At 42.5% G+C, this 111862-nt stretch overlaps 1 pseudogene; it reads right to left on the bottom strand.

Moving 5' to 3' along the window:
* Window positions 1-38057: 38057 nt before the first annotated feature.
* Window positions 38058-108888, bottom strand: LOC130682206 (TPR and ankyrin repeat-containing protein 1-like; annotated as a pseudogene).
* Between the last annotated feature and the right edge of the window lie 2974 nt (window positions 108889-111862).

The raw sequence follows: 111862 nt of genomic DNA, 5'->3' as shown, positions 1-111862 counted from the left end.
CCTGGAGTGCACAGGAGTCATGGGGGAACCTGCCCAGGGCCCAACTCCATGCTGCCAGAGGCACCAGGCAGGCACCCAATGTGGGATTCCCTGGAGTGATTCCCAGTGGCTCAGAGTGTATATGGGCATGCAGGTGAGGAGGTATGAGTTCTCAGCTGGTGCCAATCTCGGTGTTGCCTGGAATGTGACCCTCACCTGCAACTGGCCACCTCCCTCCCCCTGCCAGTGCAGAACTCACAGGTGTCCATGCAGGAGCCCCTCCAAAGGCCCCCTAAGGCATACCCCAAAGATCCTTCCCTGGTAGCCCCTGCAACAGGAAAAGCCCGTCTCACACTCGCTCACCTCCAGGTTGCCAAGCCATTTTCTACAAAGGAGACTCTCCTATGAAAGGACAATCCTCAAAACTGGGCGAGCTAGCCCTTTCAGCTAGTTCATTGAACCAAGCACAGAGAGTCATGCCAAATGGAAGAGGTATGCTTCCAAATGACAGAACAAGAGAAACAACAACAATAAAAATCCCTAAATGCAACACAGTTAACCAATCTCCCTCATAAGGAGTTGTTTTTTTAAATAATTTTTTAGAGTTTTGCTATCATTAACGTACAATTACGTGAGCAACATTACGGTTACTAGACTCCCCCTATTATCAAGTCCCCACCACATACCACATTACAGTCACTGTCCATCCCTCATAAGGAGTTCCTTAAAGCAAGGGTTTTAAAGATATGCTCTGGGCTTGAGGAAACAACAGCTGAACTCAAGTTGGACCTCAACAAAGACACAGGAAGTCTAGAAAAGAGCCAACCAGAGATGAAGAATTCAATAGATGAAATAAAATTACACAGGCTGAATGAACAATGGATTAGAGGAAACAGAAGAAAGGATCTGTGACTTGGAAGATAGAATGATGGAAAGCACTTCAGCCAAACATCAAAAAATAGGACTTAATAGAAATGAGATTAGTATAGGACAGCTCTGGGACAACATCAAACGTCCTAACATCTGCATTACAAGAGTTTTAGCAGGAGGAGAGTAAGAGAAAAGAGTTGAACATTTATCTGAAGAGGTAATAGCTTAAAAGGTCCCTCCCTACCAGGTGAACAAAGCAGGCTACCTGGTCCAGGAAGCAGAGAGATCTCCAAGATGAGCCCAAGAAGGTCCATGCAGACAGACACAAAATATCAATGATCAAGAATGGAGAGAGCTTCTTAAAAGCAGCAAGAGAAAAGCAATGAGACACATAAGGGAAGCCCTCATAAGGCTATCAGCTGATTTTACAGCAGAAACTCTACAGGCCAGAAGGGAGTGGCACAATATGTTCAATGTTCCAAGTGGAATAAGCCTCCAAGAATGACCTATCCAGCAAGGTCAAATTCAGAATGGAAGGGACGTACAATAGCTTCACAGATACACAAATTGAGAGAGCTCAGCACTACCAAGTCAGCTTTACAAGAAATGTTAGAGGGACTGCTTTAAGAGGAAAATACAAGACCCTAAACAGAGGCAAGATTTTTGAGTAAGGGAAAATTTTCCCCGGGTAAAGGAAATGCAGAGCAGCAGTAGTAGATGGGTTACTTAAAAACTAGAATGAAGGTCAAAATGACAAAAATAGCAAAAGTAATTACATCTAAAAATCAAGAGAATCACTGGGTAAAAAAGTGTGAAAGATGCTGCATTCAAAAAACATAGATGATAGAGAGTAATATGTAATGTTGCTACAAAGCAAAGAACTTACATAACCAGCCACAGCTTATTATGGATTGTTACATTCATAGCATTTTATAATAGAAGCCTATGGAAGCCACAAACCAAAAACTGATGGTAGATACAAAAAAGAAGAAATAAGGAAACCCAACCATAACAATAAAGAAAGCAATAAAACACAAGAGAATAGAGCAAGAGTGGGAAAAGATATCAGAGAAGAATGACAAACCAACCAGGAAACATTTAACAAAATGGTAATAAGTACACAGAAGCTGGTAATTACATTAAATACAAATGGCCTAAATGTCCCAATTAAAAGACACAGTGACTGAATGGATAAAAAGAAGACACATCTATGTCTTGCTTACAAGAGACTCACCTCAGACATAAAAACACACACTGACTGAAACTGAAAGTCTGGGATCTGATACACCTCACAAACTGGGATGAAAAGAAGCTGAAGTAACAATGATTCTAGTAGACAAAGTAGGTGTCAAGAAGAGGAAGGTAACATACAGGAGGACATTATATAATTATAAAAGTATCAATCCAAAAAGACACAATTGTAAATATCTATGCACCAACACAGGAACACCTAAGTATGTAAAAGAAATACTAACAGACCTAAAGGGGGTCTGTTACCACCATATTAGGGGACTTTTAACACCCCACTTACATCAGTGGACAGATCATCCAGACAGAAAATGGAAAAGGAAATAGAGGTGTTGAATAACACGTTAGACCAGAAAGACTTAACATATATACAGAACATTCCATCCAAATAATAGAATACACATTTTTCTCAAGTGTGCATGGAAGCTTGTCCAAAATAAATCACATATTAGAACACAAAACAAGTCTCAACAAATTTAAGAAGACTGCAGTTATATCAAGCATCTTCTCAGACCACAATGGTATGAAACGAAGTCAATTACAGGAAGAAAAAGAAACCTGGAAATAAAACACAGAGACTTGGAGGCTAAACAGTATGCTTGTAAATAATGAGTAGATCAAGGAAAACTTCAGAGGAAATCTTACAATACACAGAGACAAGTGAAAACAGAATTACAACAAAAGAAATGATGTGGGATGCAACAAAGCTGCTCTAAGAGGAAAGTTAGCAGTAATACAGGCCTACCTCAAGAAATAATAACGAGTTCAAATGACCAATGCAACCCTACAACTAAAGTAACTCCAAAATAGCACAAAAAAAGCCCCAAACTAGTGGAAGGATGGATATAATAAAGATCAGAGCATAAGTAAGAGACTAAGAAAACAACAGAACAAGTCAATGAAACCAAGAGTTGGTTCTTTGAAAAGATGAACAAGACTGACAAACCCTTATCAAGAAGAGAGAGGACAAAAATACTGATACTTCAGCAATTCAAAGAATTGTAAGATAATTCTATGAAAACATGATATACTAAAAATTGGAGGACGTACAAAGATAAATTTCTAGAAACATACAACCTTCCAAGATGGATCTGGGAAGAAAGAGAAAAGCTGAGCAGACTCACTACTAGTAACAGAAACTAATGAATAATCAAAAACCTCCCAAGGAGGCGGACCCAAGATGGCAGCGTGAGTAGAGCAGCGGAAATCTCCTCCCAAAACCACATATATCTATGAAAATATAACAAAGACAACCCTTCCTAGAATAAAGACCAGAGGACACAGGACAATATCCAGACCACATCCGCACATGCGAGAACCCAGTGCCTCATGAAGGGGGTAAGATACAAGTCCCGGCCTGGCGGGAGCCGAGCGCCCCTCCCCCCAGCTCCTGTTGGGAGAAGAGTAGGCAGAGCGGGAGGGAGACGGAGCCCAGGACTGCCGAACACCCAGCTCCCGCCATCCAGGCCAGAGCGCAGACACAGTACATGCGCGGGGCCCTGGAATCTAGGGAAACAGGGCAGCAAGAATGGTGAGCAGGTACCGGAGGACATAAGAAAAGGGAGCGGACATTTTGTTGTTGTTGTTGTTTTGTTATGGCGAGTGCTTTTTGGAAGTCTTAAAGGGACAGGGAATCCAATACTAGGGAAACAGGGCAGCAAGACCGACGAGCAGGTATCGGAGGCTGGCGCTGGAGAACAAAAGAAAAGCGAACGACCAATTTTTTTTTTTTTGGGCGAGTGCTTTTTGGAAGTCTTAAAAGGATAGGGACCCCAATACTAGGGAAACAGGGCAGCTAGACCAGTGAGCAGATGCCTGAGGCTGGCGCCGGAGAATAAAGAAAAACGAGCAGCCATTTTTTATTTGTTTTTTTTTTAATTAAAAAAATTTTTTTTTCTTTTCTGGTAGTTGTTTTGTTTTCGCGGGTGCTTTTTGGAAGTCTTAAAGGGGCAGGAAGGGATACTTAATCCAGAGGTAGGGAATCCAGGGATCTCTGAGCTCTCTAATCCCCTGGGCTGCAGGGATCACGGAGGACCCTTACAGAGATCAATAGCCTCCCGGCCGCTCCTCCTCCAATGCGACTCCACCACTTTGGAGCAGCTGCCCGAGCCAGGCCATGCCCACAGCAACAGCGGAGATTAACTCCATAGCAGCCAGCCAGGAAGCACAAACCCTGTCTGCAGCTGCGCAGCACAAGCCACTAGAGGTCGCTGTTCTCCCAGGAGAGGAGGGCCACAAACCAACAAGAAGGGAAGTTCTTCCAGCCGTCACTCGTCCCAGCTCTGCAAACTATTCCTCTCACCATGAAGAGATAAAATTACAGGCAAACCAAGATAACAGAGACTCCAGAGAAGGAGACAGACCTAACCAGTCTCCCTGACAAAGAATTCAAAATAAAAATCATAAACATGCTGACAGACATGCAGAGAAATACGCAAGAGATATGGGATGAAGTCCAGAGGGAGATCACAGATGCCAGAAAGGAGATCGCAGAAATGAAACAAACTCTGGAAGGGTTTATAAGCAGAATGGATATGATGCAAGAGGCCATTCATGGAATTGAAACCAGAGAACGCATAGAAGCTGACAGAGAAAAGGATCACCAGGAATGAAACAATATTAAAAGAACTGTGTGACAAATCCAAAAGGAACAATATCCGTATTATAGGGGTTCCAGAAGAAGAAGAGAGAGGAAAAGGGATGAAAAGTATCTTGGAAGAAATAATTGCTGAAAACTTCCCTAAACTGGGGGAGGAAATAATCGAACAGACCACGGAAATACACAGAACCCCCAAGAGAAAGGATCCAAGAAGGGCAACACCAAGACACATAATAATTAAAATGGCAAAGATCAAGGTCAAGGAAAGAGTTTTAAAGGCAGCTAGAGAGAAAAAGGCCACCTATAAAGGAAAACCCATCAGGCTAACATCAGACTTCTTGACAGAAACCCTACAGGCCAGAAGAGAATGGCATGATATATTTAATACAATGAAACAGAAGGGCCTTGAACCAAGGATACTGTATCCAGCATGACTATCATTCAAATATGATGGTGGGATTAAACAATTCCCAGACAAACAAAAGCTGAGGGAATTTGCTTCCCACAAACCACCTCTACAGGACATCTTAAAGGGACTGCTTTAGATGGGAGTACTCCTGGAAAGAGCACAGCTCAAAACACCCAACATATGAAGAATGGAGTAGGAGGAATAAGAAGGGAGAGAAGAAAAGTATCTCCAGACAGTGTATATAACAGCTCAATAAGCGAGCTAAGTTAGGCAGTAAGATACTAAAGAGGCTAACCTTGAACCTTTGGTAACCACGAATTTAAAGCCTGCAATGGCAATAAGTACATATCTTTCAATAGTCACCCTAAATGTTAATGGAGTGAATGCACAAAAGACACAGAGTAATAGAATGGAATAAAAAGCAAGACCCATCTATATGCTGCTTACAAGAAACTCACCTCAAACCCAAAGACATGTACAGACTAAAGGGATGGAAAAACATATTTCAGGCAAACAACAGCGAGAAGAAAGCAGGGGTTGCAGTACTAATATCAGATAAAATAGACTTCAAAACAAAGAAAGTAAAAACAGATAAAGAAGGACACTACATATTGATAAATGGCTCAGATCAACAAGAGGATATAACCATTCTAAATATATATACACCCAACACAGGAGGACCAGCATCTGTGAAACAAATACTAACAGAACTAAAGGGGGAAATAGACTGCAATGCATTCATTCTAGTAGTCTTCAACACACCACTCACCCCAAAGGATAGATCAACTGGGCAGCAAATAAGTAAGGACACGGAAGCACTGAACAACATACTAGACCAGATGGACCTAATAGGCATCTATAGAACTATAGATCCAAACGCAACAGGATATACATTCTTCTCAAGTGCACATGGAACATTTTCCAGAATAGACCACATACTAGCCAGCAAAAAGAGCATCAGCAAAATCCAAAATATTGAAATTCTACCAACCAACTTTTCAGACCACAAAGGTATAAAACTACAAATAAATTCTACAAAGAAAACTAAAAGGCTCACAAACACATGGAGGCTTAATAACATGCTCCTAAATAATCAATGGATCAACGAACAAATTAAAATAGAGATCAGGGAATATACAAAAACAAATGACAACAACAAGACAAAGCCCCAACTTCTATGGGCCGCAGTGAAAGCAGTCTTAAGAAGAAAGTTTATAGCGATCCAGGCACACGTGAAGAAGCAAGAAGAATCCCAAATGAATAGTCTAACATCACAATTATCGAAAATGGAAAAAGAAGAACAAATGAGGCCTAAAGTCAGCAGAAGGAGGGACATAATAAAGATCAGAGAAGAAATAAACAAAATTGAAAAGAATAAAACAATAGCAAAAATCAATGAAACCAAGAGCTGGTTCTTTGAGAAAATAAACAAAATAGATAAGCCTCTAGCCAAACTTATTAAGAGAAAAAGAGAATCAAAACAAATCAACAGAATCAGAAATGAGAACGGAAAAATCAAGAAAGACTCCACAGAAATACAAAGAATTATTAAAGACTACTATGAAAACCTATATGCCAACAAGCTGGAAAACCTAGAAGAAATGGACAACTACCTAGAATAATACAACCTTCCAAGACTGACAAAAGAAGAAACACAAAAGTTAAACAAACAAATTACAAGCAAAGAAATTGAAAAGGTAATCAAAAAACTACCCAAGAACAAAACACCCAGGGCAGACGGATTTACCTCGGAATTTTATCAGACACACAAAGAAGATATAATACCCATTCTCCTTAAAGTTATCCAAAAAATAGAAGAGAAGGGAATACTCCCAATCTCATTCTATGAAGCCAACATCACTCTGTTACCAAAACCCGGCAAAGACCCCGCCAGAAAAGAAAATTACAGACCAATATCCCTGATGAATGTAGATGCAAAAATACTAAATAAAATATTAGAAAACCGAATTTAAAAGTATATCAAAAGGATCATACATCATGACCAAGTGGGATTCATCCCAGGGATGCAAGGATGGTACAACATTCAAAAATCCATCAACATCATCTACCACATAAAAAAAAAGAAACAAAAACCACATGATCATCTCCATAGACGCTGAAAAAGCATTTGAAAAAATTCAACTTCCATTCATGATAAAACTCTTAGCAAAATGGAAATAGAGGGCAAGTACCTCAACATAATAAAGGCCATATATTATAAGCCCACAGCCAACATTATACTGAACAGCAAAGAGCTGAAAACTTTTCCTCTGAGATCGGGAACTAGACAGGGATGCCCACTCACCCCACTGCTATTTAACATAGTACTGGAGGTTCTAGCCATGGAAATCAGACAAAACAAAGAAATACAAGGAATCCAGATTGGGAAAGAAGAAGTCAAACTGTCTCTATTTGCAGATGACATGATATTGTACATAAAAAACCCTAAAGACTCCACCCCAAAACTACTAGAACAGATAGCGGAATACAGCAAGGTTGCAGGATAGAAAATTAACAAACAGAAATCTGTAGCTTTCCTATACACTAAAAATGAACCAATAGAAAGAGAAATCAGGAAAACAATTCCATTCACAATTGCATCAAAAAGAAAATACCTAGGAATAAATCTAACCAAAGAAGTGAATGACGTATACTCTGAAAACTACAAATCACTCTTAAGAGAAATTAAAGGGGACACTAATAAATGGAAACCCAACCCATTTCGTGGTTAGGAAGAATTAATATCGTCAAAATGGCCATCCTGCCCAAAGCAATATACAGATTTGATGCAATCCCTATGAAATTACCAGCAACATTCTTCAATGAACTGGAACAAATAATTCAAAAATTCATATGGAAACACCAAAGACTCCCAATAGCCAAAGCAATCCTGAGAAAGAAGAATAATGTAGGGGGGATCTCACTCCCCAACTTCAAGCTCTACTATAAAGCCATAGTAATCAAGACAATTTGGTACTGGCACAAGAGCAGAGCCACAGACCAATGGAACAGACTAGAGAATCCAGACATTAACCCAGACATATATGGTCAATTAATATTTGATAAAGGAGCCATGGACATACAATGGCGAAATGACAGTCTCTTCAACAGATGGTGCTGGCAAAACTGGACAGCTACATGTAGGAGAATGAAACTGGACCATTGTCTAACCCCATATACAAAAGTAAACTCAAAATGGATCAAAGTCCTGAATGTAAGTCATGAAACCATTAAACTCTTGGAAGAAAACATAGGCAAAAAACTCTTAGACATAAACATGAGTGACCTCTTCTTGAACATATCTCCCCGGGCAAGGAAAACAACAGCAAAAATGAACAAGTGGCACTATATTAAGCTGAAAAGCTTCTGTACAGCAAAGGACACCATCAATAGAACAAAAAGGAAGCCTACAGTATGGGAGAATGTAATTGAAAATGACACATCCGATAAAGGTTGACGGCCAGAATATATAAAGAGCTCACGCGCCTCAACAAACAAAAAACAAATAACCCAATTAAAAAATGGGCAGAGGAACTGAACAGACAGTTCTCCAAAAAAGAAATACAGATGGCCAACAGACACATGAAAAGATGCTCCAAATCGCTAATTATCAGAGAAATGCAAATTAAAACTACAATGAGGTATCACCTCACACCAGTAAGGATGGCTGCCATCCAAAAGACAAACAACAACAAATGTTGGCGAAGCCGTGGAGAAAGGGGAACCCTTGTACACTGCTGGTGGGAATGTAAATTAGTTCAGCCATTGTGGAAAGCAGTGTGGAGGTTCCTCAAAAAGCTCAAAACAGACTTACCATTTGACACAGGAATTGCACTCCTAGGAATTTACCCTAAGAATTCAGCAATCAAGTATGAGAAAGACCAATGCACCCCTATGTTTATCACAGCGCTATTTATAATAGCCAAGAATTGGAAGAATCCTAAATGTCCATCGATAGATGAATGGATAAAGAGATGTGGTACATATACAGAATGGAATACTACTCAGCCATAAGAAAAGGGCAAATCCTACCGTTTGCAGCAACATGGATGTAGCTGGAGGGTATAATGCTCAGTGAAACAAGCCAAGCAGAGAAAGAGAAATACCAAATGATTTCAATCATCTGTGGAATATAAGAAAAAAGGAAAAACTGAAGGAACAAAGCAGCAGCAGAACCACAGAACTCAAGAATGGACTAACAGGTACCAATGGGAAAGGGACTGGGGAGGGTGAGTGGGTAGGGAGGGATAAGGGGTGGGAGAAGAAGGGGTGTATTAAGATTAGCATGCATGGGGGGGTGGGAGAAAGGGGCGGGCTGTACAACACAGAGAAGGCAAATAGTGATTCTACAACATTTGCTATGCTGATGTACAGGGACTGTAAAGGGGTTTATAGGGGAGACCTGGTATAGGGGAGAGCCTAGTAAACATAATATTCGTCATGTAAGTGTAGATTAGTGATACCAAAAACAAAGCAAATAAAAAAAGGCAGTTCCTGTGTGGTAACCTCCAGTGAGTTCTACACAAGGGTATAAAGGGCATATAAAAGTGTAGGCAAAGGGTCTGTTTCTGTTTATACAGAGGATCAAAGCCTAATTGGGCTACCCTGAAAATGAACTAAGACACAATATGGAAAAGAACTTCCAACATCAGCACTCTCGGGAAGACTCATGCCAGAAGATGATCATCAAAAAACCCCAACAAAGATCCACACACTGCTACAGCTGTAGATGCACTCATCCCACCAGTTCCTGGACTTGCCATGGGAATGAGGAAGGAGATATCTAAGCTGGCCTGTGCATACAGTAAAACAACAAATTTGACTGGTTCTATACTGTTGGAACTCAACCAAGAATTAGGAGACGTGCAAATTGTAGCGCTCCAAACTCTTACAACTACAGACTATTTACTGTTAAAAGAACATATGGGATGTGAACAGTCCCCAGGAATGGGTTGTTTTAATTTGTTTGATTTCTCTCAGACTGTTCAAGTTCAGTTGGACAATATCCACCATATCATAGATAAGTTTTCACAAATGCCTAACGTGCCTAACTGGTTTTCTTTGTGTCACTGGAGATGTCTGGTAATTATCGGTATGCTTTGGGTATGTAACTATACTCCTATTATGTTAATGTGTGTGTGCAATTTAATTAGTAGTTTAAAACCTATGCATGCTGAAGTTACTCTACAAAAAGATTTGTCAAAGAAATAATCAATCTTCCCATGTTTTCTTCCGCCTGCTACTTCTATAGCTTTTCTTCTTCCTTCCTAATTACAACCCTTACATAGAATTCGTGCCTCATATCAAATTTTCCGAGTATCATATTTCTTCCAAGCGGTAAATATACATCAAGACAAATGATGGACATAGAAGCCACAGGGCATAAATCTGCAATGAAGTAAAAAGCTAACCTTTCAAGCAATAAGGCTTCACTCTCACTTATCCAACTTTACATTTCCCTGTATGGCCCCGGAAGATGACTGGTTAGCCAGAGACGGGTAAGATTCGTCAAGGGAGGAACAACCTAAAACAGGCACAGTCGCAGGGGGGCCATCAGGTGAGAAATTGGGGATCAACAGAGGTGAGGCTTAGAACCTCACCCGCAGTTCTGAGAGAAATCTTCTGCATCCGTGGATGTTTGATTGCCCTTGTCTAGCTTGGATTAACACATAGTCTACAGGCACACACCAGATCATCTACATTTGCTCTCTTACAACACTAAACTATGTTTTCTACCTTTATCTTGTATCTACCTACCACATCAGCATTTTATTAAAAATAATAATAATAGAGAAACGTGATATCCACATATAAATCAAGTATAAAAATCAAATGAGGGAGGTGCAGAAGATGGCGGCGTGAGTAGAGCAGCGGAAATCTCCTCCCAAAACAACATATATCTATGAAAATATAACAAAGACAACCCTTCCTAGAATAAAGACCAGAGGACACAGGACAATATCCAGACCACATCCACACCTGAGAGAACCCAGTACCTCGCCAAGGGGGTAAGATAGAAGCCCCGGCCCCGCGGGAGCCGAGCGCCCCTCCCCCCAGCTCCTGGCAGGAGAAGAGCAGGCAGAGCGGGAGGCAGACGGAGCCCAGGACTGCCGAACACCCAGCCCCAGCCATCCGGGCCAGAGTGCAGGGCGCTCGATACTAGGAAAACAGGGCAGCAAGAACAGTGAGCAGGCACTGGAGGCTGGGCGACAGAGGACATAAGAAAAGCGCACGACCATTTTTTTTTGCTTTTTTGCTGTTTTGGCGAGCGCTTTTTGGAAGTCTTAAAGGGATAGGGACCCCAATACTAGGGAAACAGGGCAGAAAGACTGGTGAGCAGAGGCCTGAGGCTGGCACCGGAGAATAAAGGAAAACGAACGATAACCTTTTTTTTTTTTTAATTAAAAAAATTTTTTTCAATTTTTTTTTGTTGGGCGTTGTTTTGTTTTGGCGGGTCCTTTTTGGAATTCTTAAAGGGGCAGTGCGGGTCACTTAATCCAGAGGTAGAGAATCCAGGATATCTGGGCACCCTAACCCCTGGGCTGCAGGGAGCAGGGAGGCCCCTTACGGAGATAAATAGCCTCCCAGCAGCTCCTGCTCCAACGCAACTCCACCATTTTGGAGTTGCTGCCCAAGCTAGGCCACGCCCACAGCAACAGCAGAGATTAACTCCATAGCAGCCGGGCAGGAAGCAGAAACCGTGTCTGTGCGCAGCTGCGCAGCACTAGCCACTAGAGGTCGCTGTTCTCCCAGGGGAGGAGGGCCACAAACCAACAAGAAAGGAAGTCCTTCCAGCCGTCCCTCGTCCCAGTTCTGCAGACTATTCCTATCACCATGAAAAGGCAAAGCTACAGGCAGACAAAGATCATAGAGACAACACCAGAGAAGGAGACAGACCTAACCAGTCTCCCTGAAAAAGAATTCAAAATAAGAATCATCAACATGCTGACAGAGATGCAGAGAAATACACAAGAGAAATGGGATGAAGTCCGGAAGGAGATCACAGATGTCAGAAAGGAGATCGCAGTAATGAAACAAACTCTGAAAGGGTTTATAAGAAGAATGGATAGAATGCAAGAGGCCATTGATGGAATTGAAATCAGGGAACAGGAACGCATAGAAGCTGACATAGAGAGAGACAAAAGGATCTCCAGGAATGAAACAATATTAAGAGAACTGTGTGACCAATCCAAAAGGAACAATATTCGTATTATAGGGGTCCCAGAAGAAGAAGAGAGAGGAAAAGAGATGGAAAGTATCTTAGAAAAAATAATTGATGAAAACTTCCCCACACTGGGGGAGGAAGTAATCGAACATACCACGGAAATACACAGAACCCCCAACAGAAAGGATCCAAGAAGGGCAACACCAAGACACATAATATTTAAATTGGGAAAGATCAAGGACAAGGAAAGAGTGTTAAGGCAGCTAGAGAGAAAAAGGTCACCTATAAAGGGAAACCCATCAGGCTAACATCAGATTTCTCAACAGAAACCCTACAGGCCAGAAGAGCTAACATCAGATTTCTCAACAGAAACCCTACAGGCCAGAAGAGAATGGCATGATATATTTAATACAATGAAACAGAAGGGCCTTGAACCAAGGATACTGTATCCAGCACGACTATCATTCAAATATGACAGTGGGATTAAACAATTCCCAGACAAACAAAAGCTGCGGGAATTTGCTTTCCACAAACCACCTCTACATAATATCTTACAGGGACTGCTCTAGATGGGAGCACTCCTAGAAAGAGCACAGCACAAAAGACCCAACATATGAAGAATCGAGGAGTAGGAACAAGAAGGGAGAGAAGAAAAGAATCTCCAGACAGTGTATATGACAGCTCAATAAGCGAGCTAAGTTAGGCAGTAAGATACTAAAGAGGCTAACCTTGAACCTTTGTTAACCACGAATTTAAAGCCTGCAATAGCAATAAGTACATATCTTTCAATAGTCACCCTAAATGTTAATGGTTTGAATGCACCAATTAAAAGACACAGAGTAACAGAATGGATAAAAAAGCAAGACTCATCTATATGCTGCTTACAAGAAACTCACCTCAAACCCAAAGACATGTACAGACTAAAAGTAAAGGGATGGAAAAACATATTTCAGGCAAACAACAGTGAGAAGAAAGCAGGGGTTGCAGTACTAATATCAGACAAAATAGACTTCAAAACAAAGAAAGTAACAAGAGATAAAGAAGGACACTACATAATGATAAAGGGCTCAGTCAAACAAGAGGATATAACCACTCTAAATATATATGCACCCAACAGAGGAGCACCAGCATATGTGAAACAAATACTAACAGAACTAAAGGGGGATATAGACTGCCTTGCATTCATTCTAGGAGACTTCAACACACCACTCACCCCAAAGGATAGATCCACCGGGCAGAAAATAAGTAAGGACACGGAAGCACTGAACAACACAGTAGAGCAGATGGACCTAATAGACATCTATAGAACTCTACATCCAAAAGCAGCGGGATATACATTCTTCTCAAGTGCACATGGAACATTCTCCAGAATAGACCACATACTAGCCCACAAAAAGAGCCTCAGAAAATTCCAAAAGATTGAAATCCCACCAACCAACTTTTCACACCACAAAGGCATAAAACTAGAAATAAACTGTACAAAGAAAGCAAAGAGGCTCACAAACACATGGAGGCTTAACAACACGCTCCTAAATAATCAATGGATCAATGACCAAATCAAAATGGAGATCCAGCAATATATGGAAACAAATGACAACAACAACACTAAGCCCCAACTTCTGTGGGACACAGCAAAAGCATTCTTAAGAGGAAAGTATATAGCAATCCAAGCATATTTAAAAAAGGAAGAGCAATCCCAAATGAATGGTCTAATGTCACAATTATCGAAATTGGAAAAAGAAGAACAGATGAGGCCTAAGGTCAGCAGAAGGAGGGACATAATAAAGATCAGAGAAGAAATAAATAAAATTGAGAAGAATAAAACAATAGCAAAAATCAATGAAACCAAGAGCTGGTTCTTCGAGAAAATAAACAAAATAGATAAGCCTCTAGCCAGACTTATTAAGAAGAAAAGAGAGTCAACACAAATCAACAGTATCAGAAACGAGAAAGGAAAAATCACGACGGACCCCACGGAAATGCAAAGAATTATTGGAGAATACTATGAAAACCTATATGCTAACAAGCTGGGAAACCTAGGAGAAATGGACAACTTCCTAGAAAAATATAACCTTCCAAGATTGACCCAGGAAGAAACAGAAAATCTAAACAGACCAATTACCAGCAACGAAATTGAAGCGGTAATCAAAAAACTACCAAAGAACAAAACCCCCGGGCCAGATGGATTTACCTCGGAATTCTATCAGACATACAGGGAAGACATAATACCCATTCTCCTTAGAGTTTTCCAAAAAATAGAGGAGGAGGGGATACTCCCAAACTCATTCTATGAAGCTAACATCAACCTAATACCAAAACCAGGCAAAGACCCCACCAAAAAAGAAAACTACAGACCAATATCCCTGATGAACGTAAATGCAAAAATACTCAACAAAATATTAGCAAACCGAATTCAAAAATACATCAAAAGGATCATACACCATGACCAAGTGGGTTTCATCCCAGGGATGCAAGGATGGTACAACATTCGAAAGTCCATCAACATCATCCACCACATCAACACAAAGAAAGACAAAAACCACATGATCATCTCCATAGGTGCTGATAAAGCATTTGGCAAAGTTCAACATCCATTCATGTTAAAAAGTCTCAGCAAAATGGGAATAGAGGGCAAGTACCTCAACATAATAAAGGCCATCTATGATAAACCCACAGCCAACATTATATTGAACAACGTGAAGCTGAAAGCATTTCCTCTAAGATCGGGAACTAGACAGGGATGCCCACTCTCTCCACTGTTATTTAACATAGTACTGGAGGTCCTAGCCACGGCAATCAGACAAAACAAAGAAATACAAGGAATCCAGATTGGTAAAGAAGAAGTTAAACTGTCACTATTTGCAGATGACATGATACTGTACATAAAAAACCCTAAAGACTCCACCCCAAAACTACTAGAACTGATATCGGAATACAGCAAAGTTGCAGGATACAAAATCAACACACAGAAATCTGTGGCTTTCCTGTATACTAAAAATGAACCAACAGAAAGAGAAATCAGGAAAAGAACTCCATTCACAGTTGCATCCAAAAAAATAAAATACCTAGGAATAAACCTAACCAAAGAAGTGAAAGACTTATACTCTGAAAACTACAAGTCACTCTTAAGAGAAATTAAAGGGGACACTAACAGATGGAAACTCATCCCATGCTCGTGGCTAGGAAGAATTAATATCGTCAAAATGGTCATCCTGCCCAAAGCAATATACAGATTTGATGCAATCCCTATGAAACTGCCAGCAACATTCTTCAATGAACTGGAACAAATAATTCAAAAATTCATATGGAAACACCAAAGACTCCCAATAGCCAAAGCAATCCTGAGAAAGAAGAATAATGTAGGGGGGATCTCACTCCCCAACTTCAAGCTCTACTATAAAGCCATAGTAATCAAGACAATTTGGTACTGGCACAAGAGCAGAGCCACAGACCAATGGAACAGACTAGAGAATCCAGACATTAACCCAGACATATATGGTCAATTAATATTTGATAAAGGAGCCATGGACATACAATGGCGAAATGACAGTCTCTTCAACAGATGGTGCTGGCAAAACTGGACAGCTACATGTAGGAGAATGAAACTGGACCATTGTCTAACCCCATATACAAAAGTAAACTCAAAATGGATCAAAGACCTGAATGTAAGTCATGAAACCATTAAACTCTTGGAAGAAAACATAGGCAAAAAACTCTTAGACATAAACATGAATGACCTCTTCTTGAACATATCTCCCCGGGCATGGAAAACAACAGCAAAAATGAGTAAGTGGGACTATATTAAGCTGAAAAGCTTCTGTACAGCAAAAGACACCATCAATAGAACAAGAAGGATCCCTACAGTATGGGAGAATATATATCAAAATGACATATCTGATAAAGGCTTGACGTCCAGAATATATAAGGAGCTCACACGCCTCAACAAACAAAAACCAAATAACCCAATTAAAAAATGTGCAGAGGAACTGAACAGAAAGTTCTCCAAAAAAGAAATACAGATGGCCAACAGACACATGAAAAGATGTTCCACATCGCTAATTATCAGAGAAATGCAAATTAAAACTACAATGAGGTATCACCTCACACCAGTAAGGATGGCTGCCATCCAAAAGACAAACAACAACAAATGTTGGCCAGGCTGTGGAGAAAGGGGAACCGTCCTACACTGCTGGTGGGAATGTAAGTTAGTTCAACCATTGTGGAAAGCAGTATGGAGGTACATCAAAATGCTCAAAACAGACCTACCATTTGACCCAGGAATTCCACTCCTAGGAATTTACCCTAAGAACGCAGCAATCAAGTTTGAGAAAGACAGATGCACCCCTATATTTATTGCAGCACTATTTACAATAGACAAGAATTGGAAGCAACCTAAATGTCCATGAATAGATGAATGGATAAAGATGATGTGGTACATATACACAATGGAATACTACTCAGCCATAAGAAAAGGGCAAATCCAATCATTTGCAGCAACATGGATGGAGCTGGAGGGTATTATGCTCAGTGAAACAAGCCAAGCGGAGAAAGAGAAATACCAAATGATTTCACTTATCTGTGGAATATAAGAACAAAGGAAAAACTGAAGGAACAAAACAGCAGCAGAATCACAGAACTCAAGAATGGACTAACAGGTACCAAAGGGAAAGGGACTGGGGAGGATGGGTGGGTAGGGAGGTATAAAGGGGGGAGAAGTAGAGGGGTATTAAGATTAACATGCATGGGGGGGTAGGAGAAAAGGGAGGGCTGTACAACACAGAGAAGGCAAGTAGTGATTCTACAACATTTTGCTATGCTGTTGGACAATGACTGTAAAGGGGTTTATAGGGGAGACCTGGTATAGGGGAGAGCCTAGTAAACATAATATTCGTCATGTAAGTGTAGATTAGTGATAGCAAAAAAAAAAAAGGGCAGTTCCTGTGTGGTAACCTCCAGTGAGTTCTACACAAGGGTATGAAAGTGTAGGCAAAGGGTCTGTTTGTGTTTATACAGAGAATCAAAGCCTAATTGGGCTACCCTGAAAATGAACTAAGATACTATATGAAAGAGAACTTCCAACATCAGCACTCTCGGGAAGACTCATGCCAGAAGATGATCATCAAAAAACCCCAACAAAAATCCACGCACTGCTACAACTGTAGATGCACTCATCCCACCAGTTCCTGGACTTGCCATGGGAATGAGGAAGGAGATATCTAAGCTGGCCTGTGCATACAGTAAAACAACAAATTTGACTGGATCTATACTGTTGGAACTCAACCAAGAATTTGGAGAAGTGCAAATTGTAGCGCTCCAAAGTCTTACAACTACAGACTATTTACTGTTAAAAGAACATATGTCATGTGAACAGTTCCCAGGTATGGGTTGTTTTAATTTGTCTGATGTCTCTCAGACTGTTCAAGTTCAGTTGGACAATATCCACCATATCATAGATAAGTTTTCACAAATGCCTAAGGTGCCTAACTGTTCTTGGTTTCACCGGAGATGGCTGGTAATTACAGATATGCTTTGGTTATGTAACTATACTCCTTTTATGTTAATGTGTGTGCGCAGTTTAAGTACTAGCTTAAAACCTGTACATGTTAAAGTTACTCTACAAGAAGATATGTCAAAGAAATAATCAATCTTCCCATGTTTTCTTCCGCCTGCTACTTCTATAGCTTTTCTTCTTCCTTACTAATTACATCCCTTAAATAGAATTCGTGCCTCTTATCAAATTTACCGAGTATCATAATTCTTCCAAGTGGTAAAGATACCTCAAGACAAATACTGGGCATAGAAGCCACAGGGCATAAATATGAAAAGAAGTAAAAAGCTAACCTTTTCAAACAATAAGGCTTCCCTGTCACTTACCAACTTCACATTTCCCTGTATGGCCCCGGAAGATGACTGGTTAGCCAGAGACGGGTAAGATTCCTCAAGGGAGGAACAACCTAAGACAGGCACAGTCGCAGGGGGGCCATCAGGTGAGAAATTGGGGATCAACAGAGGTGAGGCTTAGAACTTCACCCCCCCTGTTCTGAGAGAAATCTTCTGCATACATGGATGTTTTATTGCCCTCATCTAGCTTGAATTAACACATAGTCTACAGGCACACACCTGATCATCTACATTTGCTCTCTTACAACACTAAACTATGTTTTCTACCTTTATCTTGTATCTACCTACCACTTCAGCATTTTATTAAAAATAATAATAATAAAGAGAGAAATTTGGTATCCACATATAAATCAAGTATAAAAACCAAATGAGTATTCATATTTGAACTGTTTAGAGTTCATAATGCATGAGCAAAACTGAAAGTTTCTGTGATGACTCCCCTTGTACTGTTCACTATGTAACTTATTCATTATGTAAGAATTTGTTCTACATCTAAGAACTTGTTTGTTATGCCTCAGAAGATTGGAGACTGACGAAAATTAGGCTTGGGGTGGATTAATGATTGTGCATTGAGGATTGACTCCCCTATACAGAATTTTATTGTCGTTAACAACCATTTGTTCAATAAATATGAGAGATGCCCTCACACACACACACACAAAAAGGACAGAATTCCAATGGTAAAATAAATAAGTAACCGGGTTGTAATGTATAGCATAAGGAATATAGTCAGGATATTGTAACAGCTTGGTAGGGTGATAGCTGGAACCTAGAATTATGTATATAAATGTTCTACCACTGTGTTGTACACTTGAAACTAATGTAATGTAATACTGTGTGTCAACTACCCTCAAATAAAAAATAATTATTTTATTTAAAAAAATATCAAATGAGTATTCATATTTGAACTGTTTATAGTTCATAGTGCATGAGGTAAACCGAAAGTTTCTGTGATAGCTGCCCTTGTACTGCTCACCATGTAACTTATTCTATATGTAAGAATTTTTTCTCTATGTAAGAACTTGTTCGTTATGCTTCAGAAGAGTGGAGACTGACGAAAATTAGGCTTGGGGTGGATTAATGATTGTGCATTGAGCATTGACTCCCCTATACAGAATTTTATTGTTGTTAACAACCATTTGATCAATAAATATGAGAGATGCCCTCACAACAACAACAACAAAAAAAAAAGGACACACTTCCAATTGTAAAATAAATAAGTAACCGGGATGTAATGTATAGGATAAGGAATATAGTCAAAATATGGTAACAACTTGGTATGGTGATAGCTGGTACCTAGAATTATCATGTATATAAATGTTGAATCACTGTGTTGTACCCCTGAAACTAATGTAATGTAATACTGTGTGTCAACTGCCCTTCAATAAAAGATAGTTATCTACAAAAAAAAAGGATTGGTGGATCATTAACTTAAAAAAAAACACACAGTAGATATTTGGAATGAAGATAACGATTCGTAGTTCCATGATTCATAGAGCCTATTATTCAATGCCCTGGGTAGACATTGCCTGATAGTATGGTCTAGTAGTTGTGGCCTGATGTGTTTATGTGTAATAAGCTATACCTGTTTGGATTTTATATTATGTGTAGACATGCTTTTCATACTGACACTTATATTAGAGAAGTTCACTTTTATTCTTGGTGAATTTTTGCTGAAGGTTTGTTGATTTTGTTAATCTTTTCAAAGAACCAAGTTTTTGCCAGTTGATTTTTTTTGCATTTGTTTTTCTCATTTGTCTATGCTTGAATTCCATGTTAAATGCCCCTTTCATCACTTGGTTTAGGTTCATATTGATCTTTTCCCTGTGTCTTCAGGAGCAAAGTTGGGTTTTTGTTTTGTTACCTTTCTCTTTTAAATATCTATATTCACAGCAATCACCTTTCTAGTGATAGTTATCAATATAGATAGTTCTATCCTATTCACTAGTAAATAGCATTCTAGCTGCATTCCTTAAAGTTTGTATACTGTTTCTTCATTTTCATTCACATTACAGTACTTCTGAGTTTCCCTTGTGACTTTTTCTTTAACACAGTTATTTAGAATTGTGTTGTTTAATTTCCACACATTTCTGGATTTCCCCTATTTCCCATTTTTACACCATTGCTATCAGAGAAAATGAACCAGAAAAATTATACACCTTTTAAGATTTCAGTGCTTTAAAATTTGTTCTCTGAGTGTAACTGCATTCATCCCACCAGTTCCTGGACTTGCCATTGTAATGAAGAAGGAGATATCTAAGCTGGCCTGTGCATACAGTAAAACAACAAACTTGAGTGGATCTATACTGTCGGAACTCAACCAAGAATTAGGAGAAGTGCAAGTTGCAGCACTCCAAAATCTTGCAACTATAGACTATCTACTGTTAAAAGAAAGTATGGGATGTGAACAGTTCCCAGGAATGTGTTGTTTTATTTTGATTTTTCTCAAACTATTCAAATTCAGTTAGACAATATCCATCATATCATTGATAAGTTTTCACAAATGCCTAGGGTGCCTAACTGGTTTTCTTGGTTTCACTGGAGATGGCTGGTAATTACAGGTATGCTTTGGTTATGTAACTATACTCCTATTATGTTAATGTGTGCACGCAATTTAATTAGTAATTTAAAACCTATACATGCTTATGTTACACTACAAGAAGATATGTCAAAGAAATAGTCAATCTTCCCATGTTTTCTTCCATCTGCTACTTCTATAACTTCTCTTCTTCCTTCATAATTACAGCCCCTAAGTAGAATTCGTGCCTCATATTGAAATTACCGAGTATCATAATTCTTCTAAGTGGTAAAGATACCTCAAGACAAATGCTGGACATAGAAGCTACAGGGAATAAATCTGTAAAAAAGTAAAAAGCTAACCTTTTCAAACAATATTGCTTCTCTGTCACTTACCAACTTTACATTTCCCTGTATGGCCCCGGAAGATGACTGGTTAGCCAGAGACGGGTAAGATTCCTCAAGGGAGGAACAACCTATGACAGGCAAAGTCACAGGGGGGCCATCAGGTGAGAAACTGGGGATCAACAGAGGTGAGGCTTAGAACCTCACTCCCCTGTATTGAGAGAAATCTTCTGCATACGTGGATGTTTTGTTGCCCTTGTCTAGCTTGGATCAATATTTAGTCTATAGGCACACACCTGATCATCTACATTTGCCCTCTTACAGCACTAAACTATGTTTTCTACCTTTATCTTGCATCTACCTACCACTTCAGCATTTTATTAAAAATAATAATAATAAGGGAGAAATGTGGGATTCACATATAAATCAAGTATAAAATCAAACGAATAATCATAATTGACCGGATTTTTTATAGTTCATGATGTGTGATCAAAATTGAAAGTTTCTGTGATGACTGCCCTTGCACTGTTCACCATGTAAGAACTTATTCACTATGTTAGAACTTGTTCACCATGTAAAAACTTGTTCATTATGCTTCAGAAGATTGGAGACTGTTGAGAATTAGGCTTGGGGTTGATTAATGATTGTGCATTGAGTCCCCTATACAGAATTTTATTGTTGTTAACAACCATATGATCAATAAATATGAGTGATGCCCTCCCAAAAAATAAAAATAAATGAATAAAAATAAGTTTATATATATATATATATGAGTATCATAAAATATTAAATACTATATAATTATAAGTATGTATTAAATTTAAGTAATTTTCATATTTTCATATAGTGTTAATGTGAATTTATGTTTATAAATGTGAACTATTTCTGGCTCATAATAAATGCTCCATATATAAAAAAAATTTGTTAACTGAGAAGTTCAATACAGTCTATTCTGTGAAATATTCTATGTGAGCTTAAGAAGTATGTGTATTCTGCTGTTGGTGGTGCAGTGTTCTTTTAGTTCTTGTTAATTTTAGCATTGGTCAAGTGTTTTATTTATTCATGAATTTTTTTGTCTGGGTGTTCTATTTCTTTTATATCTTGCATATGTCTTCCTATGTATCATACATATGTGTGTTCCATGTGTTCTATGTATCATGTAGCAGAAATGCACACACACACATATATATACACACACACATCTATAGGGTACTAAAGTCAGTACTGTGTTGTTGAATTGCCAATTTCTCCATTTTTCAGACCTTTGATCAGTTAGTTTACAGTTATTAAAAACTCAACCACAGAATTTATTTACTTTTATTTACTTCTTCAGGTATCATTAATATACAATCACATGAGCAGCAGTATGGTTACTAGATTTTCCCCATTATCAAGTCCCCAACATATACCCCATTACAGTCACTGTCCATCAGCGTAGTAAGATGCTATAGAGTCACTACTTGTCTTCTCTGTGATATGTGGACTTCCCTCTGCTCCCGCTTACGTTATATGTGCTAATTGTAATGCCCCTTATTCCCCACTCCCTCCCTTCCCACCCACCATTCTCAGTTCCTTTCCCTTTGGTATCTGTTAAATGATTCTGGGGTTCTGTGAGGCTGCTTCTGTTATGTTCCTTCAGTTTTTGCTTTGTTACTATGATCCACAGATGAGTGAAATTATTTGGTACTTGTCTTTCTCCACCTGTCTTATTTCACTGAGCATAATACCCTCTAGCGCCATCCATGTTGTTGCAAATGGTAGGAACTGTTTTCTTCTTATGTCTGAATAATACTCAGTTGTTTATATATATCACATGTTCTTTATCCATTCTTCTACTGATGGACACTCAGGTTGCTTCCATTCCTTGGCTATTGTAAATAGTGCTTCAATAAGCATAGGGGTGCATATGTCTTTTTCAAAGTTGGCTGTTGTATTCTTAGGGTAAATTCCTAGGAGTGGAATTCCTCAGTCAAATGGTATTTCTGTTTTGAGTTTTTTGAGGGACCTCCATATTGCTTTCCACAATGACTGAATTAGCTTACATTCCCACCAGCAGTATAGGTGGGTACCCTTTTCTCCACATCGTCACCATTTGTTCCTAGTCTTTTCAATGTTGGCCATCCTAACTGGTGTGAGTTGATATCTCGTTGCTTTAATTTGCATTTCATGATAATTAGCAATGTGGAGCATTTTTTTCATATGCCTGTTGGACATTTGAATTTCTTCTTTGGAGTTGTGTCTATTTGCTTTTTGGGTGTTGAAGCATGAGAGTTCTTATATATTTTGTATTTAACCCCTTGTCAGATATGTCTTTTGCAAATATATTGTCCCATACTGTAGGGTGCCTTTTTGTTCTGCTGATGGTGTTCTTTGATGTATAGAAGCTTTTTAGCATGATGTTGTCCCTTTTGTTCATTTTTTATTTTGTTTCCCTTGCCTGAGGAGATGCATTCAGGAAAAAGTTGCACATGTTTTATATTTAAGAGATTTTTGCCTATGTTTCTTCTAAGAGTTATTTTTTTCCTAGTGAAATTGATTATTTACATGCAAGATTTCTCTTAGATATTTAGAATCTACACAATATCAACAGTGACTTTTGCCTTTCGCTATGAATTCCTCTAAACTCTAAGCTCCACACTAAGTGTGCCCTATGTAGTATGCTTGCTCTATGCACTGGTGGGTCTTTAAAATTCATCTATTAACCCTCTGAAGTCATAAAATAAATTTCTGGATTTGTAGTTTCTCTATCACAGAGGAGAGAGAATATGTTGACCAATAAAGACATATGGTTCTGTAATTTCCCCAGAAGAAAAGACTTCTCATGTGAGGATGAACCAGAACAGAATTCAAGATATTATTCTTAAACCCCACAAATGTTTCCAAAATCTCACACAGGTTCATTTCCCAAGACAAGATTTGCTGATACATCCCACTTCCATCTGCAATAGGCAATGTTGTTGTCTTTTTTTTCCAACAGAACATGAACAGTAGGTCAATTAAATTTGGGAATATTTTTATATATAAAATATGGAGACAATGCAGGACTGACTTTGTGTAAATATATCTAAACGAAGTTTATTTTGATTTTTACCCTAAATCGATAAAGATGATGAGAACTGGAGGGAGACAATTAAAGATGGCAGCGTGAAAGGAGGGACAGAGGCTTCCTCCTAAAACTGGATACAATTAAAAATTTAATTGGCGCAACTAATCCTGAGAGAGCAACAGGAAAGAGGCCAGTGTCAAACTGTACAGCTGGAGAAAAGACCAGACCTCAGTGAATGGGGTAACATACCAGAGCTGTGGCTTCACGGGACCTGAGCCCTTCCCCCACCCCAGCTCACTGGCGGGAGGAAGAGAAACAGCAGGGAGGGAGTGGAAGGCTTGGGACTGCTGAATACCTAGCTCTGGAGATCTCCTCTGGGAACACAAACCTATATTTCATGGTGCTTTCATAAGACTCGCATGACTACCCGGTTGGAAAGTTAATACAGGCAGAGTTCCTGGGGAGACTGGGATTCCGGCTGCTTGTGGAAAGCAGGGATCCATATCTGACTGCTCTGAGACAAAAACTTATACCTGTGTGACCTTCCCACTGGCTCAGGCAGTGGAGACAGGCACAGCAGCCAGGAGGCGGGGAACAGCTCTTTCCTACCCCCAGGCACCAGTACCGCTCCCTTGCGACCCCCGACATTGCTTCAGAGGCCCAGCAGCTCCAGAATAGAGCTTCTGGACACTAGAGTGCGCCATATACAAACATGAAACGCTAAAGGAACCTTGTCCAGAATAAAATTGTTAGTACAACTCCCCAGAAAGATTTAAATGATATGGACCTCATGACTATTCCTGAAAGGGAGTTCAAAATAAAAATCAGCATCCTAATGGAGGTACACAAAGACATCCAAGAACTTAGGAATGAATTCAGGTCAGAGATCCAATCATTGAAGAACATGATAGAGGTATTAAAAGCAAGTTGGATACAGTGGAGGAGACAATAAATGAAATAGAAGCTAGGGAAGAGGAATACAAGGAAGCTGAGGCACAGAGAGAAAAAAGGATCTCTAAAAATGAAAGAATATTGAGAGAACTGTGTGACCAATCCAAGCAGAACAATATTCGCATTATAGGGATACCAGAAGAAGAAGAAGAGAGAGAAAGGGACAGAACGTGTCTTTGAGGAGGTAGATGCTGAAAACTTCCCCAACCTGGGGAAGAGGATAGTCTATCAGGCCATGGAGATCCACAGATCCCCCAACACAGGGGACCCAAGGAAGACAACAGCAAGACACATAGTAATTAAAATGGGAAAGATCAAAGCTAAGGACAGACTGTTAAAAGCAGCCAGAGGCAGAAATAAGATCACATACAAAGGAAAGCCCATCAGACTAACATCAGACTTCTCAGCAGAAACCTTACAGGCCAGAAGGGAGTGGCATGATGTATTAAATGCCATGAAGCAGAAGGGCCTGGAACCAACCTTACTTTATCAGGCAAGATTATCATTTAAATTTGAAGGAGGGATTAAACAATTTCCAGATAAGGAAATGCTGAGAGTTTACCTGCCACACACCAACTCTACAGTCTATTTTGGAGGGACTGCTATAGATGGAAGTGTTCCTAGGGGTGGACAGCTGTCACCAGAGGTAGTAAACTCACATTAGGGAGGGTGGAGCAGCTGATTGTGAGGCAAATGCAAAATTAAATTAACTTCCCCCAAAGTCAATCAAGGGATAGAGAAAAAGTACAGAATTTGAAACCTAATATATAAAGAATGAAGGAGGAAGAAAAAGGAGGAGAAATAGAAAACATTTAGATTGTGTTTGTAACAGCATACTAAGTGAGTGAAGTTAGACTTTTAGATAGTAAGGAAAGTACCTGGAACGTTAGGTAACCACGAATCTAAAACGAGAAGTGGCAATAAGTACATACCTAACGATAATCACCCTAAATGTAAATTGACTGAATGACCAATCAAAAGACATAGAGTCACTGAATGGATGAATAAACAAAACCCATCCATATCCTGCTTACAAGAGACTCACCTCAAACCCAAAGACATGCACAGACTAAAAGTCAAGGGATGGAAAAAGATATTTCATGCAAACAATAGGGAGAAACTATAGGGAGTTGCAGTACTAGTATCAGACAAAATAGACTTCAAAACAAAGAAAGTAACAAGAGATAAAGAAGGACATTACAGAATGATAAAGGGCTCAGTCCAACAAGAGGATATAACCATTATAAATATATATGCACCCAACACAGGAGCACCAGCATATGTGAAACAAATACGAACAGAACTTAAGGAGGAAACAAAGCAATGCATTCATTTTAGGAGACTTCAACAAACCATTCACTCCAAAGGACAGATCCACCAGACAGAAAATAAGTAAGGACACAGAGGCACTGAACAACACACTAGAACAGATGGACCTAATAGACATCTATAGAACTCTACACCCAAAAGCAACAGGATACACATTCTTCTCAAGTGCACATGGAACATTCTCTAGAATAGACAACATACTAGACCACAAAAAGAGCCTCAGTAAATCCCAAAAGATTGAAATCCTACAAACCAACTTTTCAGACAACAAAGGTATAAAACTAGAAATAAATTGTACAAAGAAAGTAAAAAGGCTCACAAACACATGGAGGCTTAACAATGTGGTTCTAAATAGTCAATGGATCAACGACCAAATTCAAATTGAGATCCAGCGTATATGAAATAAATAACAACAACACAAAGCCCTAACTTCTGTGGGATGCAGGGAAAGCATTCCTAAGAGAAAAGTACATAGCAATCCATGAATATTTAATGAAGGAAGAATAAACCCAAAAGAATACTCTAATGTCACAATTATCAAAATTGGAAAAAGAAGAACAAATGAGGTCTCAGGTCAGCAGAAGGAGGGACATAATAAAGATCAGAGAAGAAATAAACAAAATTGAGAAGAATAAAACAATAGCAAAAATCAATGAAACCAAGAGCTGGTTCTTTGAGAAAATAAACAAAATAGATAAGCCTCTAGCCAGACTTAATAAGAGAAAAAGAGAAGCAACACACATCAACAGAATCAGAAACGAGAAAGGAAAATCACGACGGACCCAACAGAAATACAAATAATTATTAGAGAAAACTATGAAAACCTACATGCTAAAAGCTGGAAAACCTAGAAGAAATGGACAACTTCCTAGAAAAATAGAACCTTCCAAGACTGACCAAGGAAGAAACACAAAATCCTAACAAACTAATTACCAGCAAAGAAATTGAAGTGGTAATCAAAAAATTACCGAAAAACAAAACCCCTGGGCCAGATGGATTAACCTTGGAATTTTATCAGACATACAGAGAAGATATAATACCCATCCTCCTTAAGGTTTTCCAAAAATTAGAAGAGGAGGGAATGCTCCCAAACTCATTCTATGAAGCCAACATCACCCTAATACCAAAACCAGGCAAAGACCCCACCCAAAAAGAAAATTAGAGACCAATATCCCTGATGAATGTAGATACAAAAATACTCAATAAAATATTAGCAATCCGAATTCAAAAATATATCTAAAGGATCATACAACATGACGAAGAGGGATTCATTCCAGGGATGCAAGAATGGTACAACTTTCGAAAATCCATCAACATCATCCACCACATAAACAAAAAGGACAAAAACCACATGATAATCTCCATAGGTGCTGATAAAGCATTCAACAGAATTCAACATCCACTCATGATAAAAACTCTCAGCAAAATGGGTATACAGGGCAAGTACTTCAACATAATAAAGGCCATATATGATACAACCACAGCCAACATCATACTGAACAGCGAGAAGCTAAAAGCTTTTCTTCTGAGATCAGGAACAAGGCAAGGATGCCCACTCTCTGCACTGTTATTCAACATAATACTGGAGGTCCTAGCCACGGAAATTAGACAAAACAAAGAAATACGAGGAATCCAGATTGTTACAGAAGAAGTTAAACTGTCACTATTTGCAGATGACATGATATTGTACATAAAAAACCCTAAAGACTCCACTTCAAAACTACTAGAACTGATATCAGAATACAGCAAAGTTGCAGGATATAAAATTAACACACAGAAATCTGTGTCTTTCCTATACACTAACAGTGAACTAATAGAGAAATCAAGAAAACAATTCCATTTACAACTGCATCAAAATAATAAAATACCTAGGAATAAACCTAACCAAAGAAGTGAAAGACCTATACCCTGAAAACTATAAGACACTCAAGAGAAATTAAAGTGGACACTAACAAATGCAAACTCATCCCATGCTCTTGGCTAGGAAGAATTAATATCGTCAAAATGGCCATTCTGCCCAAAGCAATATACAGATTTGATGCAATCCCTATCAAATTACCGACAACATTCTTCAACGAACTGAAAAAAATAGTTCAAAAATTCATATGGAAACACCAAAGACCCCGAATAGCCAAAGCAATCCTGAGAAAGAAGAATAAAATGGGGGGGGGGACTCACTCCCCAACTTCAAGCTCTACTACAAAGCCACAGTAATCAAGACAATTTGTTACTGGCACAAGAAGAGAGCCACAGACCAGTGGAACAGATTAGAGGTTCCAGACATTAACCCAAACATATATGGTCAATAAATACTTGATAAAGGAGCCATGGGAATACAATAGGGAAATGACAGTCTCTTCAATGGATGGTGCTAGCAAAACTGGACAGCTACATGCAAGAGAATTAAACTGGATCACTGTCTAACCCCATACACAAAAGTAAATCCAAAATGGATCAAAGACCTGAATGTAAGTCATGAAACCATAAAACTTTTAGAAAACACATAGGCAAAAATCTCTTGGACATAAACATTAGCGATTTCTTCATGAACATATCTCCCCAGGCAAGGAAAACAAAAGCAAAAATGAATAAGTGGGTCTATATCAAGCTGAAAAGCTTCTGTACAGCAAAGGACACCATGAACTGAACAAAAAGGTACCCTACAGTATGGGAGAATATATTCATAAATGACAGATCCGATAAAGGCTTGATATCCAAAATATATAAAAAGCTCATGCACCTCAACAAGCAAAAAGTAAATAATCCAGTAAAAAAATGGGCAGAGGAGCTGAACAGACAGTTCTCCAAAGAAAAAATTCAAATGGCCAAAAGACACATGAAAAGATGCTCCACATCACTAGTTATCAGAGAAATGCCAATTAAAACCACAATGAGATATCACCTCACACCAGTAAGGATGGCTACCATCCAAAAGGCAAACAACAACAAATGTTGGTGAGGTTGTGGAGAAAGGGGAACCCTCCTACACTGCTGGTGGGAATGTAAATTAGTTCAACCATTGCAGAAAGCAATATGGAGGTTCCTCAAAATGCTTGAAATAGACTTACCATTTGACCCAGGAATTCCACTTTTAGGAATTTACCCTAAGGATGCAGCACTCCAGTTTGAAAAAGACAGATGCACCCCTATGTTTATCGCAGCACTATTTACAGTAGCAAAGAAATGGAAGTAACCTAAATGTCCATCAGTAGAAGAATGGATAAAGAAGATGTGGTACATATACACAATGGAATATTATTCATCCATAAGAATAAAACAAATCCTACAATTTTCAGCAACATGGATGGAGCTAGAGGGTATTATGCTCAGTGAAATAAGCCAAGCGGAGAAAGACAAATATCAAATTATTTCACTCATATGTGGAGTATAAGAACAAAAGAAAAACTCAAGGAACAAAACAGCAGCAGATTCACAGAACCCACGAATGGCTAACAGTTATCAAAGGGAAAGGGACTGGGGAGAATGGGAGGGTAGGGAGGGATAAGGGTGGGGAAGAAGAAAGGGGGTATTATGATTAGCATGTATAATGTGGGGGTTGGGGAAAAGGGGAGGTCTGTGCAACACAGAGAAGACAAGTAGTGATTCTACAACATCTTACTATGCTGATGGACGGTGACTGTAATGGGGTTTGTCAGGGGGTACTTGTGGGTAGGTGAGAGCCTAGTAAACATAATGTTCTTCATGTAATTGTAGATTAACGATAACAAAAGAATAATAATAATAAAGATGAGAATTGTTGTTTTATGCAGATATGTCTAGAAAAAAATATTAAAATTTGAGTAGAAGTTCTTCCTCTCTGTGGTCTCAGGGAAATCTTTATAACAACAGATTTTCAAGTGATATAAAAGGATTTTGAATATCATCTCTTTTTTTTAAAACTGAGTGACTGTGAGCAAATTACTTCACCTCTCTGTGACCACCTAATTCTCAGAAAAGAGAATAATAATAGAAATGCTAGGTGCACTTGACTTCTGTAATGAGCACATGGGATAATAAATGAAAACTTATCTTGCAATTATAAATATGTTGCAAATGACAATGCTATTTCCTACTATGTACATGTTTTTTTATTTCTTTTCTCATTTTGATATCATTAATGTACAATTGCTTCAACAACATTATGGTTACTAGACTCTCTCTATTATGAAGTTCCCCCAAATACCCAATTACAGTCATTGTCAGCATAGTAAGATGCTATATAGTCATTACTTGTCTTCTCTGTGCTATACTGCCTTTCCCGTGTCACCTCCTGCAACCTTGTGTCTGCTAATTGTACTGCCCCATTTTCACCCATATCTCTCCCTTCCCACCCATCCTCACCAGTCCCTTTCCCTTTGGTAACTGTTAGTCCATTCTGGGGTTCTGTGAGTCTGCTGCTGTTTTGCTCCTTCAGTTTTTCTTTGTTCTTATACTCCACATATGAGTGAAACCATTTGGTACTTGTTTTTCTCCACCTGCCTTATTTCACTGAGCATAATACCCTCTAGCTCCATCCATGTTGTTGCAAATGATAGGATTTATTTTCTTCTTATGGCTGAATAATATTCCATTATGTGTATGTACCACCTCTTCTTTATCCATTCATATACTGATGGAACTTTAGGTTGCTTCCATTTCTTGGCTATTGTAAATAGTGCTGTAATAAATATAGGGGTGCATATGTCTTTTTCAAACTAGACTGCTACATTCTTAGGGTAAATTCTTAGAAGTGGAATTATTGGGTCAAATGGTATTTCTATATTGAGGTTCTTGAGGAACCTCCATACTGTTTTCCACAATGGTTATACTAGTTTGCATTCCCACCAGCAGTGTAGGAGGGTTCTCCTTTCTCCACAACCTCGCCAACATTTGTTGTTGTTCATCTTTTGAATGTTGGCCATCTTAACTGGTGTGAGGTGATATTTCATTGTGGTTTTAATTTTCATTTCTCTGATGACTAGCGATGTGGAGCACCTTTTCATATGCCTGTTGGAGATCTGAATTTCTTCTTTGGAGAAGTGTCTGTTCAGTTCCTCTATCCATTTTTTAATTGACTTGTTTGCTTTTTGTTTATTGAGGTGCATGAGCTCTTTGTATAATTTAGATATCAGCCCCTTATCATATATGTCATTTATGAATATACTCTCCCATACTGTAGGATATCTTTTTGTTCTACTGATGGTATCCTTTGCTGTACAGAAGCTTTTTAGCTTATTATAGACCCCCTTGTTCCTTTTTTGCTTTTGTTTCCCTTGCCTGGGGAGATATGTTCATGAAGAAGTCACTCATGTTTATGTCCATGAGATTTTTGCCTATATTTTTTTCTAAGAGTTTTATGGCTTCATGACTTACATTCAGGTATTTGATTCATTTTGATTTTACTTTTGTTTATGGGGTTAGACAGTAGTCCAGCTTAATTCTCTTACATGTAGCTATCCATTTTTGCAAACATGAGTTGTTGAAGAGGCTGTCATTTCCCCATTATATATCCACATTTCCTTTATCATATATTAATTGACCATATATGCATGTGTTTGTATATGGGCTCTCTAGTCTGTTCCATTGTTCTATGGGTCTGTTCCTGTGCCAGTCTACAGAGTTCATTTTTATTGGAGAATTGTTGACATACAGTCTTAAGTTGTTTACAAATATACGACACAGTGAGTGGGTCAGTAGTTCACTGTTTTATTAAGCCCTCACCCCTTAAGGTGCAGTTACAGTCAGTCAACATAGGAAGATGTTACAGTCACTGACTATATTCTCTATGCTGTACTACCATCCCTATCACCAACTTATATTGCAATTGAGATTTTTCAGCCCTCTTATCCTGTCACCCTCCACCCCAACCACCCTCACAACCGTTCCCCCATGGTAACTGCCACTCACTTCTATGGCTTTGCTGCTCTTTTCATTTAGTTGTACTTTGTTTTTATATTTCAAAATAAGTGAAGTCATACGGTATTTGTCTTTATCCACCTGGCTTATTTCATTTCCATAATAGCCTATTTTTTGCAAAGGGCAGGATTTTTCTCTCTCTCTTACTGTTGAATAATATTCCATCATGTATATGTACTGCATCTTCATCCATTCATCTATGGTTCCTTCCATAGATGGCTATTTTAAGTAATGCTGTGATAAATATAGGGGTGCATATATCTTGTAGAATCAGGGATATTCTTTTGTTTGGGTAAATTCCTAGGAGTGGAATTACTGGGCCCGATGCAATTCCTATTAGTTTTTTGAGTAACCTCCATACTGCTTTCCACAGTGGCTGCACCAACTGGCTTTTCCACCAACAGTGTGGCAGGATTCCTGAATCTCCACATCCTCCTCAACACTTGTCATTTCTTGTCTCTTAGATACTGGCCATTCAGACTGCTGTAATGTAATATGTCATTGTGGTTTTAATTTGCATTTCCCGCATGATAGAGATGTGGAGCATTTTTCATGTACCAGTTTGTCATCTGTATAACTTCTTTGGAAAAACTTCTGTCCAGTCCTCTTTTTTCAGTAGGATTATTAGATTTCTGGTGTTGAATCACAGTTCTTTATGTATTTTGAATATTAACCCCATTCCAGATAAGCCATTCATGAATATATTCTCCCATGCTGTAGGTTTCCTTTTACTTTGATTGTTTCATTTGCTATACAGAAATTTTTGAGTTTGATGTTGTCCCACTGTTCATTTTTTATTTTGTTTTCCATGGCAGGAAATGTGTCCATGAAAACAATGCTCATGCTTATGTTCAAGAGAATTTTGCCTATATTTTATTCTAATGGTTTTATGGTTTCATGTTTTAACATTTAGATCTTTGATCCATTTGGATCATTTTGAGCTTACTTTTATCTATGTAGTCAGTAATCCACTTTCATTCTCTTGCATGTAGCTTCCCAGTTTTCCCAACACCAGTTCCAGAAGAGGCTGTCTTTTCCCAATTGTATGTTTGTGGCTCCTTTATCATATATCAGTTGACACATATATACATGAGTTTTTATCTGTGCTCTCTATTCTATTCCATTGATCTGTGGTTGTCTTCTTGTGCCACTTAGTATATTGTTTTTATTATTGTTGCTTTGTAGTAGAGCTTGAAGTTAGGGAGCATAATTCCCACAGCTTTGTTCTTTTCTCTCAGGCTTGCTTTCGCTATTTGGGTCTTTTGTGGTTCCTTATGAATTTTAGGATTATTTGCTTTAGTTCATTGAAGAATGCCATTGGTATTTTGATAGGGATTGCACTGAATCTCTAAATTGCTTTGGGCAGCAAGGCCATTTTGACAATATTAATTCTTTCTAACCAGGAACATAGGATAGATTTCATTTATTTGTGTCTTCTTTAATTACTGTCATGAGTGTCTAACAGTTTTGACACCCAGGTCTTTCACGTCCTTGGTTAGATTTAGTCCTAGGTGTTTTTCTTTTTTTTGATGCCATTCTAAATAGAATTGTTTTCCTGATCTCACTTTATGATTATTAGTTGTTAGTATAAAGTAATTCACCAGATTTCTGTGTATTAATTTTGTATCCTGCCACCTTGCTGAATCCAGTTATTACTTCTAATGGTTTTTTAGCAGAGTATTTAGGGATATATGTATATATATATATATGATGTAATCTGAACATACTGACAGCTTACTTTCCTCCTCACCAACTTGGATGCCTTTAATCTCTTAGTTTTGTCTGGCTGCCATGACTGGGACCTCCAGTACTATGTTGAATGGTGAGAAAGTGGTGAGAGTGGACTTCCTTTTCTCATCACATATCTTGGAAAGTAGTCAGATTTTTGCCATTGAATATGATAGTAACCATGGGTTTGTCATAAACAGCCTTTATTATGGTGAGATTTGTACCCTCTGTACCCATTTTGTTGAGAATTTTATCCAAGAATGGATGTTGCATTTTGTCAAATGCTTTTCAGCATCTGTTGAGATTATAATGTGGTTTTTATCCTTTTTGTTAATGTGTTGGGTGATGTTGATTTATGGATATTGTAAAATCCTTCTAATTCTGCAGTAATCCCACTTGGTTGGATGGATGATCCTTTTGCTGTGTTTTTTAATGTTTCACCAATGTTTTGTTGATGATTTTGCCTCTACATTCCTCAGTAATATTGGCCTACACGTTTCTTTCTTGTAGCGTGTTTTTCTGGTTTTGGTGTTATAGAGTGATGCTGGTGTCATAGAATGAATTTGGAAGTGTTCCCTACTCTTCTACTTTTTAGAATTCTTTAAGAAGGATGGTGTTAGCTCTCTTTAAATGTTTGGTAACTTTCAGCTGTGAAGCGGTTTGTCCCTGGACCTTTGTTTCTTGTGAGTTTTTTTTATTACCTTTCAGTTTCATTACTGTTAAATGGTCCTTTGAGATTTTCTGTTTCCTCATGTGTCCATTTTGGAAGGGTATGTTATTCTTGAAATTTGCCCATTTTTCCTATATTCTCCAGCTGATTGTCACGTATTCTCTAATATAATTTTCTAATCTTTATATTTCTGTGCTGTCCATTGTGACTATTTCTTTTTCTGTTTTTGTTTATGTACACTCTTTTTCCTGAAGAAATATGGCTTAGTATTGGTCTGTTTTATATTCTCAGACAACCAGTTCTTTGATTCTTTGTCTATTGTTTCATTCTTTATATTATTTATTTCTGCTCTGATCTTTATTATGTCCCTCTTTCTACTAACTTTGGTTTTCAGTTGTTCTTCTTTTCCTAGTTTCTTAAATGTTCAGTTTGGACTCTTTATGTGGGATTGTTCTTCTTTCTTGAGGTAAGCCTGTATACTGTGTGCTTCCCTCTTAGAACTTACCACATCTCACAGGTTTGGAGCTTTTGAGTTGTTTTCATTTGTCTCCAGGTATTGATTGATCTGTTTTAATTCAGTCATTGATCCTTGATCACATAGAAGTATGTTGTTTAGTCTCTGTGTGTTTGTAGGCTTTTTGCTTTCTGTGTGTAATTTGTTTCTAGTTTCATACCATTGTGGTATGGAAGTTGCATGATACAATTTCAAACTTTTTTAATTTATTGAAGCTTTTTGTGGCCTGGTGTGTGATCTGTTCTGGAGAACACTACATATAAACTTCAGAAATATTGTGTATCCTGCTGCTATTATGTGGAATGTTCTGTAGATATCTGTTAAGTCCACCTGATCAAATGTATAGTTGAGAGCCTGTTTCCTTATTTATTTTCTGTTAGGTGGATCTGCCTATTAAAGTGAGTGGTGTGTTAAAGTTAGTGAGTTGCAGTCTATTTCCCCCTTTAATTCTGTTAGTATTTGTCTTATATCTTCAGGTGCTTCTGTATTGCATGCATAGATTTCATAATTGTTTTATCTTCTTGTTGGATTGACCTCATGATCATTATGTAACATCCTTCTGTTTTGTTACTTTGTTTGTTTTGAAATCAATTTTGTCTGATATTAGCACTGTTAATCCTACTTTTTTCTCCCTATTATTTACATGGAATGCCTTTTTTCATCCTTTCACTTTCAGTCTGTGTATATCTTTGGGGCTGGAATGAGTCTCCTGTAGGCTTCATATAGACATGTCTTAGTACTTTATCCTTATGCCACATTATGTCTTTTAATTGGAGCATTCAGTCCATTTACATTTAAGGGAAATTTTGATAGGTTATGTACTTACTTCCATTTTACTAATTGTTTTCAGGTTGTTTGTATAGCTGCTGTCTGTTCCTTTCTTGTTATTTGATGGGTTTCTTTACTGTTGTGATTGGAATTCACAATTTTAGTTATTTCTGTACCTGTTATAAGCTTTAGGTTTGTGTTTATTCTAAAATTCATAGTTTCCTAACTATACAGGGATCCATACATATTTAGGTGGTAATTGCTGAATTTGAAACACAGTGTAAAAGTACATTTTTATTGCTCTTCCTCCTTCACACATTATGTATTAGATGCTATAATCTGCACCTTTGTATATGCCTTGCTTGATTTTTTGTATAATTGGTTTTACTAATTTTGTTTTAATTCCACTATTTATGGGTAACTAATTGGTCTGCTGCCTTCATGGCACATTTATTTTCACTGGTGAAAGCTAGGTCTGTGAACATTTCCATCTGCAGAAGTACCTTTAACATTTCCTGTAATGCCAGCTTGGTGGTGGTGAATTCCTTTAAACTTTTTCTGTCTGGGAAATGTTTAATCTCTCCTTCAAATTTGAATGATAATCTTGCCGGATAGAGGGTCCTTGGCTGAAGATCCTTCTGTTTTCATAAATCAGATATGTCATGGCACTCCCTCTGGCCTCTGAAATATCTGCTGAGAAATCTGCTGAGAGCCTGATTGGGTTTTCTGTACAAGTAATCTTTTTTCTGTCTCCTGCTGCTTTCAATATTCACTCCTTATTCTTAATCTATGTCACTTTAATTATCTTATTTCTTAGTGTTTTCTTCCTGGGCTCCTTTTGTACGGGGCTCTCTGCACTTCCATGACCTGAGTGTCCATTTCCCTCCCCAGATTGGGGGGTGCGGGAGTTCACTGACTCCCCAAACTGGGAGGGTCCCTGGATTAGTGCACAAGTGGGCTTGACCCCAGGGACCCAGAGGACCCTAAAGCAGTGTGTGCTCAGTAATGGGACCAGGCTTCAAAGAGAGGGCGGTCAGGCTACAGGCTACTCTGCAGACTTGTGTGGTTGTCCTAGCCCTGTCTGCCCCAGCATTGGAAGGCTCCTTGAACTCAAGAAAATTCAGACCCGCCCCTGCATGGCAGCCTTGATTGGATACCTGGACAGAGTCATGCTCAGCTTCCTGACCAATTTGGTGGTGAGCCCGGGAAGCCCCAGGCTGGAGGTGGGAGTCCATGCATAACTTCCCCCAAAAAATGAGAGGCTAGCTGTTCCGGGAAGAGATCTCACCTCTTCCCTCTGCTGTGTCCCAGCAGTTGGAGGAACCCTGGCATCCAGGCAATTGCTGCAAGACAGTGCCATTCTTTCACCACAACCCCAACTTCTGCAATGAAGAGATTGTGAAGAAGTACATCATCAGTGTCTCTGGTAAGAGGCAGCTGCCTACGTGCATGGCAGGAGGTGGTGCTGTGCCCCCTGAGTTATGGTCCAGCCCCTTCTTACATGCTCCTCTTGCTGCAGGATATAAGGCATGTCACTCCACTCCAAGTCAGTGGAAGCAGTGTAACAAACATGAGGCCTACATGCATATAGGCTCCACCATGGCAGCTTCCGCTTCTTCAACTGGTTCTATGACCGCAGCTTTGCAGCATCTGGCAGCTTATTGAGGTGGGACCTGACTGACACACAGTCGCTTGTCACTTCATCTCTGCCTTGCCTGCTGGTGTCCCCTACATGGTCATCAGTGACAATCTGTGGCCCAATCCCCTGCCATGCTACTGGAAGCACAACACAATGGGAGAGGGAACTGATGGGAGGCCAAGTGAGGAGACCCAGGGCTCAGCACTGACTTGTGGTCTGCCAGACTGCTTGCTGAGAGCATTCCACACGTGGAGAAGCTGAGTCTTCAAGGACCTCGAGGGCTCACACTAAGTCATAAGGGCATCAGCTTGAGACAGGGAGTCTGCAGACATGCTGGAGTTTCAGGCAGGAGAGACATGATACAGGAGCATGTGGACTCAGTGGGGAGCTGGTACTGAGGGAAATACTAGAACAGGTTGTCTCTGCCAGTGTGCAGGCTCTGGGTGTTCTCAGATGCTGGTTTAGGAGCAGGGCCTTGCTCTCCCTAGATGGGTGTGGGGACAAGATCCTCTTCTGGGTCCCCAGGCATGAACTGGAGAACCCTGGCTCTCCCTACAGGGTGAATGGTCCTGTGTGGTTCTGTGTCTCCTGTAGAGTTGGGAGTAGGGGCAGGAATTAGCTCTACATGCAGGGGAGTACATGGTCCTCAGAGGCTCTTGGTCTCTTGAAAAATAATAAGCAAGTGAAGGGTCTGGATGAGCCTTGGCTATTGTAAATAGTGCTGCAATAAACACAGTGGTGCCTATGTCTCTTTCAAACTGGGATGCTGCATTCTTATGCTAAATTTCCTACGACTGGAATTGCTTGGTCAAATGGTACTTCTATTTTGAGTTTTTTTAGGAAACTCCGTACTGCTTTCCACAATGGTTGAACTAATTTACATTCCCACAGGCAGTGTAGGAGGGTTCCCCTTTCTCCACAACCTCGCCAACATCTGTTGTTGTTCATCTTTTGGATGGTGGTGATCCTTCCTGCTGTGAGGTGATATCTCATTGTGATATTAATTTGCATTTCTCTGATGATTAGAGATATAGACCATCTTTTATGTGTCTGTTGACATTCAGAAAATTTCTTTGGAGAAGTGTCTGTTTAGATCCTGTGCCCACCGTTTAATTGGTTTATTTGTTTTCTGTATGTTGAGGTGTGAGAGCTGTTTACATATTTTGGATGTCAACCCTTTATTGGATCAGTCATTTATGAATATATTCCCCATACTGCAGGACAGTTTGGTTCTATTGATATTGTACTTTACTGTACAAAAGCATTTCAGCTTGATATAGTCCCATTTGTTCATTTTTGCTTATGTTTCCCTTGATCAGGGAGATATGTTCATGAAGAAGTCGCTCATGTTTACATCCAAGAGATTTTTACCAATGTTTCTTCTAAGAGTTTTATGGTTTCATGACTTACATTCAGGTCTTTGATACATTTCAAATTTACTTTTGTGTATGGGATTAGACAATGATCCGTTTCATTCTCTTACATGTACCTGTCCAATTTTGCCAACACCAGCTGTTGAAGAGGCTGTCATTTCCCCATTGTATGTTCATGGTTCCTTTATCATATATTAACTGACCATATATGTTTGGGTTAATATCTTGACTCTCTGTTCTCTTCCACTGGTCTGTGGCTCTGTTCTTGTGCCAGTAGCAAATTGTCTTGATTACTGTGGCTTTGTGGTAGAGCTTGATGTTGGGGAGCAAGCTGCCCCCTGCTTTATTCTTCCCTCTCAGGATTGCTTTGGCTATTCGGGGTCTTTTGTGGCTTCCATATGAATTTAAAAATTATTTCCAGTTCATTGAAGAATGCTCTTGTTATTTGGAGAGACATTGCATTGAACCTATATGTTGCTTTAGGCAGGATGGCCATTTTGGCAATATTAATTCTTCCTAGCCAAGAGCATGGGATGTCTGTCCGTTTGTTTGTGTCCTCTTAAATTTCTCTTAAGAGTGTCTCATAGTTTTCAGGGTATAGTTCTTTGAGTTCCTTGATTAGGTTTATTCCAAGGTATTTAATTCTTTTTGATGCAACTGTGAAAGGAATTGCTTTCCTCGTTTCTCTTTCTGCTAGTTAATCTTTAATGTACAGGAAAGAAACAGATTTCTATGTATTAATTTTGTATCCTGCAACTTTGCTGAATTCAGACATTAGTTCTAGAAGTTTGGGGGTGGAGTCTTTAGGGTTTTTATGTACAATATCATGTCATCTGCAAATAGTGACAGTTTGACTTTTTCTTTACCAATCTGGATGCCTTGTATTTCTTTGTTTTGTCTGATTGCCATGGCTAGGACCTCCAGTACATTGTTGAATAACAGTGGAGAGAGTGGGAATCCCTGTCTGGCTCCCGATCTTAGGGGAAAGTTTCAAATTCTCGCTGTTAAATATGATATTGGCTGTGGGTTTGTCATATATGGCCTTTATTATGTTGAGGTACTCGCCCTCTATACCATTTTATTAATAATTTTTTATCATGAATGTATATTGAACAAATGCCTTTTTAGCACCTATGGAGATGATCACGTGGTTTTTTCCTTCTTTTTGTTGATGTGGTGGATGATGTTGATGGATTTTCAAATGTTGTACTATCCTTGTATCCCTGAGATGAATACCACCTGATCATGGAATATGATCCTCTTGATGTATTTTTGAATTTGCTTTACTAATATTTTGTTGAATATTTTTGCATCTATGTTCATCAGGGATATTGGTGTGCAGTTTTCTTTTTTGGTGGGGTCTTTCCCTGGTTTTGCTATTAGAGAGATGCTGGGTTCATAAAATGAGTTGGAAGTGTTCCTTCCTCATCTTTTTTTTAGAAAATTTTAAGGAGAATGACTATTATATCTTCTCTAATTGTCTGATAAAATTCAGTGGTGAATCCACCTGCCTGGGGGTTTTGTTCTTGGGTAGTTTTTTGATTATCGCTTCAATTTCTTTGCTGATAATTGGTCTGTTTAGATTTTCTGTTTCTTCCTTGGTCAGTCCTGGAAGGTTGTATTTTTCTAGGAAGTTGTCCATTTCTCCTAGGTTTTCCAGCTTGTTAGCATATAGGTTTTCATACTATTCTCTAATAATTCTTTGTATTTCTGTGGAGTCCATCATGATTTTTCCTTTCTGAATTCTGATTCTGTTAGTGTGTGTAGATTCTCTTTTTCTCTTAATAAGTCTGACTAGGGATTTACCTATTTTGTTTTTTTCTCAAAGCACCAGTTCTTGGTTTCATTGATTTTTTTATATTGTTTTATTCTTCACAATTTCAGTTATTTCTTCTCTGATGTTTATTATGTCCCTTCTGCTGACTTTGGGCCTCGTTTGTTCTTCTTTTCCCGATTTCTATAATTGTGACATTAGACTACTCATTTGGGATTGTTCTTCCTTCTTTAAATAAGCCTGGATTGCTATATACTTTCCTCCTCAAACTGCCTTCACTGTGTCCCACAGAAGTTGGGGCTTTGTTGTGGTGTTGTTTGTCAGTTGTCTCTATATTTTAGCTTGACATCTGTCTTAATTTGGTCATTGATCCATTGATTATTTAGGAGAATGTTGTTAAACCTCCATATGTTTTTGAGCCTTTTTGTTTTCTTTGTACAATTTATTTCTAGTTTTATTCCTTTGTGATCTGAGGTGTTGGTTGGTAGGATTTCAATCTTTTGGAATTTACTGAGGCTCTTTTTGTGGCCTAGTATGTGGTCTATTCTGGAGAATGCTCCATGTGCACTTGAGAAGAACTTGTATCCTGCTGCTTTTGAGTGTAGAGTTCTGTAGATATCTGTTAGGTCCATGTGTTCTAGTGTTTGCTGTTCTTCAGTGCCTGTGTGTCTTTACTTATTTTTTGTCTGACTGATCTGTCCATTGGATTGCGTGGTGCATTGAATTCTCCCTAAAAGGAAAGCATTACATTTCATTTCCTACTTTAATTCTGTTAGTATTTGTTACACATATGTCAGTGCTCCTGTGTTGGGTACATATATATTTATAATGGTTATATCCTCTTGTTGGACTGACCCCTTTATCATTATGTAATTGTCTTCTTTATCTCTTGTTACTTCCTTTGTTTTGAAGTCTATTTAGTCTGGTATAAGTACAGCAAAACCTGCTTTTTTGTTCCCATTGTTTGCATGAAATACCTTTTTCCATCCCTTCACTTTTAGTCTGTGTGTATCTTTCGGGTTGAGGGCAGCATATAGATTGATCTTGCTTTTTTATCCATTCTATGTTTCTGTATTTTTTATTGGTGCATTCAGTCCATTTACATTTAGGGTGATTATTGATAGATATGTACTTGCTGCCATTGCAGGCTTTGGATTTGTGGTTACTACAGATTCGAAGGTACCTTCTTTACTATCTAACTGTTTAACTTAACTGTCTTACAAGCTATTAAAAACACATTGTGATGATTATTTCTTTCCCTTATTCTTCCTCCTCCATTGTTTACACTTTAGGTGTTGTATTGTGTACTCTTTTGTGTTGCCTTTGACTGTTTTGTGGATAGTTGATTTTGTTTTTTCCCTTTAGTTAGTATTTGGTTGTTGTGCTTTCTTTGGTGTGATTTTATTTTCGCTGGTGACATCTATTTAGCCTTAGGAGTGCTTCAACCTAGAGCAGTCCCTTTAAATTCCCTGTAGAGGTGGTTTTTGTGAGGCAAATTGTCTCAACTTTTGCCAATCTGAAAATTCTTTAATCCCTCCATGAAAATTTAAATGGTAATTGTGCTGGATATAGTATTCCTAGTTCAAGGCTCTTCTGTTTCATTGCATTAAATATATCATGCCATTCTCTTCTGGCCTGTAAGATTTCTGTTGAGAAGTCTGATGATAGCCTGTTGGGTTTTCTTTTGTAGATAATCTTTTTTCTCTCTGTGGCTGCCTTTAATACTCTGCCTTTGTCTTTGTCTTTGGTCTTGTCTTTGATCTTTGCCGTTTTAATTATCATATGTCTTGGTGTTGTGCTCCTTAGGTCCCCTGTGTTGGGAGGTCTGTGGGTGGCCACCATGAGCTTAACTCTGACATGCATTCACAGAGCTCACGCCTTAACCCCACTTCTGAGTGCCCCTTACTGCCAGTCCATGCCTTCCACCGGTAGACGTCCTCCACCATATCCAAAATCTTCTTAATGTTCTCCTGGATCTTCCTCTGCAGCATGTGATTGTGCTCTTTGGAGCCTGGGTGTCTGTGGACCCACATGCTCTGTTCCAGGTCCTGCAGCACCATCTTGCCTTCCTCAATGGCTGGGGCCACTGTCTTCTGGGAAAACTCATAGTATTTGTGGTAGGTGATCTGTTACCTCTGGTGGCCTTCCAGAAGGACGTGCTGCTCAGGGTACACACTGCTCCAATCTGGACCTCCCCTTCTTTCCTCCAAGCCCTAGGAAGAGCCACTGCATTGGAAGCTGTTGCCTGAAATGCTTCATAGGGGCCAAAATAGGTCTTGGGAGCACAGATGAACTTCATGCCACACAGGTCACACTGGGTCCTGTTGATGTTGGTCTTTTTGAAGCTCCCGAGTGTGGTCTCCCTGTTCTCCTCTCTGCAACACTCTGCCTGGGCACCCACCCTTCTCCTTCATCTGATGCACAGGGGCACTGTCAGGCATGCTTTCCTCAGCTTGCACTGGATGGATGCATTCCACTACTTCTGGGAGAGGATGGCAGTGAGGAGTCAGTCTTGCTCTTTTAAAGCCAGCTCATCTGCCTTGTCCTGGCCACACTCACACTGTGCCTCAGCAATGTACTTTATGGGGTCTACAGAGAGTAGGTTGTATAGTATGACCTCTTTATGGTAGAGGCCATGGACCATAGTCCCCAAGGTGTGTCCACTGTCCCACTGCCAGGAGCCATCCATCAGGCATTCCCTGTCCCACTCAAAGAGCAGGTCCTGTAGCACCTCAGCCACAGACTTGGCATTGACTGTCACCAGCACATGCCTCACTGCTCTCAGGAGCCTCCTGGGCACCTGGCCCTGGAATTCTGTGCTCATCAGCTGCAGCCTGGACTCGATCTCCTGGAAGTGGCAAGGCAGGGGAAGCCAACAGTGGGCTGCCAGACTGCCTTGGCATTCAGTAGCATCACCAAGCACAGCACCAGTGCCCTCTCTGTCCCCCGAGAGACCACACAGTCTATCTCAGTGAAGGCATTCAGCAGGATGTTGTAGTGCACGTTCTTGTCACCACAGAGCACCTTGACCACGTAGGAGAGGTGGAACAGGAGGTCCTGAATGGCCTTTGTCACATCCTTGGACTTGTATTCCTGAATGAGGCAGGAATATCCCAGGGTTCCCTGTCCTTCCTGCTGAACAGGAACTCTCAGTAGTGCAAGAGTGTGAGGTAGCTCTTAGGGAGATACAGGATGGTGCTCTCGGAGAGGTGGGCCAGGACCGTTCCACCGTGGATGAACTGGAACTCCAACAGGACCACCATGTTTCCAATGCTGGAAATGAGTGGCTCTTTGCACTTCCTGACACGGAAGTTCATGAAATGGAAAAAGAGCCTCATGCCGCCTCCTGGGTTCCTGTACATGTAGAACTGGTCCATGCAGTTCTCCAGCAGCCAGATGAAATATAGGTGGGTCTTCTTGGCATTTTGCTCATCCGTTTTGGGCACCAACATGCCAAATTTCTCTTCTACTCCTTTCATCCTGCTGCCTCTCCCCCATCCCCTTTCCTCTCTTTCCAACTCAAGGGCTTTGAGTTCCTTTGTAGCTGTCCTCCTCCTTGTGGAGCAGCTTCTCAAACTCCTCTGCTTAGTTGGAGGAGAGAAGGAAAGCCTGCATGGCCCTCAGCCACAGATCTGTAGACTCTTGGTGGTTTTGTGCACTCTCTGTTTGGAACAGAAAATAGATGTACTCTTTCATAGAAAACCTGTAAAATTGGAAGGCTCTGTCACCTGGTTTGAGGATTTCTTTGCATGTCATGGTGCTCTCTGACAACACTGTCTGATGAAAGTGCTTAGGGCAGAGGACAGTCAGGAAGGATTTGCAGAGGCTATATGTGTAGACAAAATACAATCGATTTCTTCAAGTTCCTTAGCTAAGAATTTAGGAAAGACCTTTTTGGCTCCCAAAAGCAATCCATTGATCATCACCAGGTGCAGTTTGGACTGAACCAAGCACTTGGCCTCACAGTGCTACAAAGGCTTGTGGAAATCTTCAGTTTTCATCCTTACATTTTAGCCTACAATAAACCTGGTGCAGATGCTGGGTAGGTCTTCCCAAGTAGGCTCTGTGTGATCTGACACAGCCTGTTCAAAAGGTGCTTGTTCAGGGCTAGTTTTACTTGGTCAGTCATTATTAAGAAGTGCTCTTTTGTTTTCTTCTTCCTCAAGTTCAAATCCAGGTAAAAAATTACTCCTAATATGGGCCAAGGGTCATTGTGAGCAGTCTGGCAATACCAGGCATCCACCTGAGAAATCTCAAAAAATTCAAAGCAAGACTTGACCATCTCCTTCCCCACATTGCTGGTCACTCTTCTGCGGGCCCTGACCAGATTGAAGAGAACTTCCAAGCCCCCTGGGGCCAGAACCAGGGCGGGCTTTCTCAGGCTCCACCTCAGAGTGTGTGGCCAGTGGCTTTGTATACTGCTGCCACCACTCCAACCACATGGTTGAGAGATTGAAACTTGGGTAAGGCCTCCTTTAGCTTCTAAAAGTCTCTCAGGAGTACCCCCAGCAGGAAGTGGACCTCAGCAATGCCAGAAAGCTGGCTGGTTTGATACCAGAGTCCAAGGGCTTCTCTCATGATGGCCTTGATATGCTCTACATCAGAACCCATGGCCACATTGAATCTGGCAGCCCCCAGTAGACACGAGGCCTGGAAGTCCTTGTTGATAGTGAGCCTGGCAGCCTCCAAGAGGCATCCATGTTGCTTCATTAGCAAGGAAGCCTCTTCCCTCTGACCTTCCCTGTTCAGCAGGTCTGTGGCTAGCTGCTTCCAGGACTTCAGGAACACCAGCTGGTCTTCTATGTCCAGCTTCGAGAAGACAGGCATCACCTTCTCAATCTTATTTGCATCAAGGTACTTTGCTGTGGCCTCCAAGTAAAGTTGACTGGCAGAATAGGAGAGCTTGGATATGGGGAGGGTTTTGGCCCTTGGCATTTCTTCATACCTGCAATGACAGACAACACAAATATCACCTCAATACCACCTCGTAGAAATTTTCCTCCAAAACACAGCCCAGAGCAACTTAGCCTAAAATTCTCACAGGTGCATATAAATTACAGGAGGACCTAAATTTAGCCACCATATTTATTTATAAATGCTTCATCTGACACTGGTGGCATTCTTTATTTTCAAAGGGAACCAAGAATTAGTTTGGTTCACTAACGAAATATGGTGGAGTTGCAACCAAAGGAAGTCAAAGTTCAGTTTGAAAGTCAGTCTGAAAGGCAAAACGTCTGCATACCCTTGACAAAAAAAACAGTCCCTTAAAATTTTGTAAATGCATGAAGTTTTAGATATGTGACCTTGTTCAGTTTAATGTGTGGTTAATGAGAAAGGATAACGATAGAAACAGCACATACACCAGCGATTACTTGGCCTTCGTCTTGTGACCCAACAACCTTTGACTTTTCTCGTTTGCCAGATATGCGTAAGGCCGAGTTAGTGTGAGAGTAATAAATCTCTGAAGAGCCCCCTTTAATTCTGCTGATCCAAGTCTGTACATCCCACACTACCAATTATGAAGGCATTGGAAATATCCAATAAAACATGTTTACTTTCAAAACTCCCCAGGACAAAATACATTTCTTAATAACCATAGAAGTCCCCAGGGACCTTATGATGCCCTAGAGTGATCCTACAAACATCAGCCATCTGAGTATAGCAGACTTCCCATGAAGGGGTGTGAATAAGGGTGATGGTAATATTCTTCTCACATGAGCACTGGCTGATGGAGCAGGGACTATTTTGATCAAGTTGAGGCAACTATCCAGTTATTCTCTTTCCAAATCTCAAATGTCCTCAGTGGATTTTGAGTTAGGCTATTTAGTGACTGAATTCTACATCCAGTATGTCTGGCAGTCAAAGTTTAACTAATACTCAGACTATTCTTAGATCTCAAATCAACACAGTACTAAAAACTCTTATTTTGTACTTCAGTAAAGGTGAAAAAATAAAGTAATTAGAGACCAAAACTAATGTTTCAGGAGATGATCTATGATTATTCAATGTTTTTCTGGAAAAGTTAGAACAGAAGGTTAAATGATTGAAAGCATTATTTAAAACAACTCTTATCTGATTCTGTCATATAAACTCAAAAAAAAGGGAACTGTCCTTGGTGACTCACATGCCACTGCACAGCATCCTGATATCTGGGTAGCCAGTAAATGTCATGGATAAACCCTGTTGTGGACTGATAGTTTGTGTTCCCTAAAACTCATACATTGGGTCCCATCCACCAGTGTGGTTATATTTGAAGACAGGGCCTCTACAGAGTAGTTAAGGTTAAATAAGTTCATAGGGGTAGAGCCCTGATCCAATAGGAGAGTGTTCTTATAAGAAGAGACCCCAGAGACTCAGGCACCCCCTGCCACCCAATGTCTCTCAATTTCTCTCTCTCTCTCCATGGCAAGCACTGAGGAAAGGCCACATGAGGGCATACTGGGAAGGCAGCCATCTGCAAGCCTGGAAGAGGGCCCTCACCAGCTCTCAGCAGGCTGGAGTCCTGATCCTGCACTCTTAGCCTCCAAAACAATAAACTGCTATTTTGAAGCCACCCAGTTTATGGCATTTTGTCATGGCATCCCTAGCTGACTAATGCACACCTACTGGGTACATGTGTACACATGCACAAGGGCACCAAAGGCCTTGATAAAGTCAGATCCTTGATTACCATCTATGGCACTAAACAACTGCTTTTCCATTCCTCCCCCTCTAAAAAAAACCCTCAATTTCTTTATGTAGGTGCTGGTTACACAACTGTATATCCTTTGTGACTATTACATCCACATTTCTTGAATATATGTTATACTTTAATAAAGGCACCTTAAACATAAAAATGTAAAGTTTGAACATGTGGGCACATTGCTTTCATTTTGTGACATGTATAATTTGGTAGAAAGCAAAAAAATCCTAGAACAAGTCCATGGTCTACTTATCCAGGAGCTGAGTGTCGATTCAGACCCTGCTGAGCAGCCACGCTGCATAGCCAACTCTAATACCAGACTACTCTTAGATCTCAACTCAACACAGTACTAAAAACTCTCATTTTGTACCTCAGTAAAGGCAAAAAAATAAAGTAATTTTTCTTTTGTGGCTCTCCAGGAACCTCCAGCAAATGTGGTTTCTGAATCCTCTGTCAACCACTCTCTTCACTTAACCTTTGGAATGTGAGCTGGGTGCCCCTGCATCAGTTACGAAATGTGTGTGTCCTACAACCAAGGGCACATACACACATGTATCATTCACATATGTGTAAGTGCATGACTGAGATCATGATGAAGCAAACCCTGATGGCCCCCCGTGCCCTTTACCTTTGTCCCTCCCAACATCAGCAGGGAAAGGTGGAAGTAATATTCGTCATTAGACACAAAATTGGCATGCATGTTATATACACACGTGTAATATTCCATCTTCTTCAGCCCCTTCTCCTAACCACACTGTTCCAAGCTAGAAGAAAAGACTGGAAAATAAAAGTCCTGCCCTCCAGGACGTCTTGACCCAGCACTGAGGCTGCCCCTGCAGGGAAAGGAAGGCAATATGGCCAGACCACTTCAGAAGAATAGTGTAACACCATCCACAGCAGGCTTCCTCCAGAGAGCAGCAGGTAGAAGGGAGGAAAGGAGCGAGGAGGGAAGGGAGAGGGAGAGAATAAAACCAACTACTTTTCCACTACAATAGCAGCTTCTTCAAAAAGCTCCTCTTGGCAGTACATTTTCAGGGCTAGATCAAATTCCTGAATCTGCTAAAAGCATCTGAAAACATCTTTGTAGCACTGGCATTGCTTATAGAAATATGTGGCATCTCTTATCTAGGATAAAGCAAGTTGTACTCAGAGTATTGATAATGTAACTCTGTTTTAAAAGTAAACCAAGAGCACAAACAATAATACATGTGCTATTTGTTAGAACCCAGTGAAAAACACAGAAACACAGGTGATATTAGGAAAAATAAATTCTTAATAGGGAGAAAAATAAAACTAAGTCCCAATCTTACAACATACACAAATTTAAGCTACAGATGAGCTAAAGATCCAAACATGAAAGCTATTGTAGGAAAACACATGAGAATATCATGATGACCTTGAGGTAAAGGAAGCTTTCAACAGCACACAAAGTTCAGGAGAAAATTGTTGGGTGTGATCATATCAAAAATGTTTAATTTCAAAAAAAAGAAAATAATCCAATAAAAAAATGGGCACAGGATCTGAACAGACAGTTCTCCAAAGAAGAAATTCAGATGGCCAACAGGCACATGAAAAGATGCTCCACATCACTAATTATCAGAGAAATGCAAATTAAAACCACAATGAGATATCACCTCACACCAGTAAGGATGGCTGCCATCCAAAAGACAAACAACAACAAATGTCGGTGAGGATTTGGAGAAAGGGAAACCCTCCTACACTGCTGGTGGAAATGTAAATTAGTTCAACCATTGTGGAAAGGAGTATGGAAGTTCCTCAAAAACCTCAAAATGGAAATACCATTTGACTCAGGAATTCCACTCCTAGGAATTTACTCTAAGAATGTAGCAGCCCAGTTTGAAAAAGACAGATGCACCCCATGTTTATCGCAGCACTATTTACAATAGCCAAGATATGGAAGCAACCCAAGTGTCCATCAGTAGATTAATGGATAAAGAAGATGTGGTACATATACACAATGGAATATTACTCAGCCATAAGAAGAAAACAAATCCTACCATTTGCAACAACATGGATGGAGCTAGAGGGTATTATGCTCAGTGAAATAAGCCAGGTGAAGAAAGACAAATATCAAATGATTTCACTTATCTGTGGAGTATAAGAACAAAGCAAAAACTGAAGGAACAAAACAGCAGCAGAATCACAGAACCCAAGAATGGACTAACAATTACCAAAGGGAAAGGGACTGGGGAGGATGGGTGGGGAGGGAGGGACAAGGGGGGAAAGGGGCATTATGATTAGCAGATACAATGTAGAGGTGAAAGGGTATAGGGAGGGCTGTACAACACTGAGAAGACAAGTAGTGATTCTAAAGCATCTTACTACACTGTTGTCCAGTGACTGTATGGGATATGTGGGGGGGGGGGACTTGGTGATGGGGGGAGTCTAGTAACCATGATGTTGCTCATGTAATTGTAGATTAATGATACCAAAAAAGAGCATGTGAAATAGCTTTAATGGAGAGAAGATGACTATTAGCATCTAGACCAGCATCATCAAATATACCTTTCTGTGAAATGGAAGCTCCCTCTTTACACTGGTCACTATGATAGCCACTAGCTACATGTAAACAGTGAGCCCATGAATGTGAGTAGTGGCAATGAAAGAACTCAGTTTTTTCATTTCATTTCATTTTCATTAATTTCAATTTACATTGTCACTTGTGGCTAGTGGCTGCCATACTAGACTGAACGGGTTAAGAATGTAAAATGGTTTCCTGCAGCCACACGAAAAAGGCATTTCCTGAAAACACAATAGAAGTGGAGCATGACGCAGTTGGGGAAACCTGAAAGACTAAGGAATAAATGCAGATGCTCAACCAGAGAAATGCCAATAAAATAAAACCACAGTGAGATGCACCCATTAGGTTTACAAAAATCAGAAAATCAGAACCCACTGAACATGGTGAATATGAGTCACAAAGGGGCCTCTTTGAAAAGTGATATTAAGAATATGCAAGCCCACTCCCAGCAGTCCTCAGGCCTGGGAGAAGATACACTGTGCTTGTGGCACTGTGTGTTCTCACCACTGGGGAAAGGGGAAGTCAAAGGCAGTGGATGCCCATTCTGGAGTACCATCAGTGGTCAACCTGGCCAGACCTTTATGTAAGAGTGGGAGGTGAGAAAAGGAAGACCAGACCAATATGTCATTTAGATGAACTTTGATATAGACACGTACAGAAAATACTGTTATTTATTCTCAATTAGGCATGCCTGTGGGAACACATGTTAAATGCATGGGTGTGACTAATGTCACAGACTCCCAGGCTGTGCATTATTTGTTCCTGACACTCCCTCCATCTCATTTCACCTTTTTGTAGCCCACTTGCTGTGCTCTGGACAAACTGACTCCCTTGTGGTTCTTCCAGTTCATCCACATGGTTCCACCTGTGGGGCTTTTCCCTGAAAGAATCCTTGGCCTGATATCCCCTGAAGCTGATGTTCTCACAGTCTCTGCTTAACAGTCAACAGGCTGATGGCCCCTTACCTCAAACTGCAACACATGATCTCCTCTCTCCCCTCACCTGGCCCCATCACTGATGACACATTATATACTACAGGCTTTTCTACCATATCTCTTCCACAGTGGAGGGAAGCTCTGCAAGGAAGAGACCCTGCTCTGTTGCCTGCTGAGACCCAGCATGCCTGGCACACAGTGGGCACAAATTTCTCTGTTGACTTTTTAATGTCATGACTCTCCATGCTGCACCTGAGGCCCAAAGAGAAAACAAAATCAAAATGAAACATGACAGAATACATATGCCAGGTACTATAATAAATCTTAGCTGAGTTTTACTCAACCAGACAAGTTGCACAAAATTGCCAAAATATAAAGATTCAGGTGTAATGTTCTTGTGTGCCCAGAAACCTCACACACCAGTGAACTCCTAGAACCTTCTCGGCCACAGCAGTAAAACCCCATAACCGGAACATCTCTTTTGCATCATGCCCCTTTCTCTTTTCCTCTCCTTAACTACACTCTTTACTCAGAAGAAAAATCCCTGAGTTTGAGTGAGGTGCCAAGTGCATGCCAACTGCATGCCAAGAATGACAGAGAAGATTGGGCTGACTCTAATTGGGCAGCAGCTCCCACTCAAGCCTACTCTGCTCCCCAAAGGGGCTTCCAACTACCACCCAGAGTGAGAGCCTTGGGAGGTTTCCATGGAAAGCAGTGCAGCTGACTGGGGAGATCCATGAAGCTGACAAGGCAGAGAAAGCTCTGACAGGAAGTCTTACGCTCCCATGGCCCCCTCAAACCATGTCTTTCCACAGGTAACAGACATGTGGGAGCTGGAAACAGACAATTTTGCCTAAAGGTTTTGACAAAGGCTGCAGCTAAACTGGTTGATATGAATCATGCTGGCTGTTTGGTGGGATGGCCACAAGAGGTCTGGCCCTGCCTGAAGGTTGAACAACCTTCCAGGGAGGGGCCTCAACAAAGAAAGGGTCCAGACCCTTCCCAGGGTGGGGCTTGCAGATGCTATAATGTACTGGTGAGAGAAGGCAGAGGAAGCTGCCACTAGTGGCCAAGCAGAAGGAAGGAAGGAAGGCTGTGCCCCAGGGGCAGGTGGCCTCCACATTTTGGCCTCCACTGGCATCCTGGAGAAGGAGGACAATGACACTGTACTTTGGGCCCCCTGGTTCCCTGCACCACCCACTTTCAGAGGCAAGCTTGGCAGTCTGTGGGGTGGGAAAGGGGAGTAAATTAGTAGGTCTCTGGTTTGGTCATAGCAGGCACTGGGAGACCCAGAAAGAAAAGTATTAGGCCTGGGCCTGTTCCCAATAGTTGTCACTACATAGGGTCCAAGCCATAGCGCCATTGGGGATTGGTGGGGGGTGAGGCTCAGGAACATGGAGAGTTCTAGAATCTTAGGACCCAAATTTCTACCCATGCTGAAAGCCCTATTCCACTTCCATCTCCTGCATCCTAACACATCACATCCCATAATAAACAAGGGAAGGACAGGCAGCATTGGGAGAGCCTTATGTTCGACAATGATTTGGGACACACTTCAGACTACTCAGGAGGTCCCCCCATGCCACCCAAGGCCCAGGATGCTGTGAGAATCAACAAACTACTCCATTTCACACAGAGACACAGAAATCCACCTCCCCACTGAAAGGTCATAAAGCCCTGTTTAGGGGAGGTGCAGCCACCACAGTGGGTGCTGTAGGGCACAGCTTCTCAATCTGTCTGCCATGAGGGGCCAGATTGTTTACAACACCAGATGGCCCAATCCATTTCAACTGATGCATTAAAAATGAACCACCTGTGGGGTATCATGATTGGTGCACATGGTGTGTGGGGGGTCATGGGGAAGACAGTGTGGCTCAGAGAAGACAAATAAGGACTCTGTGGCATCTTACTACACTGATGGACAGTAACTGTAATGGGGCATGGGGGGACTTAATAAGGGTGAATGTAATAACCACATTGTTTTTCTTGGTTAACCTTCATAAGAGTGTATATCAGTGATACCTTAATAAAAAAACAAGATTAACAAAAGAAAAAGTGAACCACCTAATGTACAGCATGGTGACTATTATTAACAATTCTATATCATAAATTTGACATAGATTTTAAGTATTCCTTGCAAGGAAAAAAATTGCCTAGTTCTGTGTGGTAATTGGTGTTAACAAATCTTCCTGTGGAAATCATCCTGCAATATATAAATATATCAAATCACCTTGTATGTCAGTTACAGCTCAGTTAAAAGAGCCCCTAAGAAAATCATCACCACTTGGATATCACAGCATGCCAAACAGCTATAAAAATCTCTGACTGCTCACCCTTGCTTTCTGAGCTAATCTTGTTGTGGACAAACAACAGTCTCCTGCCAGCACGCTGTCCACTCTGAGTAGCTGTGATCTAGACCAGCAGCTCTGTCACAGGGAGCTCTCTGCAGTGATGGAAATGTTCTGTAACTACAAGCACTTGAAATGTGCCAGTGAGACAAGAAGCTGAATTTTTTGTTGTTGTTGACCCTCTCTCTCCATTTAGCCACAGTGTCTCACTCCTGTCGGGGAGCTAGGTGAACAGCAGAGGCCATAACACTATCATCGTCTCCAAATGCAGCCCCAGCTTCTTGTGTTACTGTCCTAGGGCTGCCACAAATCCCACACAGTGAGTGGCTTAAACAACAGCAACTTACTCTCTTATCTCTGTGGCTCAGAGACTGAGGTCAAGGAGTTGCAGGGCCACAAGCCCTCTGAAGGTGTATGAGCTGAATTTTTAATGGTATCACATTTTAATTCACTTACATTTTAAATAAAATGGCCACCTGTGGCTTATGGCCACCAGGTTGGGTGTGCAGATGTAGAGTGACTACTGAGTGAGAACACAGAAAAACTCTCATGTAAATGCCAGGGCCCCCACACAGGCAGACACCAGACTGAACACAGAGAGGAGGAAGGCACGAAGTTTCCCAAGCCCATCTTCCCTTTGACTGAAAGGTTCGGCCTTCCCATGGCTAATGTCGAGTCTCAACCACTTACACTGATGTGGACATGCTCTTGTCTTTGGAGCGACCTAACCACTGGAGAGGACAAACAAGGGCTCCTCCTGCTGGAGCCAAGTCCCTTCATGATGCAAGTGGAGGTGTCCTCCCCAGCCTCTCAAGAGCAGCCCCAGGCAGAGGCCCTACCTACCCCAGCCTCTCACACAGCTGGGCAGAGAGCTGGAACTCCTTGGCATAGCTCAGACACTTAAGGGACAGTTTCAGCTCATTGCAGTCCAAACAGACCTTAGCCAGTTCCAAGTACTGCACCTGCTTTTCCCTGGGAGGAGGGAAGAAAACAGAATTTCATGGATTGTTGGCCACACACCAATGCATGTAAGCTGCTGATCACACGAGATGATGCTGGAGACTCTTACTTGGGGCTGACTTTCTTAGATTTCATGTTCAGGGCAGTGCTGTGGGCCAGTACCAGTTTCTCCTTCTCAAACACACCTCATTTTCAGTAACACTTGGCTGCCACCTGGAATAGACAAAAGGCTTCAAGCCCAGCAACATAGTGGAGGTGATGTGCATTTCATGTCTGCACTGACAAAGTGTGGAGTCTCATGCCAGCCCAGTCGGAGAAGGGGGAATGGAAAGGTAATGGTAAGCTGGAGGAAATGGCCCCAGAGGGTAATGCCCAATAGGAATACCAGCTAACACTTCACACTCAAAGGTTTCTTTTGGAAGCACCTAGAAGCAATGGAAAAGGTAAATACAGCACTCCCCACTTTCAAAAGTTTGTTTGATGTCATTCAGCTTTTATGAAAGACCTATGTTAGTTCCTGTTTTCCTAACTGACAGAAATCCAGAGAGGACTTTGGTTGCATGAAGAAAGGAGGAAAGTGAGAATAATAACAGTGTTTGCTCTGCAGCAGCCCTTACAGAGGCAGTGGCCACACTCTCCCAGGAACCACGCATGGCATCTCAGCATTGAGATGCTCCAACTGTGTCTGTGAGCATCTGGGCTTTATCTCGACTTACTTTGTGTTTCTAATAACAAGGTGTGTCTTAAGGCATCAGAACAGTGAAGGGAGGTTACTTTGGTTCTCTGGGCATGCTCAAATTTTTTTCGACATAAATTAATGGTAATTGCTTCTTCACTGGACACCATTTATGCTTATAGAAGGTTTGGTAGAACACGACTTTCTGATAGCAGGGGAACCTTCCACATCACCGTAGTAATGCCCTCTTTTATTTTTCACAACACCTTTGAGAGCTTTCTTCCCTCTGGCTGTACACAGTAAGCAACCTCAAGCCCAGAACTGCAGCAATTGTTCTGAAATCATCTGGGGGATTTTCTGTAGTTGGTGACTACAACCACTCCTGGACATGTTGGTACAGCAACTTCTAAGGGTAGAATGGGGTATAGAAGGCACCAACACATCCAAAAAGATAACTGACCAGACCAATGGCCATGCAGATCTGTTAGCCAAATAACAAGAGGGCAGACAAGTATCACAGGGGAGCTACCTGCACCCTTATGCTTGTCAGCAGGAGTCTGCTTTCCTAAAGGTGAAATGCTAACACCATGTTTCAAAGCACAGGCTATGGGGCAAAAGTTCACATGCACTCCAGGTTGGGAATATTAGGTCCCAGTGTGGGCAAGGGAAGGATTCAGTGGCACTTGCTGAAAAGTGGACAGGACAGCATCTGACCCCTCAGGCTCTTTGCTCCAGCCTCCCCAAGTCACATGGGCCTCCTTTCATTCCCATGACCCGGGCCACACTCGTTCCCACTACAGAGCCTTTGCACACAGTTCCTTCTAACTGAAATGCTCTTGCAGCCTTTCTCTGCCTGATTAATGTCATTCATCCTATAGGTCTCAGCTCAAGGATTCCACTCAAAGCAGCCTCCCAGGACAGGACAGGCAGCTCTGGGGGGAAGCTGAGGTCTGTGACATTGTCAACAGCTGGAACCACATACTTCTGTAGGCTGTCTCATTCAGCACCATGTCCCCAAGACGTAAACACAATGTTTGGCTCATAGCTCAACAGAAATTTGCTGAATGCTTGAGTCTCAAGTTTTTTCCATTGGTATGGTGGTTCTAAGACAGGCATGGACAGGCAGCTAAAGCTTAGTAAAACCACCTGAGTCTGGGAGCCCTTCAGCAGTCAGAGCAAGTCAGGCAGAGAGGTTTTTTTATAACACTCTCACGTGCGCAAGCTCCTCTGAAGATGTTCGATGCAAGCATATTCCAAGGGTACTTTTGAAGGAGATTTGGCTATCCATAAGCAGTATGTATGGGTAACATCAACATAAGCAACATTCTGATGGAAAAGGGAGAGACTTTATAAAGTTTTCCAATTTGATATCCATGCCTGCTGCCCATTCATTACTTCCTTCTCTCTACACCCTTCTCCAAAAACAGAACCCTTTGTTTTACAACAGCCAAGTGTCCAGTATTTCTTTCCATTTGTAACAAGGATGAGCACTGAATAAATTGTGGGGCTCTTTCAGCTAAGTCCTGCAAAGTTATGGACCTGCTTCCACACACATCCCAACAAAGCCATACAGATTCTGTTTTCTCACCCCTTACAACTGATGACAAGGGTGGCCATAGCACTTTGCCCCTGCCTGTATCTGTCCACTCCCCTTTACAATGAGTTCCGTGGCTTCTCCCACCAGCAGTGCTGCCTCTCTCCCATCTTACAGATCTGGGCCATGACTTGCTTACAGCAACTGAATGTAACCAAAGTGACACCAGACCAGCTTGAGGCTTGTGTCCTTCTGCTGCTCTTTGATCCTGCTCAGACATCCCGTGAAGAGGCCTGGGCCACCTGCTGGAGGATGAAGGGCATATGATTCAGGAACCCCTGCACCCCATCATGTGAGGCAAGAGTTAGCCAGGAGGCAACCCAGAAGTAGACCCAGCAGCTGAGTTCAGACCAGAAGCACTACTCTGCTGAACTCTGCTTCTCACTTTCTGGTCTTATGGCAGAACTGTCATCCTAGGAAGGGCTGAAACTGTCAGGTGGGACTGCTCTCCCTGACTCCCTGGCAGCCAGGCATGGGCATAGGCCTAACCCTGACCAGTGAGGTGCAGGAATGTCATAGAGAAAGGCCCATGAGAAGAAAGTGCTGGCACTTCATTCCTGCCTGGGGTACTGCTGAGGGATTGGGAGCCTGGCAGAGCTGCAGTCATTATGTAGCTATGAGGGGACACCTCCCAGTAGCTGCAGATGACACAGCAGATGGGATAAGATGCCTGTGCTGATTTTGTTGAGCTAAAGGTGTTCATGGCCTGCAAGGGTAGACATTACCCCCACATCATGGGAAACCCACATACCACACTGGCCCACCCAAGGCCTCCAGACATGGGGAGATGCCCACCAGGGTAGGCATGGGGCTTTTCAAGTGACTTCACTATTTCAAGAAGACTGACAGAGATAATACTCCCAGCAGGCGACCACTCAGGCTCCAGAAGGCATGTGGGTGGACATTAATCGATCCACTCTGTCTGGAGTTAAAGCTGAACCTTGCTTATCAGACTCAGATTGGCAGGCAAGTCCATGTCTTATCAACTTGGAAAACAAACAAGGGAAACAAGGTGTTACTACTTTAAAATGCAGTGTGAGGACAGCACAAACTTTAAAGCATAGAACACAGGAGCGGAAGAAAATAACAGAAGGACGCCTTGGTGGGGCAGAGGCCATGATGCTCCATTTTCCTACCAGAGGTACATGCTGGCTGTTGGACATAATGAGGGGCTGTCCTGCTTGCACTGGGGAAGGAGCAGGATGGGGAGCTGTCTCCATCACGGGTGACCTGAAGTTACCAAAGAAGCGGCACAAATACTATCACTCTCACCCGAGCCTTGTGAGAAGTGCCATGAGGTGGGAGGAGTCCACAGTCACCAAAGGCAGCAAAGGCCTCAGCCCTGCTTTGGGTTCAGATTTTACCTTCCAGCACTGGTGTTTGGCAAAGTATTCTCCTTTTGTGATCCACTACTCAGAGGTTGACGTTTTAACAAGCATGCCATCATCAAAGTCTAAAATGAAAAAGAGAATTGGGCTTCCTGCCTTTCTGGGCATTCATTCATTTAAAACTGTTGCCAAGAGCTTCATTCTGCACCCCTTCCTCCATGAAAATGTGTGTTTTGAAGCCTTCACTGCAGTGCTTCAGAAGGTGACTATGTTTGGGGAAGGGACCTTTAAATAGGAGATCAAGTTAAAATGAGGCTGTTGTCCTTATAGAAAGAGGTCAACACACACACAAAGACACTAGGGGCTGGCACAGAGTAAAGACTTCAAAGCTGAGAAGAGAGGTCTCAGGAAAAAGAGCTCTGCTAAAACCTTGACCTTATTGGCTCCAGAATTAGGGAGAATATATCTGCTGTGTGAGCCACCCAGTCTGTGTTTTGGTACAGAAGCCCTAGCACATGGATACAACTGTGTTGTCTTTCTGTATTCATATCAGATAGATGTCAGCCTGGCTATTCCAGGCTTTGGAAGGAGGAACTCCTTAGATTTGGGACCACATTCTTTCCTATGACCATTAGTTAGAAGACAGACAGCAATTAATTCCTTGAAAACTCAAAGCCAGGTAGCTCACAGAAAACTCTGATGCAGGGGCTTTAACAAGGACTGCATAGGGTTATTTATTTATTTCTATTTTGGTATCATTAATCTACAATTAAATGAGCAACATTATGGTTACTAGTCTCCCCCCTTCACCAAGTCCTTCTCACACACCCTAATACAGTCACTGTCCATCAGCATAGTAAGATGTTATAGAATCATTACTTCACTTCTCTGTATTGAACCACCCATGCCATGGCCCCCTCTGACAATAGGTCTGCCAATAGTAATGCCAATTTCCCCCCATAACCCTCCCTTCCCATGCATCCTCCCCAGTCCCTTTCCCTGTGGTAACTCTCAGTCTATTCTTGTGTCTTGTGAGTCTGGTGCTGTTTTGTTCCTTCAGTTTTTTTCTTTGTTCTTATACTCCACAGATGAGTGAAATCATTTGGTACTTTTCTTTTTCCACCTGGCTTATTTCACTGAGCATAATACCCTCTAGCTCCATGCAGGTTGTCGCAAATGGTAGGATTTGTTTTCTTCTTATGGCTGAATAATATTCCATTGTGTATTTGTATCACATCTTCTTTATCCATTCATCTACTGATGGACACTTAGGTTGCTTCCATTTCTTGGCTACTGTAAATAGTGCTAAGATAAACATAGGAGTGCATCTTTCATTTCCAAACTGGGCTCCTGCATTCTTAGGGTAAATTCCTAGAAGTGGAATTCCTGGGTCAAATAGTATTTCTATTTTGAGCATTTTGAGGAACCTTCATGCTGCTTTCCACAATGGTTGAACTAATTTACATTCCCACCAGCAGTGTAGGAGGGTTCCCCTTTCTCCACATCCTCGCCAACATTTGTTGTTGTCTTTTCGATGATGGAGATCCTTACTGGTGTGAGGTGATATCTCATTGTGGTTTTAATTTACATTTATCTGATGATTAGCAATGTGCAGCATATTTTCATGTGTCTGTTGAACATCTGAATTTCTTCTTTGGAGACGTGTCTGTTCAGATCTTGTGCCCATTTCTTAATTGAATTATTTGCTTTTTGTTTATAGAGGTGTGAGAGCTATTTATATATTTTGTATGTCAACCCTTTATCAGATCTGTCATTCATGAATATGTTCTCCCATATTGTAGGATGCCTTTTTGTTCTGCTGATGGTGTTCTTTGCTGTACAGAAGACTTTCAGCTTGATATAGTCCCACTTGTTCATTTTTGCTCTCATTTCCCTTACCTGGGGTGATATGTTCATGAAGAATTGCTCATATTTATGCCAAAGAGATTTTTGCCTATGTTTTTTTCTAAGAGTTTTATAGTTTCATGACTTACATTCAGGTTTTTTATCCATTTCGAATTTGCTTTTGTGTATGGGGTTAGACAGTGACCCAGTTTAATTCTTTTGCATATGGCTGTCCAATTTTGCCAACACCAAGTGTTGAAGAGACTGTCATTTCCCCATTTTATATCTATGGCTCCTTTATCATGTATGAATTAACCATGTATGTTTGGGTTAATATCTGTATTCTCTATTCTGTTCCACTGGTCTGTGCATGTGTTCTTTTGCCAGTACCAAATTGTCTTGATTACTGTGGCTCTGTAGTAGAACTTGAAGTTGGAGGGCATAATTTCCCCAGCGTTATTTTTCCTTCTCAGGATTGCTTTGGCTACTCAGGGTCTTTTGTGGTTCCATGTGAATTTCAGAACTATTTACTCCAGTTGGTTGAAGAATTCTGTTGGTATTTTCATAGGGCTTGCATTGAATCTGTAGATTGTTTTAGGAAGGATGGCCATTTTGACAATATTAATTCTTCCTAGTCAAGAGCATGGGATGAGTTTCCATTTGTTAGTGTCCTCTTTAATTTCTCTTAAGTGTGTCTTACAGTTTTCAGGGTATAGGTCTTTCACTTCCTTGGTTAGGTTTATTCCTAGGTATTTTAATCTTTTTGATGCAATTGTGAATGGAATTGTTTTCCTGATTTCTCTTTCTGCTAGTTCATCGTTAGTGTATAGGATAGCATCAGATTTCTGTGTATTAATTTTGTATCCTGCAACTTTCCTGAATTCATATATTAGTTCTAGAGCTTTGGAGTGAAGTCTTTAGGGGTTTTTAGGTACAATATCAAGTCATCTACAAATAGTGACAGTTTGAATTCTTTACCAATCTGCATGCCTTGTATTTCTTTGTTTTGTCTGATTGCCATCTTTAGAACCTCCAGTACTATGTTGAATAACAGTGGGGAGAGTGGGAATCCCTGTCTGGTTCCCAAACTTCGGTGAAAAGCTTTCATCTTTTCACTGTTAAGTATGATGTTGGCTGTGGGTTTGTCATATATGGCCTTTATTATGTTGAGGTACTTGCCCTCTATGCCTATTTTGTTGAGAGTTTTTATTATAAATGGATGTTGAATTTTTTTTTCAAATGCTTTTTCATTGTATATAGAGATAACCATGTGGTTTTTGTCCTTTTTATTGATGTGGTGGATGATGTTGATGGATTCTCGAATGTTATGCCATCCTTGCATCCCTGAGATGAATCCCACTTGATCATATATGAGCCTCTTGATGTATTTTTGAATTCGGTTTGCTAATATTTTGTTGAGTAATTTTGCATCTATGTTCATCAGGGGCATTGGTCTGTAATTTTCTTTTTTGCTGGGTATTTACCTGGTTTTGGTATTAGAGTGATGCTAGCTTCATAGAATGAGTTTGGAAGTATTCCCTCCTCCTCTATATTTTGGAAAATTTTAAGGAGAGTGGGTATTATGTCTTCTCTATATGTCTGATTAAATTCAGCAGTGAATCCATCTGGCTCTGGAGTTTTGTTCTTGGGCAGTTTATTTTATTTGCAGATTTGATTTCATTGCTGTTAATTGGTCTGTTAGGTTTTCTGTTTCTTCTTTGGTCAGTTTCGGAAGGTTGTATTTTTCTAGGAAGTTGTCCATTTCTTCTAGGTTTTCCAGCTCGGTGGCATGTAGATTTCCATAGTATTCTCTAATAATTCTTTGTATTTTGTGCAGCCTGTTGTGATTTTTCCTTTCTCATTTATGTTTCTGTTTATGTGTGTAGTCCCTCTTTTTCCCTTTATAAGTCTGGCTATGTGCTTATTTATTTTGTTTGTTTTCCGAAAGAACCAGCTCTTGGTTTCATTGATTTTTTTTTCTATTGTTTTATTATTCTCAATGTTATTTATTTCTTCTCAGATCTTAGTTATATCCCTCCTTCTGCTGACTTTGGGCCTCATTTGTTCTTCTTTTCCCAATTTTAATAATTGTGACTTTAGACTATTCATTTGGGATTCTTCCTCCTTCTTTAAATAGGCCTAGATTGCAATATATTTTCCTCTTAGGACTGCCTTCGCTGCTTCCCACAGAAGTTGGGGCTTTGTGCTAGTGTTGTGATTTGTCTCCATATGTTGCTTGATCTGTTTCATTTGGTCATTGATTCATTGATTATTTAGGACCATGTTGGTGAGCCTCCATGTGTCTAAAGGCCTTTTTTTCCCCTTTGGACAGTTTATTTCCAGTTTCATACCTTTGTGATCTTAGAAGTTGGTTGTTACAATTTCTTTTTTTTTTAATTTACTGTGGTTCTTTTTGTGTCCTAGTTTGTGGTCTATTCTGGAAAATGTTCCATGTGCACTTGAGAAGAATGTGTATCCTCCTGCTTTTGGGTGCAGAGTTCTGTAGATGTCTGCTAAGTCTGTATTTTCTGGTGTGTTGTTCAGTGCCTCTGTGTCCTAACTTCTTTTCTGTCTGGTGGATCTGTCCTTTGGACTGAGTGATGTGTTGAAGTCTCCTAAAATGCATGCACTACATTCTATTTCCTCCTTAATTCTGTTAGTATTTATTTTACATATGTTGTTGCTCCTGATTGGGTGTATACATATTTATAGTGGTTATATAATCTTATTGGACTGACACCTTTATTATTATGTAATATCCTTCTTTATCTCTTGGTACTTTCTTTGAAGTCTGTTTTGTTCTGATACAAGTACTGCAACACCTGTTTTTTCTTCCTAATGTTTGCATGAAATGTCTTTTTCCATCCCTTCACCTTTAGTCTTTGTACACCTTTGGGTTTGAGGTGAGTCTCTTGTAAGCAGCATAAAGATGGATCTTCCTCTTATGCATTCTATTACTCTGTGTCTTTTGACTGGTGCATTCACTCTGTTTACATTTTGGAGTTATCTGTAGATATATACTTGTTGCCATTTCAGGCTTTCGATTTGTGGTTACCAAAGATTCAAGGGTACCTTCTTTACTACCTAAACGTCTCCCTTAACTGCCTTATTAAGCTATTGTAAACACAGTCTGATGATTCTTTATTTCTCTCACTTCTTATTATTTCTCCTCCATTCCTTAAATATTAGGTATTTTATTCTGTACTCTTTTGTGTTTCCTTTGACTGTTTCTGTGGATAGTTAATTTTATTTTTTGCCTTTAGTTTTAATTTAGTAGATCTGCTTTCTTTGCTGTGACTTTATTTTCTCTGGTGACATCTATTTAGTCTTAGGAGTGATTCCATCTGGAGAAATCCCTTTTATATACCCTGTAGAGGTGGTTTGTGGATGACAAATTGTCTCAACTTTTGCTTGTCTGAAAATTGTTTAAACCCTCCTTCAAATTTAAATGATAATTGTGCTGGATACAGTATTATTGGTTCAAGTCCCTTCTGTTTCATTGCATTAAATATATAATGTCATTCTCTTCTGGCCTTTAAGGTTTCTGTTGAGAAGTCTGATGATAGCCTCATAGGTTTTCCTTTGTAGGTGATCTTTTTTCTCTCTCTGGCTGCTTTTAATACTCTGTCCTTGTCTTTATCTTTGCCATTTTAATTATTATATGTCTTGGTGTTGTCCTTCTTAGGTCCCTTGTGTTGGGAGATCTCTGGGCTTCCATGGTCTGAGAGACTATTTCCTCCCCCAGTTTTGGGAAGTTTTCAGCAATTAATTCTGCAAAGACATTTTCTATCCCTTTTTCTCTCTTCTTCTTTGGTTTCCCTATAATGCGAATATGTTTCCATTTGGATTGGTCACACAGCTCTCTCAATATTGTTTCATTTCTAGAAATACTTTTTGGTTTTGCTTTCCAGCTTTTTTTGTTATTGTTGTTGTTTATCTACTAGTACATGAGCGACATTATGTTTACTAGACTCTCCCCATCACCAAGTCCCCCCATATAGCCCATTACAGTCACTGTCCATCACCATAGTTAGATGCTGTAGAGTCACTTCTTGTCCTCTTTGTGTTGTGCAGACCTTCCTGCACCCCCCACATTATGTCTGCTAATCATAATGTCACTTTTCCCTCTTATATCTCTCATCTTACCAACACTCCCCAGTCCCTTTCCCTTTGGTGACTCTTAGTCTATCCTTGGGTTCTGTGTGTCTGCTGCTGTTTTGTTCCTTCAGTTTTTTCTTTTAGCTTATACTCCACAGATTAGTGAAATCATTTGATACTTGTATTTTTCTGCCTGGCCTATTTCACTGAGGATAATAACCTCTAGCTCCATCCATGTTCCTGCAAATGGTAGGATTTGTTTTCTTCTTATGGTTGAATAATATTCCATTGTGTATATGTACTACATCTACTTTATCCATTCATCTATTATGGATACTTAGGTTGCTTCCATTTCTTGGCTATTGTAAATAGTGCTGCAATAAACATACGGGTGCATATGTCTTTTTCAAACTAGACGGCTTCATTCTTAGGGTAAGTTTCTAGGAGTGGATTTCCTTGGTCAAATTGTATTTCTATTTTGAGTTTTTTGAGGAACTTCCATACTGCTTTCCACAATGCTTGAACTAATTACATTCCCACCAGCAGTGTAGGGGGGTTCCCCTTTCTGCACATCGCCAACATTTGTTGTTGTTTGTCTTTTGGATGTTGGCGATCCTTACTGGTGTGAGGTGATATCTCATTGTGGTTTTAGTTTGCATTTCCCTGATCGTTAGTTATCTGGAGCATCTTTTCATGTGCCTGTTGGCCATCTGAATTTCTTCTTTGAAGACGTGTCTGTTCAGATCCTGTGCCCATTTTTAATTGGATTATTCACTTTTTGTTTGTTTAGGTATGTGAACTGTTTATATAGTCCTAGAGATCCTTTTGTATCTCTCTGTCAGAGGTTCTCTTTATTCTTGTTCTCTAAGTTATATTCCATTAACAGTGTCTTGCACCTCATCCAGTCTGCTCTTAAGCCCTTCTATTAATTGTTTCATTTGTGTCATCTCTTTCCAGAATTCATCCCTTAGCTCCTGTATATTTCTTTACAGGTCCATCAGCATGGTTATGACTTTAACTTTGAATTATTTGTCAGGAAGATTAGTTATACTTAACTCCCCAGGACCTCTGCTTTTTTCTGATTAATTTTTGACTGGACCAGATTCTTTTGTCTTTTCATGGTGATAGAAGTGGTTGCAGGCAGGTGGCATGTTTGTCCTGCTTTCTGCTTTCTTGTTGCCTTGCCCTTCTCTGCTGCCTATGCATCCACCTTTACACTGTGAGCAGCCTCTGGGATAATCCCCTGAGCCACTGTGGGCACCTCTGCTCACACGTGAGGAAACTGAAGGTGGTGAATACTGAGAGTGGTGATGAACAGCATTGAGTGTGGTAGAAAGCATTACTTTGGACAGTCGGCCTTGGTTCACCTTCTAGGGGGGAGCGAAATGGTGGTATGGTGGAATCCTTGAAAATAGCCAGTGATCCATTTTGATCTCCCGATGAACTGCATGACTTCCCCCTGCCCTTTTAGTCCAGTCCACCTTCCTGGTTGAGTGCCTTTGGCCTGGTTGACGTCCAGGTGGATTTGCTCTCCCAAGCACACGACCCCCTGTGGCAGGGGGAGGTATGACATGCCAAGCTAAGAGGCGTGGGGCAGGGGGAGGGCCACTGAGACCTCAGGCATCCCCAGTTACTGCCTCACGTCCTCTCAGGGGAGGAAAGGCAGTGGTGGACCCTAGTCAGAACCAGCCTGATGACCAAGATGAGCCGGAAATGCCCAGGTACGAAAATGCACAGAGAACACATATCCCAGGAATCATGTGCAGGACTCTGTTGGTGAAGCACTTACACAAATACTTACCAATGGATTTGTAAATGACATCATCGGTTTGGTGGTGCCTCCTGTCAAGCTTCATTGAACTGCTCTTTCATGAATCACAAAGGTCTCTGAGATGTTTTAAAGCTCACTTCGAAATGGACACCTCTACATATAAAATAATATATAATGTTGACCCCCCTCATTGCCCAGTTCCGGTCTTGTGGGAGGGTCCACCTTAGTCTCCCTGCCCTTGGCCAGGAGGTGGCATGGCCTCAGCCAAAACGCAGAGGCAGATCCCATGTACAGCCGTGCACCCCAGGCTGTCTGTGGAGGGAAGTCGGAGGCACACTTCTACAGCCACCTGAGTATTCAGGGGAAATTCTAACTTACCTGTGTTTAAAATTTTTCATGATGACATGTTGGGGGTCAAGGAGAGGTTGCCTGTTAAATCTTACCAGTGCTGTAAGTCCCCCTTGCATCCTAATGGGTGACAAATTTGCTTTGCAGACTGGGAATCTCATTCACACCTACAGAGGCACTGGCGGCATCTTCAAGGTATACTGGAGCACCCAAGGGGACAAAGTGGATGCCAGTGCATCGGATGACTCCGTAAGTAGCACCTGGGCTGTGCTAGGGAGTGGAGGGCCTGAGGACAGAAAGAATGAGGGCCAGGCGGCCAATGCCTGAGCACATTTCCAGGAGGTGCGATGGGTCCTCGGCTCTGAGGGCCTGGCACCTGGCAGACACTGCACAGATGTGCCCTGGGGAAAGGCAGTTTCCAGGCTAGATCCCAGGGGATTGGTGCCACATTTGAGGATATCTGGAATTGTTTGCTTTTTCTACTCTGGTGGGGGGTGTGGGCCAGGCATGCCACTCAGCCTCATACAATGCCCAGGACAGCCCCACAGCAGAGAGGTGACCGGCCCCTGGAGGTCACTGAGCAGAGGCTCCATTCATTCCACAGGCCTCTTGGATTCCACTGGCCCCGTTCTGATCCCATGTTCTGGCTTTTTAGTTCTCTCCACTTGCGATTGCCATGACGCCTAAGGCAGAGGGCAGTGCACTGGCTGACCGAGTGTCAGCGTGGTCCCCAAATGTTCTCCGAGGCCACTGTGCTCAGGCTTCAGTTGTCATGTGCCCCACCACGTGGGTGACTGGTCTGACACCTGCTGATGGCCACTACCACCCCCAGTACTTCCTGGCATTGCCCCTGACCTGCCTTTCCCTTCCATGCTGTTGGCTTGGAGTTGATTGGTCAGATGCTGAGACACTAGCCAGTAGCCAGAACTCGGAACCTTCATGACTGTGTGCCAGTAAAACTTTATTTGTAAAACACGGATGGTGGACCAGATTTGGTCCATGGGCTATATAGCTTGCCATCATCTGCATCTTTGTGCATATCTCAAGATAACAGGTGTCTTTCCCTCCAGGTGTGTGCGTTAGATCTGAAAAAGTAAACACAAAATATTACAGAAGAAAAGAGAAATATCATGAACCAGCATTAAAGGTGCAGGTCAGAGCACTCTTTAGACACAATCCTATCAGCTCCAAAACTGTATGAACCATTAGAGTGTACTTTGAAAGCAACTCATCCCTGGCCTCAGGAGTTTATTTTTTCATTATCTTCATCAAGAAGTTTAAAGCAGAAACATACACCCAGTCTATTCAAAGGGGAAAAGAATGGTTTCCACCTGGAACCTTCAGCCTGGGAAGAACAAGGCCACCAGCTGGGTGGTGCACGGTTTGTTTTCCATCCTGAACAGGCTCTGATGCCCTGATGGAGAGGAAAGAAAAGCTGCACCAAAGAAGAGAAAAAGGAAAAAAAGGGAAAATGCTGTGATAAACCAGAAGGGTGGGGGAGCTGTCCTCCATGTGGTGGGTTGGTAGATTCTTTCTTTGCTGACAGTTTGGACACTACAGTTGCTTCTGCAAAGGATGTTCAAAGACCAGTTTGTACCGATGAAATGCTCAGCTTTGTGGTGTCAACACTTCTATTTTCTGGAGTCTTTGGATGGTGGTTTTTCTATCAGCTGGAATCCTGTCTTCTGGGGGCCTTCAGTGTGAGATGGAAGCTGCATTCACTCTGTCGCTTCTTCCCTGTGGTTATCAGCCCCCCGTCCACCTTTTCCCTTCATCTGCTGTGTTCTTGATTTGCAGTTCACCACGGAGACCATGAGGGAACCATTGGCGGCCAGCTCTCTCCCCTCCCGCCCGCCCACCCGCCCTTCCCTCTGTCTCCATCACCGCTTGCTCACTCTCTACCTTTGTTACAGTTGCTTCAGATCTTAGGTCTCAAGGGTACTTTTTGTGCAGAATAACTGCATTACAAGAAGGCAGGGGTGAGGGACTTTTTACAGGAGAAAAAATATATATAAGAGAGCCCAGATTATTTTTGGAAAAAAAGGTATTTTTATGTTAAAACCATTTTAAAAATCCTAAAATGGCCATCAGACATAGAGAACTTTGTGTAACTCATATTTTAAAACAATGTTGGGAAGACACAGGCAGGGTCTGGGGACTCTGCCTCCTTTAGCTTCGCTAAAGGTACTTAGAACTCTGGGTGGAAAAGGTCCTTCCTGTGGGTTGCCAGCAGGGTTGTTTGCAGCCAGAGAGAAACATCCCTGATCTTCTGGCTGCAAGAAGAGCATTGCATCTCTCAGTGTGTGTTCACCCACGTAGGCAGCAGGAGAAATTAATAACGGTGTCCTCTCACCATGCGACACATTCCCGAACCAAATGAAATCGGAGAAGCCATCAGGCCGACCCCGTGGTCAGGTTGCGGTGAGAGACACCCCACTCACAGCAGCCATAGGACCAGTGGCCATCGGCCCCACAGTTTGACCAGTCCTTGCCAAGCTGACATGAAAGGCTCCAGGGTTGTGTTTGGTCTGACAATGACAGAAATGAATGGGGAAAGATTTTCAGATGAATTTCATAGGTAGAATGTCACTAATAATTTCTGCCATCTTTGTAATTTCTCTCCCACAACAGAGTAGGAGAAAGATGTTCTTTTTCTAAGTAATGAATCTTTTTACTGTTTTTAAAACATTAAACCTGGCTTTGTGTTCATAGAGGACTTTCCTCTCATTGGGTCAGGTGACTTTCTACACTTGTTTTAACTCGACACTGACCTATTTTATGAATCAGTGGGGGAGAGGGCCGGGAGATGAGGCCTCTTTCTGCGTTCTCTTTCCTGCAGGCATGGGAAGGGAGGGGAAGCTGGCCAGGCCTGGGGGGCTGCCGTGCACAGGATTCTGCTGTGTGTGTGTTCCAGCAACAAGACAGGACCCTTTGGAGGCTGGCATCCATCTGTGGAGCCAAAAACTGACCGGCAGGGCAGGGCAAGGGCATTGTGCTCAGCTTGGAGTGTGCCTGGGCCAGCTCCCAAAGTCAGAGTGTGCTTGTCATCGTCGGGCATTAACTAGCCTTCACTTGCACATGTGAAATATTCAAACCCTAGCGAGAGAATACCACAAAGTGTTCTCTGTATGAGTTGGGTATTGTGTTCTGGGTCTGCTACCTAAATGCCTACTGAGCTGAGGAGGTCGGAGTTCTATGGCGCCACCATCCGGTCTTTGAAGTACACACACACCTCCAGCTGTATTGCTCACTTCCTGCCCCAAGAGCTCATTAGGTCTGGCCTGCAGTCCGTGGGGGTGCAGACGCACACCATCCTCACCCCCTTCCTCCCCCAAGTAAAAATGCATCCATCTCCATGGAGAGTCAGTGGTTGAGGGTCGGCTGGGCTCACGTGTCATCTGCTGTTGACAGGCCCAACAGGGCTGTCGAGTGGCAGGGTGGGGACAGGCCATCGGGTTTGCTAGAAGATCTTCACTTAGGGGGCAGTATCCAGGCTCTCGCTCAGGTGAGCACCTCAGCCTCTTGAAAAGTCTAATCTACTGGGAATGGTTGGGCTTCCCCAGAGGCCATGGAGGCATGCGGGAGTCCAGGATGACAAGGGCATGCCACCTGCCTTCCTGGATTCCTCCAGTGGCAGGGGGAGAGCTCCCCACAGGCCCTGAGGGGGACCGAGCCCCAGGGTGCCTACAGCACCCCCGAAGTCTCCCCCTATTCTCAGAATCTGCCAGAAAGCCTGCAGAGTCACTCTGAAGCAGGGCGGGCCGTGTCCTGACACTGTTGGTCACCATTTACAGCTCTTAAAACTTGTGTGTGTATTTGTGACCAAATGTAACCTCGATTCTGGAAGCAGCCCAAGGATCCCTCCTGCATCTTCAGCTGGGTTTGGAGCGACCGAGAGCAGGGCCTGCAAAACTGGGAAAGGCTGTTGGCCATTGGGGCCAAGAAAGGCCAGCCAGATGTGACAAGTTTGCAACCCTGTGACCCTCAGCCCCAACCTACCCCATACCACCCAGACTTGTCTTTCTAAAACTAGGTCACAGAGCCAAGTGAAGTGCACTTTTTGAAATGTAAGGGTCTGCTTTGTTCCTTGTTAATTTTCTCTTTTTTAAACTTCTGTTCCACTTTTTATATTTTTTTGCTGTAAAAGCACTACTTGTCTTCTCTGTGTTGCACAGCTCTCCCCATGCCCCCACAAACACTATACATGCTAACTGTAACACCCCCTTTCTTTTTTTCCCACTCATCTCTCCCTTCCCACCCATCCTTGCCAGTCCCTTTCCCGTTGGTAACTGTTAGTCAATTCTTGGGTTCTGTGTTTCTGCTGCTGTTTTGTTCCTTCAGTTTTCTTTTGTTCTTATACTCCACATATGAGTGAAATCATTTGGTACTTGTCTTTCTCCGCCTGGCTTATTTCACTGAGCATAATACCCTCCAGCTCCATCCATGTTGTTGTGAATGGTAGGATCTATTTTTTTCTAATAGCTGAGTAATATTCCATTGTGTATATGTACCACATCTTCTTTATCCATTCATCTACTGATGGACACATGGGTTGCTTCCATATCTTGGCTATTGTAAATAGTGCAGCGATAAACACAGGGGTGCATCTACCTTTTTCAAATGGGAGTGCTGCATTCTTGGGGTAAATTCATAGAAGTGGAATTCCTGGGTCAAATGATATTTCTATTTTGAGCATTTTGAGGAACCTCCATACTGCTTTCCACAATGGTTGAACTAATTTACATTCCACCAATAGTGTAGGAGGGTTCCCCTTTCTCCACAACCTCACCAACATTTGTTGTTGTTTGTCTTTTGGATGGTAGCCTTCCTTACTGGTGTGAGGTGATATCTCATTGTGGTTTTAATTTGCATTTCTCTGATGACAAGCGATGTGGAGCATCTTTTCATGTGTCTGTTGGCCATCTGAAATTCTTCTTTAGAGAACTGTCTATTCAGCTTCTCTGTCCATTTTTTAATTGAGTTATTTGCTTTTTGTTTGTTGAGGTGTGTGATCTCTTTATATATTTTGGATGTCAACCCTTTATCGGATCTGTCATTTACAAATATATTCTCCCATTCTGTAGGACAACTTTTTGTTCTATTCATGGTGTCCTTTGCTGTACAGAAGTTTTTCAGCTTGATATAGTCCCTTTTGTTCATTCTTGCATTTGTTCCCCTTGCTCGGGGAGATATGTTCAAGAAGAGGTCACTCGTGTTTATGTCTAAGAGATTATTGCCTATGTTTTTTTCTAAGAGTTTTATGGTTTCATTACTTACATTCAAGTCTTTGATTCATTTTGAATTAACTTTTGTGTATGGGGTTAGACAGTGATCCAGTTTCATTCTCTTACATGGAACTGTCCAATTTTGGAAGCACCATCTGTTGAAGAGACTGCCATTTCCCCAATGTATGTCCATGGCCCCTTTATTGAATAATAGTTGACCATAGATGTTTGGGTTAATGTTTGGAGTCTCTATTCTGTTCCATTGGTCTGTGGCTATGTCCTTGTGCCAGTAACAAAATATCTTGATTACTATGGCTTTGTAGTAAAGCTTTAAGTTGGGGAGTGAGATGACCCCCCCCACTTTATTCTTTCTTCTCAGGATTGCTTTAGCTATTCGTGGTCTTCAGTATTTCCATATGAATTTTTGAACTATTTGTTCAAGTATATTGAAGAACACTGTTGGTAGTTTGATAGGGATTGCATCGAATCTGTATATTGCTTTGGGCAGGATGGCCATTTTGATGATATTAATTCTTCCTATGCAGGAGCATGGGATGACTTTCCATTTCTTAGTGCCCTCTTTAATTTCTCTTAAGAGTGTCTTACAGTTTTCAGGGTATAGGTCTTTCACTTCCTTGGTTAGGTTTATTCCTAGGTATTTTATTATTTTTGATGCTATTGTGAATGCAATTGTCTTCCTGATTTCCCTTTCTATTAGTTCATTGTTAGTGTATAGGAAAGCCACAGATTTCTGTGTGTTAACTTTGTATCCTGCAACTTTGCTGAATTCCGATATTAGCTCTAGTAGTTTTGGAGTCAGAGTCTTTAGGGTTTTTTATGTACAATATCATGTCATCTGCAAATAGTGACAGTTTAACTTCTTCTTTACCAATATGGATTCCTTGTATTTCTTTGTTTTGTCTAATTGCCGTGGCTAGGACCTCCAGTACTACATTGAATAGCAGTGGGGAGAGTGGGCTTCCCTGTCTTGTTCCCAATCTCAGAGGAAAAGCTTTCAGCTTCTCGCTGTTCAGTATGATGCTAGCTGTGGGTTTATCATATATGGCCTTTATTATGTTGAGGTACTTGCCCTCTACACCCATTTTGCTGAGAGTTTTTATCATGAATGGATGTTGAATTTTGTCAAATGCTTTTTCAGCATCTATAGAGATGATCATATGTTTTTGTCTTTCTTTTTGTTGATGTGGTGGATGCTGTTGATGGATTTTCGAATGTTGTACCATCCTTGCATCCCTGGGATGAATCCCACTTGGTCATGCTGTATGATCCTTTTGATGTATTTTTGAATTCGGTTTGCTAATATTTTGTTGAGTATTTTTGCATCTACATTCATCAGGAATATTGGTCTGTAGTTTTCTTTTTTGGTGGGGTCTTTGCCTGGTTTTGGTATTAGGGTGATGTTGGCTTCATAGAATGAGTTTGGGAATATTCCCTCCTCTTCTGTTTTTTGGAAAACTTTAAGGAGAATGGGTATTATATGTTCTCTGTTTTTCTGATAAAATTCTGAGATAAATGCATCTGGCCCGGGGGTTTTGTTCTTTGGTAGTTTTTTGATTACCGCTTCAATTTTGTTGCTGGTAATTGGTCTGTTTAGATTTTCTGTCTCTTTCTGGGTCAGTCTTGGAAGGTTGTATTTTTCTAGGAACTTGTCCATTTCTCCTAGGTTTCCCAGCTTGTTAGCACATAGGTTTTCATAGTATTCTCTAATAATTCTTCGTATTTCTGTGGGGTCCGTCATGATTTTTCCTTTCTTGTTTCTGATACTGTTGATTTGTGTTGACTCTCTTTTTCTGTTAATAAGTCTGGCTAGAGGCTTATCTATTTTGTTTATTCTCTCGAAGAACCAGCTCTTGGTTTCATTGATTTTTGCTCTTGTTTTATTCTTCTCAATTTCATTTATTTCTTCTCTGATCTTTATTATGTCCCTCCTTCTGCTGACCTTAGGCCTCATTTATTCTTCTTTTTCCAATTTCAATAATTGTGACATTAGACCATTCATTTGGGATTGTTCTTCCTTCTTTAAATATGTCTGGATTGCTATATACTTTCCTCTTAAGACTGCTTTTGCTGCATCCCACAGTAGTTGGGGCTTTGTGTTGTTATTGTCATTTGTTTCCATATATTGCTGGATCTCCATTTTGATTTGGTCATTGATCCATTGATTATTTAAGAACATGTTGTTATGCCTCCATGTGTTTGTGATCCTTTTTGTTTTCATTGTACAATTTATTTCTAGTTTTATGCCTCTGTGGCTGAAATGTTGGTTCGTAGGATTTCAACCTTTTGGAATTTACTGAGGCTCTTTTTTGTGGCCTAGTATGTGGCATATACTGGAGAATGTTCCATGTGCACTTCAGAAGAATGTGTATCCTGTTGCTCTTGGATGTAGGTTCTATAGATCTCTATTAGGTCCATATGTTCTAGTGTGTTGTTCAGTACCTCTGTGTCCTTACTTATTTTCTTTCTGGTGGATCTGGCCTTTGGAGTGAGTGGTGTGTTGAAGTCTCCCATAATGAATGTATTGCATTCTATTTCCTCCTTTAATTCTGTTAGTATTTGTTTCACATATGTTGCTGCCCCTGTATTGGGTGCATATATATTTAAAATGATTATATCCTCTTGTTGGACTGAGCCCTTTATCATTACATAATGTCCTTCTTTATCTTTTGTTACTTTCTTTATTTTGAAGTCTATTTTGTCTGATACTAGTATTGCAACACCTGCTTTTTTCTCTCTGGTGTTTGCGTGAAATATCTTTTTCCATCCCTTGACTTTAAGGCTGTGCATGTCTTTGGGTTTGAGGTGAGTCTCTTGTAAGCAGCATATGGATGGGTCTTGCTTTTTTATCCATTCTATTACTTTGTGTCTTTTGATTGGTGCATTCAGTCCATTTACATTTAGGGTAGTTATTGAAAGGTATGTATTTATTGCCATTGCAGGCTTTAAGTTTGTGGTTACCAAAGGTTCAAGGTTAACTTCTTTACTGTCTTACTGACTAACTTAACTTGCTTATTGAGCTATTATGAACATGGTCTGATGATTCTTTATTTCTCTCCCTCTTTATTCCTCCTCCTCCCTTCTTCATATGTTGAGTGTTTTGTTATGTGCTCTTTTTAGGAGTGCTCCCATCTAGAACATTCCCTGTAAGATGTCCTGTAGAGGTGGTTTGTGGGAGGCAAATCCACTCAACTTTTGCTTCTCTGGGAATTGTTTAATCCCTCCTTCATATTTAAATGATATTCGTGCTGGATACAGTAGTCTTTTTTCAGGCCCTTCTGTTTCATTGCATTAAGTATATCATGCCATTCTCTTCTGGCCTGTAGGGTTTCCTTTGAGAAGTCTGATGATAGCCTGATGGGTTTTCCTTTGTAGGTGACCTTTTTTTCTCTCTGGCTGCCTTTAATACTTTGTCCTTGTCTTTGATCTTTGCCATTTTAATTATTATGTGTCTTGGGGTTGCCCTCCTTGGATCCCGTCATGGGAGTTCTCTGTACATTTGTGGTCTGAGAGGCCATTTCCTCCCCTAGTTTGGGGAAGTTTTCAGCAGTTATTTCTTCAAAGACACTTTCTATCCCCTTTTCTATCTCTTCTTCTTCTGGTACCTCTGTAATGCGGATATTGTTCTGGGTCGATTGGTCACACAGTTTTCTAAAAATTCTTTCATTCCTGGAGATCCTTTTATCTCTCTCTGCATCAGCTTCTCTGTGTTTCTGTTCTCTGTTTTGTAGTCCATTAATGGTCTCTTGTATCTCGTCCATTATGTTTTGAAGTCCTTCCAGAGCTTGTTTTATTTCTGTATTCTCCCTCCTTAGTTCTTGCATATTTCTCTGCAAGTCCATCAGCATGGTTATGACTTTTGTTTTGAATTATTTTTCAGGAAGACTGGTTAAATCTAACTCCCCAGGTTCCTTCTCAGGGGAAGATGTAGATGTCGAAGCTGTCTGGGTTAGTCTTGTCTGGATCAAATTTTTTTGCATTTTCATGTTGATAGGCCCAGTGTATGCTATTGACTCGACTGTCAGCCGGGAGAGCCAAGAATCTTTCCACTCGCTCCTGGCCTTTCTTTACTGGGACATCTGCGACCCCTAGTGGCTTGTGTTGGGCAATTGCGTGTAGACTGGGTCTCTGTACCTTGCCGGGCCGTTATGGAGGAAGCTCCCTTGCTGTGGGCGTGGCCTGCCTCAGGCCGCTGCTCTGCTATGGCGGGGCCTCGGAGGGGTAGTGGACGGGGGGCTGTTTGGCTGTTTACCTTCGTGAAGGGTCTCAGAGCTGTTGCCCAGGGGCTTAGTGCGCCCGGAGTTCCCTGAAATTTCCAGCTGCTGGACTGTGACCCGGGATGCTTCCGTCCAGCTGTGGAGTGTCTGTCCCTTTAAGACTTTCAAAAAGCACTCGCTTTTCTTTGTCACAGGGTGCCAGCTTCGGGACCTGCTCAAAGGTCTTAATGTCCTGCTTCCCTAGTTTCCAGCACCCCACGCATGCACTGTGTGTCTGCGCTCTGGTGCAGATGGCTAGCGCTGGGTGTTCAGCAGTCCTGGGCTCCCTCCCCTTCCCTGTTCCAACTCCTCTCCTCCCACCGGATGCTGGGGTGAGGGGCCTGAGGTCCTGCCTGGCTTCAGCTTGTATCTTACCCCTTTCACCAGGCGCTGGGTTCTCACAGGTGTGGATGCAGTCTGACTGTTGTCCTGTGTCTTCTGGTCTCTCTTTTAGGATTAGTTGTATTTGTTGTATTTTCAAAGATCTATATGTTTTTGGAAGGAGAGTCCCACTGTCCTACTCACATGGCCATCTTGGCTCTGCCCCTGTTCCACTTTTTATAGAAAGAAATTACATTTCTTGTCAAATGCAGACATGTTCCTCCTGCAACTGAAGTTCTGAATTCTGGCTTCTGCAGTTGATATTGTCTGTGTCAGACGTACAGCCAGATGTGGGTTCCTATTGGCATCTTATAGATTTGGTTGCCCCCATGACCCCCAGGCTATTCTACCCCCACCCTGCACACCCTCATGCGCACTGAGAGAAATTCACGTCTGTGTCCTCGCTCATTCGTTTCGAGAGAATCAAGAGATCATACTCAGCGTCTTGAATAAATTGCTCTATTTTGATATGAGATAACACTCTGGGTGTGTTTTTTTTCATGTCCTACAGGAACACTTCAGCTTCATGGGAACCAGTGAATTCACACATTGCTCTGTTATTTCTTGGGAAGCCAGTGACTAGAGGGCATCTTTGCGGGATGAGTTTAAGTAGGTGAAAGGAACGCAGCACCCTGGCAAGGCAGGAAATGCCTCCCAATTACATGAAAAGGTTACTACCTAGAGAGAGTGTGTATGCTTTTTAGAATTGCTTTTATTTCAGGTTGGCTGTTTCAAAACGCCAAAGCAAATGGATTTTGTTTTGCCAGGGGTGGCGAGGTGTTGAGTGGAAGGATCAGCTCAGTAACTTGAAGAACCTAAAGCCACAGGGCACACGTGACTTTAACTTTTGTGTGGTGTAGACTGACATTCAGCAGATCTGTCTGGGCACCTGCTCTGTGCCAGGAAGTTCTGGGTGTTTCCATTTTTACCACTTTAATCACTTGTCGGGTGTCATGTAATTGAGCTAACACTGCTCTTTTCCCATCATTGGGAAGAGGACGTGGATTTGGAGAGACAGGCTGCATTTTGCTGTACAGGCAAATTGCAAAGAAGGTCATGGTGTCATTCCCTCTAATTCCAGCTTGATTCTGCACTGGAGCTAAACAGGGGGCTGGGAGCCATCCATGCTCCCCCATGCTGGGTTTGGGGTGAAGTTCTGAGCACCCCAGACCCCCACTAGTAGAGCCAAAAGAAGGTCCAGGGAAGAACCTTGTAGAGAAAGTTTCACAGGCAGGAAGCGAAGTGTATGACAGTCCCCAAGACAAGGGCGTATGTGATGTGTGGCTCTGGGGGTTACAACAGCAATGCCAGTAACATATTAGTAGTTTAAATGGGACCACAAAGACTGCTTGAGATTTATATAAATTTCTTCACAGACAAGGAACCCCTTGCTGTTCAAAAATGATTTTCCTTGTGCATTGGGTCTCCATTCTATTTATTTTGAGAATCTAAGCTTCCACTCCCTAAACAGAGGACTTGGCTAGGAACATCTTGGTGCAGTTCCTAAAGGGCATTGGAGAATGTTTGTATTCACGGAAAGTTCTGTGCACCTGTGGATGGGTGCTGGATGCTGGTCACTGCTGACAAACCTGGAAGTCATTTTGTGAGTTGCATGGAAAGGAGGCAGCGGGAAGCATACAGATGCCCTTAAGAAAGACTCAGAATTTGGCAGAAGGGTTATTTTCTTCCCAGTTTGGCTCCTTCTTCTCAAGTGTCTCATCCACTTGAAAGTGAGGCACAAGGATGAAGCTTCATGTAGAGGATGATGGGGCGTGGGGAACCTTGGGGAAAGTCAGGGACAGAAACAGTGATAGCACCCACCCACACTGAGGTTCAGGTTCTGGGGAAGGGGGTCTTGGTAGGACTGTACTTTCCCTCAAGCAGAGCCACTGAAACCACAGGAAAATGGCTGGTGTGCTCCATCCTACCAGAAGGACTGATGATCCTAATAAAAGGCAAACTGGGGCATGCTCGAGAATATGGATTTATTCAGGAATAGCGGAGGAACGGCAATGCAGGACAAGCAGCAAGTTACTGGTGAGTCCATAGGATGTGGCCTGACTGGATTCAAGGCAGGGCCTCAGAGAGATTTAAAACAAACTGAAACTAGCCTTGAGGATTTTCCCAAGCAGACAAAATCAGTCTGGACACACACGCGTGCACACACACACAATTCAGTCCAGTCTGTGCGACTAATGCCATGTGGGTCGCCTCTGGTATTGCATCTGGCAAAACTTCCCCAGGTGGATATGACCACACGTCTGACTACCAACAGCCAAGAAAATTCCAACATGATCACTGTCTTGTCAATCCAGCATTTACAGGTAATCTGTCTCCTACTCATTAATTTTCATGCTCCTGAGGTATGTGCGTGAGATCCTGCATTATCTTTCACCCTGGGTTGCTTGAGAGCGGAATTATTCCACACTACATGACTGAAAATGAGGAGGAATAAGGAAATGAGCAGACTTAAGTTCCTCATAGTATGATTAATAAATGGGCTAGTGAGTTGTAGTCCAACGGAAGCTACCTGATCAGAGTCTCACCTGTCCCCAAGCTGCTCTTACCACTCCACCAGTCGGTCTAGCCAACACACCTGCCTATCTCCCTACCTTCCCATTCATGGTCCCCGCTTTCTCACCAAAAGGCCACACCCCTGCAGTAGCCTTACAGGGAAGTCACTTAAGGCCAATGGCTGCCTGTCACTACTTCTATTATCCCTTTGCTCAGTTACTCTCTTACTCCCTAGATTGACTCGGTGCATGTCTCTGCACCTCATGGGGTGCCCCAGTGCTGAGGCATAGCTGGGTGCCTGGTCAGCGGCTGTGAAGAAGGTGGCACAGCCCTCTCTGTCCACACCACTTAAAGCCACTATGCCAGCTGGCGATGCCCCACCCAGGAGCCATATTCACCAGATAATCAGGTCAGACTGTTCATGTGTAGGCTTCCAAACATGATGCTGGCTAATATAAACCAAAAAGAAAGCATGACGATGTTGGGTGGCTCCGGAGTCACTGGAGACTCAGGATCAGAAGCCACATGCACAGAATCAGCCAAAATCGGACTACAGGGTCAGTTCCTAGCAGGTGACACATGCACAGACCCAGCACTAGGGCTGCCCGCCTGCCCACACTGGCCACAACTGGACCCAGCAGCACACATGAGCTGCCTTCCCATGGGGTCCCTTTTCCCTGGGCTCCAGCTTCTAACTCCAGGACTTGGGAGGCACGACTGAGGGGTCCCTGGAACCATCTGTGGCCACACGACTCTCCCAAAGTACCAACTCTGGCTACCTTTCCTAGAGCAATAGGACACTGTCTTGACATGTAGGGAGGAGTCATGTGGCAGGCTGTGTGCAAGGTCCTGGGCTAACAAGGCCTGGCTTTTCTACAGACATACCTAGGAGGCTTGTAATCTCCCCCCCAGAAAAAGCATGTATATATGTGTAATTATTATTATATAACCTAATTACATATTACATATACTGAAGTGTTTATTTAATAAAACTAACGGTAAGGAGCCCTAAGCAATGATCTGAGCATGTCAGGTTCCAGGGATTCACTGAACTCCCTGTTCAATAAACCATGAGGACTGTGGGTAAATTCCAAGTCATGTCTAAGGCCCCACCTGCCCCTAGTAGACAGTGATAGACATGCCATACGAAGCCAGATTCCAAGGTTTCCCTGCACAGCCTGCTAAACACAGCTCAAGGACCCAGGGTTAATGATCAGAACCTGCTGTCTCACATTCCCCCTAGTGGAGACTGAAGAACTGCTGCATGCAGCACAGAGCCCGAGGGCAAATTACTGATCAGAACCTGCCAGCACGTCTGCGACCTGCTGGACAGTGCAGAACCGAAGGCAAATTATTCACACAACCTAACAGCAGATTGGCCTGCTAGTTGACTCTGAAGGACATGCTATGAAGAAACCAGATGGCCAGGTTTCCCTACAGTGTCTGCTCAAGAGAGCTCAGGGACTGAGGATTAATTATTGGTCAGACACTGCTACCTAGTCTACCCCCTAGTGGATAGTTAAGAACTGCTCAAGGCAGCACAGACACGGAGAGCTAAATACTGAACAGAACCTATCAGCAAGTCTGCCCCCTAGTGGACACTGGAGGACATGCAAGGAATAAGTTGTATACCTTGGTTTCCCCCACAGCTCTGGGACTGAGGATAAATTACTGATCAGAACCTGCCACACGGCCTGCCAACTAGTGTACAGTTAAAGACATGCCAGGCAGAGCTCAGATTGCCAGGTTTCTCTTGACTGCCAGCTCCACACAGCTCAGGGACCGAGGGTTAAATACTGATCATGTCCTTCTGCCTCAAGTGACCTCTAGTGGAGAGGGAAGACCTGCTCAACTGAGCACAGAGATGGAAGGTAACTGACTTATGAGACTGTGCAGCCTCACCTGCCCCATAGTGGGCAGTGAAGATGTGCTTATCACACTGCAGGGACTGAAGGTCAATTACTGATCAGAACCTACAGCACATCTGCCTCCTTGTGGACACTGAAAGGCATGCAAGGAAGAAGTATGATTCCCTTGGTTCCCTCATAGCTCTGCGACCAGGAATAAATTAGTGATAGGACCCTGTTGCCTCTTCTGCCACATATGATGTGCCTCAATGATGGACAGCTCAACCCAAGGCAGGGACTGATGATAAATGTTCAGGACCTGGCTTCTCATCTCTCCCCTAGTGGAAAGTGAAAATGTGCTCATCGCTGTTCAGAGACTGAATGTAACTTACTCATCAGTATCTGCCACCAAGTCTGCCCCCTTGTGGAAACTGATTGACATGCAAGGAAGAAGTCGGATACCCTGGTTTCCCCCACTGCTCTGGGACTGAGGTTAAATTACTGATCAGAAGCTGCCAGCACATCTGTCACCTAGTGGACAGTTAAAGACATGCCAGGCAGAGCTCAGATTGTCAGGTTTCTCCTACCTGCCTGCACAGCACAGCTCAGGGACTGAGGGTTAAGTACTGACCGTGTCCTTCTGCCTCATCTGCCCCCTAGTGGACAGTGAAGGACAGCTCAACACAGTCCAGTGACTAAGGATAAATGACTGATCAGGACTTGGCTTTTTGTCAGCTACCTAGTGGGCAGTGAAGTTCTCATCACATGGCAGGGACCAAAGGTAAATTACTCATACAACATGACAGCAGGTTTGCCCTCTGGTGAACACTGAAGGACATGCTATGCAGAAGTCATAAGGGCTGGGTTTCCCTATACTGTCTGCTCAGCAGAGCTCAGGGACCAAGGATTAATTATTGGTCAGAACCTGCCACCTAGTCTGCCCCCTAGTTGACAGTGAAGGACAGCTCAACCCAATGCAGGGACTGAGGATAAATGCCTGATCCAGACCTGGCTCCACACCTGCCCTGTAGTGGGCAGTGAAGATGTGCTCATCCCAGTGCAGGGACCAAAGGTAAATTACTGATCAGTACCTACCACCAACTCTGCCCCACTGTGGATGCTGAAGGACATGCAAGGAAGAAGTCAGATACAACGGTATACATGGTCTCCCTTGCTGCTCTGGGACCAGGGATAAATTGGTGTTCAGACCTTGTTGCCTCATCTTCCCCTTACTGCACAGTGAAGGACAGCTCAACACATGGCGGGGACTGAAGATAAATGACTGATCAGAACCTGGCTCCTTGTCGGCTACCTAGTGGGCAGGGAAGTTATACTCATCACGGTTAGGGATGGAAGATAAATTACTGATCAGAACTTACCACCATGTCTGCCCCCTTGTGGACATTGAAGGACATGCAAAGAAGAAGGCAGATACCATGTCTCCTTCCCAGCTCTGAGACTGGAGATAAATTAGTGATTGGAACCTGTTGTCTTATCTGCCCCCTACTGGGTAGGGAAGGACAGCTCAACACAGTACAAAGATGGAAGATAAATGACTGATCAGGACTTGGCTCCTCGTCTGCTGCATAGTAGGCAGTGAAGTTCTTCTCATCATATAGAAGGGACCGAAGGTAAATTACTCATGCAACATGACAGCAGGTCCACCCTCTGGTGGATACTAAAGGACATTCTATGCAGAAGTCTGATGGCCAGATATCTCTCTACTGTCTGCACAACAGAGCTCAGGGACCAAGGATTAATTATTGGTCAGAACCTGCTGCCTAGTCTGCTACCTAGTGGACAGCTACCTCAACATAATAAAGGCCATATATGACAAACCCACAGCCAATATCATATTTCAGAGTGAAAAGCTGAAATCCTTTTCCTCTAAGATCAGGAACAAAACAGGAATGCCCACTCTCCCCACTGTTATTCAACATAGGACTGGAGGTCCAAGTCACAACAATCAGACAAAACAAAGAAATACAAGGTATCCAGACTGGTAAAGAAGAAGTCAAACGGTCACTATTTGCAGGTGACATGATATTGTACATTAAAAACCCTAACAACTCCACTGTAAAACTACTAGGAATAATATCTGAATACAGCAAAGTTTCAGGATACAGAAATCTGTGGCTTTCCTATACACTAACAATGAACCAATAAAAAGAGAAATCAGGAAAACAATTCCATTCACAATTGCATCAAAAAGAATGAAATAACTAGGAATAAACCTAACCAAGGTAGTGAAAGACCTATACTCTGAAAACTGGAAGACACTCTTAAGAGAAATTAAGGAGGACACTAACGAATGGAAACTCATCCCATGCTCTTGGCTGGAAATAATTAATATTGTCAAAAGGGCCATCCTGCCTAAAACAATCTACAGAATCAATGCAATGTCTATCAAATTACAACTAGCCTCAGCAAAATAAAGAACTGGAACAAACAGTTTAAAAATTCATATGGAAGCACAAAAGACCCCAAATAGCCAAAGCAATCCTGAGAAGGAAGAATAAAGTGGGGGCATCTTGCTTCCCAACTTCAAGCACTACTATGAAGCCACAGTAATCAACACAATTTGGTACTGACACAAGAACAGATCCACAGACCACTTTGGAATAGAATAGAGAGTCCAGATATTAACCCAAACATATATGGTCAGTTAATACATGATAAAGGAGCCATGGACATACAAAGGGGAAATGACAGCCTCTTCAACAGCTGGTGTTAGCAAAACTGGACAGCTACATGTAAGAGATTGAAACTGGATCATTGTCTAACCCCATACAAAAAAGTAAATTTGAAATGGATCAAAGAGCTGAATGTAAGCCAAGAAACCATAAAATTCTTAGAAACAAATACAAGCAAAAATCTCTTGGACATAAACATGAGCGACTTCTTCATGAACACATCTCACTGGGCAAGGGAAACAAAAGGAAAAATGAACAAGTGGGACTACATCAAACTGAAAAGCTTCTGTACATCCAAGGACACCATCAATAGTACATAAAGGCATCCTACAGTATGGGAGACTATATTCATAAATGACAGATCCAGTAAAGGATTGACATCCAAAATATACAGGGAGCTCATGCACCTCAACAAACAAAAAGCAAAAATCCAATTAGAAAATGGTCAGAGGAGCTGAACAGAGAGTTCTCCAAAAAATAAACCCAGATGGCCAACAGACACATGAAAAGATGCTCCACATGACTAGTCATCAGAGAAATGCAAATTAAAACCAAAATGAGATGTCACCTCATACCAGTAAGGATTGCCATCATCCAAAAGACAAACAACAGCAAATTTTGGCGAGAATGTGGAGAAAGGGGAACCCTCCTACACTGCTGGTCGGAATGTAAATTTGTTCAATCATTGTGGAAATCAGTATGGACATTCTTCAAAAAACTAAAAATAGAAATACCGTTTAAAGCAGTAATTCCACAACTAGGAATTTACCCTAAGAATGCAGCAGCCCCGTTTGAAAAAGACAGATGCACCCCTATGTTTATCGCTCCACTATTTACAATAGCCAAGAAATGGAAGCAACCTAAGTTTCCATCAGTAGATTAATGGATAAAGAAGATGTGGTACATATACACAATGGAATATCATTCAGCCATAAGAAGAAAACAAATCCTACCATTTGCAACAACATGGATGGAGCTAGAGGGCATTATGCTCAGTGAAATAAGCCAGGCGGAGAAAGAGAAGTACCAAATGATTTCACTCATATGTGGAGTGTAAGGAAAAGGAAAAAAACTGAAGGAGCAATACAGCAGCAGACTCACAGAAACCAAGGATGGACTAACAGTTACCAAAGGGAATGGGACTGGGGAGGATGGGTGTGAAGGGAGGGATAAGGCAGGGGTGAAGAAAGGGGGCATTATGATTCCCATGTATAATATGGGGGTGGGGTGCAGGGAGGGCTGTACAACACAGAGAAGACAGGGAGTGACTCTACAGCTGCATGCTACACTGGTGGACAGTGACTGTGGTGGGGGTATGTGGGGGGTGTTGGGGTCTTGGTGATGTGGGGAGTCTATTAAAATAAGGTTCCTCAAGTAATTGTAGATTAATGATACCAAAAAAAAGTTACATGATACTTTCACCTACATTTGATTAAATCTTTCCAAAGGAATTAACAGATCATACAGAATCATCTAAAGCAACTGATGTATGATTGTATGTCCACCAACCATGTCATCCCTTTTTCCAAACCTCTGCCATGCACAGCTAAATGAATCTAAGAGAGCTAACCCGGGTGGGTGCTGCAGACCAAATGAAAGCCAACTGTGGACAGGGACAGGCTTTGGGTCCCCCTGTCCCATGCTATCAAATTGGAGAGTACACCATCACTTTTCCACAGTAGGGCACCAACTCAGGCAACAGGGTCCACAGGTTAGCTCATCTAATGCACTCAACTCCAGGAGGTGGCCAACGGTAGGGGGACCACCCCCTCTGTAAAAGACACCTCTGAATTTTCTTTTTATGGATGACACCAACCACATGGTTTGAGGCAGGGAGATGGTAAGTCAGTACAATGAACACAAATGTCATTCCAGCAAACGAGCAACTCTGGAGGTCTGTTAAATCATCCCAGTAACACAAAATCTGCAGTAATCCTTTTTAAAGATGTCAGAATTGTCATTTAATTCTGCAAATATCTAGCAGTGATTACTGGGTGCCAGGTTCCTGGCTGTGTGCAGGGAATATAAAGATAGAAGGCACAGAGTGTGGATTTTCAACTGCTCCTTGGCCCAGTGACTGCCATTTATGAAAACCTTCAAATCCCCAACTTCCTCAACCAATGGGCCCTGCTGATGTTTGCAGTCTCCTGTCCCATCCTCTCTGCTCACTCACATCCTCTGGCACACTGGTCTCTCTTTCCCATTCTAAGATCAATCCTGCCACAGGGCCCTTGCACATCTCTTTTCCTGCCCGTAAAACTCCTCTGCAGATTTCTTTATGGCTCATTCTTACCCTCAATGCAAAGGTCACACATCCTCAGCAAGGTACCCAGGACACCCTATCTGAAACCACTATCCTGCCCCTCCTGGTGTGTTTTTCTTTGGAGCACTTCTTACCACCTGGAGCATTTTACAGTCATTAGTGGTTCCCAGTCTCTGTCTCTGCTGTTAGACTGGAGAGTCTCACTCGCATGCAATTTGTCCCAGTCACCATCATATCACTAGAGCCTCCAACTGCACCTGACACCTGAGCACAGACTCAATGCAGTAAGTGCCTTGGCATCAGGTGGCTGCAGCATTGGTATGTTGGAGCACTAATTAAGACTGATGGGTAACTAAGAAGAGCACAAATAAGCAGAATTTAAAGAGAGATACATGCAAGTTTTGGGGGACACCTAAGGAAGAGAGCACCTTAACATTACATAGAAAGGGTGATAAATTGTGGCAGTGGGAGAGATGTGCCTGGAAATGTCTGGGAAACCTGAAGTTACAGAAGACATGATGATAAAAGCAACCAAAACCAGGATGGGGGTGCAGCATCCCTGCCCCCCGCCCCCCCACATACATGCATGTGCACAGAAAAGCCTCAACACATGTGGGAGGCGCAGCACTCAGATCTCCCTCCCAGGGTGGGATCAGGGCGAGTTTGGGATAATATAGGTCTGAGTAAGTCAGCGTTTAGAGGGGGAAAGGACGGTGCAAGGGCTAACACTATGGCCATAGGCCCTGCAGCCAGACCCTGAGGAGACTTCAGGTTGCCAGCAAGGACAGTGGGAGAAACCCTCACACTGGAAGCCTGAACCTGCTCCTCACAGGCCTCGTGGGAGACTGGCACCAGCTGGGGAGACTCCTAGAAGACAGTTCCAGGCCCACATTCCTGCTCAAGGCGCTGATGGCACTTCAGAAAGACCTGAACCTCACAGGGCCACGCACTGTTTATGAGGACATCCTGGACTCGTGGGAACTTGTGTACCATTTCTGTGCTCTTTTCAAAAAGTCTGGGCTGTAGTGTCACATGGTGGCTTGTGATCAAGGTCTGGGCTGAGGACACCCGCCCACGAGCTCACCCTTGGGGGCACGCTCGGGACCCTGTGGCTTTCTAAGAGTTCCTGCTCGTCCACCCATGTCAGGGAGGGTGTCCACTTGGTGTCATCTCCACTCTCTCAGACGCCACTGCTGCTGGAGCCCTAGGCCCAGCCCTGCCTGCCCTGAGGTCACCGGCTGCCTGCTGCTGTCTGATTTCTGCAGGCGCAGCTGTCCGTGGGCCTTCTCTTCTGGCTTTTGAGGTTCCACAAAGTGAGGATGTACACAGGCTGAGCAAGTCTCTGGGATCACCCAGTGAGGCCACTGGGTGGTGTGGACTCATTCTTTTTTGGTGCAAGAGTATCTGGAAGTGTTCCTGCAGGAAATGCAGGTGCCAACGACCTCCTGGAGCTCAGGGAACAGGCCCCTTCCTAGCAACCCTACTGAACCTAACTTGATATTTCAGACGGGGATTGGGAATTGTTACTGTCTTCTAATTCTATACCTCACCAATATTTGCTCCATTTTTTCCCAGTCTAGGGATATGTAAGATTTATTTATGCCTAGAGTTGGCATTTATTGGATGCCTACTCTGTGCCAGTGCTGAAGTACATAGTATAGACAGCCGTTTGATGTAGAACTGCAGTTAATAGCGACCCTGGCAATGGGTGTCCATTTTGGTAAAGGTGTTTTCACTGCAGTGTAATAAAGTGGGTAGAGGAGGAGCTTCAGGCCTCAGTGGGGACACAGTGGGGAGCAGGGTGCCCTCCTCCACGTATAGCATTGCTGCCAGTCAACCCCCCACCCAGAGAGAAAGGTGGTCGCTTCCTGGAATACATTTCCCATTGCATTTCTGCACACTAACAGCTAGCTGCTTATGGACCGGAAACTTTCAAGGGGTTAAAATCTGAGTAGATGAGGGAAGGTAAAATTAATCAGTCATCCTAACAGTGCCTGAAATTGAGATTTAATTACAAGTAAGGCTCATAGATCTGGTTGTTATTCTTTCTCATTACTGATCTTGATTAGAATGTAAATCTGCTTATTATAGATATAAATTCAGGATACAGAGCAATTGATAAATTATAAGGTTTTAGTATGTACATTCTGAAGTATAATGACAAGTGTGTCTAATATAATAGATATATACAATATATAAACAAGAACATGTAAATATGTGTAGTAGAGTTAGTAAATGGCAATCTTTAGAGAAATATGATTTGGGCAGATACTTTCTACCCCTTATCAAGCAGGTTAATGGGCATTATCTCCAATGAGAAGAGCAGGCATTTGGAAAGGGCAGCATAAAGAGAGAAAATGCATAGAAAAGGTAGGTTGATGGTATGGGGAGAAAGTTTCCCAAGAAAAGTGCACTGAACAGCCAAAATGTGGTGCTAGCCATCGAGGAAACCAATTTTCACAAAGAACAGACTCGCGTGCAAGTGGAACCTCCTTTCCACCAGCACCGCGAAAGGCTTAAGGCCAAACTGCGTTCTCGTCAATGTAAGCACAGAGCGTCCTGGCTGAGAGCTCTTTGAGAAGCTTGGGCGCTAGTTTACTGCAGCCAATACTTGGTACACACTGTTTGAAGAACTGAAGTTGTCACTTTTACTGGTCACATGTGTAAAGAAAAAGAAGGCATAGTTCTCGTTCTAAGAAAATCCTCCACACTATAGGAGTGGTGAGCTTTCTCTGCTTAAAAACAGTTCCCACAAGACCTTTCCCTGACTTTGGGCACCAAGGCAGCTCCTCGGGGACATGTAGCTCACTCACATTCAGCTCCGTTTAGTGAGGGGCCGGGTGGGGGCAGATGGGTGCAGGGCGAAAATCTGTGTTGTCCCAGGGTCCTCCTGCCCAGTGTCCACCAGTTAGCTTGTGCTCCCAGCAGCACGGGAGGCAGCCTGCAAAGGCTCCTGCAGGCTGGCGATGCCTCTAGGTAGTGTATCTGAATGACCTTTGAGTTTCCTCCCCTGATCCAGAAGTAAAGCGAGTTCTCAGTTGATAGGCAAATGGCCCAGTAGACACATTGACCAGAGATGAGTTAGAGGGACTCCTGAAATGGTCCCCAGAGGGCAGTGGCTGTGGCACCAAAGCCCCCCGTGGGGACCTTCAACAACTTGCTAAAGTGTCCTAAGTAGTAAAATACATGATTAAATTCTGCATAAAATCTCTCTTAATGCTTTTTAGCATGTGTAAATTTCCTGCACAGTGTTATTACACAAAATGGTGACAACTGTATCTGAGCAGTAATTTAAAAATATTCCAAGGTGGCCAGATACAAACTCAGAGAACCCTACCCCCACCTCAGCCTCAACTGTAACATATGCACTAGCAGATGGTGGTGGCTGACTTTGCAAACTTACACTATGCTTTAAAAATACTCAAAACACCTGTCCTGCGACAAATGGTAGCTCACAGGACGTCACTGTGGTTCCAAGTAACAGCTGCTGTTTTACAGAAATACTTTACACAACAAAAGTACCGCTTGCATTTCTTGTTTACCTCCAAAGTCTTTCATTTTATTCTCCAAGGTTCCTCTAAGGTTTCCTCAAACCAGCTTTCCCATTGATCACTCCACTCTTAGCTTTAAATTTTTCTCCAATAGAGTCTGAGATCCTTGAGCGCAGAATTTATGGTCTCTGGTCCATGTACCCACCCCAGCCCCCAGCACAGGACCTGGTGGAGTTGTTGACACCATCAGCTATGAAAAGGATAAAGAATGAGTCTGTCCATTCCACAGAATATTACTCAACAAGAAAAGGATAAAGTGTTATTCAAGCTGTGATGTGGATGGACCTTAACAGCATGGTGCTGACTGACAGAAGCCAGACACAAAAGGGCAAATATCCATTTAGATGGAATGTGCAGAGGCAGCAAATCCAGACACAGAAAGGAGACTGTGGTTGCCAGGCAGAGGGTGACCTGGGAAGCTACTGTTAGTATGTATGGGGTTTCTTTTTGAAGGGTAAACATGTTCTGGAATTAGATAGCAGTGATGGCTGCACAATGTTGTGAATACACTAAACCCTCTGAAGTGTAAAATGTACTTTAAAAGGATGAATTTTATAGTATGTGAACTGTATCTCAATTTCAAAAAGCAGCATGCCCCTGGGACCCATCGGCCAGTTTGCCCATCCCTCTGCTGAATTTTTGTAGGAATAGCCCACTACGTGACGTCCACCTACAGCAGCTGGTGAGGCCCCAGATACAAAGACCTGCGGGACATCTCCTTCCTCTCATCCTCCAAACTATGAACTAACAAAATGGAGTTCAAATTTCAAAGACAAACTCTGCCTGCATGACAGCATTGTGTAGATGGTGAGAGGGCAGCCCCACTGAGGGCTCTTCCTGAGGAGGAGGTAAGGGAAGGACGCTTTAGGGGAGAGCGGCCACAGGCCACCTGTCCCAAGGGCTCTGCTGTTGGACCTCTAGCTGCTTGTTCTAGAACCTGTGCGAAAACCTCCAACCTTTGAGGGGCAGGCCAGGCAACAGCTTGCTGGGGAGAATGAAGTGAGGGACTCTGAGTGATCTTGTTGCTTGGCTGGGGCAGACTGGGATGCTCTCTATTGTCACTTCCAGTGTCTCACGGACCTCCCAAGGTGGGCTCCACCTCTTTATGACACCAGGGTGGGAATACAGAGCCTGACAGTGCGGGATAAAATGTGTGGCAGTATCATTCCCCAGCTGGTTCCAGGCTAGCAGCAAGTCATCTGGGGCCCCTCATCCTCGCTGAACAGCTTGCATGAGACAGAACGGCTGTGAACACAACACTTGGTCTCCATCTTCTAGCTTTAGCCACAGCTACTGTCGCCCTCCCAGGCTCCCAATTATGACCAGACCGTCCCTCAGGGACTCAATCTATCAACTCACCATGGTATTTTAGGCCCTGAGTGTAAAATCTATCAACTCACCATGGTATTTTAGGCCCTGAGTATAAACCAGACTTGGCACCTGAAAGCAGAGCAGCCTTCAGCGTATTTGAACAGTAGAATTGGAAAAGATGATGAAATTCTGAGGTCATTTCCAAACATCCTTCTGCCTATTTGCCCTATTCTAAATTTCAACATTTTATCTGTACACACAAAGTGGTTTGGATCATATGGTTTTTGTAGCTTCGTGTGTGTGTGTGTGTGTGTGTGTGTGTGTGTGTGTGTGTGTGTGTGTGCATTTAGTTCAGACAACACTTTGGGGAAAGCAGATATTTGGATCCAAGCTTTTGGTTTATCCTGAACTGGGGTCACTGTGGTCGATGTCTGGGAACAGTGCTCTTGCCGCACTGGGGAGGGTGTCACCGGCATTAGCTGGGCTGAGCCCAGAGAGACTGTTCACCACCCCACAGCACACAGGAAATCCCAGGACGAGGGGTCACCCAGCCCCACGACCATATGCTGGTGCTGTAAACAGAGACAGGAGATGGGCGATGGGAAGGGCTTGCACAGAGTGCCCAGGTCTGTTTCTACCCACTCACCAGCTGAGGAAAGGTGAGGCAGCCTCCCGGTCAACCGTCCTAACCATTCTCACTCTCCGGCTTCGCTCTCCCTCTTTTAGACAGCCAGTGGGCTACCATAAAATTACAGCTACCAAAGATATCCTAAGGATCCATTTGCTTGTGTGTCACAAACCATTGGGTCAGTGAAATCTTCTTGGGTATCAGAACGCTGACTTTCAAACCCTTTCTCTTAAAGATACACTTCTGCTTAAACAAAACCCTACAAGAAGCTCAGACACAGACAAGAGTGGTCCAGTAGCAAAAGGCGATTCAGAAGTTTCCATTTGGATTGTATAAAAATACACATAATCAGCTCAAACCACAAGCTTGCTTTAATCAACACAACACTCTGAAACCAAACACTGAGGTCAGCAAGAGAGTGCCTGTCAACCTGGACATGTGGTTTTTTTTATGGTGTCTTGCTTTGATTGTACCTCATCAAGGAAATGTAGTTGTAAATGGCTTCAGAGCTGAAATGTGGTGGTTTCTAGATAATGCATCTTGTCCTCCCAGGACAGTTTCCACTTAAATGAAGTGCACTGTACTCTGACTCCACACACACATGAGCAACCCCGGTAGGATGTGGTAACAGGTTGGTGGGCTTGGCTGGGTTAGTACTTGGTTACCAGCATATTTAAATACGCACAATTTTTCTCCAGTTTTTGTGTGAATTTTGATACAGGGTTTGGCCCATTTCCTAGAGGCCTAGAGCAATGTGTGAAGAGCACAGTGCTAGGGACTTTAAAGGGAAACAGCATATCAGCAGAGCCAGCATGAGCTGACCAGCTTTTCCCCTAAATGCCCCCACGTGAGCTGGGTCAACCCTTCCCACATGTCGTGTATAGATGTTGCACCATTAACATGCCATACCGCCCAAGGGGGAGCCAGTTATAACTAATCTTGAAGTATACTTCAGGGCTTCAAAACTCAGATGGGTATCCCTGATATGCTAAAAGGAGAGGTGGAGGGTGGAATGCAAGATGGGCACTGGCACTGGCTGCTGAACCTGTCTATCGCCACCTGAGGACATTTCAGATACAGCGGCACCTCCACCTTGGCCCTAGTCCTATGAAGGACCTCTGGGGTAGCTGGGGCCTTGCCAGTCTACCTGCCAGGCAGACAGTCATTACCTTCTGACAGCATGCTCAGGGCCTCATCAGAGGTGTGTCTGCCAGCACCTGCCACCTTCCAGGACGCTTGGCAGTCCCGGGGCACACAGGAGCCTTCTGCAGATGGGGAGGCCCGCTCATTGGCCGAGGTCATCAACTCCCAATGGATGTCCTTCCTGGCAGACAGAGAATACAGGCTGCATCCTGTCCAACCATAGAAGGCCAGAGGCAACAGAAATCCTTGGGCTGGGTTCAGAATTACCTGGAGGGGAGCACAAAATATAGGCATGGGTTGGGGTACAAAGCAGGAATTAGAGCTCTGGGGGGTCACAGAGTGACACCCTCCACACAACATGCCCACTGGGATGCCTCACCTGTAAGTGACCCTGTTGGCTGGTTTGGAGCCAGAGCATGATTGGCAGTAGATGGTGTACATGCAGGGGCACCTGGGAAAACAGCAGGTGGGGTGGGGCAGGGGACAGGGTAACTGGACAATCCCACTTTCACCTCTGCAATGAGGCTCTGCCCTCCCACAAGACATATAAATTCCAAGGCATCATGGGACTCGACAAAGGCTCCTGAGGCCGACAGTGAGTCTAGGCACCATTCCTCCACTGCGTGTGATGTGAACACATGAAGCGAACCAAGGAACTGAGCGAGCAAGAACCTGGACCACAGTGCAGGGGTGCGAGCAGCTAATGCTGGTCTTATTTTAAAGTCCTTACGGTTCATGTTTTCCCAGTTCTGAAGAAACGTAGATATGAATTCTGCGTAGGGCCCTGTGCACTTCTCCATTAACAGATCATGGTTTGTTTTTATTACATAAATGCAGAATAGTGAAAGCACTGGGAGGAATCTACCCACACTGTTTCTCCCTTACTATCATTTCATGTATGTCTACCCAGTATTTTTTCACACATGTTATTATGTAGCGCTAATGAATCTAATTTATATATCCTCCACTTTTCATTCAGAAATTTCATAGTGATCATTTTTAACATCTGCATAACATTCTATCAATTATGCCCATAATTTACTTAAGAATTTCCTTTTATTTTTCCAATTTGGGTTGCCTCTAATGCTTTATACTTACGGATAATGTTTTAACGAATTCCTTCATCCCTTTTTCATAGTCTCAAATATTTCTTTAAGTGAGAGTCCCTGATATTCTGAGTCTGCCTGAAAGTTTGATACCCTGTGCCAAACTGATTTATCACAGCAGTACCGATTTTATAATGTTCCCAACAGTGAATGAGTCTGGTCAGGCCCAGGAACCTGTTCAACTCATTACATATTTAAATCATACATCATATTTCTGAGTGGATTTTTACCCAAAAATAAAACTTAAATCAAGATGACCTACCATAATACACCACGTAGTCTTGGCTGCATTTCTGATAAGTTTCCAAGAACCTCCATTGATATCCAGTTGCATTTCCAGACAGAATACAAGGCTTTCATTGATAATGTTCGTTAACCAACTGTTAGAAAGAGCATGTCACAAGGTAAAGAGAACATGCAACAGACTTCTGGAGGCTAGAAGATTCCATCTGTCTTTCCTAGAGTTGTTTAGCCTCTCATGGGTGGAAGGCTGCCCTAAAGGAGAAAGTCAGGGCAGCAACAATAGTGTATTTGGTTTGTCTGTGAAATGTGAAAAGCCTGTGTAGGCTCCTGACTGGCCGCACTTCTGACAGAAACCAAATTCCACAAAGCATAGACTTCATATGCTGCTTGAGCATAAACATCCAATTAAAGAGAAAACATACACCTTATATTTTTAGTAGCAAAAGTTCCTCCCCAAAGCAGTGCTGAACTAAGATAACCCAAATGTTCATCACCGGGAGAATGCATACAAAATGGGGTATGCCCCCCAGAGAGTGGAATGGTGCACAACGATAAAAGTGACTGACGTGATGATGCAGTTAGCCATACAGGTGACTCTGACATCACTCTGAGCGAAGAGGCCAGACTCCAGAGATAATTACACACTGCATGTTTCCGTTTATATGAAGTAATAACATGCAAAAATCATGTGTGTGGGAGACATGAAAAGAGTGGTTTGGTCTACGCCCTCAGAAACAGAAATTTCTAATCTAAAAAGACCTCTCAACTCTCCAAGGGGTTACCGGCTGAGATGCTGGTTTTCCCAGGATTGTGTCTTGGAGGCTATGAAGAATGACGCCAGCCGAGAAGAGTATGGGGCAACCAGCAAAGGTCTTTTAATGAGCGAAAAAAGGAAGCCCCTACTTCTCAGGAGGGGCTCCAGAGGAGAATGACGTCAAGGCTGTGGAGTCTGGGGTTTATATTGGCTCCTGAGAGGAGGAAGTCCCTCCCCCACCGGACCAAATAGAGAACTGAACTGATGACATCCACAACTCGCTCCTGATTGGCTTACGGTAGAATGCTTCCTTTGTATAGGACATAACCAATCAGAGCTGAGGTCTATCTAACTAAGCCTCCTTTTAAATGGCTGAGTTTCACTGGAGCTTGTTTTATGAAACTTACAAGTGCCCTGAAGCTTCCAGGGCCCTGAACAGCTACCTGTCCATGGGCCCTCTATCACCTGCTTTAAAAGGGTGTTTGACTTCCCTGGCCCAGCATCTTTTGTCGCGTGTCCGCTATGCAGAATTCACCAGCTTTCCCTGAGATAAATCATAAGAATGTTTTATTTCCTTTAGAACCTGGCAGTTACCACTCTTTGAACTTCTGAGAAATACAACTCTTGCCTTTTTTGTTGTGTTTGCGGAGCACCATCGTGATTTATCTTTTCTTGCCGTCGTTAAGGAGAACTTTGAGACTTCTTGGGTCACCTCACTCATTCATCTTCCCTGTGAAAAACTAGATGAGCCTACCAAGGATAAGCCCCAGCCGCCAATGACGAGCTTCCCATGTTGGGCATGTCTGCTAGCCTCTGTGCTGCTGGATTTTATGAGGCCATTTGAGTACTAATTTGAATGTCAATTCCAACTCACAATACTGGGTAATGTCATCTCCACCCTCACATCCAACTGAGTGAGTGTGTGAAAGCAAATGGCTAGCCTGTGCCTTAAGAAGGGAAGAGATGGTGTCGCCAAACTTCGGGTTGTCATTTCTTCAGCAAGGTGAGCACATCTTCGCTTTTTATAAAATACCAGCATTTTTGTGATACTTTTCTTGTAATAACATGAAATTTACTGTTTTAACCATTTTTAGGTATTCAGTTCAGCAGCATTAATGGCATTCACACTGCAGTGCAACCATCAAAACCATCCATCTCCAGAACTTCATGGTCTCCCCAAACGGAAACTCTGTCCTAACTCCCCATTCCTCCCTCCCCAGCCACTGGCACCCACCATCTACTTTCTCCATGTAAAATCTGACTATGCTAGGTGCCTCAGACAAGTGGAGTCCTACAGTCTGTGTCCTTTTCTGAGTGGCTTATGTCACTGAGCACAATGTCCTCAAGGTTCATCCGTGTTGAAGCAGGTGTCAGAATGTCCTTCCTTTTTCAGGGGCTGAATAACATTCTGTTGTGTGTATGGACCACATTTTTCCCCCCACACATCTGTGAGTGGACGTTTGGGTTGCTCCCACCATTTGGCTATTGTACATAATGCTGCTATAAACATAAGGGTGCAGATATCTGTTTGACTCCCTGCTTTGTCTTCCTTTGGGTGTATATATCCAGAAGTGGAATTGCTGAATCTCATGATAATTCTGTTTAATATTTTAAGAAATTGATGTACCCTTTTCTACAGCAACTACATTTCTCATCCCCTCTAGCAATGCACAATGATTCCAATTTCTCCACATTTCTGACTACCCTTGTATGTTTTTAAATAAAAGCATCAGTTTTTTTTGTACTGTTAATGCACAATTACGTGAACAATTACTAGTAAGTATTATGGTTACTGGGCTCCCCCTATTATCAAGTCCTTACCACTTTACACCATTACAGTCACTGACGATTAGCATAGTAAGATGCTACAGAATCATTACTTGTCTTCTCTGTGTATATGGACTTTCCTGTCCCCTGACCACATAATGTGTGTGAACTGTAATGTCCCTTTTCCCCCCTTGTCAGTCCCTTCCCACCCATCCTCGAGTCACTTTCCCTTTGGTAAGTGTTAGTCCATTCTTGGGTTCTGTGAGTCTGCTGCTGTTTTGTTACTTCAGTTTTTTTCTTTGTTCTTATACTTCACATATGAGTGAAATAATTTGATACATTTCTTTCTCTGCCTGGCTTATTTCACTGAGCATAATACCCTCTAGCTCCATCCATGTAGTTGCAAGTGGTAAGATTTGTTTTCTTCCTATGGCTGAAAAATATTCCGTTGTGTATATTTACCACATCTTTATCCATTCATCTACTGATGGACACTTACATTGTTTACATTTCTTGGCTATTGTAAATGTGCTGTGATAAGCATAGGGGTGCATATGTCTTTTTCAAACTAGGTGGCTGCATTCTTAGAGTAAATTCCTATGAGTGGAAATCCTGGGTCAACTGGTATTTCTGCTTTTAGTTTTTTGAGGAACCTCCATACTGCTTTCCACAATGGTTGAACTAATTTACATTCGCACCAGCAGTGTAAGAGGGTTCCCCTTTCTCCACATCCTCACGAACATTTGTTGCTGTTTGTCCTTCGGATGGAGGTCATCCTTACTGGTGTGGGGTGATATCTCACTGTGGTTTAATTTGCATTTCTCTGATGAAAAGATGATGAGCATCTTTTCATGTGTCTGTTGGCCTCTGAATTGGAGAAGTGCCTGTTCCTCTGCCCATTTTTAAATTAGATTATTTGCTTTTTGTTTGTTGAGGTGCGTGAGCTCTTTATATAATTTGGATGTCAACCCCTTCTCAGATACGTCATTTATGAATATATTCTCCCATACTGTAGGATGCCTTTTTGTTCTATTGATGGTGTCCTTTGCTGTACAGAATCTTTTTAGTTTGATGTGGTCCCACTTCTTCATTTTTACTTTTGTTGCCCTTGCCTGGGTAGATATGTTCATGAAGAAGTCACTCATGTTTATGTTCAAGAGATTTCTGCCTATGCTTTTTTAAATCATTAATCTACAATTACATGAGCGACATTATGTTTAATAGACTCCCCCCATCATCAAGTCCTGACCACATACCCCATTATAGTCACTGACCATTAGCATAGTAAGATGCTATAGAACCACTTCTTGTGTTCTCTGTGTTGAACAGCCCTCCCTGTGCCCACCCCCTACATTACATCTGCAAATTGTAATGTGCCCTTTCCCCTCTTGTTCCTCCCTTCCCACCCATCCTCCCCAGTCCCTTTCCCTTTGGGAACTGTTAGTCCATTCTTGGGTACTGTGAGTCTGATGCTGTTTTGTCACTTTAGTTTTACTCTTTGTTTTTATACTTACTCCACATGTCAGTGAAATAATTTGATACTTGTCTTTTTCTGTCTGGCTTGTTTCACTGAGCATAATACCCTCTAGCTTCATCCATGTTGTTGCAAGTGGTAGGATATCCTTTCTTCTTATGGCTAATAATATCCCACTGTGTATATGTACAAAGCATCAGCATCTAAAAAGTTTTTAGTCACTGAGATAAAGGGGACAAGGAAGCAGGTATTTAGACTTTCTTATACACTGCAATCCTGCAAGCATCACTTTCATTTTTTTAAATGTGACATGGAGAATGACAGAAATAGCTATAGTTTTAACTGATAAAGGGTTTGGCTAGTTCTTGTTCATATGTTTTTTATGTGAATAAACACCACCCAACATCAGCCCAGCAGAGAAGCCCTGGGTCAATAACAAGGGCTCTGGAGCGTGGTTTTGCCGTGTGTATCTGTGTGACACTCGGCTCAGCTCCTTCATCTATACCACAGGGGGCATAATTGTACATCTGTCATTTGGCTGCCATGAAGTTTGAATGTATTGATATTCATAAAGTATTTGAAATAGGGCATGACCTATACAAAGCACAAGATACACCTGCAATGCATTTTTGGTGAAAAGCATGGATTCACTTGGCTTTGTTCAGAGGCCCAAACACTACATAACCATGCCTTTTACTGGAGGTGCTTCTCTTTCTGCGAATCTTTTAATTGGCTGCAACTTTCACCTTCCTGTTCATTTCCCACTGCTACAACAAATATTGGCCATTCCCTGGTCTTCTGAACTCTTTAGTCCTTCTACAGGGCCCACTGTAAAATGGTAAAGTAACATCTAGGGACTCTTTCAATTTGTTCTTCAGGGAAAACGGGTCCCCACCCCCACCAGTTTTGGCACAGATGTCCCCAAACTTCCCCAAGCTGGCACATTTCCCTGCAACTGTAACATTCTCCTTCCTGATTCCTTCACTCTGTAAAACCTCACTGGTCCTGTGGGCCATTCCCTCTGACCTTCGTTGGCAAGGGAGTCTCATTCTTGTGCAGAGGGACTTAATCAAATTGGCAGCCAGTCCCAAACCCATCTTGCTAATGTCACTTCCCAAGCAGTTCAGCGACTGTCCCCAAGTGATTAGAAAGACTGCAGAAGTGGAAGCAATATTGAGAATATCAGGCTTCCAAGCAAGGTGACACACTCAGGGGCCTCTAAATTCCGCATGACAGGTGCCTAGGTTGCCCACACACTGGTCCTCCCTGAGCAGACCCGGCATCTTTCCCTTCTGCTAATCAACAGAGGGAGAAGACCTAGGAATATCATTTCCTGATGTTCCCTGCCACGTATTCCTAAGGATTCAAACTTAGAAATAATCCAAATAAGGTGGTCACAGTCTCCCTGGGAGCTATCGCTTCATGGAAAATACATCTGGATATTTGTTTATTCTCTGTTTGTGCTGAACAAGAAGGGCATAAGGGACAGAAAAGATATTTTAGTTGTTATCAATTTGAAATTGTCTTCTTTTCTTCTAAAAAAAAGAAAATCAGGATATTTTTAACTCAAGAAAAGCCAAAATCAAAAGTTGGGATTTTGAGCAAGTGATGGGTAAAAAATTAATAGGCATGATTTGCTGTGTGAAGATCTTCAAGGTCATATTCATTCTCTTCTTAATTATAAAAGTATGTTTATGATTAAAACCATGCAAATGTTTGGTTTTTATTTACCTATTGTAGAAAAATAGGTAAATAAGAATCAAAGTCCCTACCCTTCTCCATCAGTCTCCCAAGAACTACTTCCTGTGTGCAACTTCGTACCCTTTAAAAAAAAACTGCATGTATAGACCTATTTGTATATATGTATAAAGAAAATTAGCCTGTTTCAACACAAATGGGTGTATCATGTGTATTATTATTTATTTTGTTTTATTGGGTATATAACAGAAGTTTCCTCAGAGAAATCAAACAGATTAACTCATTTTTTATAATGGCCAAGTAGATACTCCACCATAATCCTGGATCTACACTAGTTTATTTAAGTATTCCTCTATTAATAGAGATTTAGGTCACTGCCAATGTTTATGATAAATGGTGCTGAAACTAATGTGTCTCTGTGTCATTTTTGCAAATTCTTATAAATCCCTCAGTATAAATTCCTGGAATTGGAGCTGCTGGACACTGGTATGCACATTTCAACTTTTGAAAGATTATGTCAAATTATGTCCCAATAATGCTTTACAAATTAATATGCTCACCATGTTCAGGGATTTCTATGCATCTTATTCTTACATAAAATTTTTAGAGCACCAGTTTACAGCCAATGCATTCACAGAATGCTTAAATGTAACTGTTATACAAGGAGGACAGTGTGTAAATATTAGCCCTTGATAAACTGAAGCTCATTCCATCTGTTCGTTTTTTTCTCTCTGGTGTTCCTGGCATGTCTTCATGATGCCTCCACCCGGTTGTCAGTCAAGCTGAGCAGAAGCATTTCTTCGTCAAAACGACGCGCTTCCTTATTAGTATTTGGGTATGGTCTCTGGGCATAATCCAAGCCAGAAGCAGATTCTGGTGTGTGTGGAGGAAATTGACAGCAACATTGCTTCTGTTGTGTTCATTGGACTTTGGGATGTTTTCTATTTTCAAAACGTGAACATCTTCAGCTCGATAGTTTCGCTTAGCACGGAGAGCAGTCTTAACGGGAGCTGCGTCCTTTCAAGTGAAATTCTGTATGGGTGGGACCCGATAGTGGCCGCGAATTGCATGGTGTCAGTCGCCCTTGTTTTTGACTCCAAGGCGTTTTGGGTCCACTGATCAGTGATGCACACCCAGAATTCCTCCGATTTTATTACAAAATCACCACCTCCTTTCTTTTCTTCAGTGGCACTGGTGATATTACTGCAGTGACCTGGAATTTCTATGTGGATTTTTATGGCCACACCACCCTTGACTTTCCACCTAGTTTTCTGGTTATAAAAGAAATGCTAGTAAAGGAACGCTTCACCTATGTGCTCCCACTAGGAATCACAATGGCCATCCTCTCGCTAAAAGTGCCACCTTATTTTTCTGTGACAAATGTTCAACAAAACGGTCAAATCGAGTGATTCCTATGCCAAACATTCAGAGGAAGTCTGAATGGGCTGTTCTTCACAGTCGCTGGCATTTGTTTTCATGAAGGAACTCCTTATGTACACATCACATTGTATCATCTGCTCATTGAAAATAAAACATATTTGGGTTTCCCCGGTACTTCTGAAGCTTATAGTCTCCTCTGATGTTTTATTCAGAAACCTCTTCATTTCTTTGAAGCCTTTCAGTTCCTGAAATCTAGGCAGATATATCATGTACATACACTGTCAAAAATCAAAGGCAGAAATGGGAGCAACCTAAGTGTCCATCAGTAGATGAATGGATAAAGAAGATGTGGTACAAATACACAATGGAATATTTTTCAGCCATAGGAAGAAAACAAATCCTACCATTTCCAACAACATGGGTGGAGCTACAGTGTATTATGCTTAGTTAAATAAGCCAGGCGGAGAGAGACAAGTACCAAATGACTTCACTCATATGTGGAGTATAAGAACAAAGAAAAACTGAAGGAACAAAACCCCAGCAGACTCACAGAACCCAAGAATGGTTTAACAGTTCCCAAACGGAAAGGGACTGGGTAGGAGGGATGAGAAGGGAGGGATAAGGGCAGGGAAAAAGAAAGGGGGTATTACGATTAGCATGTGTAATGTGGAGGGGGGGCATGTGAAGGGCTGTGCAACAGAGAAGACAAGTAGTGATTCTACAGCATCTTACTACGCTGATGGACAGTGACTGTAATGGGGTATGTGGGGGTGACTTGGTGATGGCGGGAGTCTAGTAAACATAATGTTCCTCATGTAATTGTAGATTAATGATACCAAAAGAAAAAAAAATCAAAGGCAGAAAAGGAAACATTGCTATGGCATAAACACACAAGTACAGCATCAGTGAGCACAGCCAACTCTAAGCTGAGCCAGAGGCTATCAGTGAGCTCACATGTGCACACAAGAAGCAAATATGTTTACAGCTCAAAGATCTTGAAGATAATAATTGGTTGGTTACTGCAGGGTTTCCTCAGCAGTATTGATGTTTCGGGCTGGGTTCTGTGGGGAGGGGGGCTGTGCTGGCACCGTAGGATGGTAAGTGGCACCTGTGGCCTCTAATCCCCAGATGCCAGGAGGGGGTCTGTACCCCAGTTGATACTGAAAAATGTCTCCAGAAATTTTCCAGTGCTCCCCATGGAGAACCAGTAGGTCAGAGGTAGGCAACAACACTCGCTGATGGATGCCATGGCATGTTGAGATGATTTTCACGCAGACGATTTATCAAATAAAACGGCACACTCAACAGACCCTAGCATCCATCTGCATGGGACTTTGGCTGCTTTGAACTCAAATGTCTATCGGGGTGGTTTGCCTGCCTTTCCCTGGGCACCTTTGGCAAGATCAGTGAAATGAAATTGCTGAGATCTAAAATGCCGGGAAGCACCACATACCTAGACAAGACAGTGCTGGTGAGAGACTTATGGAAATTGGAGGATAAATCTGCAGAAATTGCCTGAAACACAGCACAAAGACCAACGGCATGAAGGAATCAGTGGTAGAGTCCTTAGGTGGTGTGGAGATGAATGTGAGAATACCCCATGTGTGTCTCAAGGCATTTCAGTGGGATAAAAATAGATGGTGAAGAAGGCGGTACTGAAAGGAGGTCGAAAAGCTTCCAGAATTAGTGAAAGCCATAGATGGAGATAGTTCATTGAGTCTTGAGCAGAATAAATAAAAATATATTCCCACCTAGACGTATGATAATGAAAATGCAGAAATTTCAGACACAAATTTTTAAAAGAATCCAGGGAGAAAACAGAAATCAATGATGCAGGATGTACATTAAATCAGTGAGCCCCAGCCTTTTAAACAAGGAGCAAAAACAGTTAAATAGGATCCTCAACGTGCTGAACAAAAGTAGTGGTCATCCAGTAATTTTCTATCCACAAACCCATCAGTCAAGAATGAGGACAAAATGAACATAAAGAGCTTATGAAAGGGGAGTCATTAGGAACAAAGTGAGTGGACCCAGAAAGGAGGAGCTTGATTGAGGAACAGTAGTAAACAAAGAAATTGGTACACACATGGGCCATCTACGCTTGCATTGATTAGAGCTTTGAACTTTCTATACCCTGGAGTTCACAGATAACATGTAAGGTAAGGGAGGAATATTTAGGGCTAGAACTTTTTAAGATCCTTGTGTGTTCTGAGTTATTAACTTTGGATTTTAAGCAGGTTCTGTATGTTAGAATGTTAAGGGTAACCACTTAAAAAATAGCCAGAAGGTGAAAATGAGAGGAAGGACTGCAAAGAAAGAAACAAAACCATAATTATTCATAGGTAACATGATTATGTAGAATATCCAAGTAAAGAGTACATGGCCATGATTCCATGCACAGGGATTTTTCTAGAAAGGGTAACAGTATGGAGAAAGATGACATAAAGCAGTGGTTTTCTGGTGCTTAGGCAGGAGTGAGAGTTCTGGCAAATGGGCACTAGGAAACATTTTGGGCAGACAGGTATGTTCCAAAACTGGGTTGTGGTAATGGTGCTACAATTACATACATTTACTAAAAATGCTTCAAAATCTACACATTAAATGAGTGAATATTATGGTATACAAAGTGCATCTCAGAAGACATGTTTAAAAATAAATCCAACTGCATTCCTGTACACCAGTGACAACTTTTTAAAAAATGTAATTAAAAAAATGCTATTTACAAGACTCATAAACAAACTCCAGGAAGGGACTAGTGTTTACCAAAGGGGAAGGGTTGGGGAGGATGGTTGGGAAGGAAGGGAGAAGGGGATTGAGGGGCATTATGATTGGCACACATGGTCTTGAGGGGGGAAACTATGGGGAAGACAGTGTAGCACAGAGAAGACAAGTAGTGACTGTGTGGCGTCTTAGTGCACTGATGGATGGTGACAGCAATGGGGTATGGGGGGACTCAATAATATGTGTGAATGTAGTAACCGCATTGTTTTTTTCATGTGAAACCTTCATAAGAGTGTATGTCAGTGACACATTGATTTAAAAAATACATTAGAATTTAAAAAATGCTATCTACAGTGGTAAGGAAACCAACAGTGGTCAAAGGAATACATCTGAGTGGAAGATGTGCGGGACTCTTATGGGGAAAGAAAAAGAATCTAATTTAAGATTTTAAAAATGAGATTAACTTTGTGAAAGACAAGTAAGTAATAAAGATGTAGACTCTGTTCACGGATGACGTGACTCAATATTGTTATGCTGGCAATTCTCCACTCAGTGTAATTCCATCGAAAACCCACAGGAGTTTTGTGTTCCTTTGGGGAGCATGAGTTGCTGTAACAAAAGATGAAACAACAGTGACTTCCCACGGTGTAGTTGTATTTCTGCCTCAGGTTGTGTCCTGCAAGCTATGACTCGGAGACTCCAGTCCCTTCCATTTTGTAGCCACTTTTCCTCAACAGGTAGATGGTGAGTTCTCTGGGCCTGTTTGCCTCAATCTGAAGTGAAAGGCATGTGGAACATCACTCAGGGGGCACTTCAGAGGCTGGCCAGGCAGTGGTGTGCAGTACGTGTGCTCTCTTAACAGTGACTAGTCCCAGCCACATGGCTGGGAAATCTGGCTCTGGGACATGCGTAGGAGGGAAGAAAACCAGATCGTGGGGGACACACAGCCGTGTCCGCTGCACTTTCTCATGAAGCTTGATGAGCTGCTATTCCCAGGCTCCTCCTGAGCTGTGCAGTATGGACTTCTTCTGGACAGTCATTCCATGAGAACTTCAGAGCCCCGGGAATATAGACTTCCACTCCAGAAGTCACAAAAATCAGTCAGGGCTCATATGTATAGTTTGTGGTAGAAAATGGAAGTCACACCTTAATGTTACCAATGAGGTGTATCGATCAGAGCCAGCATTATATACACTCTGTAGGCCTTTGTGTGACTTACAAACTCCTCAACCTGCCTGCACAGCCACCACACCCCAGGCCAGAATCTAACGTGTTGCCTGCTGGCAGGTGCCTGAAATGGGAAAGGTAGCAGAGCCAACAGTGTGACACTCAGCATCTTCAACAGCCCCTTACAGTTTGACCTCGGCTCAGGATTTACCTCAGTCCCCCAGGCACTCCACCTATAAACATGGAGCAGTACCTGAGGAGGAGTGATTGTCCTCAGCACGTCGACACTAAGAGGCATAAACCGGGCTAGGTTCTTCAACATGCCCAGTAAACACTCCGTGCATGGTAGTCATGTGGCCGCCTATTCCTTCAGCTCTGTTACTGGAAGTTACACACGGGCCCCACTTGATAGATGCCTGGCAGTTCTCACTGATTCTCTCTTAAGAACAATGGTACTCAAACATGCTTTTCTTTCACTTTGTGGCCCACTCATAGGTGCCTTGCTGGGTCACAAGACTCTATTCTGCAAGTCTAAATGGGTTCCAGCCCAGGGCGTGGGCCACAATACCTTTTTTTGTCACTTCAAAAAAATGTTGACAGGCCATCAGCTGAAGGCAGAGAAGTGTCACGTTGGTTTTCAGAAAGATAAAGAAGCAAATCCTTAAATCTGAGAACCGGTAAGCTTAATGTCAATAACTATAAAATTCCAGGAAATGACAAAGGTATAATTTGTGAATTCATAGGATGATGGCAATCTTCAGTGGCCAGCACGAATTTCCTAGGAACAATCTAGCTAATCCAGTGTCCCCTTTCCCTCAGGTTAAGGGCTGCTCAGGTTGTCATGGCAGACAGAATGGGCTGCAAGGCATTCTGAGATGTGTGACTGAACCTTTGGGGAAAAGGAGGGAAGTTCAGCTCTCACAGAGCAAAGGCTAAGAACTTCGGTGGGGTCACAAAGTGTATCCCAGGTGGACCAATGCAGGTCAGGGAGGTCGCTCTTCACCCTACAAACCAGGCTGCCAGCTGGGCCCGAAGAAGGCCCCACGGAAGAAGCCTCAGGAGGCCCGGTCAGAGCTGAGGGAGACGTGAAGAAGGCCGTGAAGTGGGTGTCCATGGCTGTGAGGCTGATTCTAGAGCCTCCTTGCTTCAGACAGAACCTTCCCATTTGGGGGCATGTTTCCATTCCTCCTTGAGAGCCCTTTGGATACTTGAAGGAATGGGTCTGACTGAAGCCACTGAAATAAAGCTGGGGTTGTACAGATGCTAACGTCACTGCTCTTCCAACTTTGGATCCTGCGAGCAGGAGGGTGGGATCATCCCAAAATGGTGGGTACGGGAGGGATGTCTAGACTCTCCTTGCAGAGAAGAGAAAGCAGCTTGAGTTTGTCTGAGTCGGCAATTTTCAGCTAGGATCATTCTGTCCCCCAGGGGACATCTGGCAATGTCTGGGCACATTTTGGGTTGTCACAACTTAGGAAGTACAATCCTGCTGCCATTAGTGAGTATCAGCCTGGGAAGCTGCTAAACAGCCTACTGTGTGCATGTTGGCATGAGCACAAAGAATCATGCAGCCCCAAATGTGCACAGTGCCCAGCAGACAAACACCACTCACCTCCATAAGAATAGCATGAGAACGCTCTCACACACCTACGTTTTCAAGTTAAAAACAAAACAAAACAATTTTACTTGATTTTGAAATGGGAAAAGGATGGAGGGATTAATTTTTTCTGCTGCTCTTTAATGGTGAGCATCAACAATTTAACTGTTGAAGCCAGACTGGTGGGAAACAAAGTGGACAGGAGAGACAGTGCAGTTTTGGAAAGAAGAGGAAAACCACTCCTGTGCTGCAAACATTTTTAAGGAAGCTGGGGGTTCACGGTCATTTCGAAACATGTCTACTTTACCCACAGGCTCTTTTATGGAAAGTCCAGCTTTGAAGGAAGGGAGGCTGGTTTTCCATCCAGTCCATTGGCATAAAGGTTGCGACACGATCACAAGAGGCCTCTGGACAAGAGGAAATACCGCCCACCCACCCCTGAAGTTGGCGCCGCCCTATTCCCAGCTGCGGATATGGGCTGGGGGCCGGTTTCCCATTGCAGAGTTGAGGACTCGGGCTGCAGCCCTCTGCACGGGGAAGGGGCCACGTGGGCACGGGCGCCAAGGTGCTGAGCCCACGAGGCATTTGCGCTTGTCTCCTCCGGGGCTTCCCTGGCCAAGGCGTGGTCCACAGGGCTGGCTGCGAGCCCCAGAGAGCCGGCCACACGGCCATGTGCGGGGAGGCGGGCCGCCAGATCCGCGGACCACACGGGGGCCAGGCACATGCGGCCACCGGTGTCTATGATAAGGAAAGCATTTAACATTTACAGGGTCAGCGATCCAGTCTGGTGGTCCCCTCTGCTTCTCAAACGAAACACTCAAACTATACTTCCAGTCCTTTCTGCTTCATCCTCAAACTCCTTTTTCACCCTGCTTGCTGCCTGCGTCATAGAAATGTTACAGATATGGAAGCAGAAAAATATCAGTTGCTACCCTTGTCTTTGTTCAGGGCTCAGACCTTGGAGATTACTCCCCTCTGAGCCTGCTGGTGTGAAATAAAACTCAGCACTAAAAGACCTCTGAGCGCCGCTTAGTTCTTCCCTCAGTGATCCAGTCCAGGTTTTCAGGTTTTCCTTCATATTTGGCTCCCTAACCAGGAATCCCAACCACTGTGGCCCATTGTTGCCACCAGCTTGGGGCAGCCGTGGGCCGGTGATGGAACAGGGGACTGCAATGGAGAAGGCGCACCCAGCCTGATCTTTTTGCAGACCCCACCCGGTCGCCATGGGCCAGCCTCACTCCGCTGTTCCCGCTGGTCTCAAGCAGGCTTGGCAGGTGGGGACCTGGTTTTGACGTCACATCCGGGAAGGCCCAGGGTCCCCTGACCCAGACAGTCCCACCCGCTGGAGTGGAAGGGGAACCTGAGCACCTCCCGGACACCAGAATTCTCACAGGTAGACATTCCCAGGGGGGCAATGTTTAAACTCTGGGGTGCGTGTGTGTGTGTGTATAAGTGCAGGGGGTCTGAAGTCATTCAGTCTGCACTGAATCTGTGATTCCATGGTCTGCACTACAGACTCTGAATGAGCCCTCATCCACATTCATGGTTGGCTGTCACAGCATTTTGGTGACTCAGCTGCAGCTGAACTGGCCTGGGACTTATACGGGTCAAGGCTGACCAAAGTTTCCAAGAGGAGCACAAACAGATGGGTATCTGATTGGTCACCTCCTTAGAGGAGGCACGCCTCCCTTGTCTGTTGTCATGGTACCGTTACATGGACATGTAATGGGGTCAGGGCACAGCAAACCCAGTTTTGACACCATGATCAAAAATTTCAGGAGGAGATTTTCAGGAGACTACAGAGTAAAATTAACTCCTGGAAGGTTAAAAACCCTGTGTGAATCCAAATGGCCCACTTTTAGTGTGGGGCCTCCTCCAGAAGGAACCCTAGATGTCCCACCAATCTGCTGAGTGTGGTGGGTCATCACTGGAGACCCAGGTCATTCTGACTAGTTCCCACATACCGACTCCTGGTTAGGAGTTGCCCAGACTCTTCCCCCTTGGGTGCAATTCACTTGCAACGGGCAGGGACAAGGTACGGTCTTAATCACCTCAACAGAGCAGCACACAAAGGATCAACAAAAGCCTGAGCCTCTGCAAATTCCTGCAGGTGATCCAGAGGAAGAGCTAATGTTGCCCCCGCCATATACACCGCCAACTCTGGCAGCACTCAGCCCCCAGTTCTGGATATTCCACCCCTTCAGCCTCCATGCCACCTCCAGAATCAGTGGACCCACTCACCCTGGACCTGCAGCCAGACTGAACCCTCGGCTGGGAGCAGGTGCCCTTCAGATGCTGGTTCAAGAGAGACAGGAGCCTGAGAGGTGTGATGAGGATGGAACTACACAGCCAGGCTGGTCCATGCTTTACTATCAACCCTTTACCACGACTGACCTCCTCAGCTGGGAACACAACATTCTGTCATACTTGGAGAAGCCACAAGTCCTGGTTGACCTCATGACATCCCTCTTCCAAACTCATCGGATGATCTGGGAAGACTGCCAGCAGCTTTCCCACACCCTGTTCAACATGGAAGAGAGGAGACAGATTACAAAAGGGGCTCACCAAAACCTGAATTAGCATGCACCAGCCAGGGTCCTAGATCAAGCTGCATGGGCTGAAATTGCTGTCCCCGAGGAGGGCCCTGAGTGGGACTTCACGACCCTTGACAGGCAGCACCAGATCTACTGATATTGGGATGCCCTCCTCCAGGAGATCAAAGCCAGGCCCAAAAGGCCTATGAATATGACCAAAGTATTTTCAAGTCACTCAAGAACCAGGAGATAATCCTGGTTACTATTATTAAAGACTGTGTGAAGCTTATCACATCTACACCCCTTTTGGCTGTGAGGCACAAGAGAGCCAACAGATGGTCAACACCTCATTCGTGGCCCAAGCTGCCCCAGACATCAGATGAAAGCCTCAGAAACTTGAGGACTTTGCCAGGATGAAAATCACTCAGCTGATTGAAATTGCCCACAAAGTATATCTAAACAGGCTGACAAGAGGCTGAAAGAATTATGAGGAAAAATTCAGTCTCCCAGCAGCCACTTTAAAAGGAATAAATGATCAAAAGTCAGAGAAAAGCTGGCTGCCGAGAGTGGGGAAGCCTAGGACACCCCTAGCCAGGGACCAGTGTGCTTACTGTAAAGATAAGGGTCATTGGAAGAATGAATGCCCCAACTGAGGCAAAGCCCTGAAACCCAGTCACTACCAGAAGGAGCCTCATGGAGAAAGGATCACTTGCCTGGCAGGAGCAGTCGCAGACTGACATGGACCGGGCTCTCTCGCACTCAGCCCCCATGAGCCCACGGTCAAAAAGAAAGTGGTGGGGTGGAAAAACATGACTTTTATGGTTAACGCAGGAGCAGAAAAGTCTGTGGTCACCCTCCCTGTAGCCCCCTTCAGTGAAAAAAACTGCAACTATTCTAGGAGCCACCAGGACAAAAGCAGTCCAGCAACACTTTGGCCAAGAACACCAATGTGAACTTGGAGGACACAAGGGCTGACATGAGTTTCTCTACCTGTCTGAGAGCTCCATACCCCTCCTCAGCTGAGATATACTCTCAAAGCTCACAGCCCAAAAACGTTTGAACCCACTGGGTGCACCAGCCTCAAACAAAACCAATGCCCAAAAGAGCCAGGGTCCGTCTTGTACTGGCAATAACCGCACCTAGGGAAGAGGAGTGCAGGCTATTCTGTGCCCAGACCCCCTCAAGTAGCCCACCTGAATTCAGAGCCAAGTATGGTCTGAAGACAACCCACCTGGCCTTGCTCATAACTGAGACTCTGTCATTGTAGAATTAAGTCTGGGGGCCCAGCCTCAAAGAGAGCAGCAGTACCCCCTCTCACAAGAGGCAAGAGCAGGCACTCTAACAGTGTCAGTCACTCTGAAACACCCCACTTCTACCAGTCAGAAAGCCAGAAGGAGGGTACTGGCCGGTTCAAAACCTGTGAGCCATCAGTAAAATGACTGTTTCTTTACACCCAGTGGTCTCAAATTCGTACACTCTCCTCAGCCAGATACCACGGTATGCCAAATGGTTCACTTGAACAGACATAAAGGTTGCCTTCATCTGCCTCCAGCTGACCCCCCAAAGCCAGCCCTTCTTTGTCCTTGAGTGGACTGAACTGGATACAGGGTAGCATATGCAGTTAACATGGATGAGGCTTCCACAAGGGCTCAAGAACTCACCCACTCTCTTTGGAGTGGGGTTGGCTGCAGATCTTGCCAGCTTTCTGAGAGAAGCCATGTGCTGCACCCTCCTCCAGTATTTAGATGACCTCCTCCTTGCCAGCGACACCCAGGAAAACTGTGCAAAAGCACAAAGGCCCTCTTGCAACTCCTGTCAGACTCAGAATACCAAGTCTCATGGGAAATGGCACAAATATGCCAGCAACAAGTCCTGTACTTGGGCTTTCTCATCACCCAGGGAAAAGGGCACTAAGGCCAGAGAGGAAACTGGCCATTACCTCCTTATTCCAGATCCATACAAAAAAGGGTATATAAGAAATCCAGGGGGCCACTGGGTTCTGCTGAATCCAGATTCCTGAATTCTCGACAATGGCAAGACTCCTCTGCAGCCTTGTTGGAGAGCCGGACCAAGAGCTCCCTGTCTGGACAGAAGAGGCAAAACCCGCCTTCCTGGAAATAAAGGCTGCTTTAAGACAGACACCAGCCCTAGGCCTCTTAGATATAGAAAAGCACTTCAGTCTCTTCATACATAAAAAGGAAAAAGTGGCCCTCAAGGTTCTCACACCAATTTCTGGGCCCTGGCAAGGGCCAGTTGCATATCTGTCAAAAAGACTGGACCCATCTCTTGGACATGAACATGAGTGACTTCATGAATATTTCTCCCCAGCAAGGGAAACAAAGCAAAAACGAACAAGTGGGACTACTCCAAACTGAAAACTTCTGTACAGCGAAGGACACCACCGACCAATAGAAAAAAAGGACATCCTCCAGTAAATGGTAGAACATATTCATAAATGACAGATCCGATACAGGGTTGACATCCAAAATATATAAAGAGCTCATGCACCTCAACAAACAAAAAGCAAATAACCCAAATAAAAAATGGTCAGAGGGGCTGAATAGACAGTTCTCCAAGAAACTCAGATGGCCAACAGTCACATGAAAAGGTGCTCCACATCACAAGTCATCAGAGAAATGCAAATTAAAACCACAATGAGAATTCATCTCACACCAGTAAGGATCACCACCATCCAAAATACAAACAACAACAAATGTTGGTGAGGATGTGGAGAAAGGGGAACCCTCCTACACTGCTGGTGGGAAAGTAAATTAGTTCGACCACTGTGGAAAGCAGTATGGAAGTTCCTTAAAAATAAAAATAGAAATACCATTTGACCCAGGAATTCCTCTCCTAGGAATTTAACCTAAGAATGCAGGATCCCAGATTCAAAAATACATATGCACCCCTAAGTTTATTGCAGCACTATTTACAATAGCCAAGAAATGGAAGCAACCTAAGTGTCCATCAGTAGATGAATGGATAAAGAAGAAGTGGAACATATACTTAATGGAATCTTATTCAGCCATAAGAAGAAAACAAATCCTACTATTTTCAACAACATGGATGGAGCTACAGGGTATTATGCTCAGTGAAATAAGTCAGGCAGAGAAACACAAGTATCAAATGATTTCACTCATTTGTGGAGTATAAGAACCAAGGAAAAACTGAAGGATCAAAACAGCAGCAGACTCACAGAACCCAATAATGGACTAACAGATTCCAAAGGGAAAGGGACTGTGGAGGATGTGTGGGAAGGGAGGGGTAAGGTGGAGGGGTGTAAAAGGAGGCATTATGATTCGCATGTATAATGTGGGGTGGCACGGGGAGGGCTGTACAACACAGAGAAAATAATTAGTGATTCTACAACATCTTACAACGCTGATGGACAATGACTGCAATGGGGAATGTGGGGGGAACTTGGTGATGGGGGAATCTAGTAAACATAATGTTCCTCATGTAATTGTAGAGTAATGATACCAAAATAAAAAAATTAAAATAAAAAATAAAAGAACAACAACAAGACTGGACCCAGTCGAGGCAGGATGGCCACTCTGCCTCAGGCTGCTGGCAGACACATTTCTACTCATTAAAGATGCAAATAAACTCACCCTGAGGCAAAAACTAAATGTCAAGGTCCCCCATGCTGTTGTGTTCCTCATGAACACAGTTCCACAATGAAACAGTAAAGAAACTGAATCCAGTAACTTTTCTCCCCACTAAAGAGTGGAAACCAGATCATGA

Source organism: Manis pentadactyla, chromosome Y (genome assembly GCF_030020395.1).
Source record: "Manis pentadactyla isolate mManPen7 chromosome Y, mManPen7.hap1, whole genome shotgun sequence".
NCBI classification, from domain to species: Eukaryota; Metazoa; Chordata; class Mammalia; order Pholidota; family Manidae; genus Manis; species Manis pentadactyla.
This window is presented reverse-complemented; position numbering and strand designations above follow the sequence as displayed.